At 37.7% G+C, this 144,179-nt stretch overlaps 9 protein-coding genes and 1 non-coding gene across 23 annotated transcripts in view; 5 read left to right on the forward strand and 5 right to left on the reverse strand.

Annotated features, from left to right (window-relative positions):
- Positions 1-8,374: 8,374 nt before the first annotated feature.
- LOC148849906 (aquaporin PIP2-7-like) lies at positions 8,375-9,463 on the reverse strand. The gene is made up of 2 exons (XM_088945245.1): positions 9,001-9,463; positions 8,375-8,858 (listed from the first exon to the last, which is right to left on the reverse strand). Exons 1-2 carry the CDS (start codon positions 9,284-9,286, stop codon positions 8,548-8,550), a joined length of 597 nt encoding a protein of 198 aa, XP_088801371.1. The 5' UTR covers positions 9,287-9,463; the 3' UTR covers positions 8,375-8,547.
- An 18,022-nt stretch (positions 9,464-27,485) lies between these two features.
- Positions 27,486-38,875, forward strand: LOC148849907 (la-related protein 1C-like). 2 transcript variants are annotated; one of them, XM_088945246.1, is made up of 6 exons: positions 27,486-28,275; positions 28,418-29,006; positions 29,081-29,234; positions 29,354-29,444; positions 34,538-34,609; positions 38,200-38,875. In XM_088945246.1, the coding sequence occupies exons 1-6, from the start codon at positions 27,811-27,813 to the stop codon at positions 38,551-38,553; spliced, it is 1,725 nt and encodes a 574-aa protein (XP_088801372.1). In that variant the 5' UTR covers positions 27,486-27,810; the 3' UTR covers positions 38,554-38,875. The 2 variants fall into 2 exon arrangements, with proteins under 2 accessions (XP_088801372.1, XP_088801373.1); XM_088945247.1 differs by having other exon boundaries at positions 27,505-28,275; positions 28,508-29,006.
- Positions 38,876-60,956: 22,081 nt separating this feature from the next.
- LOC148849908 (bZIP transcription factor 27-like) lies at positions 60,957-62,671 on the forward strand. The gene is made up of 3 exons (XM_088947004.1): positions 60,957-61,691; positions 61,809-61,889; positions 62,047-62,671. Exons 1-3 carry the CDS (start codon positions 61,017-61,019, stop codon positions 62,116-62,118), a joined length of 828 nt encoding a protein of 275 aa, XP_088803130.1. The 5' UTR covers positions 60,957-61,016; the 3' UTR covers positions 62,119-62,671.
- Positions 62,672-65,554: 2,883 nt separating this feature from the next.
- Positions 65,555-88,193, reverse strand: LOC148849909 (uncharacterized). 12 transcript variants are annotated; one of them, XR_016099892.1, is made up of 15 exons: positions 87,813-88,161; positions 85,881-86,018; positions 85,634-85,715; positions 83,168-83,244; positions 81,246-81,346; positions 77,962-78,094; positions 76,715-76,831; positions 76,454-76,539; positions 74,864-74,919; positions 73,466-73,544; positions 73,271-73,362; positions 72,589-72,659; positions 70,654-70,797; positions 66,188-66,261; positions 65,619-66,009 (listed from the first exon to the last, which is right to left on the reverse strand). XR_016099892.1 is itself a non-coding variant. In XM_088947656.1 (14 exons), the coding sequence occupies exons 1-13, from the start codon at positions 87,933-87,935 to the stop codon at positions 66,229-66,231; spliced, it is 1,272 nt and encodes a 423-aa protein (XP_088803782.1). In that variant the 5' UTR covers positions 87,936-88,161; the 3' UTR covers positions 65,619-66,009; positions 66,188-66,228. The 12 variants fall into 12 exon arrangements, 3 of the variants coding, with proteins under 3 accessions (XP_088803780.1, XP_088803782.1, XP_088803781.1); XR_016099891.1 differs by having other exon boundaries at positions 65,619-66,100; XR_016099889.1 differs by having other exon boundaries at positions 74,864-74,930.
- A 2,997-nt stretch (positions 88,194-91,190) lies between these two features.
- Positions 91,191-92,416, forward strand: LOC148849910 (uncharacterized). Its single transcript, XM_088944097.1, has 3 exons — positions 91,191-91,907; positions 92,098-92,171; positions 92,254-92,416. The coding sequence occupies exons 1-3, from the start codon at positions 91,191-91,193 to the stop codon at positions 92,414-92,416; spliced, it is 954 nt and encodes a 317-aa protein (XP_088800223.1).
- Positions 92,417-96,397: 3,981 nt separating this feature from the next.
- Positions 96,398-96,469, forward strand: TRNAE-UUC (transfer RNA glutamic acid (anticodon UUC)). Its single transcript has one exon. It is a non-coding gene; the product is annotated as a tRNA-Glu (tRNA).
- An 8,101-nt stretch (positions 96,470-104,570) lies between these two features.
- On the forward strand, positions 104,571-108,121 carry LOC148849912 (CO(2)-response secreted protease-like). Its single transcript, XM_088945034.1, has 9 exons — positions 104,571-104,848; positions 105,088-105,356; positions 105,486-105,597; positions 105,663-106,185; positions 106,323-106,423; positions 106,532-106,774; positions 106,870-106,984; positions 107,083-107,296; positions 107,392-108,121. Exons 1-9 carry the CDS (start codon positions 104,574-104,576, stop codon positions 107,955-107,957), a joined length of 2,418 nt encoding a protein of 805 aa, XP_088801160.1. The 5' UTR covers positions 104,571-104,573; the 3' UTR covers positions 107,958-108,121.
- A 5,499-nt stretch (positions 108,122-113,620) lies between these two features.
- LOC148849913 (SKP1-like protein 1B) lies at positions 113,621-117,901 on the reverse strand. The gene is made up of 2 exons (XM_088945035.1): positions 117,248-117,901; positions 113,621-114,099 (listed from the first exon to the last, which is right to left on the reverse strand). The coding sequence occupies exons 1-2, from the start codon at positions 117,536-117,538 to the stop codon at positions 113,926-113,928; spliced, it is 465 nt and encodes a 154-aa protein (XP_088801161.1). The 5' UTR covers positions 117,539-117,901; the 3' UTR covers positions 113,621-113,925.
- Positions 117,902-122,229: 4,328 nt separating this feature from the next.
- On the reverse strand, positions 122,230-125,617 carry HPR (hydroxypyruvate reductase). The gene is made up of 13 exons (XM_088945036.1): positions 125,132-125,617; positions 124,936-125,019; positions 124,678-124,818; positions 124,280-124,401; positions 124,076-124,157; positions 123,815-123,887; positions 123,644-123,735; positions 123,354-123,428; positions 123,147-123,254; positions 122,967-123,044; positions 122,803-122,847; positions 122,516-122,630; positions 122,230-122,429 (listed from the first exon to the last, which is right to left on the reverse strand). The coding sequence occupies exons 1-13, from the start codon at positions 125,252-125,254 to the stop codon at positions 122,407-122,409; spliced, it is 1,161 nt and encodes a 386-aa protein (XP_088801162.1). The 5' UTR covers positions 125,255-125,617; the 3' UTR covers positions 122,230-122,406.
- A 2,147-nt stretch (positions 125,618-127,764) lies between these two features.
- Positions 127,765-144,179, reverse strand: part of LOC148849915 (protein MID1-COMPLEMENTING ACTIVITY 1-like) — a 21,070-nt gene continuing 4,655 nt past the window's right edge. For both annotated transcript variants that reach the window (XM_088945038.1, XM_088945039.1), the window contains 6 exons: positions 137,856-138,271; positions 137,503-137,612; positions 132,657-132,728; positions 129,963-130,069; positions 128,145-128,238; positions 127,765-128,037 (listed from right to left, as the gene is read on the reverse strand). In XM_088945038.1, coding sequence (XP_088801164.1) covers positions 127,985-128,037; positions 128,145-128,238; positions 129,963-130,069; positions 132,657-132,728; positions 137,503-137,612; positions 137,856-138,271 — 852 coding nt within the window. In that variant the 3' untranslated portion in view covers positions 127,765-127,984. The remainder of the gene's footprint in view (positions 128,038-128,144; positions 128,239-129,962; positions 130,070-132,656; positions 132,729-137,502; positions 137,613-137,855; positions 138,272-144,179) is intronic.

Consider the following 144,179-nt stretch of genomic DNA (forward strand, 5'->3'; position numbering starts at 1 on the left):
AGATTCTCCCGAGTCCAGCAGCCGGCCAGCCGAACCGCAGAAGCAACCCCCGGAGAAAAGACCAGTTCAGGGAACAATCCACGTGATCGTTGGAGGATCGATCGTAGCAGGATGCACCTTGGCAGCAGCTCGGGCATCAACCCGGGAGGCCGCCAAAGAAGAACAAAATCCCCCAAAGCGGCCTAGGCCGGAAGATCCCATATTCTTCACCAAAGATGATGCGCATGGGGTCCACTACCCCCACGACGATGCATTTGTCATAAAGGTAAAGATCAACGACTTCGAAGTCTGGCGCGTACTCGTTGATTCCGGCAGTTCGTCAGACATCCCTTTTAAAGCAGCCTTCAAAAAACTCCAGTTCCGAGAGAATGACTTGAAGCCTACAGACACCCCGCTGGTCGGCTTCAACGGAGAGGAGGTCAAACCCTTGGAAAAGGTCACAGTACCCCTGGAAGTCGGCACGTGGCCTAGTACGGTAAGATTCAGTCACGATTTTTTGGTGGTCGTGACCCCCTCCCCTTACAATGCCATAGTTGGTGGGCCAATCACCCATGCTTTAAAGGTCGTGGTGTCTACTCACTATTTGGCCATGAAGTTCCCAATGGACTTCTGCATCTGGGTAGTGCAAGGCGACCAGCTCGAGTCCCGCAAATGCTACATCGCCGCCCTCAAGAGAAAAGCCAAGGTAATTGGCGACCTAAAACTGGAGCGACCGGTGGAACAGAACGAGGAGCGAGCTGCACCAACGGAGGAACTGTTCCTATCTCTGTCTAGGCAGAAGACCCCGCCAGATCACTTCAGGTCGGAGCGTCCCTAGAGGAACCCTTGTGATCCGAACTGGTACGCTTCTTATTCAATAACTTAGATGTTTTCGCTTGGTCTGCGACAGAAATGCCCAGCATAGACCCTAAGCTCATAACTCACAAGTTCAATACTGACCCTGTAGTTAGACCCATTAGACAGAAGAAACGCAACTTATCCCCAGAACGCTGGAAAGCGATCGATGAGGAGGTCGAGAAGCTTCTCGTAGCAAACTTCATAAGGGAAGTTCATTACCCAAGCTGGGTAGCCAACCCCATTCTGGTAAAAAAGGCAAACGGCAAGCAGCGCATGTGCGTCGACTACACCGACCTGAACCGAGCTTGCCCAAAAGATTGCTTCCCCCTCCCCAGGATTGACCGCCTAGTGGACGCGACCTCGAGACACGAATTGCTAAGCTTCCCGAATGCCTACTCGAGCTACAACCAAATCAGGATGGACCCATCCGATGAGGAAAAAACCGCCTTCGTAACCGAGTTCGGCCTGTACTACTACAAGGTTATGCCCTTCGGACTGAAAAATGTTGGGGCAACCTTTCAAAGGGTTGTGAATAAGTTGTTTCAACCCTTAATTGGCACAAAGATAGAATGTTATGTGGACGACTTGGTCGTCAAGACACAGTTTTCACATCAATTGACACAAGATCTGCATTCTGTCTTTCAAATTATCCGTCAATTTAACATGAAACTATACCCAAATAAGTGTATCTTCAGTGTCACCTTGGGTAAGTTCCTAGGGTATATCGTCAACCGACGCGGTATTGAGGCCAACCCGGACAAGATGAATCAACAGATCGTTGCCTGCCCTTCTTCAAGGCAATAAAAGGCAAAGGGTTCGAGTGGAACCCAGAATGCCAGCTCGCATTCGACGAGCTCAAGAGATACTTCGCCAGTATCCCAATATTGACCCGGCCCGAAGAGGGCGATGTTTTAGAATTGTACTTCTCGGCAAGCAACGAAGTGGTCAGTTCGGTACTGGTAAAGGAAGCAGATCGGGTCCAACGACCCATCTATTATGTTAGTAAAATATAGCAGGGAGCAGAAACGAGATATCCGGTGGTAGAAAAACTAGCCTATGTGCTGGTCATTACGGTCCGCAAACTTCGTCCGTATTTCCAAGCCCATACCATCATCGTCCTCACCGACAAACCCTTGAGGCAAATATTACTCAGGCCCGAGGTCTCTGGTCGATTGACAAAATGGGCCATCGAACTCAATGAGTACGACCTCCAGTACAAGCCATGAACCGCTATTAAAGCCCAAGCCTTGGTTTGACTTGAGTTTCAACCCAACCCATTTAACCCACCAACCCGTTAATGACCCAATTATGTAAAATTAAATGGGTTGGGTTCAACCCAAACCTACTTTAACCCAATGCAACCTGCCCAAACCCATTAATCTTATATTTATGTACTTAAAACCAAAAACTAACTCTTTCATGATAAATAAGTTGGTCATAGCTTGGTGGTAATAGTAGTTCTTATTTATGCAAGTGGTGAACGTTCAAATCACATTACATGCATTAGTTTTACACAAGCAGCAAAGCCATAGAACTATGTTCAGGCTTTGGATTTGACAAACCACTTTGATTAAAACCGATCAGACCAACTTGTACTATCTAATTTGATTGTCTTTGAGCTAATCACATCAAGAGTGGTTGAACCGTTAAGATTTGGACCAGTCTGGCTGGACCAGGTCTCAATTGAACTTGTTCGAACCGGTCAGACCATACCAGTTCGGCTCGGTCAGTCCATATCCTAATTGGACCGGTTCACTTCGGCCAGACCGGACCAATCTGGATTCGAGTTGGTCCTAGGTCAGAGGCTCCAAAGGTTCTAGGTCAACTAGCATCGTTGACCCGGGCCAGATTCGGGTCTGGTTGTATGGATACGACCCGAACCAGGCAAAGCAAGTGGGGTGGTTTCGAGTATGGACTTCACTCGGTCTGACCCGGTTTGGATTTCGATCAATCCGGATAAACTTGTGTTGGGTCGGGCCAGGCTATGTGAATAATGGTTGAACCAGATGACCCAAACCAGGCAAAGCAAGCGATACCGAGCCATCCCGTTTGAGGTCTATTTCAAATTTGAATTGACCCGAGTCGGTATATGTTGGATCGGGTCAGACTGCATTGAATTGATTTGGACTTGTGTGAAATTGACATGGATTTATGTTGGGTGGAGTGTATTGATTCAAGACAAAACTAAATTTAGTCAACAATTAATAGAAAATTAATGCATTAATCATAAATTATTAAATTCAAATGAAGAAAATAAAAAAAAGGCTAAAAAATTAATACTTATGTTTGTAATGGTTAACCCAACGGTTATCCATAACCCAACCCAACCCAACCCATTTGAATTTAAATGGATGGATTGGGTTGATCACATAACCTGCCAAGTAAATGGGCGGGTTGGGCAGGTTAGATTCTGCGTGGGTTGGGTGGGTTCAGCGGGCTGGGTGAAAAAGTGCCACCCTATCTCACGCAATGTCATAGAGGTTGATAAGCTTATTCACATGATGCCCCACTTGTCCACTTGTCTCTTGTTTATGTTATTGCATGTACATCTGTCTATAAATATTAAACTATAAAATCATTCAAATATGATCATTCTTCCAACTCTTGTCAACACTGATAACTATTTACATGATATCAAAGCGTCTCTTGACTAAGCTCAGCCCTAGAATCATTTTGGCCAGAACCCATGCCTACTAGAGATTTCACAATGGACATTCCTTCTGATCCCAAATCGCCATATTACTTGCATCCCTCTGATCATTCTGGAGACGTGTTGATTTCACTTATCTTAATAGATAAAATTACCCAATTTAGAAAAGAGCGATGAGCAATGCCTTCACCAGACCTGTTTGCATGGAGGAAATGCAATTCGCTAGTCATCTCCTGGCTTTTCAACTAACTTGCACGGAATCTTCAAGACAGTATAGCGTATGTGGAATGCACTGTTGAAATCTGGCGTGATCTTGAACAAAGATTTTCACAAGGAAACACTCCTTGAATCTTTCATCTCAGACAAGAACTAGCCTTGATCAGGCAAGACAATTTGTTGATTTCTACATATTTCACTAAACTGAAGCCTTTATTGGATGAACTCTTAGTTTATATCCCGATTTCAGCTTGCACCTGTGGATCCCGCACCTATGGAGCGACGAAGGAACTCGTTACTGTTAAAGAATGATAAAAGGTATTTCAGTTTCTTGTTGGATTAAATGATTGTTACAACATAGTTCATTCAAATATCTTAAGACTAGATCCATTGCCAAGTATCAGTTGTGTTTACGCAATGGTCATACAAGAAGAAAAGTATGAGACCTTTGTCAACCAATGACTGATTAGATTGAAGGAGCAGCCCTACACGTTGGGAGCACTACAATCATTTCTCAGACTCAACGCAATAAAGGACGTTCAAAACTGAAGTGTGACAATTGCAAACGCACTGGTCAAACAATTTTGTGTTTGTGTTAATACTCAATTTCAAACATTAGTCCGTAGCATCTGTTCACATAATGGGCTTGGGTTTTGTTTAGGCCCAATGAAGTCTTTCTATGCTTCGCATGGTATTGAGTATCAAAGGACTTGTGTTGAAACACCCCAACAAAATGGCGTGGCTGAACGGAAGCATAGGCACCTGCTAGAAATGGCACGTGCTCTTCGATTTCATGCGGGAATTCCTATCATATTTTGGTGAGAATGCATATTGACTGTAGCTTATTTGATCAACCATTTTCCAACACTACTACTATACGAGAAATCTCCTTATGAGGTATTATTTGGAAACAACCATGTTATGAGCATTTGAACGTATTTGGATGCTTATGTTATGCTCGGGTTCATGGGCATTGTCATGATAAATTCTCTCCACGGTCTATAAGGTGCGTGTTTGTCGGATATTCACATGGTTAGAAAGGATACCAAATCTACAATTTGGATACACAACAAATATTTGCCTCAAGGGATGTTCAATTCTATGAAAATCAGTTCTCATCTATTCATGATGATAGAACAACTAATTCTAGGCCACTTAACATGGTGAGACCTCTTGAACATAACCCCATTATAGCCCATGACTGAAATCCATGCTCAACATGTACAACAAACCCCATTATAGCCTGAACAAATAGAAGCATCCCAACCTGAACAACCTCAGGATCAAATTCCATCTACACCTTCAAGGCCCAACACTAGGCCCATCAGAACCACCCATATTCCCAAACATTTTTAGGAATTTGTGTGTCCCACATTAACCGCCACTCATTTATCCACAGCCCATTCATTAACTCACCTTTTCACTTCACGCCATTATTACAAGTACGTAAACCCAAGTCATATGTGCAAACCGTTTCAGATCCAAATTGGTGTGAAGCTATGGATGTTGAATTAAAAGCACTTAACAAGAACCAAATTTGTGCGTAATTAGGAATTACATCAAATGGACGTGAATAATGCATTCTTACATGGACATTTACATGGAAAAGTATACTTGTATCCTCCTCCCGGACTACTTAAAGAAGGTGATTCCCATGTATGCAAATTACAACGATATATTTACTGGCTCAAACAAGCTTCATGGTAGTGGTTTGAAAAACTTGTTGCTACTATCCAGAATCATGGATTCAGTGCATCTGATGCAAATTGTACATTGTTCCCATCCTCCTCTCAAAACAATTTCATTCACGTACTTGTGTACTTGTGTACGTTGATGATCTTGTGATCATTGGAATACATCCTACTCAAATATAAGCCCTTAAACAGTATCTTGGTTCATGTTGTCACATTAAGGATTTAGGGCCCCTCCACTATTTTGTAGGGATTGAAACCACACGATCACAAGAAGGTATACACCTCTACCAAAGGAAGTATACACTTGATATTCCTCAAGACGCAAGTATGACAAGATGCAAGCCCAGTACCTTTCCCTTGCTCCAACAACAACATCTTGCTCTTGCCTCTGGACCTTTGTTAATAGATGCAGCCCAATATAGAAGACTGGCTAGAAGGTTAGTATATTTGATAGCCACATGCCCAGACATAACATTTGCTGTTAATGTCCTCAGTTTATGAGTGCTCCACAGCAAGAACATTGGGATGTAGTCGTTCATGTTCTCACAAATTTGAAAAACACAATTTCTCACGGGATTCTCTTGTTTGCAACAATTGACTTGGTTCTTAAGACCTATTACAACTCAGATTGGGCTGGTTGCCCAGTTAGTAGATGTTCAACCATAAGTTATATTACAATGTTGGGAAACTCTCCTTTATCTTGGAAATCAAAGAAAGAAACCATTGTTTCAAGGTCTTCTGCAGAGGTAGAATATCGAGCTATGGCAGCTCACAGCACATCCCTACCGTGTATTCGGGAGATGTTCCCAATACAATGTCGGGATGTGATGTGGGTGGGGCACCACTTTTGCGGGGCACTGATGTTAAATCCTCTGCACCCATCACTGACGAATACAGATCTTTTAATGAAAGAAAACAAAGATCCACGGAAGAGCCGCTTCCCCAGAACGGCCACAAAAAAAGTGTCGTGCAAATTGGACACGGAAAATTACTACTTCGCCACAGTGTCGTTTAATAATGACAAATCATCCCAAACAAACTTGCTAAAGTGAGTGAAAAATGTAAAAAGGCGTGGAATTAAGGTTTTTTATTCCAAAAATATCTATTCTCATATGACATGTAGTTTGTCCTAAAAAATGTTATAATATAGGGAAAGGATTTATATATTTTCTTAAAAATTGACAAGAGAATTATTAAAGTTGTTTAAAAAAAAAAAAAGTCCTTGGACCGATGCCCTTTCATATTTTTCCATTTATTTTCTAAAAAGAAATTGATAAAAGAATTATTAAGGTTAGTTTTTAAATAAAATCCTTGGACCGGCACCCCTTCGTATTTTCCATACGCCTTTAAGAGAACAAGTAACCATTCTCAGAAGAAAATGTAAATAGTTGTTGATGAAGGGTCCAATAAGTAAAACACAGATTGTGTCTTTAGTAATAAGCAAAATAGAGAATATGTTTTAGTAAATATGTGAAACTGATAAACCCAAAGTTGAACAATGGGGTGGTCGATCCCACGTCAAAGGGTGGTCTACATCACTCAAGGTAAGAATAAAACGTAACCTTGAATTGATGTATGTTACGTTGTTATTGTATTAGACGCGGCTTCACCAAATAATCACCATTACTCTACAATGAGGTGCCCTTGGATTGAATTATTATTTGGATGGGATATTCGGATGTTTAACACTTCCTATCCAGAATTCCAGATAGAGATAGGCCAGAAAAGAAAAGAAAAGTAGACTTGATCAGTTGTGAGGTTGGTCATTCCAGTTCCAACCGTTGGAGTGATCAATGGCAGTTTTCATACACGTGTATCCATCACACAAGTGTCAGACCCCATCGATCGTGGTTCCATTAAATGTTTGGCTACCTACCTACTCGCGCAAGGTATTAGGTGGGTAGCTCCCTAGTTTGTAATTACTAATCCACCTTGGATTCCACTGGAAAACAACTGTTTATACTTGTTGGAAGTTGAATGCAGGTTGAAACTTTCCTACTTTCTTTATCCGCTTGCTTGACCACTTTCCGAGGTGAGGTGAGGTGAGGTGAGAGCCCAATTTCGTAGTCGTAGAGTAGAGTAGAATCCAACTGGAAAAGTTATAATTAGCATACCACACACATACACAGAGATAGAGATACAACCGAACAGATGGATAATTTCGTCATTTTATTAAGTTAGGCATCTCCCTTTTTTTTTCTTACTTCTTACAAAAGCAATGTTGGGTGTGAGTGTGACTTTTTTTTTTTTTCTTTATCAGCAAAATATAAGCAGGAAATCTTTTGCAGACCCACAGTTTTGATGACCAAAGCGAACCTAACCCCCATGTGACCGTATCCAATCTTAACCATTTATTTTCAGAAACGTGGCGCACGCTGCTTCTTCACCCCCACCTTCTGTCTCTAAAGTCTAGACTCTACTATCCCCCACACACATCTTTCTTTAGGTTTGTTTCAACTTTTAACCCTACACAAGTAGAAGGGACAGTTCACACCCATGCCCATGCCAGCGTTTCAAGACACCTTTCCAGTTTCAAGGGGTGATGAATTGATGATTACCGAAAAAACAAAAAAAAAAGTTTCCAGGATGACCAGGAAAGATGAAGCAAAGCAACATGGAGACTATTTTTAATGGGTCCCCCCCCCCATATGCCCCAACTTCAGGGTAAACCCTAAAGAGTTGCATTTATCGTTGTTTTTGTTTACTTGCATTTCACAAACTTTAGGCCGATTTTTATTTGTGGTACCCCAGAGAGAGAGAGAGAGAGAGAGAGATCTAGAAAAGAATGCATTCCATTTTCATTTCATCACGAAGATCATACACAGATGCACAATTCCACCATGTCATGACAAAAGTAAAATGGCGAAATGATGTGAAGGAAAAAGGAGACCCCCCACCCACTACAAACAATAATACAGCAGCGATTATTATTTGTGGTACCCCAGAGAGAGAGAGAGAGCGAGAGAGAGAGAGAGAGTTCTAGAAAAGAATGCATTCCATTTTCATTTCATCACGAAGATCATACACAGATGCACAATTCCACCATGTCATGACAAAAGTAAAATGGCGAAATGATGTGAAGGAAAAAGGAGACCCCCCACCCACTACAAACAATAATACAGCAGCGATGTCACACGACCCCAGTAAGCATTAAAAGCTGCGTACAGGGACATGGGAATCGCGTGCGTTTCTCTTGGGATCTGTGGCAGAGAAGACGGTGTAGACAAGCACGAAAGTACCAATAATCTCAGCTCCCAGGGCAGTTCCTTTTGAGTAGCCAGCGTTAACTGAGTTAGCACCACCTCCATTGGCGTTGTAGGCGTGCTTCATGAAGGCCTTCACCAGCCCAACTCCGCAAATGGCTCCCAAACACTGAGCAACCATATAGGCCACAGCACGGATCAGCGAAACCTTGCGCGCCAAGAAAAGTCCAAAGGTTACAGCCGGATTAATGTGACCACCTGTGTTTCAGAAGAAGAAAAGCAAATTAAGAAACCACCACACAAGGAAGCTCAAGTGAGCAGACAAAGAAAAGAAAAGAAAAGAAAAGAAAAGAAAAGAAAGAAAGAAAAAAAAAATCTGAGAGGTTGGGAAGGGTCGAACCAGAGATTCCGGCAGTGCAGTAAACAAGGATGAAAATCATGCCACCAAAAGCCCAAGCTATGCCCAGAAGACCAACTCCAGCGCAGGCGTCGCCCTGCTTTAAGTGACCGATAACAGTGGCCACGGTGACATATAAAAAGAGAAGGGTAGCGATGAACTCGGCGATTAAGGCTCTGTAGAAGGACCAGAGCTTGAGCTCACCAAAATCCAGCAGAGGAGCTGGTGGTGGGTCTGTATAATCCTTCCCATGATGGCCCTGTCCTTCCTCGCTTACTTCCTTGGTCATCTTTCAAGCCTTTCTCTCAAGACCTCTCTTGCGGAACTGCAGAACTCGCTTAATCTCTCTCTAACTCTTCAGTCGTGACTCGTGAGACTGGAGAGAGGGGGAAAGGAGAATTTATGGATAAGAGCTAGGGCTTTCTCCACAAATAAAATATTATGAAAAGACAAAAAATTGAAGTGAGAGAAAGAGTTCTTCAGAGAGAGTAGAAGTAAAGACGAGAGAGATCGAAAGAGAATGGTGGGCCCAAATACAGCGAAACCATGTGACTGGCTAATCATCTCCTTGTACCCCACAGCCCACAGCGCAGCCTGGCATCCAACAAAACAAAAAACCACTCTTCGTCCCTTCCCAACGGTTACATTACATAATACATAATACATACCGTCTCCGTATATTTTTTCTCCTATACTCTTTTTCCGATACCGTTCTACAAATAATCGGTAACTGTGTGACAACTGTCCAGAATTGGTGTAACACACAGTTATCCCTCACTTGAGTCTAGTAACAAGTATAGGGGGAAAAGCGTGGGGAGATGGAGATCCCTAGTCAGTAGTCCCTACTCCTTGTCTCTCTTTCTATTCATATTTCATAGTAGAATTCATTTAAAATACCGATAATGCCCTTGTTTTGATCTGATACGACAAATTCATGCCTCGCGTTCTGACGTCTGAGAATTGATTAGTGCTAATAAGTTTTTGTTAAGTAACATTAATGCCCAAATTAATCTTCTTAAGCGACATTAATTGGACGAAAATGTCCCAGACATTCTTACAATTTATTTACCCATGTAATTCTTCTGATTCTTTCTTGTTATTTTTTGTCGTCTTTCAGTCCACTTAGCAGCATTTCTTCTGATTTACTTTTTATTTTATTTTCTTAATTTCTTAAGTAGGTCTTCGCATTTAAAATAGAATTAGCACGCAATCGGAGGACAGGATGAGACTTGCGAATGGTAAATTATTAAGGGATGAACAGGAATAAAAAGTGAAGCACACATTAGATACGATGTATGCGATTTACATGCTAACTAGACAGAATCACAGAAATACGCTGGAGGCTGGAGCAAGGTCCGTGATATAGAGAAAGGTAATCTGACAGAACAGAGCGGATCAGCACTGAGCAGATGTTAGAATAGAGCACAACAGAAGTCCAGCGACAGCAGGTGATGAATCATGAAACCTGCTGTGGTAGGACCCACCATCATTCCATGAGGATTGACGAACATGTTACCCCCTCACTCTAATCTTTTCTATCTTACCCGCTTGGACGGTATGCAAACACGTCCAGAGAAAAAGTGTTTATAAGAAATCAACTGTCATTCCAATCATTTGATCAGAAAATGGTTTTTCGTATTTACTTACTATTTTCTCTACTTGTGGGGGTCCTTCATTCCGCTCCATACTAATCAGGGCCGATGATACACTGTATTTCTGTCGGTTGAAAATTCCATTAAACTTCCATCTTTCTCGTATAAAATCTGATCTGCCTACTGGTGAGGCTCGCAGCTAAACCAAATTCGATATTATCATCAGACGGTTGCAGCTTTTCGACTTTTATTGCAATGACTGTGATCATCTTTCGATTAGGAGAGATCAATAATCAATTTAAGAGGTGGGGGGACCCAATGGCTTAGATGCTGTTCGGATCTAGGGGTGCGCTGCAGGCTACAAGTATTAACATTCTCTTATTTGATCTCGGTTCATTAACTGAAAGGTGTACCTGCTGAGAGTAGAGACAGCCCAATAGCTATTGGCTAATTAAAAGTCATGGAGAGAACACATGGTGCTAGTTGGCAAGGACCAGGGAGACATCTGTGGGGTGGGGGCCCATATAGACTCCTTCATCGTTATCTGAAACCTTTTATTTTATAATAAAAATTTAAAAAAAAAAAAAAGATGGGGTTGGTTAAGATAGTAAGATGCTTCAACATGGGCAGTGTGTCCAAGCTGTACATGTTATCCTTTATCTGCACATTTTTCATATAACCACTTGAGCTGGGCCTCATCTTTCCCCAAAAAAAACAAAAAAACAAAAAAAAAAAAGAAATGAAAAAAAGAAAAGCGTTGGCCGTTACAAATAGCGACGCAGCAGGTGCGTCAAACCGTATTTGAATACGGGCAGGCACCTTGAATACTGTGGATGCTCTGATACATCCGTACATCATATATTCATATACGTGGGTCCGGTATCTAGGCCGAGACGAATCACTACTGAGTACTCAACGATGTATCATATCTACGGTGCTCCAAGCACCTACTCAAATCAGGGGCACACACATAAATCTTCCATTCCTGGTCGTTCAATCTTGAGCACAGCCAACAGCAAGCCAAGTCACACAAAGCTATGATGATGAAAATAATGAAATAGGAGGCCGGACCTTTTCCCCTCTCTACGAGGAGATGTGGTCCTGCGTCTGAATCGTGTAAAATTTAAATGGTTTCACTTCCACGGTTCTACCATTGTTTTTTTACTTGTTTAGCTGCATTTTATCATTGCCCTGTTTTTTAGCTTAAATTTTATTTTTGTCACTTTCGAGCTGCGTGTCGCATCTTGGACAAACGGCTAGATGTTTCCAGAGTGTTCTTTCTAACCGTTGCGAGGGAGCAAGGGAGAGAGAGAGAGAGGCGTTTTGCGGCTTTATATTTTGCAACGGTCACATTCTCTCTCTCTAAATATATATGCTTTGGTTTGGCTTGACGAGGACTCGAGGAAAACTGAGATGGCATGGGAGATGACACCACCTGGCGCACGTTAAATGCTGGGGCCCTTGAAAGCAACCTGGCATTTCCGAGGAGATTCCGACGGATAATGATGATGTCTTTAATAAGATATGCTCCCGTTTTAGCTTATTAATGAAAAGGATTTCACGGCTCCATTGACAAAAGTGCCCCCCACCCTCTACCTATGGTTCCAGTGTCTTCTGCGCTTTTTTATTTTTTTTTCTGAATTTCTTTCATCCATTCTTAGGGAGTCGCGACTAGAGAATCAGCTGGTTCCAGTATAAGATAATATCACCCAAAAAAACCGGTTCTTATCGTTCTATTCATTCTTTTATTTTACTTTGATTTTGTTTAGTGTATAATACATATCAAAATCTATATATAAGGTGTATATCAGCATGCCTCTCCTTGTTCTCTTACTTTTTATCCTACAATTTTTTTTATTTTCTCTCTTCTTTTCTTCCCACCACTCTCCTCAAGTCATATCATTATTATCGCACCAATTACTCAAAAATATTCTTACAATCTCTCTTCTAAAATATATTTTATAAGCCATTAGGAACTTATCATGTTTCCCCATTCCTCAATCGATTCTTAAAATCTCTCTTTCCAATCAATGTCCACTCTCTCCCATTTAAAATATTTATATCAATTAATAAATAATTAATTACTGTTAATATTTAATCCAACCCATATCCATTGAGTATTAAATATTGGTTTTATGAAAAGTTAATAAATACGGTTTATAAATTACCAAAATTAATAAAAATTGTTATTAATTAATTAATCATGACTTTTAAAGTATTTTGGGTAAATATTGTTATATTCATGTAATTAACAACATTTTAAAGAAATTGAAAACTCTTTAACTAATTCCTATAAATTCGAGAATTATATTTAACAATTATCAAAAAGTATAAAATTTTAGTTATTGCTATTATTATGGTTAATAACCAAATGCAGATGAGGGAATAAAATATTATAATATTGGAAAATGAAATTATTAATTAATTTATATTGAAAAATAAAAGATAAATTAGTGTAATTTTGTTAATAAAGTACCTAATAAAAATAAATATTTAATAACAATTTAAAATAATTTTCAACAAACCACCATAATTACACAATTGTAATAAATTTTTCAAAATTTTTCATAAAATAACATTATGGAAATTAAAAGATATAAAATTTTTGAATGTTTATTTAAAATGTATTAAATAATTAATAAAAATTATTGGATTACTTTAGAAATTTTAGGAAATTTTATTACATTTGATAAATTTTGGAAAACTATTAAAAATTTATGTAATTTTCATTGTAAATTATTGAAAATTAAAGATAAATGAGTATGGGAAAGGGAAAGTGTATTTTGAACCAATAATTACACAAATTATTAAGATAAATTAGTATAATATTGAAAAAAGGAAATTATTGATTAGTTTATATTGGAAAATATAAGATAAATTAGTGTAGTTTTGTAAATAAACCATTTAAAAATAAAACAAATTATTTAATAACAATTTAAAGATAAATTTAAATAAATTTTCAAAGTTACACAATTGTAATAAATTTTTAAAAGTTTTCATAAAATTACATTTTTGAAAATTATTGACAATTTAATGCACTTTTAGAAATTTACCATGTAGTTGTTACTTAGTATATCCTTCTAACCATTTTTCGCCATCAAATTGAATATTGGGTTGATAGGGAGTGGGCACTTTGCTTTAAACCTTCCCAACATTGGGGATAGGGCAAGGAAATTCAAATATTCTTCATCCTTGATGAGGAGTGGGCTCCCAGCCTTGAACTCACCCAACATTGAGTTGGGGAAATTTGAGGATTCCATGTCCCTAACAGGGAGTGATTGTCTATCCCGGAACCTGCTTGACACTGGGGATGAAGTGAGGAAATTCGAGGATTCCCCGTCCCTAATGGGGAGAGGATGGCTTGCCTTGAACTCGCTTGATATTGGGCACGGGGCGGGGATGGGGTAGAATGTCTTGACTACAGGGCAGGGACAGAGATGGAGTTTTCTGCCCTGAACCCGCCCCATTGCCATTCATATATAATTGTTAATTATTAGTTTCATTAATGAAAATATTAGCTTTTGTAATTATTTTTATTTATGTAAAGTCAATCAAAATTTTATTTAAAAACAATGAAAATTATAACAATTATTAAAATTAGTATAAATGATTAATAAAAATAAATTTATTAAAAAAATATTTGTTTATATTAAATTAACAATAATTATTTTTCATAAATCAACATTAAATGAAAAATATAATTATTAAATTTTTAAATATTAACAATAACTTTAAATACTTTTAGTTAATTACCAGCAAATTCTAATTATTAATTTATCAATTAATTAATAGTAAATAAAATAACTTTCCCGTACACCACACGAGTCTCCGCTTGTTATATAGATATGTAATTAATCGTCCGGCCCTTATCAAATCGCTTTCTTATAATTAATTAAATTAAAAGCTAAAATAAAATAAAGGGGGAATGCCATTCTGATCTATCAATTTATATTGCCATAAAATTATTGTATCTATCGTCTCGTCGCCCCCCGCATTGTGTCATCATTCAGCTGATTTTGGAAGAAATTGGTCCATCCCATCTATTCCTAATTCCTGCCTTTCAAGTGTCAGCATACCATGATCGAAATTTGGAATCTTGGATGATGCCGGGTTTGATTTATTTGGCCCAAATCTTTAGACTACATTTGAAAGGTGAGTACAAATACAAATTTATAAACGTAAAACTTTGTATTTTGTATTATTTTTTACGAATTTATATTTTATATATTTATTTTTTACGAATTTATATTTTATATATTTATTTTTATAAGGAAAAGGTATAGTTAAGTGAATCCAAATATGCCTACTCGGATCGTTGGTTCAATAAAGCAATCCAAACAGCTGATGAAAGAGAATGGCCGAGTAGCAATTTCAATTCTCATCCGATCCGTATTTATTTATTTGTTTTTGTTAGGGGGAGGGGGGAGGTGGGGAGGGGAAGGAATATCCGACTCTGTGGATGACGATGACATGTTTGTTTCCGAATATGCGTATAATCGGGAATAATAAGACGGAATCAACAAAAGTGGGAGTGGGCCTCAATCATTGATAACCACAAGGTTACCACTACAGACTGTGATGGATAAATGTTAATGGTCGGCTGAATTTAAATTTTAAATAACCAATTAGAAAGAAAGTTTGTTTATCTCCAAACCACCAAATAAAATAATATAGAATTATTTTGTTGAAATGAAGTTAATTAAATCTTAATGTAGCTTTTGTGAGACTTGAAAATAAACATGGTGAAGTCAGTCTCAATGGATGTGGTCGGTGTTTGCATTCCCACGTCAAAAGGATGGAAGACTCGACAATGATCAGGAAGAGTGGTTGGTTTTGACTTTTGAAGCTAGAAATGGGTCGGTTTAAACAGTACACCCGTTTTGACCCAACGGATTCGGTCTGGGTCATGTGAATATTTTTGTTTTTATTTATTTTTAAAACCATTACTTCAGCAAAAAAAAAAAATCGAAATATTCTAGGTCTCGAACTGTAATTTCTGTTTGAGAAACAAAGAATTAAGGATCTGTTTGGTTTATAGGTAGAATCGGAATTAAGAATCGTAATCAAAATCCTCTAGAATCAGAATTGAAATGATCTATTCCCATAATTTATTTGGTTCAGACAGGAATGCAAATGGGAGTTGGAATCAGCAAGAATGAGATTTCATTCCTAAGGGAGGGCAGAGAATGATTATCCCTCAAATGGAAAAATGCCATTCCCGCAGAAATGGGAACAAGATTTTAATTCTGTTTATTCTGATTCCAAACCCTTGTTCTTACACAACAAATGAGGCTTAAGCTGTTTTTATTTAATAAAATGATTTTTTTTTAAATCATCAGAATAATGGTTTTTAAAATGGAAACAAACTTATAAATTTATGAAATAAGATGCCAAATCTTTGGTGTCGGTTTTGTAAGGCTTACAACCAAGAACATGATTTTTATATATGTTATGTTTTTCCTTTGAGAATCGATTTATGTTCAAATAATCAAGAACAATAAAATATTTATATTTTCAAATATAAGGGTTAGAATTTAGAAATATCATATTACAAGATTTTGCATTGTACATATTTTTATTATAATCTTTTCAAAATAAAAAAACCGAAGATTAGTCAGATAAACAGGATGCCTCCCTTCAATTCAATTCAGAAAATTACAAATGTTGGTTGGGCCTCCTGCGCAGCTGCGCTCATATGCTTTTCCTCAATTATAACTGTGTTTGCCATACAATGCGCTGCATTAATTTTTCGTCCATTTACGTGATAAATTCACAGCAGACAAAAAAAAAGTTACCTGATATGAGCTATCAGCAGCATTTTTCATCGCTCAACCGCTCATATGTCAGAGTTGATCATGACGTGGGCTGGGCTCAGGTCAGGTTTGACTAGTATTAACGGCCTTTAGATTGATTAGGCCTAATAATATGTCGGGGCCCATGATGGATATCTGGGCTTATCCGGAAAGTTATATACGGACCAAGCGGGGCTGGGAAGAAAAAAAAATCTGCTTGGGCTGGAAATTGTGGGCCGGATCAGGTTATAAATGATTATCCTAACTCATATGTAGATTGTAGAATTTTATCATCGGCAAAATGCGTTGGTCTAAAAATTTTCATGAAAATTCAGCTTCGCTTGTTGTGTTGGCATGGCAAGGTTTTTCATATGTTTTTGAAACTTACCAAAAAAAAAACTTGAATCTGATCATCACTCTTCACTCATGGATTGAAGTGAGACAGTGAAGCGCACGCCTCAAGTCAAACCCTTCTTGCCTCATCTAAAATTCAAGAAAACTACATAATAGCTTAACTAATGATCTGTGGATCCTAAGAGTTGGCAAAATCCAAATATTACATTCAAGTAAATGGCAATGTTACATATGTGCACAAACAAGGTCATCTGTGTAACAACCCTCAATTGTATCATATGATTGAACTTGGATTACACTTGCAATATTTCACAAACACACGAAATTGGTGATTATGTGTGTTTATTAGAATTGAAAATCATGAGTAGGTGTTGGATTAAATTTATGGGAACTCGATATGGATGGACAAATTTGCTCAGTAATCAGGAGGAAGTAACTTAGGCTCCATTTGGATAAATTTTTGCTTTTGTGCTTTGGGTGTAAAAATTAAAATTGAACCAAAAAGTGTTTTGAGTATTTGGTAATAATTGCTTTTATTAAAATATTACACTCTAAAACCAAAACACTTTTTAAACTTCAGAGCAGAAATCCTAAATTCTGCTTTTGGATTTCAAAAGCACAAACCCTGAAACTTATTCAAACGAAACCTAATTTGTGGATTGGATAGCAGGTTTTATTTGTTGAATAACAAGTTATAAAGAAACTATCTAGTGTTATCGAATTTTTTTCCTTTTATATTCCTTTCTTGAAAGATGTTACGATAGATAACGTGTCGTCTTTCTCTAAAGAGCCATAATTTTATTTGTACACAAGGTTCCAAATTTTGATATGTATTGAGCCGTATCAGCTAATATATATCGTATTAGAAGCTTTTCGATACATCTCTCCAAGGGGTGTAACCCGATTCAGGGGGTATACGGGCCTTAAACCGATCCCTCTGAACCAGGTTGAGAAAAAAAAAAAAAAACTAATAAAAAGGGGGGAGTGACACACTATAAAGTCCGATACACCCCTACCGGCCTATCGGACTGTTTTGATATTCTAAACCTTATTTGTACATATATGGAGGTTTTGGTGAAATTGTAAAAACCTTCGCATTTACCTAACTTACTCACCCCCTGTAGTTTGAGGTTAAAATTCTTTTGAATTTTCTCAATTGGGCTTCGGCTGAAAAATTCAGGCTTTGAGCTTGGCCCAGGCATAAGGTCCAAGTTTCAGAATTGTGAACAAGTTGGCCTTTGAACTCGACTCAAGCGATCAAGCCACCTGAGTTGCACTCCCTAGCATGAGATCCCCACTTTTTTACCCCCTTCCACCAATTTGCCACCGGCTGAGGTTGGTTTGTTTCAGCAGAGACACTAGCTGTTTGGTCACCGCCGGTTGGAGAGGGAGAGAGTGAGCATGAACAGAATTAGGTTCAGTGCAGCAAAAGAATGAGAACAAGGAGGAATATGGCGGGAGAGGAAAATGAAACAAATGAAACTAACGATGTTTACTCTCTCTCGCACATTTGAAACATGCATGCGCTTGCCCTAATAGAATCCGGACTCCCAAACATCACGCAGATTTAGCTCCTCATATTCAAAATAAACCAACTTACTGGTTGATAGAAGCTGAGATATTCTCTGACAGTCATTAACCCAACCAGACCACCGTATCTCCAGCCTCTAGATGACTAGATGGATGCTAATATGCGAAAACGTGGTTTCCTTATTATGAGATTATCTCCAGAAGCCAATGAGATGGCCCAAACTAAGGTGTCATGGAAGTGGTTCAACTAGGGATTTAGGTTGAATTGGGCTTGGCTGGACCAGCTTAAGCTTTTCCTTAGGCCTCCCCATGTTGGGCCATGCTTTGGGCTATGAATATTACTCATAGGGTCTGCTTTGGCTTTGACCATAACCAGTCCGCCCTACTTGCACTCCATTGAATGATCCATGCTTGAAAAAAGGAAATTAAAAATATCAAACCGTGGGTCATTTTTTATAATCAAATTGGTATTATCAGTTTTTGAAAAATCAGTAATCGAAATTGAATCGAAGCCAATCAGTTAACTGATTGACTGGTCCAGCTAATTGTTGATTTTTCAGTTTTTTAATTTTTATAATACACATAATAAAAATTTATAAATATATATAATATTATCTTTTAAATAATAAATAATATATCATATATTATAAATATATGTATATATATATATATATATATATTTATTTATTTATTGGTTAAACTGGTTGATTCGATTAACTATCAGTTTTTTATATTTGTTAACCAAAACAGAAGTGATACCTTCAATTTTTTAAAAACACTGAATCGAAGTCAAATTAATGTATTGAGTTAACCGATTTTTCGATTTTTTTCTCTCACCCCTCGTACACATAGATAGGTATGATATCCACTAATAAAGACAATAAAGTTGGAATCATGGTAGAGAGGGAATGAAGATAGCTGCAAACTCAACTCCCACGCTTTATTGGCGACAAACATGAATTGTGGCTTCCCTTGTTTTGTCAGAAAGATTAGACAAGCACGTGAAATAAAGGAAAATTACAAAAACCGTAGTAACTAAACTAGAATCTTGTACCGATACAACTGTGGCAGCAAGAGGTTCATTGAGGGGAATTTGGTTGAGAATCTTTTAGAATAGAGACTTCAACATTATTAGTAGGCCAAGTAGGTCGTTCTACCACAGAAAAAAGGCTAATCTGGTTGGGAAAATTTTCGCTGCCCACTTGTACTGTGCAACGTGATGCCACAATATCCCTATAAAAATTGACTTATAAATTTTTATATTATTTTAACAAAAAATTACAAAATTATGTGTGAAACTGGGCTCGAATCTAATACTCATAAGCTGTTCTTACATTCCTACGCACCACCAGATATTACACTGTGCATTAATAATATCTCCTTTGTTATTTATGGGAAGATGTTCCCAAGTGCTAATACACAGCGGTGGTATTCTGTAGGCAGGGGTGTAGAAACAGATTATTGGCAATTGGAGTGGGGAAAACTTGGGTTTCCTGATTTCTCCCTTTCCCTTCATCTTCTCGGCTTCTTCCCCACCCCCACCCACTCACTCACACAATGTGACCTAACACATCATTGTCCAGATGTCGTTTTAGGATGAATAAACACATTGCATATGCCCTAAATTTTATGACTTAGGCTGCTGCATATGACATTTCTTATTTTAAAGGTTTTTCTCCTTTTTTATAGTTAAAATACCCTCATGAATATTAAATTTTTAACTGCAAAAAGGAAATAAAATCCTTAAAAAAAATGCCAAATGCAACTTTAGTCTTATAGACCCAAATGCTGATCCAGCCCGGGTCTAGGTTGGGCGAGGCCTACGCCTAGATTATAATTCTTATGATAAGTGTTAAGCCCGGCCCTATCCATGATCATCTCTAATACTGTAGTGCACCAATTCATTGACACAACCATACATAGACATTAGATAAGGTATCCAAGCGAATTCTAACTTCAGTAGTAGGAGATACGAGTTGGTAGGTACTGCTCATGAAAATACAAATTGAGTTTGTGTTATATTCTCATGGTCCCTATGACAAATAACATTCCATATGCCCTAAGACGTAAGAAGTAAGAAACTCCCTTTGGACAAACATAAAAGAAAAAATGAGTAACAGTACAACATCGTTGTCCCTATTGACGTGATGGCAACCCTCACCATCCAAGAACGGATCCACTTTACTCCAAGCGTTAAACACAGAAGTCTGGATTGTGTAGGTCATATCGATTTTGTTATTTAATTGTCAAACGGTGGCTTTAACAGACTTCGATGAATCGTTATTTAATTAATGGACAATGGTGGCGTCACAGATGCTGTTAAACCACCACTAATCCCCTGCTTAGTGTTTATTCATAGACATGATCTATCCAATGCTAATATATATATGTGCATTATTGCACCTAGAGGTTCAATTTTTGCCGATTAGAGTTGGAATTTTGTTAAAATTTCAACGAATTCAATCCAAAACAGTGTAATTTGTTAACTTGGGCTAACCTAACTTCTACCCCTAGATTTGCACGTGGCAATTTTAATATTTTTATTAGATTTATTTAAAAATGATAAATACTCAAAGTATGGTGTACTGGTGAATTTAGATTTTATGTTTCATTTTTATTATTAATAAAATTATTTCTTATTTATTATATTTATTTTTGTTTAGTATGCTAAATATATAATACTAGACGTGTGCCAAATTTTATAGATTAACATTTTTTTGTTTTCTATATTTTTATTTCTATTTACTTTTTTAATTTTTATTATACAATTATGACATCATGTGTTTGGCCTATTTGACTTGAAAAAAGCAATCTTATTTTTGGACAATTTTAAATTTTTTGTTCTATTTGCATAATTAATTCTAAAAATAATTATTGTTTATCACACTTATTTTTGTTTGATATGATAAGTTTATAATATATAAGATGTGTAAATTTTTTTTTATAAATTTTATGCATTCTTTTATATTTTTATCTATTTTTAAAAATTTTATTATTTAATTAAGACAACATTGGCTAACCCATTTACTAAAACAAAGTCAAATAAGTTGCACTGAACTTAGTCTTAACCCAAACCCACCCTATGCATTTGACCTAGGGCTTTAGACCAAAGTCAAGCATGATTCATCCAACTTGGGCCCAACTTGCATTGAAATTTGGTGCACTTGGGTTAGTCTTGGACTTGGTTCTGTCAATTAGCCCCATGACAAAATTTGACATAAAATGCATGCACATACATGTATGCAAATATGTGCCATATATGTATTTATGATAAGCAAGGTTCAAAATATCGCTATAGCCTGATACATCGGTAGGACTGTATCAAAGCTCATTCTCCTTTTTTTTTTTTTTAGTTTTTTTAACCTGGTTCAAAATTCAAAGGGGCTGGTTTAATGCATGTATACCCCCTGAACCAAGTTAAATCTTGAAACACCCCCTATAGGGGCGTATCGAGAAACCCCCAATATGATACATACCAGCCGATATGGCCCGATACATATCAAAATTTTGAACCTTGATTATATGTATATAATCAACTCCAAGCCTAACTTTATTTACCTACGGGCTAGACTTGGGCCCAACCTAGATAATAAAAAAGTCCAAACTTTTGAGCCTAGGCCTAGGTCCAAGTCAAGTTCCAGTTAAGCCCACCTAATTTGCCTCTTTATAGACCATTAATCATCAATTAGATGCAAAAATAATTTTCTTTTTATGTTAACTTACTTTTTAATTCTATTTCTACCAATAATGAAAATAACTCTTATCTATCACACTTATTTTTGTTTAATATGAGGAATACATAATATTAGAGATGCACCTAATTTTTTTTATAAAATTACTATATTTTTAATATTTTGTCTCTATTTTTAAATTATTATTATTTATTTATTATATCATTGGTTGATCCATTTGACCTAAAATGGTTGAACCATTGGCCCACCTGATGAGTTGAAAAATGGTTTCATTTTTGGGTCAATTTTAAATCTTATATTTCATTTCCCAACGAATAAAAATACTTTTATTAATCTAGAGAATAGAAAATTGGCCACTTTCACTAAACCACAATTTAGATTGTGATTAGATAAGATAAACTAGACATGACCCAAAAATAATACTTGAATTGAACTTAGATGGGCACTACTTAATTGGAAATGGCATAGAGCTCCATCCTCAAATTTTTTATGACTAAGTTGCCAAGTGTATTTTTACTAGAAGAGAATGTATTGATTGATTAGGTGCCTAAAGCATTCTATGTATTCTAGAGAAGTTAATCAGGGTATTCTGATAATTGACTATGAGCCTGCTTGGGAGGTTTTTTGTATTTGGGGTGTATTCTGATAATTGAATTGAGATGGTTGACCACTGTGTTCTAGAGAAGTTAATCAGGGTAGCTTCACATTTGAGTAGTAGTTTGGCATTTTGGAAAGCCCATATTGGCTTTCCAGATTTTTACCAAACACAGCTTCTAATGTTCCCAAGTGGGGCCTAACTTGAGATGGGAGGAGGTCAAAATGATGCTTTTGATTAGGGACGACCACTTCCTTTACAAAATTTTGAGCACCAAGGGTTCAAATTATTATATTCGACTAAAAAATTAATTCCTAAATGTTTGATAAATAATATTTATATTTTTAAGTAATAAATATGTTATTATAAAATGTAAATTAAAATATCAATTAATAATTTATAAAAATATATAATCTTAACTTAAAATATATCAAATCTATTAAAACTTTGAAAATGCATATCATATGAAAAGTCATAAATTTATATTATATTTTCAAATACTTTGTAAACAATACTTTTATATTTGTAAATAATAAAAACATTGCTATTTAATGCAAATTAAAGTATTCATTAATAATTCATAAAAATTTAAGATATATACCATATGCAAATCTATAAAATTTAAGTATTAAAACAGTTATTCTATTATGAATATTGTATATGTATAAATTTTTAAAAATAAAATTCATTTTTGATATATATGTGGATTTTATAAATTATTTATTCCATTTATTTATAAAATACTAATTTTGAATACTGTTCTTTTTAATTTATAGTTGAAGTTTTTTAAAATAAATGTATATATTTTTTTGTTTGCATGTAAACATTAAGTTTAATAAAAGTTATTTTATTACGCTAATTAACATGAAATAATAAATGGCTTTGTGATTAATGCGCGTTTGGGAATTGGGTGCACATTGACCAACATGGGTTTGAGTTACCTTACTTCCATTTTTTTATTGTGAGACGTTGTGTAGTCGAAAGTCAACCATGATCGATATGCTTCTGTATCGGTCGATACTATGCGTACGTGCCGATACGATGGCGTATCGGACCGATACACATGATTGGCAGGATACATCTAGTCATAATGTATCCCGTATCGGTGCAGTCCGGTACGATACGCCCAATGGCAATATTTTAATCCTTCGTCTTAGGCCTTCCTATCCCTTAAGTGGCCTATTATATTGTATTTTAGTGGATAAAATCTTGAAATAGATTGCAATCTCTTCAACGGCGGAATGGGTTGATTAAGGGCCTGTTTGGGAGCGCCTCATTGTAGATTAAGTTGTGTTGACTTTGCCGCTTCAAAGAAATTCCCATAAAATTAGATTATTCTCAGCTAAATATAAGCATTTGGAGGCCGCATGGGTTTTTCAAACATCTGCTTTTGGCATTATAAGGTAGGCCCCACAAGGACAGCCTAGAATATATGTTTGGAGAAATTTTTGGAAAGCCTATATATGTGATCATTCAACTAACAAAACAAACATTGGGGTTAACCTAGTTTTAGTATGTTACTCATGGGACCCGTGGGGATTTGTTAAAAGAATTAGAGACTGACCTAGCTCAATCAAAGCTTTTACATTGATTGGGCTTCATTTTCCGAATTTCAAGTTGGGTTTGACCAAAAAATTTAACCCTAACCTAAACTCAAGTTGGGCAAGGACCAAGACATTGGGTAGCTTGAGCCGTACCCAACCTAATATGAGCCCTTCCAACATTTTAATGATATACAAGTCTACATTTTATCATTGTATTCTAAATTGAAATTTGGTTACACGACTCAACATGTTCAAGCTCGAGCCCAGCCCGTAATATTGAATGAAGCTTCAGTTGGCCCTAGGTTGGAAAACTCGAGCTAAACCTTGAGTTAGGCTAAGCGTAAGCTTGTGGTTTGAGACTTAGAGTTGGGCTTGGGTTGACCTTCAATCCAACCTAACCCACTTAAGTTGCACCCTCAGGAGTGTTTTGACATTCCTAATTAAATTTAAAACAGATAATTTTGTTATTTTTTATTTTATCAATAAATTTGTTGTATCATTTTATTTTTTTAAATGAAATATAAATGGAAATCAAATTATAAGATTTAATTTTGAAACTAAAACTTTATTACTTTTTGTTGCTTATTAATAAACATGTATTAATTAATTTTGGACTTTTTTTTTTACATTCGTGTAGTTTAAAAAAAAAAGTATTGAAATTTAATTTGAAATTGTTATTAAATAGTTTATTTTCCTTTTAAATAGTCTATTTACAAAATTACACTAATTTATCTTTTCCTCCAATATAAGCTAATCAGTAATTTAATTTTCCAAAATTTTCAAAAAATATACTAATTGATCTTTTGAGGAAATTCTTGTTCCAATAGAAGCAAATCAATAGTTTCCTTTTTCAATACTAATTTATCTTTCAAAGAAATTTTCCAAAAGTACACCAATTTTTTTATTGAAAATGTAAGAAACAATAAATTGATATCTAATAAAATTAAATTTCCAATGAAATTTTACAGAAAATTTATAACTATTATCTTATAATATTATTAAATATTAATAAATTGATCAAAATTGCTGAAAATATCAATAACTAGTTATTTCTAAAAATTACTACAAATGTGAAAAATAAATTTGTATTTATTGAAATAATTTTTTTGATGAAAAAATACTGATAATTTTTAATTATTATCTGATAATATCATTAAATATGATATTTATTAAATTTCAAGAAATTCTGAAAGAAAATTTCCAAAATCAGTTATTTTCAGCAAGTAAAATTCAGTAATTAAATTTTAAATTTACCAAAATCAGGGAATTCACTGAATTAGTAATTAATACTTACTAATAATTATAGTAATTTATACAGTAATTTTCAATAAATTACAATAATTCAGTTAAATTATTTATTGTTATCAGTAATTTCGAATTCATTTTTAGTTAATTAACCTACCAACTTTAGTGAGTAATAATCCAATTATCTAGTAATTTATCTAGTAATAATTAGTAATTAATTTCCGATAATTTATATTTATTGAAATAAAATTTCCAATGAAATATTACCGATAGTTTTAATTATTATTTGATAATACTATTAAATAGTAATAGACTGATATTTATTAATATTTTAATTAATTAATATTTTTCACTAATTATTGATATCAATATTTAATTTTCAAAAATTTCTGAAATGAAATTTCCAAAATCAATAATTTTCAGCTTGTAATTTTCCACTTTACCAAAATTTTGAAAATGTAAAAAACTTTCACAATTAATTTAATTACCCAAATTAATTTATCTAATTAATAGCTTACAAATTTAACTAATTTAATAATTACCAAAATTGTTTTGCTATAACAACAAAAAAAATATTTAGGGATAATAAAATGTAGTGATTACTGATTAGCCAATTTAACTCATTACCAAATTTAACTATTTGAACAATTACCAAATTTAACTCATTAGTGATTAAGCATTGGCATTTTGGGAATCGGGTGTTAGATGGGTGAGGGTTGAATCGGGGTTGGATCCAACCTGTCTGTCCCGTCCGACCATCTCAGCAATAAAAGCAAGATGACAAGCTCCTTCCCAAGTAATATGCTTCGGTAGAAAGATAGAAGGGAGCAGTCATAAATTTGAAACTGGGGATAAACAGGTCGTTTTTAACAGTAATGAGGTTGCTAAAAAGTTTTTTTTTTTTTTTTTTTTTTTTTTTTTTTTTTTTTTAACTTTGAAAATTCGACTAAAACTTCTAAGTAAAACATACTAAAGTGTGGTATAACTCTGAAGAAACAGACACAAGTGAATGATGGAGAGCAATGAAATAGACTAATGCTGGGTTGTTTTCTTCTCATTTTATCAAGATTATGAATCATGATAAATTGTTTTTCTAATTAAGTGGATTTTTTTCTAAATTAATGGGGTAAAAAGGGAAGAATGCATTGCCAGGTGGCAACTTCATGGGCTTCTAGAGGGAATCTTGCACCCCTCTTGAATTGTTTGATTTGGGTAATGGGGCAAAGAAAGGCCATCTGACGTGGAAATTTATGGACCGGGGTGGGATGGGTTATAAATGATCACTTCTCCCTCTTGCACCTTTCTGTAATTTGTATTAGTAGAGAATAACACTACAAACAAACCTAAGGTTGGAAAGTGGAAATTTATGGACCGGGGTGGGATGGGTTATGAATGATCACTTCTCCCTCTTGCACCTTTCTGTAATTTGTATTAGTAGAGAATACAAATACAAACAAACCTAAGGTTGGAAAATTTTTATTATCAAAAAGAAAATTAAAGATTTCATAAATTAGAAAATAAGGTAAGGGCAAGCAAGAAAAATTGAAAAAAAATGAACCAAACTGACAGAACTGAATAAAAAATTTTAGTTAATCGAACCGATCAGTTTGGTTTCAGTTAACCAATATAAAAAACTAACAGTTAATCGAATCGACCAGTATACATATATTTTATATATATCTATGTATATTATATATATTTTTCATATATATTATAAATAGATATTATATATATATATATATATTATAAATGAAAAAAATCTATGATACAAGAAAGATATGGTATGGGAACAGTTTTCACCAATCAAAACCCACCTACAAATTTTGATAAATAACACTTGATTGGATATCATGTTTATGATTCCGGTTGATTGGTCAAAAGTTATTCGAATATTATATCTTTCTGGTATTATAGTCGAATCCATTATAAATATATATTATTTATAATATGATTTTTTTATGTATTTTTAATCTTTTTATAATATAATATATTTTATATTTATTATATATAATATTATGAAAATTGAAAAATCCATGAACCGAACCGATCGGTCGGTTTTCCAAAAATCGGTACCACCGATTCAGTTTGAAAAAAAGGACCGAACCGTGGGCACCATAAAAGATGGGTGGCTTGATAAAAGAGGAAGGGCATTTTCGTGAAATTAGGATTTCATAACCAAAACCTGGGTTTCCAGTCCAATGAGCAAGGCAAGAAAGAGGGGAAAAAAAGAAAGGCAGAGAGATTGTTCGTCTCCCTGCTCGCGTCAGATCGGATCTTTCTAGATCCGTTAATTAATCTTTGGAACAACATGTAATTTTGATAGAAACCCTAACCCTCTTGATCTTCACCTGCTCACTCTCTCCAATTTTCGTTTTTTTTTTCTAAATTATATTCCATTTTTTTGATCGATTTCGTCGATAACACACCGTTCAATCCAACATTTGAAAACTAAAAAAAACCCTAGTTTTCATGGCTACCACTGCTGATGCAACTTCCAATAATCTGTCCCCTCGTTCCTCTGGATTTTCTGGTGACGTTTTCAACACTCCCCAATTACGTAGGAGGAATCTATCGTCTCCTTGGGCTCATGTGGTTCGAGGGGATTCTGAAGCGGTCACCGCTTCTCCTTCTTCGCCATCATCACCAATGATTGCAACTCAAGAGCAAATCCTCGATTCTGATTGCACTACTGTGAAAGTGTCATCATCAGAAAATTCTGTAGCGGACAGTCCGTCGGAGAACGATGCTGGAATGAGCAATGTCGCGCGGGCAAAGAGGCAGGCTTGGAACAAGCTTTCGAATGGGGCTGTCGAGCTTGGCCCGGTCATGGGGGCTGTCTCTTGGCCCGCACTCTCCGAGTCCACTAAGGCCTTGCCGAAGTCATCAACTGATTCTTTGAAAGGTCTATCTGATGGATCCGTCTCAATTCCTCAGGTTCGATTCTCACTTTTGTCTCTTTTTAAGTTTATGTATATATGCACGTAGGTGTATTTGATATGGTTTGTTGTTACTGTTTTTTGTTCAAAGGTTATTACATCCGCATGCATGTCTTTGAATTTCTTTCTGTTACTTTTAGGGTCCTATTGTTACATCTTCTCAACAAAAAGAATCTACTAATAATGCAACCACTAATTCAACCCCAAACCATGTATTCTCCACACGCCAGAAATCCATGAAGCGTGGTGGTGGTGGGGGCGAATCCGCAAATGGCAATTTCAGTCAGCCGCCACCACCACCGCCAGCTCCAGCTATGGAAATGCCTCAGAACAACAAGTCCGGAAAGCCTCCTCAGGTGGTTCTGGAATCCACTCCACGAGATCCTTCGCACAAGAGCAACAACTGGGAAACTGGACAGAGGGGAGGATTTGTTTCACAATCCCACATTGGCAACGATCACCCTCAACAGCGTAATTCGTTCCGGAGGGGCAATGGTGGGTCCCATCCTCGTAGTGATGGTACCCACCATAACAATTATGGGAGCAGACGTGATCAAGATCGAGGGAACCATGAATGGAATTCTCATCGGGGCTTTAACGGTAGAGATGTCCATATGCAGCAACAGAGAATGGTTCCAAGGGGCTTCATAAGGCCTCCGCCACCTAATTCTACACCATTTATTGGCCCTCCGCCTGTGCGCCCATTTGGGAACCCTATGGGTTTCCCTGGTAAGTTATATTTTTGGTCAGTTGTTATGTTTCCAAATGTGGTGGGTATGCACTAATATTTTCTTTCATTTCAGATGTGACATCACCAGTATATTATGTTTCCGCTCCTCCACCGGAACCCTTCAGGGGTGTGCCATTTATTCATCATACACCACCTCCTATGTTTTTTCCTACCCTGGATCCTCAATTGTGTGCAATGCTGGTGAGACAGATAGATTATTATTTCAGGTATCTTTCTTGGTTGATGCATTCCAAATGCTTAAATATTCATTAATTGATATCTAGTTTTTTTTTGGGAACCTAGTAGCTCATGCAATACTTGGCTATTTATGTTTCATTTTTTGCAGTCCTGAGAATTTATGTAAAGATATCTTCTTGCGGCAGAACATGGACGAACAGGGTTGGGTACCTGTCTCGTTGATTTCCAGCTTCAATCGAGTGAGTTTCTTTCTTTTATTTTTGCTTGCTTGCTTGTTGAGTGGGTGCTTTCTTAGTTATTTGTGATCAATCTAGTGAAGATGATATTGCTTCATTTTTATTGTGAATCTAGGAATACCAATTTCTTATCTATCATTGCTGTAATCGTCTTTTTCTTCCTCCTTCCTCCACCTCTCTTTCTCCGAGTCCTTTACCCTCAAAGCATGCAAATGCAATGGAGCAATGCCATTGTATCTAATGTTCTTGTTTGAAAACCTATCTGACCTGATCAGACAACTTTACAAAATCAAAGCATGCAATGCCAACACCAATGAGTATTTTCACAAGAGAAGGTCCAAATTATATATTTCTCATATGTGTGTTTCATGTAAAGAACAAAACCCAAAATTAGGGCCTTTTGTTATGAAGTCATACATGTAAAGATTAGCACCTTTTAGTATTTTCCAATGTCTCTAATCCGTTCCTTTTTGGAATTTGGGAGTTATTTTTTCCATTATTCTGATGCATGTGGAATCCCTCTGTAGATTTGGGAAACCCTTTTTCAAATGTAGTTCTTCTCTCCACCCAAAAAAGGGTTATTATCTGAAACACTCCTCTGCTTTTGTGACTTTCTCCTGGATTTACCCTAACTTGTTGATACCTCAAGAGATCCCCTGTCAAACATTTTTCCATTAGAAAATTAACAGTGTTTGCAAGATACTATGATGCCCCTTCAACTCCATCCTTTGAACGACAATTTCAAAAATAGGCCTATCCGTTCACTCAAATCAAACTGGTGGTGGGTTGTGAGATGGGTGAATCATGAATGCGAAATGGGCAATGAAATAGGAGACAGAAATAAACCAGAAGTATTTGTCATAAAATTAGTTAATAAGGTAGATTGGTTGGCATAGTTGTCAAGGCGTCACCCAGGTACTTACCTAGGCAACAAAAATAGCAAGTGGTCACCTTATTATAGTATCATTTATATTGATGCATCTTATTAATGTGTGTGAATACATTCTATTATATACTATATATCATTTATACTTTATTCTAATGTTTTCCTATTTGAAATATAAAAGATCAAAAGGTTTTGAGGAGAGAAAAAGAAAGAAATAATAGAAGTATAGATGTTTTTTTTTTAAATCCCCCCTTCTCTCTTCAATATAAAACAGCAACTGCATCCTTTTTTCTATTTTACTTTCCATCTTGAATTTTTACCATATAGAGTTAATAACCTTCTTTAGTTGCTAATTGATATGAAATTACTCTATTAAATGCTTATTATAGTAGTATTATTTTTGAAAGTAATGAAATTCATATATTTAAAAGATTTTTTATCTTTTAGATATATAAAACTAGCGAACTAGCGTAAAGTTACTTCTTTATATTATAAAATTCTCATTTTATAAATCTTTCAACAGAATGGCTGATACTTTGGCATCACAACTCACAAGGGACAAATAACAAATAGCTGATGGGTGGTTCCACAGGGGAACTGATTGTAACATAGCAAATGAAAATATAATGCAAATGGGTTAGTAGAAAGGGTTAGCCTATCAAGAAAGGGTGCTTGGAAATCGACCATTGCTGAATAGGATATCCCTCCAATACAAGAAAATTGAACCTGTGTAGAAAAAATTTCCTTTCAGTATTGATTACCTAGAATTCCATGTTGAAACTTGAAAGTTGAAACTAGTTTGAACAGGCAGGTAGGAACCTTGAAGCACTCACATCCTACCTACAAACAAATATGTGGTTAACCTTAATTCTATGCTGGAAAAGCATGTAAAATGCTTGTGTGCAAAGAATTATTTTTTGAAAATATCAGTTTTAAAGGCACAAGGCACAAAAAAAGCACAAAGGGCATTTTGTGCTTGAGGTTAAAGGCACAGGGCGAGGCACTTGGCTTTTTGAAGCAAGGCGCAAAAAATTTAAAAAAATAAAAAATTATGTTAAAAATTGCAAAAAAATGAAAAAAATTCAAAATTAATTAAAAAAATTAAAATAAGATTAGTTAAAAATACACTTTATTTCTAAACTAAACATTTTAAAAATTTTATTAGCTCAAATTAAAATACATAACCATAACATATAAAAATATTCAAGGTGAAAATGCAAACAATAAAATCAAATATATATAGCATATAAAACATATTCAAGTATGTCAAACTTTCAATTGATTTATTTATTTCCTAATTGCACCATTTCAAATAGATAATATGATGTTAAATATATTTCATTCCTAATTCTCCGAGCTGCCTTTTGTACCAAGCCCTTTGAGGCAAGCCCACACAAACAAATCCATGTTAATTCATTTGCTTCACTCACTCACTCACTCAACTTCAAGAATCCCCTAATATTTATTTGTTTGGGCTTGCCTCAATTGAAAAGAAAAATAGAAAATCACATGAAAAAGAGACCCTACAACAAATCAAAAAGGGAAAGAGTAGAATCAAAATAAAGTAGTCAAGTAAGCGAACCCACACTTACAGTCTCTTACACCTAACTAACCTAACTATTGAAATCAAAGCAACTCTAAAACTGAAAGGCAAGCCAAGAAAACCTGGACATGTAAAATTGTGTTGATCAGTCAAGAAGGATGTGGAAGAAGACCACCACCAATAACTCCACCAGCACCGCCAATGCCACCCAAGCCACCAATGGGTAGTACACTGGCTACCCCACCAACAGCCCAACACCATCTGCACCTCAGAGCCTAGCAAGTCCATTGGCTCCACCTAGACCCTCGACTCCACCAAGTACGCCAGTGCCATCGAGCCCACCAACTCCACCAAGTCCACCAAGCTTGCCATCTCCACCGAACCCACCACCTGCACCAGCTCCCCAACCAACTCTTCCAGTAACCTCAACAAAGCCGCCAACACCACCATATGCGATTAAGTGCTCTGGTTATTGAGGCCAGCATCCTTGAGTATGTTTTTAGCAGTCGTTTTGAGGGCAGTATCCTTAGGTACGCCCCTAGCACTTATGTTTATAACTGTTAGAGTGAGCACTAACATGATACACCACCTCTCTCTCTCAGTGTACTTGAGGACCTCAAGGGGCTCGGTCGGGGGTCTAGGAGTGGAGCCCTTGGTGTAGCCACTGTGCTTCAAAAAAACAAAAAAGCACAAGAATTAACAAAGGTGTGTGCCTGAGCTGAGGCACAAAGTGCACCAGGTGCACACCTAGGCATACTAGGCATCTGCCTATTCAAACTTCAAAGGGGCTGTGCCTGGGCCTAGGTGAGGCAAAGACCCTAAAATGTGCCTTGCCTGTGCACCTAGTTGCACCTAGTTGTCTGAACTTACTGCCCAGAAAAACAAGGAAGCCCTATCCTTGTCAGAGTGAGGGATCTTTTAAAATGGAAACAACCAGAATAGCTTAAAAGAGAACAACATATGATATTTCTGCTGACATTTTTTTCCTGATGTACCTTGGCCTCATGTTGAAATTTCTTGCAAGTTTTGGACATATTTAAAAATTTAGCATCAATTCTCCTCTATAGACGGCCTTCCTTTACAGAATGGAAGGCTTTAACAATCTGTGCTCCGATTTTAAAGATGTCATTTTTGCCTAGTTTAACTTTTGCTGGCTGATATATGCTCCAAGATAGGAAAGTGGTGGCAGATATATGCTCCATGCTTCTGTAATGGATTCTGTTGTATCCTGAGTTTGAGGGCATGTATGGTGAGGTTCTTGGTTCACAATATTACTTGATGAAAATTCTCTTGTTAGTCTAGTTATTATTTTTTTTTTCTATTCATCATCCATTGTAAGAAGTCAGGAGTGTTTTTCCAGCCCTAGTTTGGTTATTCTTCCTTAGTGTTGTTGTGATTTATAAAATCTGCAGGTATGGTTTGGAAGGGGGCATGAGGTTGATTACTTTGATCCAGAATTTTAGTTCTTACTTGTAGTTATTATTAAATCATAGTTGACAAGGCATCACCTTGACAACAAGGTACCCTTAGTGGGGCATCTAGGCTGAATGCCATTACTTGTTTAAAAAAGATACCTTTCTAGGTGGCTAGACATCCACCTTGGTGGAACAAAAATGTTCTTCCTGTTGTTCTTCCTGTTATCTTTTAGCTTCAGGATTAGGGTCTTCCTTTTCTTCCCATTTACGAGACTGAAAAATCTTGTAGTGCCACAACTGCCATTCCCCATTTTCCATTTTCACCTGGATTTCTATGTTTTTAGGGAATTTCATATCTTTTAACAATCTTTTCCAATTCAATTTTCATATTTTTCCTTTCAAAATTTTTTATTGTGTCAATTCTCTATTCTCAATTCTGTCTGATTATTCTATTTGGAATAGGAGTGGTGATTTTTCTCCCAGCTGTCCAAAAATTTCCATGCTTTTATCCATCTTATAATGCCATGCACATACATCCAGCCCCAGATTTTATCTTGGATTCTGAGCTGGAATATTTTGTTTATTATGCATGGATATCATACATTCTTCATGGGTTGATAGTGCCCTTGTTGAATATTTAGAAATTTCATTATTCCTAACGGTAATCCGGGTTATGTAATGTATTTTCTGATTGCGATCTATCTGTTTTATTTATATTACCAGGAAGTGTTTCATTTCCACATGTATGGCTATTTAGGAGTTTAATGGTAGTGGTAACGTTATTAATATTAGATTGTATTTAGTTTTTTTGTGTTTCTTCAATATTGTTTTATCCTCTAATTTGTTATCATCTATCTGACTACCCTTGAAGACTAGATTTTGCTCCCTTGGTTATTCTATTTTTGTTGTTTGGATTAGGCATTTACCCTTTATGGTTGACGAATGCATACATATAAGATTATTATATTTCTTTGGAAATTGTCTTAGTTCATTGCATGTATGCACCAAAAAATTGCTATTTGAAAATCTATGCCTGATTTCTAGGTATTTTGTCCATTTTTGCACAACGATTGTCTGCTTTATTTGTCCATTCAACTAGTAGAATATGTGGAGCTTTATTTAATACATGGTCAATTTTCTATAATATCAACTCTTTTCAACAGGTGTTCTTTTTAACTCCATCTTAGTATGTTAGCAAGGTTCTGATGCTAATATGCAGGGTTATAATTTGCTCCATCGTTTTGCTTTGCAGGTTAAGCAGCTGACAAATAATATCCCATTTATACTGGAAGCAGTACGCAGTTCAACTGTTGTGGAAGTTCAGGTATGTTCCTGCATATACTTAAAAGAGTCCAACTATGGTGCGTTCACTAGTATTTGTTGATGTTAAATCAGTCATGTTAAAAGACATCACATGGTCTACTTGCTTTTCATTAATTCATGTCTCACAACTTGTACCTATTTAACAACGTTAACGATGTCAGCTATGTGTCCTTTTATCACCATTCACATTTTTTGCTGCACATTGCAATTGATGCACCTAAGGTCACATTTGAGGCTGTCACTTTATTTCGTGAGTGTGCATTACTCTCTTTTTAATAAAAACAGGCTTGGGAACCCTGCAGGGCCTATCCACAAAGGATGCTCTCTTGCATGTCTTTCCCCTAGCTGGTATGGAATTTTATTGATGAGATAATAAACATACAATGGAGGGGTGCGGTGCATAGATCTTGAATAAACTTACTGAAGTACTAGTAAAAATCCTTGGCGTTCCAGCCTATGGCAAGTCCCAAAAAAATATTTAATTGCAAGCACCTACTGCTTTCGCGAACTGGTTTTGGTTGTTCTAGAACTTTGGATCATATTATTCTATGTTGGAATCATATTGGTGAAAGCAAACCCCAAATGCATGACTCATGTTTTGCTGATCTTGAAAACATTGGTCCATGTGATCCGTTATACAATCTCGTTGGATTACGTAGCTGCAGTTTTAGTTTCTTGCATGTTAACTATTTTATATATATACACTAGTGGGGACTCGTGATGCATGGGGTTTGTTAAGTGAAAGCTAAACAATAGAAGCACATAAGCATATACAATTGTTTTATATTTTTAACTTTATAAATAATTAATAATTATTTATATCTTATATACTTATATACTATTTTTTTTTACAATACAAAAATAACAATAATTAATTTCAGTTATGGTTGTTTATCAAATTGATGAAACCGACCAATCCGACCAACTTGACCCGAGTTGGTTAGTTTTCTAGTATTTTCGGTTGGCTTTGGTTCAACAATTTCCTAACCCGACCAGGTTGGATAAATTTTGCTTTGGCCTTTTGTAAATTGACCAAAATTGAACAACTTGACCTTAGATATTTAATATTTTATATTTTTAATATAAATTTTTTAATATAGGAAAGTGGGAAAATTCTCATATTTTTTTGTCTAAAATATTTTATTTCACAAATTTATTTTTTAATAATGCCACTATAAATTTTTTAAATTTAAATTTAATTTTTTAAGTTTAAATCTTTTGAATTGAACAACCAAACAAAAAGCCAACCCAAACCAATACAACCTTAGTTGGCCGATTTTCACCGATGGCTAGTTGGTTTCAGGTGACCAAACTCCCCACCTAACCAGGTCGATTTGGTTAGCCAAACAGCCTACAACCAAGCCAATAATTATTGAAAATTTATAGAAAAAGTACACAATTATTGAAAATATATTGATAATAAAAATACAATAATTACAAAATAGAATAAATACTAAAAAATATATTAAATTAGTAAATAAATAGTTTAATTTCTAATAAATATTAATCAATAAATTATAACAAAATTACAATAAGTACAATAAATTAAATTTAAAAGTTAAATAATAGTAGTTTAATCTCAAATAATTATTGAAATTTTTCTATAAAATACCTTACCTTTTCCAAAAAAAAATCTATAAAATAACAAAACAAAAATAAATTTATACATAATTGTTGAAGATATACTTATCACAAAAAATAAATAATTATTGCAAATATAATATATATTAATTTTAGTATAGATAAATATAGATTGAGATTTTAAAATTATTATGAATAAATATTATTTTTTATAAAGTTGTCTAGAACTATTAATTGATATAACTGAAATTAGTTATTTACAATATTCTTTAGTTAATTAAATAATATCATTATTTGAATTTTAAACTATTAATTATTTATTGAATTTAATAATCCATAAAATTATAGCTTATACTATTATTATGTAATTTCATTATTAATTTTTTAAAATATTAAATTATTATTAAGTTGAATATTATGCTATAATTAATTTTCTACTTTGAAGAAAATTTTTAAAATTATTACATAATTTCCTTATTTTAACTATTTAAAATCTTGTTATGTTAAATATTTCTTATTTAAAATATTCAGTTATTTAAATATTTACATAATATATAGAATAATTTAAAATTTTCGTTATTTGAATTTTATTTATTTTAAAATTATTACATAATATTAAGTATTTTTTATATAATTATTTAGCTACTTTTAATATTTTGTGACTTAAGATATTTAGTTATTGAAATATTTAAATAATATTTTATTTTTAATGTTAACTTTTTATTATTTGTAACTTCGAATAACATTTAAATTGAATAATCCAAAAAATCATAACTTATATTGTTAGTACATAATTTCGTGATGAATTCTGTAAAAATATAAAATTATTAATAATATGAATATAGTTTTGTTAGAATATTTAAATAATTTTTAAAATTCTTAATTCAAACTTTCTTTTGATAGATATAGGTAAAAAGTGGGCGGAGAGGATAAATAGGAATTAGAGTTAATTTAGGAGATATATAGAAATTAAAGATGTTTAGGAAAAAGTGGAGATAGTGGGGGAGGTAGTTTAGGAGAAATTTTAGGAAAGGCTATTAATTAGGAATTAGAGATAATTTAGGAGATATATAGAAATTAGAGATAATTTAGGAGAAAGTGGAGATAGTGGGGGAGGCAGTTTAGGAGAAATTCTAGGAGAGGCTATTATTTATGTTATTGAGAACGTGTGAGAGAGAGATCTTAGGTAATTTTTTATGGAGTGAGAGCATCTCATTGGTTTTAAAAATGACATGGAATAAAAAAATTCTAGACTGCTAAGTTTTAGTGTGTGTGTGTGTGGTGTATAGCTAGGATTTTGTTAACATATTAGTTATTGGAAATTTCCTTGCCATCAACATTGGTCCATGCGATAATATTTTTGAATAATTTTTTGCTTTAGCAACCTTGAATATGAGACTTATACATGGTTACTGAGGGATCATATTAGGAACATTTTTTAATCAGTATGGAGAAAGTGGAGATAGTGGGGGAGGTAGTTTAGGAGAAATTTTATTAGAGACTATTATTTAGGCTATTGAGAATGAGAGAGAGAGAAGAGAGATTTTAGGTAATTTTTTTTATGGAGAGTGAGAACATCTCATTGGTTGTTTTAAAAATGACGTGGAATAAAAAATTTCTAGACTGCTGTGTTTTAGTGTGTGTGTGTGCGTGTGTCTATATATATATATATATATATATATATATATAGCTAGGATTTTGTTAACATATTAGCTATTGGAAATTTCCTTGCCATCAACATTGGTCCATGTTGGTAATTTTTTAATAAATTTTTGCTTTTAGCAACTTTGAATGAGGCTCATACATGGGTACTGACGGATCATCATAATAGGAACATTTTTTAATCAGTATGGATTCCACGGTTGAGAGTGTGATGACAACATTCATTATATTCTATGCATTCATTATGTTTTTTTTTTTGCCAAGTACATAATTATATTCATAGAAAGCGGCTAAATAATGTTCTTTCATTATTCACGTATTTAAATTTGTCTTCCCCTTTTCTTGTAGGGTGACAAAATAAGGAGGCGCAATGAGTGGATGAATTGGCCACTACCCCCATATGGTCAGTTTGTTACTAGCGCAGGTCCACAGTCCCCAAGTGTACTCAGTTACAATTTGTTGGCAAGCCGTGTCCAGAGTATTGGACTAGATGAGGTCCATGAGGAGAAGAGCACTAAAGATATTAGTAAAAGGAATTCTGCAGACTCTCATTCTGAGGCTATTTTGAGTAGGTCATCATCTGGGGATTTGAATAGCCCGTCACAAGAATCTGGTGGAGAGGTAATTGGTGATGTCACTGGTCAAGTTGTCTCTGATCCTTCCATGTTGGCAAGAAGTTCTATCGAGAGCCAGTCATGCTAGGGCATAGTTCTTTTTCATTTTGGAGGGAGGTTATTTGTGAGGAAATAGGGTGGGTGGGGAAATGGAAATGGAAGGGTTGGAAGGCCTCGGTTTTTTGCTGAAAACCGGTCCTCCCATGACACGTAAAGAAGAGTGGCAACATTTCCTAATAGGAAAGGGAACACATGAAAAAAGGGAAAAAAGGTTAGGAATTTAGTAAAAGAAAAGGAAAGAGACCAAAGGGAAAAGCTTAGTTTCTGATTTTTGAGCTAGTACACTGACAATATTGGCATGTATAGGTTTGCTGTTGATCAATGGTGTCTTTTTTTTTTCCTTGTGGCAATTTCTCGTGGCATGGTTGTGGCTTTGGAATGGGAAGCAAATTTTTAGGTATTTCCATAGCCAGCCCTCAACTCTTAAATTTTTAATTTATGGGTCGCACTACCTTTGGGGAGTGAAGATGAATATTTGAGTGAGTTGAGTTCAGTGGAAGGTGGATAATGCCATCTGCTGCTGCTGCTACACATCTGTCTTCATCTTTCATTTTATGCCTTTTGCGTCTACCGATACATAATACTTGGCATCTTCAATATTATACCTTTTCTTTAAGACTGTAAGATTACTATAAACAGTGCCCCTAATCGGCTAATCCACAGGAGTGAGATACCTTTTGTCCTGTTAGATTAGAATGGTTCGTGGATGATTGGATCCACATGTTTTAAACTTTGGAATAATTTGGTGGGATTGATTGCATTGTTTCTTGAATATTGATCCCAAAACCTAAATTTTGGCCATTTGATAATGTGGTTGGCATTGCTTGTAACTTGAAAATATTACATGTTATCAATATTTGGAGGTGCTTGATCAGTGAATTCCACTTTTTATGGCAAAACAAAATTAAAAAAAAGGGATCGGTGAACTCCACGTTTGAGGAAGATTGTCTTAGCCATATACTTGATTCTTTTTGACGCAATTGGGTGGTGTGTGTTGCGTTACAATCCACTCCTTTAACCTAAACGCAATTTACACTGATCGGTATGGCCTGTCCCCTGTCTAACTTAATGCAGTGAACACCTGACCTGTATTACCCACTCGGCCTGTCCTGAGGACCTGACTGCACTTCAGGAACATCTTTTATGTTTGCATTTATTATTCATGGAAGATGCTCCCAATATAGGGTGGGATGTAGCTGTAAGGCACCTTCTATGAGGAGCAGATTTCAATTCCCAGGGAATGCTTGGTTTCTTTTTTTTTTTTTTTAAGGGAAAATGACTGATCAATCAGGTCAGAATTTTGTAGCCCCCCCGTATAGGGGGATGTTGCAGTGTACTTAACTTTTTTTTATTCTTAGGGTTTTTTTTGGATAAAAGCCTGAATTTTTCAATATAACTTGAAAATACATTGTGACTCTTTTATCCTTTATATTCTTTCAAATTTTTAAAATCAACCTTAAAATTATCAAACTCATGAGTGGTGGGTTCTCTCTCTCTCCTTTATCAACAGTTGAGGTAGTTTCTAGTGGCGGTTAGCAGGCTATAAATAGTTAAAGCTTGGTTTTTCACCAAGCTGTTTTACAGTACAAGAATTTTGAAAGCTTACGTTTCCTCTATTTTATCTAGAAAATGGCCTAACTTTCTTCTTCTACCTCACTTGTTATTTTCTTCACTTTTCTGTGTAGAAGAGAAAAATAGGATTTTAAAAATTTTAAATGAATTGTTTCATTGATGGAGGTATGTTTAAGTCTAATGGGATCACCTCAGAGGGTATACTTAAGTCTATTTGAAAATTTTAGAGTGTATTTAAGTCAATTTATGAAAACTCAGGTATATTTAAGTCTTTTACCCTTCTTTTTTCAATAGCCGAAAGAACCCATCAAGGATAAACTCAAAGAACCCTGATTTTTTTCAAGTAAATATATAAGGGAGCCTCATTGGCAGATGATATCTTCATTGCATTTCTCGCTATTAGTAATTTGCCAAGAATGGATTCAATACGGTTCACGAGGCTCCTCAGCGTGTGTTTGAAAATGCTCAGAAGATCAGCAGCAATGGGGTGACCTGATAATTGAGATGAGACCATGCCGATCGGGTGTTTTTTTCTCCCTGCTTTTGGGTATTAGCCGCTGATGAGTGATGAGCGGTTTTACTAATATACATTTTTCAACATGGTATAAACAACTTTCTAGGAAATACATACAGGCTAAGAGAGAAAAATATTTGGAGGATTCATTGTTAAAGCAAGAGGTGGTTTTATTCCGAAGAGGTAATCGATATCAGTCCAGATTGGTTGGAGACAAAATCTTGCACACTGGGCTGGGGAACAAATTACAAGTGAACACGACAGTGTTCCGTGAACTAGTGTCATAGGTCCCACATGGGCCCGGGGTTTATGAAACACTGGTGTGTTCGCACAAAGATTGGTTCCCCAGCGCAGTGTGTAAAATGTTGTTTCCAGTCAATCCAGTCCCGATCGATGGTTTGATTTACCAGCGGCAGTTTTTCCCCGGATACAAATCCCTGCTGCTTATTCTCCTTTAGTTTTTTTCCCAGATATTTGTATCTTCATAGAATCTAGTCTGTTAGAACTCATTGACAATATCAGAATCCTTTAATTATTCAAAATTTGGATTAGAATATATTAACAGGAAAGTTCAAATGTATCACCTACTGCACAACAGCACAATATCATTGGGGTGAAGAGGGGTATGTTTTGAAAATTTAATGAACAGTAAAAGACAAATTTCTCCTTTTATTTCTTTTGCGTCAATATTAACTTTTATTCTTTAGAGAGGCGTATTTAAGTAATTTTTCAAATCATGGGGTATGTTTAAGTATTTTAGTTAAATCACAGGGTATATTGAAGTTTATCCCTTCCCCACAAAAAAAAAAATAGATTTTTTAAAAAATAAAAAAAAACTTGATGTTTAGACTTATTTATAAATGTTTAACTTATATCTTTACCTCTAGTTGCACACATGCATAGCACGTCCTTACATTAGTCATTATAACTTAAATTCTCTAAACAATCTCCCAAAAAAATCTCTAAACATTGTCTTTTGCATTATTTAATATACACATTTAAATATGAAATTGAAGAAAAATGATCAAGTCAGTTAAGTGATTCAATGGCTAGGTGAGACCACAATTTTCATAACCATTAGTGTTTGGGTTCAAATTTTCACACCCTCAAAGTATTTTGGGGTTTATTTCAAGAAAAATTTAATTCAGAGGCCAGTTCGCCAAGTTCAATCAAGGTTGGTTCTTCTGGTAGCATAAACCCCTAAACCCTAGAATTGGCTTGGGTGGGGATCAATTCCAAGAATTTAGAATCAGACTAACAAATTAGATAAGATTGATTCAAAGCTAGTTTGAAATCGTTTCCATTTGTTTCAAGGTAGAACCTATCCATTTCTTGTGAGTTATAATATGTCACATGAATTGTTTGAAACTCTGATCGAACTGCTTTTATGAAAAAAAAAGAAGAAGAAAAAGTTATGCGATGGAAATAAAAGTAAAAAGATGTTACAAGATATGTCCTGGCCTCTAATTGCCACGTAGAGTCATGGTAAAATTCTCTGATCGATGATTGGGTTAATTATGCCATGATTCAACTTCAACCAATGAATGTTGAAATATGTGGGAGCTTTGGAAAGCCTGCAAGTCGATCAGTTATCTATACTATAGTGTTTTCTACATGATGCCACATACTTTTGTATTACACAGAGCTTTGCGTGCATTAACGTTATCATGAATATGAGTTAAAAAGACAAATAAGGACTTGAATTAGATAATATTGTGTCATGTGCAGGATATTGAAGCTGTTTTTGGAATTTGGATCTACTGCACACAAACACATTATTATGGGTAGGAGTAGGACACTACACTAGTTCTTATTGAAAACTAAAATAGCAGTATTATTGTATTACACAGCAGATAAAATAGCTGCAAACACTAATGAATGGGTTTAGTGTCCTGTTCATAACGTGTACACAGCATTGTTGCCCGCAGCAGATATCTGCATTCCCAAAAGAGATGAGAGATCCCCCACAATCCACAAACAAGCTAGCGTCCACAATAGATCTTTCCAGGTAATATTGTGCACATAAAAGAGACAACTTTTGCCAGCCCAAGCCCAGTTTGTTGGGAATGCTTTCGGCATGATACACATAAACCCATTTAGTCCTTTTGGGTATGTATGATACATGTGAATTTGAGAGCGAGATCTATGTGAATATAGTATTGATTGAGGGATTTTAAATAAATATAGATGCCACTAGGCAGCAGCAATAATAAGCTATGCAAAACCCCCATCCTGATTGAGAAAACAGTAGAGTTACATTTCTTCCATTGCAAAACTCAACGTATGAGCAATATTGGGAGAGGACATACAACTAGCTAGTGCAAACAGTGATGAATTTCTGAATCGACAAATTCTTCCAACAGAGATCAAGTCTCAATAAGCAAGTCTCCACTCTATTAAATAAAGCACTATATTATTTTAATTGTCCCGATGCATATTATTTTAATAATGATGTTAGCTGGTTAGAATCAGCTATCATCGAGTGACAACACATCCATCCATAACCGATAATCCAGTTATTTTTATAGTTTCTTGGTGCCACTTTAAAATGTCAGTAATGGGATCAAAACCTATATATTGAATCTCAAGCTTTCCGCGGTATGGTCAATGCGCATCATGTATACATTCTTCTATTCATTATCATCATCATCATCATTTTTTTAAGCTTAATTTACTTCAATTATGTTATATGAGATGGGCTACAATGAAACTGAAAAATAAATCTCACCGATAGATAAGAAGAGTTTTTTCTTTTTTTTTCTTCTTCTCTGTAATTAATTGGGTAATAACACGACAGAAAGACTAAAAAGACAGATGGGATGAGCATCTGATCCCAGTGTGGGGACTGGGGAGCAATGAGATGTCTTCTCACAGAATTAATGGTACCAGGACAGTGGTGTTTTGCCGTAGTGAGTAGTGACACATACCCTCATCATCTTCTTCTACTACAAACGTGGGTCATGGAGGTTGAATACGATGATCCCAACTACTGGATCGATCGACTTAATATTGTTTATTGTGGGTAATGGGTTACGATATAATTCAAAATTTTAAACACATGGCCCACTGCTGCGTCGTTTACTAGTTTATACCATTTCTCTGAGGAGGTTTTGCCAGAAAATCGCAACCTTTAATTTTCTCATCAGAATGGTGGACTGATGTTGTAAAGATTACCTGTGCAAATAGAATGAGTTTTCTGAAGAGTGTAAATATAAATATATACTGTATAAACAATACAAAATGAAATAAAATACAATTAAGGCTTGTATTTGTTTTTATACTCTTTTCAAACTGTTCTTTGGTGGATTAGGAATACATCAGATACCAAAGTGAAAAACTTTGGTTGGCTGTTTGGACAATTTGAGATGAGACGTTATTTCATTGGTTTCTTTATTTGTCCTTCTGATTAAAATAATATTAGTGGCAAACACTACCCTACTCTTTTGCCCCCGCCATCCTATAGTAGCTTGTCATGCCCGGTAATTAAGCTCTCAAATGACTCAGCTAACAACGTTTCTTGCTGGGTTGTAGGGGAGCGATTTGGATTTGATTCCTGCCTTCACCCAGGTTAGGGTGGTGCTAGAATTTGTTATTTACAAGAATGCTACCCACAAATGTTGGGAAATGGGGTCACTGTAATTTTTTAGGAGAAGTTTTGAGGTGTGTTTAAAGACATTATTTGCCTCCAGTCAATTTTATTGAATTTGTTATTGGGTTACAAGCAAATCCGTTCATAAGATATAATAGAATATTGAGCAAGAATTTACAACCAGCAAAGTTGAAGAATCTCTGAAGTAACTTTCTGTGAGACTATAGCATACCGAACTGAAAGAGAGAGAGAGAGAGAGAGAGAGAGAGTGGATTTCAAAAATGTATGTTTTGAAATTAGATTCCTGCTACTTAAATAGTTTATGAAGAGGTATGAAGAAAAGGTGGAACTGGTTTACAGAAGGCACATTGAACAGTCACAATTTCAAACATAATTATGACTGTTTAAAAGGTAGTTAACAATTAATGACTGTTAACTTTGAATTGTGCCTCTTGATCACACCTGATCGAATCATGACCGTTGATCTCATCAGCGGTGATCAACGATCAACATCGCACCAAAACCAAAGTTGCCCTTCGCGAGCCATGCGGGTGCGCGTGAAGTGCGAGCAAAGAGTGCCTCTAAAGCACCTCATTGTGCCGCATGTGTGTGCACGTTGCGCAGTATCAAACCTCCATACTCTCCTCTACTATTTCTAAGAAGTGTAAATCAGTTCCTATTAAAATACTGAAAACAAAGCTTATAATTTTTCAATGTGGGACAAGTTCAAAATTGAGTTTTGTAAGAGAAAAATTAATTTTCCAATCAAGTGTGCAGGTGCAATTTCTCATGTAATTGACCAATCAAATCCATTGGATTTAATCTCCTATGAGATTAAAATCAAATAATTCCCCACATTGATTGATCAATTACATAATTTTCTCTCAATCCAAACTATTATGACACAGTTATGCATACAAAAGGTGTTTATCAACTTAAACATTTTGTTAGTGTAGATATCTCAGAGCCTTGGTAAAGTTATTGGTGGTAAGACCTTAAACCAATTACTCAAGATAGGCCAAAGACACCCATACACACAAAAATGTCCAGTCTCTGCAAGAGTTTCAAGTTTTGCTCAGTACTGTTATTGCCATATGCTCATTTCCTGGTTTCGTGAACAATCCCGAGAGCAAGCCCAAACTCTCATGAGAAGCGGCACCACAAAAATGTCCAGTCTCTGCAAGAGTTTCAAGTTTTGCTCAGTACTGTTATTGCCATATGTTCATTTCCTGGTTTCGTGAACAATCCCGAGAGCAAGCCCAAACTCTCATGAGAAGCGGCACCACTTCTTTGTTCACATAGGAGAAGTTCCACTATGTGTTTCGTTATTTAACACATTTTAGAAGTTCATTAACAGTTTAACTCAATCTCTCATCATAACGGACTAACATACATCAAGTCGTGCAATTTCTATGCACTAGCATACCCAAGAACTCTCCCAATTAATTACCACAAATGCAATATCAGGTCTTGTACAAAACATAGCATAGATCGAACTTCCTAATGCACTAGCATACTCAAGTTGTGCAATTGTTCTATCAGTATTTTCTATTAGTTTCATACTAAAATCATATGCCGTGCTATATTCTTAAAACCCTAAATGCTTAAATTTCTCAAGTATTTTCTCAATATAATGTGATTGGCTTAATGCATAACCCTACTATGCTTTTTAACTTTTATTCCCAAGATTGTATCTACTTTTCCTAAATCTTTCATCTTGAAGATAAATGATAAGTATTTTTTAGTTTCATTTATGCCAACCATGTTTGTACTCACAATAAGCATATCATCAACATAGAGACATACAATTATTCTATAATTTTCAGTGAATTTTGAATAAATGCATCTATCAACACTATTATGTTTAAAACCAAAAGATAGAATGCAATAATCAAATTTCTCATGCCACTGTTTAGGTGTTTGTTTTAATCCATATAGTGATTTAACCAGCTTACAAACTTTCTTTTCATTTCCAAAAAGAACAAATCCTTCCGGTTGTTCCATATAAACCTCTTTATTTAAATCACCATTTAAGAAAACAATTTTAACATGCATTTGATGAACATATAAGTGATAAATGGCTACTAATGCTATGAGTATTCTAATATAAATTGTTATAGCCCCGGTGCATAGGTGTCAAAGTAATCATTCCCTTCCTTTTGACTAAATCATTTGACTACCAATCTAACCTTAAAAGTTTGTACAGTTTCATCAGTGTTGTATTTTTTTCTAAACAACCATTTACAATTGATTGGTTTTGATCCTAGAGGCAAGTCTACTAGTACTCATGTGTTATTTGACATTATTGAATTCATTTCATCATTTATAGCTTCCTTCCAAAATGTAGTATATTTAGAGGTCATGGCCTCACTATAGGTTTTTGGATCATTTTCAATGTTCAAGACAATGGGTATCTTATTTAAAATATTCTCTCTATCGGCCTCAACCAAAAATACAATTGACTGAATAAAGATAAAATCTGAACCTAAGTGTTTCTCTGTTCTTTGTCTTTGACTTCTTCTGGGTTTTATTGTAGGTGTTATAATTGTGTCATTTCTTCTTAGTCTCATTATTATTAATAGGTATTGAGATATGAGTTTCTCTTTCAGGTTCTTTATCATTTTCTATGGATTTATTTTCTATAGATTCAGAACACAGTTTATTCTCAAAGAATTCAACATCTTTAATTTCAATTATTATGTTGGACTCTAAGTCTAGAAGCCTATAGGCATTGCTATGTTTTGCATATCCAACAAACATACTTCTCTTTCTGAGTCATAACTTGGTTCTTTTAGGATCTAGAACTCTATAATATGCTAAGCACCCCCACACTTTTAGATATGCTAAATTAGGTTTTCTTCCTGTTCATAATTCATATGGGCATTTGTTATTAACTCTAGAAATAATTCTGTTATGTAAATAATAGGCTGTTAGGAGTGCTTCCCCCCATAGGTTTAAGGGTGCATTAGCTTTTAACAGTATACATCTTATCATTTCTATAAGTGTTCTATTTGTCCTTTCGACTAGGCCATTCTGTTGAGGGGTATAAGGAACAGAACACTGATATATTATTCCAAATTCTTTATAGAAAGAATTAAACTCATTTTTAAAATATTCAACACCCTATCACTTATAAATGAAAATCACATAGAGAAATTTCAATCAGGACACCTCTGTAATGGCACAAAGACACTTTATCAAAATAATGGAATGCTCATACACTTGCAATGGGCATGAAATACCTCCTAGGACCTGTGATGAGCAAAGAGCATCACCTAAGACTTGCAATAAACATCAAATGACTTTGTTAGTTCGAGACAAACCCAATACATTACTAGTGCCTTGCAATGGACACAGAATGGCAACCCATGCTATAACAAACAGTGGATGTTCCAGAACTTTTAATATATATTATACAATTTCTAATTTTAAAAATATGATGAGAAATAACATTTAAAGCATCTTGAATATATAAATTTAAAACGTGACATGCACATTTAATATGAAATAATTTACCATCTAAATATGGTTTTAATTGAGATTTTAAAATATTTATTGTTGAATCATTATTATTATCATTATCAAAACTAATAGAAAAAAATTATTTTCAATTCCATAAATATGTAAAGTATTTAGAATACTTGCAGCAATAATTGGACCAGTATGTGGCCATTCAAGCGTAGTAAAATTTAAAAATTCTTTTATGTAAAAACCATTTTTCATCAATAAAATGACCGTTAACACAAATATAACTTATATTAAATCTAGATGTCCAAATATCAGAAGTAATTGCAATTTTAGAATTAAGATTTGATTACATAGAAATTAAATTTTGTCTGTATGAATACAAATTTTTTAAAGCATATTTTCTAATAGTATTTCTAGAAACTTTTTTTTTTTAATTGTGGATTTACAGATGAAAAGGATCCTTAGCTAATTAAAATGGATGTTCAACATGTGCAATATATTTTGCTAATTCTTGCCTCATTTTTTGGGGAATATTTAAAAGTACCAAAAATCTCACTTTCTATTTGTGCTTGTGATGTTTCTTTCCCTTATTCTTCCTCTTTCATCAAATGGCATTTCAAATGTCTACCCAAGTGGCCAATACCACCACTACTACTATAGCTAAAAAGCTACTCCTACATTTTTGACAAATGGCTCTCTTTCCCTTCCCCTCAACCTCCTCTATTTTAAATATTGTCCAAACCAAGCTAATCAACCTAGTGTTCTCCTTTTTCCTTTCCCCTACCTCTAGTAGAAGTACTAGGGGTGGGAACATCAACACTAACACTATCATATTGCGACTGAACGTCGACATTGACTACGTTGTGGCATTGGTGTCGAGAGTGAGAGGAGGTGTTGACCATTTTTTTAATTATAAAAATAAAAATTAATTTAATGGCACTTACCCGGATTGTCGATTCGAAATTTCAACTTGATTTCAATGATTAAAGCCTCTTAAGTCTCCCAAATTTCTAATTTGAGATACTTAAATAGGAATTTCTAATTTGAGGGAGTATGAGAATTGGTGTGATGAGAATGGTGGAGGATAAGGCTATTTATAGGAATTTAAAATAATTTAATTCCCTAAAATATCTTAAAAACTAGTTTTTTTAGTTGTTGGGAGGGGTATTTTGGTCATTATATAGTCATTTATCACTTTACCTAAATACCCCATAAACTAATTGTTATATAGTTATTGGGGGACATTATTGTCATTTTATCTTCCCCAAAGCCAAAATACATAAATACCCCCTTATATAGTTGTTTATAGCTATTAGGGAGCTATTTATGTTGCCCTCCAACCCCCCCCCACCACCCCCACCACATTGAAAGTAGCAGTTGGGGTGGGGGGTGGGTCTCTAATGGCTAGTTCTTCGAACGGTATGAGTGCGGCCTGCCAACCTAAAACCCCAAGCCCGGTACGACCCGTATAATTGTGATGTGTTGCTCGCCACACTTGTAGAGTTCGGTGTGAGAAATAAATCCGACTTTGCTTTATTTTATTAATATAGTTGAAAAAAGAATCCCACATAAATAGGAATTAGAATCTACTTCTTACAAAGTGCTCCTCACATGAAACTAGATCTACTCCTTAGAAAGTGCACCTCACACCAACCTTGTAGGCATATCCCACAAAATATTGGGAGCATCTCCCGTACTTATGTGTTACTATTCATGGGAGATGTTCCTAATAAAAATTTCAATGGGCTAGGCTCGAGGCTTTGCTTTTGCCAAAATTTCAATGGCTCGGCCTGAAGCCCTAGCTTGATACAGTGTAAAGTTAGGCCTGAAGCTCGGCCCATGTATAAGTCTAAATACAAAGGGATGTGCCAATGAGATTAGTGTGCAATGCACTGTTTAAGGAGTAGATCTCAATTTTCCTCACACCAAGATGTCCTCGATGTGCAATTGGTACATGCTATGAGATCGACATTAGTAGCAGATACCATGTTGGAGATCAGCTTCTATCAGGGCAAATCTGTGCCTACACCTTTCTAATAGTCTTTTATAACCTTGCATTGGGAATATCTCCTAATAAAATAAGTACGAAGATATTCTGTAAAGGCTGCTCAAATGAGCTTTGCCCTGAGTGAAGCCGAACCCTCCGTGGACAGCGTGATTTGTCGGGTGTTCTCAAGTTTCTCATTGTTAGTATGGAAAATTTAAGCATTAAATTAAATTATTATTTTTGTATGGAATTGTCTTGAAGTTAAGCCACATGAAAATCTGAGAGAGAGAGCGTCGCGCCAAGTTTACCGTTATCGCAAGCGTGCACAAAAGAATGAAAAGTGAAGAAAGAACAGTTAATAGGAGGCGATAACAAGAGTAGTAGTTGGTAGCTTGTACCCTAAATAAAACACCCATTTCTGTACCAACACAAAATGTTTCCTCTTCATTTAATTAATTAGATTTGATGAAGGAAGATTTGGCCCGATTTCACAGTTATGCGACACGTGGCAAAGGCAACAGCTCGGCAAAAAGCAAGCCTAAGGCGCGAGCACCGAGGGGAGAAACCAGCGGTCAGAACTCCCTACTAGGGGCCCAAACTCACTCTTGGCCCCAAACCAAAAAAGTAATCCGAACTGGCCTGCATGCAACAGTTCGGGACATATTTCGCCGAACTGGCCTGCCTTGTAACAGTTCGGTACATACTTCGCTGAACTGGCCTGCCTTAACAGTTCAGGATACACCTCGCCGAACTGGCCTGCCTTGTAACAGCTCGGGACATTTCGCCGAACTGGCCTACCGTGTAACAGTTCGGGATATTCCTCGCCGAACTGACCTGTTCTATACATACCTCCGAACTCAAGACTTTGCCTCGCTCACCACTCCACCACATCGCCCTCAGGGCACCAAAACCAAATAAACCGTACTATGCCTGACACCAAGGAAGTCCGTACCCGAGGGCGGCGCACCAGACTGACTTGGGATCTGACGCTTGACGGCCGCTCTCCAAACGGCCACTTGCCACCACCTCCTGACACCGCCATCTCCAGTTAGAGAGACAGTTCCGACAAAAGGCAGTGACAGTTTTGTCCCAGCAGAAAGGACGATGCCCGAGTTGACAGATGCAAGGGTAATCATACCCGACCTGACAAGGGCCTTGGAGCGAGTGCGCGAAATAATTATAAAATGCCCCCTACCCCCAATAAACAAGGTATGTGAACTTTGCGCTATCTGGTCTACACTTTGCCTTTGAAAGATTACTAACTTGAGCTTCGGAGTTATCTCACCGGGTTCCCCTCGGAATTTTCTCATCTTTCCCGTTTCAGGCTCCCCGTCGCTCCAGCTCATAGGCGAATTCGTTGGTAGGTAAGACCGGCCGGATTGTACTCCATCAAGATTCACACCCCAATTTAGAAGGTGGAATGAGTATCTATGTTTCCTCATAGGCTCAAACCTCCTCTCTCCATTTAGAGAGAGTATCTATGTGGTTTTCCCATAAAATACCATTTTAGTCGTAATCGAGAGGAATGCGGAAGGTTTGGTTCCTCTCTAACCTACTGTTGATGACCTAATCAACAGTAGGTTAGAGAGAGTATCTATGTGGTTTTCCCATAAAATACCATTTTAGTCGTAATCGAGAGGAATGCGGAAGGTTTGGTTCAACTCTTTCACAGTATTTTCTACATTGAGCCCATTCGGAGAGGAAGGCGACAGTGTAGCTGCTCCACAACTCAAGGGCAAAAGGAAGAAGGATAATTTGTTTCTCTCAAAATAAGCGATAGATGTTGGATGTGCCAACTGCTGTGCTAAGTACTACTGTGTTCATCAAAAAACACACTGCCAAGTACTGTTAAAAACAAAGCGGAGAGTGGAACGACTGACTGCTTCAAAGTTCAAAGGGACCCCATTTTCAATTTATTTTATTAATTGGGGTAGGGGGGGGGGGGTAGGGCGGTAGAGAGGCAGACCTGACATCTGGCTTCTTTGGACAAGACTCTTTGACATCTGATCTGATCAACCCCATCAATCCTCTCCATCTGTTTCTCTCTCTCTCTCAATTCAAACTTAACCCACTTCAAAACCTGATTAAGAATTAATGATGACCCGACTCCAACTCAATTTATGGATTTATCCGTTAACCCCACCCACTGACACTCCTTTTTGTAATTGGTTACTTTACTTTGTACTAGGTTATTTAGTCATCTAAGTGCTTAGATGGGATGTGACTAAACTAGTGGAATTGAAAGAAGAAAGCAAAAATGAAGTACAAAGGAACGAGGAAAGATAGATGGAGTAGTAGTGTTTAACTTTTTTTTATACTAGGTTCAATTGGTTATATATATATATATATATGTGTATGTTATGGTATTGTTAAAAGGACAGGTAAGGTTATTATTCCCATTCCCACCCCAGGAGGACCGGAGGGGAAGTGCGTTTGGTTCTAACTAGCTTTAACTTGATATGGAAAGTAAATAATTCGTTATACCAGGAAAAAGGGAATTCAATTAGTGCAGGGCCAGGCTCAGGCAGCAGTCAGCACTCAGCACTCAGCACTCAGCAGTAACACATCATCCTTTTCGGCTATAGATGTCTGCCTCTGCGGTTTCGGAGATGGAACCTAGCCTTTCTCTGTACACTGTATCCTTTTATAAATATTGGATTCTTTTCCAGCATATCTACATGTCACTATCTAGATTTTCATGTATTCATGCTTCAGCTTTTTATACTCCACCTGACCAATCGTGATACGCCATATCAGTCTGAATGGGACCCATTTACAGGGTTTACGTGGTGTAAGAATTGAACATAATTTTCAATTTTCTTCTTTATAACGAGTCAATTTTTCTCTATCAAAAGGAGTGACTCCTGTCTAGTGATAAAATGAATAAAGGGATGCTCTGATTATTATCTCCATTCCATACATCAGACGATTCGAATTCTCAAACGACTTGCTACTTTTTCTGGGTCGTCGTCCAGAATCCAGGAGTTTTATGTTAAGCGTTCATAGTCATAGACGAGCGAGATAGTCTCTCAGTTCGCAAAGAAAGAGACAAGAGACGAAAGAGGGTTTGTACGATCTGATCTGCCGCGTTGTTCTGCACTTGTGGCCACTGGAGCACATCAGCACACGCGAACTTCTTCAGTTCTGCATTCAGAGATTCCCCATATCTATCTATCTATCTCTCTCGTCTTCTCCACGCACACACACTGCCTCCCAACCCAACAAATCAATCAAATCAGTCACTCATATCTTTGCACAACTGTCACCCCACACAACCCCTCAAGTCTCGACGGGCGGCGGGTTTCATGACTCAACACAAGGCCTCATGCCATTTCACTTTTACGTTTAATCATCTCATTCGCTCGCACCAGCTCAACCACAAAAGATGATGGATGCTCTTTTTGAGTTTATTGATTCCTCGCCTTTCGCCCCTATTATAAGGGACCGTATTTTAATTTTCATGACATACTACCTGTCAAAGGTGGATTAAGAACCGTGATTAGGGTCAGGAGAGTTCTAAATCGCATTGCGTATGGTGCTTATCCACGTACGTGCCAATCGAGTCACTACTGTATTATAGGGTAGATATGTAGCGTAAAACAATAAGCTTTATATATGATATAAGTGCCATGTGACATTGGATGATGATGTGAGGTGATCGTGGTGTCGATGATGATATGCAATTGCTGGGGCTAAACACACCCATGCACTATGCGCAACGGGCAGTTTAGACATAGGGCTAGTAAGGTGTAGGGACATGCTTGGGCCAGACCGGCATCGAAAGCCTCCCCTTGATGTGTGTTGTACAGTGTCGATCCATGTACTGTCCCTATGAGCGTGTGTGTGCCCACGAGGAACCCTGGAAGCAATTCTAGCTATTAATTAAGGTCACCCTGTAAGTAAGGGTGGCAATGAGTCGAGCTTTTCACGAGCAGTTCGAGCTCAAGTTCGAGCCCAATTCATTGGCTCGATTATTAAACAAGCCAAGCTCAAGCCTAATTGAACTTAGCTCGCGAGCCGAATTGAATAAATATGTATATATAATAAAATTATCAAAAATAATATACGATAAAAACATTATAATTATTAATTATTTTATAATTCTTAACTTTTTAAATATCAAATAAAAAATATTTTTATATATAATTTTTTATTTTTATAAAATATTTTTTGTCAAAATCGAGCTCAAGCTTATGAACATTTTACTCATGCCAAACTTGAGCTCAAGGTTCTGGCTCAAACTTGAAGCTTGAGCCTTGTAGAATAGTTTCGAGTCGAACCGAGCCTAGTAGTATTCGGCTCGAATCCACCCCTACCTATAAGGGAATGTTGGTCTCGGAGTGCCAAGCAAAGGCGTATCGGCTTGTAGCGGTGCTTTTATTTATTTTTTCAAAACCGGTTCAAAGGGGTCGGTTTAAGTCCTGACTACCCTCTAAACCATGGCCTGACCCAATACACCTCTTGTAGGGGCGTATCAGGAAGACTCCGATACGATACGTATCGATTGATACATGCCAATACGTAATGATATTTTGAACTTTGACACCAAGGCTAGGCACCCAATGATGTCGACCACCCCTCCTCAAGGAGTACGTTAAGCCTTTGAAAGTCCACCAATAAAAAACATCACTTCTCCAAAAAATCATATTAGTGGTATTTACGATAATGCCACTTAATATAAGCTCACCAAGTTTAACTAATACTAAGCGCCTATATAAGACCAAGACAACTCGGTAGGGCTCAGCATTAAACTATGCCAGCCATGCCAAATAGCCTGATTAACAAACAACCTTGTACCCTTGGTTATTCTCAATTCAAACATCACACTCCCACTCCATAAATTGTCACCCGAGTTCTTTCTTTTGCTGTATAGGGGATACAGTGGTTTTGAATCCTCAACACAATAACATGGTGGACCTACTTATATGAAACTGCAATGGTGTAACATGATTACGTAGGACTATATATATATATATATATATATATATATATATATATTTCACAGCTTTTGTGATCATGGTGATAATAAAATACTTTGACCATCATTCCCATGTTTACCTAATAAATAAATCATGAAGTTGAACTCTGTTTTATAAGCACTATATGTTTTTTGTGTTGTTGTTGGAAAATCAGAAGTAGATTAGGTAAGAAAAGCTCTGTTTGGGACGATTGCAAATACAAATCTATATGTTTAGTGCAAAACCTCATGTGGTATTTCTAATTTCTTGACCTTGTATTTGTAGTTTTTCCAAACTGAGACCCAAGTGTGTACTGTTTTTGTTTTTAAAATGCCATTTGCCCCTGTTCAATAATAGAGAGAGCATGTAAAAAACCAAAATCAGTGTATGAAAAATGTCCCTAGATTAGCAGATAGAGGAGAGTTACTTTGAAGAGGTTTCTTGTATAGTTAGGAATTCAAATAGAGTGAATGTTCAATATCTAGCTGGTTTAGCAATTAATGGCTATGAGAAAATTTTAAGCAGTTAATAACCACTTGATTATCTATAGATTTAAAATGTAAACTTATTACATTTGCAATGATGTAGTTGGGAAATGTAAAATTACAATGACATGCTTCGAAAACATGGAAGAAATGTATTCGATGCATCATTAAAGATCAAAACAATGTAGGCATCCAGTGATTATTATCCATGCATTTCTTATCGATTGCATTTAAATAATTTGCCACATCAGCATTTTAACATAATTAATGGGCTAAAGATGTGTTTTCATCCAAAAACACAACACCTTGTTGTTAGGACGTAAGGTTGATTATAATAGAAATACCATCTCCTCTGATGACATATTTGAAAACCGAAAAGCCAAAACATTGCATGATCAGTTGTCATTTCCTAAACGTAGAATGATTTTTTTGTTTTTATCTTCACCATACATGTTTATGTTTTCGGTAGAAATGTTGCATAATGAAAGGGCATTTCATTGTTGATCCCAAACACCTACTTACCAAAGCTTAAGGTAGAGTATTTGTAGCCAAAAGAAAAAACCCCCTGAAGTTTTGACAATCATAGAAACCTCTTCTATAGTTTCAGTTTAATAAATGTCTCTCTTGAACTTTTGAGAAACTCAACAAAAATCTCCCTTCCGTCGTCGTCCCAGATGGAAAACGTTAAATTGATGCACCAATTTTTTTTTCTAAATACCCATTATATTCTTTTATAAATTATTTTTCATACAAAATTACTAAAATAATTCTATTATAACTAAAAAAACATATTTTAGTAATTTTGTATGTAAATTTACTGAAGTGATCATTAAAAGAGGCTTTTGTTGAGTTAAAATGGGGTTATTTTAGTAATTTTGTATGTAAAATAATTTATAAAAGGGTAGAATGGGTATATGGAAAAAACTGGTGCATCAATCTAACATTTTCCATTAGGGACGATGACGGAAGGGAGGTTTTTGTTGAGTTTCTCAAAAGTTCAAAGGAGGTATTTGTTAAAATGAAACTACATGGGAGGTTTTTGTATTTTACCCCAAAAAAAGTATAGGTAAGCTTTTTTGTCTAGAAAAATTCCAAATTAGTACTTTTTACTTAGGGCCTAGTGTCACTTTGATTTTCGAACTTAAAAAAAAAAAGATAATTCAATACCCTAATTTTCAAAACATGCCAATCCAATACATGTTGTTAATTAGTCATTAAGTGGCATTTGAAAAGACACAAATGCCTTCTGAGTGTCACCTAAATTTTTTTATAAACCATCCAAACGAAGAGGTAAGGAATTGGGACTATTCATTTTTTTATCAACGTTTGGATGATTGATAAAAAGAATTAGATGACACTTGAAGGGCATTTGTGTCTATTTAAATGCCACTTAATGGCTGATTAATGGGTTGATTAACAACAGGTACTGGATTGACACATTTTGAAAATTGGATTATAGAATTGTCACATTTTTAAGTTTAGGGGACCAAAGTGGCACTAGATCCAAAGTACAAGGGTACTAATCGAGAATATTCCCTTAAATTTATACCTATTACTATTAGATATACCTGATCCTGGATGATGGATTGGCCAGGACTGACCCATTCTTAATCGGGCCTGGGCTCAAAATACTAGGCCTAACTTTTTCCAGGTCGGATCAGACTTTTTCTAAGTATTACTTGATAATTAGGGGTTTAAACGGATCAATTTTGGATTGGATCAGGCAATATCCGAATTCGAATCCGATTAGAAAATCCGGTATTTGAATTCGATTCAATATCTGACGGATATTGAAAATTAATATTCGAATTCGAATCCGATTAAATATTCAAATATTCTATTCGATTCGAATTCGATTAATTAATTATTTTAGATAATTAATAAATATATAAAATAAATATTTTATTGATATAAAGTATATAAATTATTTATATAACTTAATTATTATATATTATATAAAATATTTGATATATTATATATAAGAACTAAAGAATCGGTTGAATTCGGATATTTATCGAATCAAATAAGGTCATATCCAAATTCGAATCCAGTTAACTATTCGATAAGAATAGGATATCCAAATTCGACCGATTAAATGTTCGAATTATCCAAATTCGATTTGATTATGTCGAATATCGAATTCGAAATCAAATTTTCGAATACCGTTGACACCCCTATTAATAATGTCTTTTAAGGTTGCAACCTTTTTCTCTACTTTGTCTTGGTGCAATTTGCAATGTAATCAATGAATATATCCTTGTAGTGTATAATATGATTGGTATCTAATACAGAAATACACATATTCAAACGAAGGATAGATATATGAGTTAATATTATAATATATATATACATATATAATGCCTTTTAAGGTTGTAACCTCTTTCTCTACTTTGTCTTGGTGCAATTTGTAATGTTATCAATGAATATATCTGATGTAACCGTTTTCGGCCACGTACCAATGTTTTGTGATGTAAAATTTTTTGGCAAAGTACCTCGTTATTCGACCCGGTGGTGGCGTGCCTTAGTGACGAGCTACTTGGTGGCGAACTTCCTGGGGGAGAACTGCTTGGTGACGAACTGCTTGGTGGCGAACTGCCTTGGTGGCGAACTGCCTAGGGGCGAACTGCCTGGTGGCGAACTGCTTGGGGGCGAACTACCTGGGGGCGAACTGCCTTGGGGGCGAACTGCCTGGGGGCGAACTGCCTGGTGGCGAACTGCTTGGGGGTGAATTGCCTTGGTGGCGAACTGCCTGTGGGTGAATTGCCTTGGTGGCGAACTGCCTGGGGATGAACTGCCTGGTGGCGAACTGCCTGGGGGCGAACTGCTTGGTGGCGAACTGCCTGGTGGCGAACTCCCTGGGGGCGAACTGCCTGGTGGCGAACTCCTTGGTGGCGAACTGCCTGGGGACGAACTGCCTGGTGGCGAACTCCCTGGTGGAGAACTGCCTGGCGAACTCCCTACTAGGTGGCCGATGCCTTAGAGAATGTTGGAGCTCCCTGGTGCGGCGCAATCCGATTGCCCTCAGCGTGAGGTGGTCTTATTTCCTTTGTAGGCTGCAGGAGATGAGGGACCTGCGAGAACTTCATCTTTTCCTCCTCTTTGTAGGTGGCGGGAGCTGAGAGACCTGCGAGAACTTCATCTTTTCCTCCTCTTTGTAGGTGGCGAGAGCTAAGGGACCTCCGAGAACTCCATCTTTTCCTCCTCCTTGTAGGTGGCAGGAGTTGAGGGACCTCCGAGAACTCTATCTTTTCCTCCTCCTTGTAGGTGGCAGGAGCTGAGGGACCTCCGATAACTCCATCTCTTCCTCCTCCTTGTAGGCGGTGGGAGCTGAAGGACCTGTGAGAACTGAATCAGAGGTCCCGGGGGTATTTTCCCGGTGGGGGCTCTCCGATGCTTAAGTTAGCACTCTTATTGTAGAGAGCTTTGAAGATAATATGAGAGAGCTAGAGAGCAGGGTTACTTCCCTTTCTTTTTCCTCCCCCTCCCCTTTAGGGGGTGAGGTCTTTATATACCGGAGTCCTCGCGGGTTAGGTGGGTGAAAAGCCTCCAAACGGTAAGACTCGTCGCATCCTGTCAGAACCGGGGTACGGTGGGGAACTCCTTGAGGTCGTCAGGTTGGCGCTTGTGTCAGGCGGCCAGGTCGGCGCCTGGGCCGGGTTGTCAGAGGGGTGCCTGTGTCAGTCGGCGGGTCAGTGTCTAGGCCAGGTTGTCAGGTCGGCGCCTGTGTCAGTCGGCGGGTCAGTGTCTAGATCAGGTCGTCAAGCTGGCGCCTGTGTCAGTCGGCGGGTCAGTGTCTAGGCCAGGTTCGTCGGCGGGCGCATTGGCCGGATCATGCGCTAGGCTGGTCCAGGTCGGCCAGGTCGCGCAGGCTGCGCGCTAGGCCGCGCGCAGGTCACGCCAGGCCGGCCAGACTGGTGCCCGGGTGGGTCACCAACTTCGTAAGTTTGTTGGCTGGGTGTTTTCCTAGTTGTCACGAGGTGCCGCGTGTCACAATTTCACTGGAGGGCCAAATCTGCACTCATCAATATCCTTGTAGTGTATAATATGGTTTGTATCTAATACAGTGATACACATATTCAAACGAAGGATAGAAATATGAGTTAATAATATTATATAATAAAATCTAACTTTTATGACCTAAATTAAACTCAAGTATGCCCTTTATGAACCATCTCTGATCCATTGACACAGATACAACCCACGTAGGTGTAGGGGTATGACACTTGTCGAAAATGCTAGGTCTTGCCCATCATTTGAGTCAATGTTTTTAACCCTTCGTTGACCTGATTAGTGAAATTGTTTGAACTATCACTTAGCTAGGATTTTGGGTTTGGTTCAGTTAAGACCTGTTAGATAGTCAAAAACCATTAATTTGATCAAGAACAGTTCGACCCGATGACCAGGTCGTGGGTTGCACACTGAATATACACAAACTTTTGGAGGCCATAATTTTGCACTCCAATGTCCAATTAAGGTGATTTTTTTTTTGATAACTTTTTGAGATCTCTATTTTCATGAAAACACTCATTCTTTTGCTTCAAATTACAAATTTTAATATTTTTTTATGAATACAAATTAAAATCTGAATTAAAAAACATATAATAAAAATAAAATAATATATATAACATATCTAAACCATATTTATATATTATTTATTATTAACATATATATATATATTTATATAAATATATATACTTAATGCATATATACATTGACAAGGCATGGTATGAACCATTCGGCCCAGCCGATTGAACTGGTGAACCATGACATGGAGACAAAAACGGTTCGACTTCCGGATCAACTTTTAAAACATTGCTTTGAATTTCCACTGGGAGTTGGGTCACCATCCCTCCCCAATTCACAGGCTATATTAGTTTTTGTTGTTGTTGTTATTGTGTGTTTGCTTACATGAATGATGTAATCATGTAAATGATAGGGGTCTGAATTTAAAAGATGAGCACTGGCTGCCACCTTTATCGCGGCCCACAAAAAGAACCCGACTTTTTCGACCTTTAACAAGGGAGCGTATTCAACGGTAGAGGATGGCGGTCGCTTCGAACCCTCGTTTAGGTGCCACGTGAGGATCATATAGTCATATGCTAGTACAAGGGTGGTATCAGTTATATGAAGAAACTAGATTCCAATCTCAACTGGATATGTACAGAAAAAGCTGAAGTATATATATACATACAGAACAGCAATTGGAATTGGGGATGGTTTAAACTTTTAATTTCGGGTTGAACTTGAACACTATGCCTATCAACCTTGGCTCAACTCTATAGTCTCAAAATTAACAAATTCAAACATAACTCAACCCACAGTAAAAAGGATTAACACACACACACACAATAATCCATTGGGGTTGGGGTTGGAGTTTCAACTTTGAACCCCAACGGCCAATGAAGTAAATAGCTCTCCTGCTCCCAGTTGATGACCAAAGACAAAAGTACCCGACAGAGACATGTATGCGCCTAACTCATCAGCTCTGCAGATCTAGTGCGCTGGAGCATTCCCTTCCCTATGGTTGGTATGGCAGTGTAGCCTAGCTAAATGGTTGAATGGATGTCGGAAGAGATTGAGAGACAGAGACAGAGTGAGAGAGGCTGAGGGACCATCGAGATCTGCAGTTCGCCCCCGTCCTTCATTCATGCCCTCTCCCACTCACTCAAATGAAATGACTCCCAGCAAATAAAAATAACTCAAGAAAAGTCGCTAGTAACAGTCACATACACACGCACAGTCTACAACTATTTGTCTTTCCATTTTACAATTGCAATTTTAGACCGATGAACTGATCCATCATCATCTATATATGCTCTATATAAATACAACACCTTCCACTCTTTTCCTCTGCCATTACTCATTCACTCACACTCTTTCCATCTCTCTCCTTTCTTCTTTCCGCCATCACCGTCACCATGCGGTCATCATCGTCAGGTGGCGAAGACACCAGAAATCTCTACAGCAATAGAGTCTCTTCTTCGTCGTCCTCAAAATCCTCGTCTTCGTCTTCATCTCTCTCCCCCTTTTCACCTTCAACCCACCTCCCAACCCCTACGAGGAGAACCATGGAAGAAGTATGGAAAGACATCAACCTCACTTCTCTCGATGACCACCCTGCAGCTACCACCGGCACCAGAGAATCAACCCTTCCCAAAGGCACCGAAACTGATACTACCAACCTCCGCGGTATGATTTTTCAAGACTTCCTTGCTCGACCCTTCAACACTACTGATCCACCAACAAGCGTTGTCTCCGTTAATCCCACAACTTCTTCTGATGTCACTGCCTTCGCTTCTCCACCACCACGGCCCCCTACCGTCTTAAGTTTGAATTCGGGCCCTGAATTTCATTATCTTGATAACACTGATTCGTTGAGGCCACACTCGCAATTATATGGCTCTGGCAATGCAGCTGCTACACCCTTCTTTCTTCCTTCCTTGAACGCTCCTTTTGACTCTTTCGGTTCTTCTTCGGCCTTTTCTCCGCTTTGCCGAAAAAGAGTTCCGGACACTGAAGAAAATTCCGGAGATCGACGGCATAAGCGCATGCTCAAGAATCGAGAATCTGCTGCTCGGTCTAGAGCCAGAAAGCAGGAATTGATTTTTTTTTTCATTCTTCTCTTTCATCTTAGAATTTGTATAGTTATGGTTTAGCTTCATGGTGTTTTCTCGGCGTTACTCTCTAGTGATTTTTCCTTGGAATATTTACAGGCTTATACAAATGAATTGGAGTTGGAAGTAGCTCATTTGAAGGAAGAGAACGCGAAGCTCAGAATACAGCAACAACAGGTGAATGGAATGAATTAACAAGAGAGAGAGAGACCCATAACATTATTTCCAGGGTTTTTCTTTTCTTCTCTTTGTTGTAATTTATTAAATCACTGAACATTGTTACAACATCCTAACTTGGACGGAGATTTGCTGATTGGTCTTTATCTGTGAACAGATATGTTTAGCGGCAGCTGCTCAACTTCCCAAAAAGCAGGCTCTCTATAGAACGTCGACAGCTCCGTTTTAACAAAGCAGCCTTTTATCAGGGTTTTTCCTTTCCATCTCTTTTTTCTTCATATCTTTTCTTGTACTTAACAGACAGAGAGAGAGAGGGATGGGGCTTAAATGTTCTGTAAGAGAATATCAATGTCAGGGCTGTTAAGAAAGAAGAAAGCCGCAGGTAGCAGGTAGGTGTTTTGAATCCAAGCAGTAGGAGCTTTGGTGGGCCATGCCTTGTAAGTTTATATTAAATCTTTTCCTTGTCTTTTGTCAATCTAATTAATAATTTTCTTCTTGGTATTGGAGGGTGGGGTCTAGGGCCAGGGGGAGTGAAGATGGGAAGAGGGAGGGAGTGGATGAGATGGGGAATGGGAGACCAGAGAGACCACATGCTTGCTTGCGTAAAGATGTACAGTATAAAAGATGGGACATGTTGGCCATCACAATCAAGTATCTATCATCTTCTTCGTTTTTCTTCTCTCTTTCCCCATCTTCCACTCTCACCCAATACAAGTTCTTGTCTTCCATTATTACATCCATTTTTTATATGTTTTATTGATCCGTTGTAAGTTGTAACATCCATTGATGCTGTATTTCGTGGGTCTTAATCTTTATGCTACCTCATAAAAATCCTTTCTAATTTGTTAAGTTTTCGTCTCTGTTCACCCCAGTTATCTTTTAACGTATGCAAACGTTTCAATTTTAGCTCCGTCATTACGAGTCTCCTCATTGCACAGGCCAATAGACAACACATCAGCCTAACTAGGCCCCACAAGTCGACACGTGGGCGTTTGAGTTAAACCATCTATAATTAACTACTTGATAATGACATGGGAGAAGTAATGCTGTAGACCGTTGAGTTCCAACCTCCAACGTGAAGAAACTGTGCTATCTCATCCTACGGATGGAATTAGATTTCATGTATTGCTTTGTGGTCGTTTTAGTAGCTACATTTACGGAGCAACTATTTTCTACTGCCAATTAGCTTAGTGAAATTAATGATCTGCTAGACTTGGCTCAGCGGCCATTTGATTGCAGCTGAAGTGTCTCAATTTATTTGAAGTCAAAGCAATAAAACCCATTTCAGCCGGCCCGCTTTCACCTTAGATGATGATGATGATACGAATGCATACTCGGAGACATGAGAGACGAAGTGAACAAACACCCCTTTTAGTTCAAAACCATAAAACCAGCTGTGTGCAAAGGCGGCATATTTGATTCACTGAGTAGAACTGAAGCATCCCACAAATATATATAGCTGTCAGTGATCTTTTGTCCTTTTCATCTGTTTGCTGGGCGTCTTTATTTCTTTCTTAATTCATCACTAAACAAGATGCCACACTTTGTTTTCACATCGTGCCAGATAATTGATTTGGCAGTCAAAAACGCAAAACTCTTACGAGCTAGCTGTTTGTCTGGTCTATTCGAGAGAGGAACGGCGAGGTGGGATGTTTTGCTTCAATTAGAAAGTGGATATATATATATATTTAGATCGAGGGGAACAACATTTTTCTATTAAAAATTATGCGGCTGGAGAGGTTGAAAAGCTTGTACACTCCTTAAGTGGTAGTGAAACCCATTCTTTCTCTTTCTCTCTGCCATCCATTTATTTCAAGCCAGCCCTTTGGCGACTGTGTCTGTGATGCAGATTCTTTATTTACTTAAATCGCTGTTTTTCAATCTTTTCCTTCATTCTTTTTTATTAATTTAATTACTATACGGATTTATTAAAATATAAGATAAAATCCGACAAAGTTGTCTGCCAATTTTTTTTGCCAACCGTAATTACAGTCGAGAATTTCATTCATGGACGAATACAAGTTTTTCTTCTCTTGTACGGGATACAACTTGCAAAATTGTACAAATTTGAGTGTATCTTCGCTCATTGTATTGGGCGACGCAAGCATCCACTTGATCCATTATTTGAAGGAGCCAATTTTTTTCCAACAGCTCGCATCAGTATTTCTTAGGTGCATTGTGAAGCTTGTGCCTATTTCCTTTGTTTTCCGTGTTTTGTGATTTTTGATTTCCCAAAAGCTAAAGGGGTTTTAAATAGGGAGAATGACGGTTCAGCCCTTTCTCTTTCCCTCTTCTCTTTTTCGCTTGTCATTGGTTCAATCATTTCAGAACTGAACCTCCAAGTTTGCATGCCGATCAAACTCAACACTTCAATCTTTTCTCTAACGCCTTGACCTCGCAAATAGGCTTTTTGGAGCTGGGTATTAGTAGGTCAGGGCTTCGCGTCGATTGAGCCGCAATGACTGAACTGCTACAAAAAAAAAGCTACCAAAACAAGATTCACCAGAAAGTGCTTTTTGGGCTTTCTTTTAAAGCCTATATTGCATGGGCAGTATGATGAGCCAGATTCAATGGAAATAGGTTTCTTGGAGCTGGGTATTAGTAGGTCAGGGCTTCGCGTCGATTGAGCTGCAATGACTGATCTGCTACAAAAAAAAAGCTACCAAAACAAGATTCACCAGAAAGTACTTTTTGGGCTTTCTTTTAAAGCCCATCTTGCATGGCCAGTATGATGAGCAGATTCAGTGGATCTTTTGGGAGTCGGTATGATGAGCTGTCCTATGTTGAAAGTCTTGGTAACTGTTGAATTGGCAGGGTGTTTACACTAACCTGTTCATCACGTTCGTCTAGTATATGGCACTGACACCTTCAAAGGGATAAGCTGAAGTATATCATAATGCTCTGAAGTTTGGATGTAAAAATAAATTAGGTGTTTAAAAGAAAGTTTTGGAGAAGTCCTCTTGGACGTCTTCTGGCCTACGATCCATTCCCACTAAGTTGTTTGGTCAAAGCTCGTTCTGTCATAGAACAGATTCAATGGATCAATCATGACAAATTGAAACCAATGTATTCTCTACATCTCTAAACTACTTTGAACAGTGAACTCAAGGATTTGTGTTTCAATTCTATTGAGTGTGCCGCAATGGCTACAGTGAAGTGGCCTTAGCAGATGTGGGACTCTGGCAATACAGATCATAAATTATATGATTATATCCGTAAACCATAAATGTAGAAATTTTGGGCTAAGTGGTTTCCAATGAAGCCGTCCTCCTGATTAGTGAATGGATGACGGGCGAAAAGCAACTGATGGCAGACATCAAATAAGAATATGCATCACTCCAGTCTCTTTTGCAATTTATTCGCCTAAAGAGATAGTCATGCCGATTGGAGTAGGAGCAAGGACAATGCCCTGTTTAGACCTGAGCCTCAAGCCTTCACTGATTTAGCAACAAAAATTTCCAGCTCATAGTGAGTGGTCAAGCCTTACTGCTTGGAACTTTGTATCCCAGATCCAGTTCCTCCCCAACAATCTTGTAGTTCCATAAAACACTTTAATCAGCATGGTTACATAGTAATTTTGAATTTAAGGCTTGAGGAAATTAATGTATACTCTTCTTTCCCAAGAAATTATACAAATGGATGTACAATATACGACACAAAAGTGCCATTGAAGGGTTGAGTAAGACACTTTAACTAAGTTGCAGAAGCTGCAAGACAAGGAAAATCCAGTTTCAACAAAACAGACACTATCCAAAATGTCTTTTTGCAGTGTCAACATAAGCATAAAGTGCTTGGTCTCCATGGTTGGAATTACAAATGAGAAATTACAATGCAATTATAATTTGTTTCTAAAGAAGTGTGGGAAAAAAACTTCTAAAGACTTTACAATGGTGCGGTGTAGAAGAAAATTGTTTAACATGGTAGAGAACTTGGAAAAATTCTAGGCTGAAAACATAGTTGTCATAATGAAATTAGGGTTGTTATCAAAGCACAGAAAACTTATGGAGGTTCCACTGCAAAGACCCTCCATGGAGAAGTACTGCACCAAAGAGACTAATTTGCGGTTTTGCTGAAGTGACAGCATTTGTGAAGAACGAGAAAGGGGCAAAATTCTGCATTTCTGAGGGAGGCATGAAATTTCCAAAAAGTCAGCAATTCAAACTTGATCTTCTCAAGGATTCAATTTCTACTGAGTTTGGTTTTCTTTAACACTTGAAAAAGGAGAAAAAGTCAGCAATTCTGCATTTCTTTAACACTTGAAAAAGGAGAAAATAGAACTTCATGAGACATGGCATTACCTCCCACAGAATATATCATACACCTTAGAAGTAATTATAGATTATCGTACAAAGTGTGATACAATCCAATGAATCTGGTAGCAAAGAAAATAGAATGTTAGAAAAGGGCATCATGTAATGGAACTATTTAGTATGCACATCAAAATACAGATCAATAGATGAAAAACAGAATGGTTGCAAAAAGAAAAAAAAAATATTAGGCATTGGAAAAAGTACTACAAAATTACAATATGTTGCAAAGATAAATTTCTTTAAAACCTTTCACAAATTTCCAAGAGTATCATTTCAAGACCTAAATCCATTCTCCAATTAAAAACTACCCACAACTAAAATCTTGGGTTGCACTGAACCAATTCAATAATAAAAAAATATATACTTCAAACACATTTGGACTTGTCTTGAATTCCTATTTCTTTCCTATATTCCAAAGAAAACCCATGTGTAACTACTCAATTTGATCAACCACCATAATAGAGATTTTGCAAGACAGATAAGAGATGGATTGTAGATTGGAAGACAAACCGGCATACTTTAAATGAAGAGTGGTAATTCATAGTTAGGAAAAAAATACTAGTCAGGTGGAAATCACCGATTCACCATCTTTCTTCCCCAGTCTCCTCACTCAACCTCTCTCCAACAGTTCATCAGGAATGCATCTCATCTGGAGTTACATCATCCTCAAACTCCCACACCTCCTTGCCTCTATTGCTTGACCAAGGAGGATCCTTAGAACTTAAATGAAGAGTGGTACTTCATAGTTAGGAAAAAAATACTAGTCAGGTGGAAATCACCGATTCACCATCTTTCTTCCCCAGTCTCCTCACTCAACCTCTCTCCAACAGTTCATCAGGGATGCATCTCATCTGGAGTTACATCATCCTCAAACTCCCACACCTCCTTGCCTCTATTGCTTGACCAAGGAGGATCCTTAGAACTTATGTGATCAAGTCTCAGCTTGATGCCTACCACCTACTCATATCCTTTGAGGAACAGCATCTCTATTATCTTCAACCTTCCTCCAACAGTTCATCAGGAATGCATCTCATCTAGAGTTATCATCCTCAAACTCCCACACCTCCTTGCCTCTATTGCTTGACCAAGGAGGATGCTCAGAACTTATGTGACCAAGTCTCAGCTTGATGCCTACCACCTACCCATATCCTTTGAGGAACTGCATCTCTATTATCTTGAAACTGCAATGAAGAAGATGATGGAATGGTTTTGAGGATATTGCATGATAACCTAAATCCACTTGTCCAGACTATCGGGTTTACTATGCTGTCCCTTATCAAAAGATTTTGAGCCTCATCAATATACTTTATAACTTCCAACAGATCCACCCCCATGAATATATCCAAATATCACATCAGGTTACACCTACCTGATTCAAGACCCAAAATTTTTGAGTTTGGTCCTGGTGTCCAATTTCCCTGTGATGCTTTCTTTCATAATGTGCACCCTTCTTTCAATTCATGATTGGAATCAAGCCCCTTATAACTCCCTCTTTAGAATCCCTTACAACCTAAGATTTCCACTTACAATTTCAAACCATTTCCTAACTTGTTCCTTGCAGGATTTATTCTGCTTCTATCATAGGCTTAAACTTCTCTTCTTGAACATCCAACCTTTTATTTGACAAGTCTTGAACATCCAACCTATGTTATTTTGGAATTCTCCACGAGAATAAACTCCATTAATTGAATGCCATTTTTTATCTTCCCTCTTAATTCTCCAAAATTCATTTTCATGACCCTGTCTTCAACTAACGCTACATCTTCAACCTTCTGTCCAACCCTTTAAATTATGTGAAATTCCTTCCTCGTAACCAAATTCCTACAATGTTAATCAAAACCAATCTTGAATATTTATCGTTTCTTAAACTAACCAAAGACCAATAGTGTCAATATGGAACTCGATATAACTCAGCTACCTTTCCCAACTTAGCACATGCTAAGTGTCATTCAAAAGCTCACCTCTGTAGAGAATAAAAACCTATTCAGGGACATCACCTAACAGCTTAAAGTTTTAGGTTGAACAGTTCCTTGAGATGGTATCAGAACACTTGTGACAGTCCTGGGATTATCACATAACAGTTACTGTAAGTGTTCAACACTAGAAATCCTGTGTTAGTTGAAGGATCGAAGAAGGGCTGCAAAGAGATGGTCCTTTTTGCCTATAGGAGGATCCAGTTGTAGAAAAGGTTGTTGCTGTTTAATGGTCTGTAAATAACCTCCTTTTAGCACAGGTTAGTTGGTTGGTGTTTGGCCTTGATGTATGGTGTTTTGGACCTTTTGGTGATCCATTTTTGTGTGAAATCATGATATTTACATGCCTATATGTCTGGTTGGTGGTTTAGATGTGTGGACAGTTGAAGAAGCTGATTTTTTAGCTGCTGAAAGTGTTTCTTTTAGCATTTTAGACCTTGGCAGTGCAATTTTTAATTGGAGTTGGTGTTAGAATTGGTTTTTAAGTGCAACCAAAAAGTGTTCACCCCCATGGCAGTAACATTACAGCAAGACTATATGATAGTCCAAATGACTTCTGTTAAGCTGAATGGACAGAATCATGTTCCTTAGTTGAAGTCTATAGAAATATTCCTTATTGCCAAAGGGAAATTGAAGTATGCCATGGAGGATAAACATAAAGATGGTATCATAACCTGTTCGACTAAGTGGTCTAGTGTTCAGTCCTTGTTGCCCTCATTATAATTAATTAAATTTGAGCACAAGGTATGGTGGGCCTGTGCTTGTCCATGCTTCAAGCTTGACAATCTTTCGCATGAGGGGGGTGTTACATCTACTGGGTAATCAAGCCACCTCTCATATGAAATCCAGTCAGGGCCGCACCTAAAAACTTTAAACCAAACACCTCTCTAGCATTTCCATTCAATTCTATAAGCTAAAAACATCCTTCGCTTCAACAACCCTAACACCCTCAACCAAAGTTTGGAATCTCCACAACCAAAGTTTCTAGAAGAAAAAAGGATAATATACTGATATTAGCAAGGCAACAGAAAAGAGTACAAAAACTTCATACAGAAGAATTAAAAGACACTGAAAAAGAAGGTAACCCTTTCACCCCCGGGAAAACTTACCGACAAAAATAAACGTCAAACATCACCATTAAAAAGCAGTTTCTTGAAGAAATAGAATACACTTATAATACCAAAGCAACACAAGAGAACATACAAACTTTACAAATAAGAACCCAAAGAACTCAAAAAAAAAACAAAAAGGATTGGACTATTCAAATGAAAACTCCAAGCAAACCCCTCATCTTCCTAACTCCTATAATGCCCAGATACAGACATGACACGGGCATGGATATGGGAAACAGGGATATGACTCTCCATTTCCTAAAATTCTGGACATGGATACATTTATTGGTATTCCATGTAATATGCTTATACTGTACATTTATATCTAGTGTGTGAATCTGAATATCATTTCTTAAGACTTATGTCTTGCCAAATTTAATTAAATATCTAACATGTGCAGATATATTTAAAGTAAAATTTGTTAAAAAAAAACACTTTACATATTTTAAAAGCCGTAATGCTATAGAGTACATCTGCAAGTACCCATGTAGCATCTGGTATCATATATTCATATATGATACTGGTATGCTAGACATGTACAGGTATATGAGTAACAAAGCTCAACCCCCTACCACAACAAATCAGATTTAAAGTTGGTTTAAATGTTCAACTGAAGGAGAATATGTGAATCAATAAATCTAGAACTACTCCAAGACCACCAGCAGCACAGTAACATCAGAATGATCACATCACAGCAAATGCACAACATAGAAGAGACCATGGGGATCTACTACCACAGCCCTACTATGAAAAGAACCAACTAATGAGTGTCATAACAAATACTGCCACACCACCAGTGATGTCAAGCAACTACAGTCCTTCAAACAACCTAGTGACCTACTTTATCTTCATCTTCCACCACCAACTCCTAAAGTCACAATAGTTTCTACCAAGAGTCCTTTTTCTTCTTGCCGATGGTAGAGATTTGCAGTCAACAACATGGGGAGCCTTTCCTTGTTATGAGTTTGACATTTTTCTTCTGATATTTCTAGAAACTTAGTTCTTTAGGTAAACACTATTTTTTATCAGTAGAAAGTGATTTTATTAATGTAGCTTGAAGAATACAAGAAGGTGGGTGTAAAGATTCACCCCAGCAACACAAGAAACCCAATAGAATATATGTCAATCACAGGCGGCCTTGAGAGAGTTTGACAGTGGATTTGGCAACAACTGATGATAGTAGCACAGATAGTTCTCATTAATCGTTGAAAGCCATGAAACCTATATCCTTAATAAGTTCAACAGAGCAACTTCTATGAATCCCCAATTACTATTAATTTGGTCAATTTGTAATCCTGTTGGCATACCAGTTTTTGAAATTCTTTGAGCTGTTTTCAGGAAAAATAACAGCAAATAGAAAATGTCTTACAGTGTTATTTTCAGGAGAAACCCAATAGAATCCTTGAATTGCAATGATAACCAAGTTAGAAGTCACAAGGATAAAGATACTTAGAGAATGTTTTCCCATCCCCTCCAACAAACATGCCAACCGTTTGTAATTACAAACATCCACCTGTGAAAGACAAAGGTAGAAATAAGCATGCAATTGAACAATAATCATGTCATGGAATTAGCAATTAGTACAGCTTGTATGTCTGCATTATTTCATTTGCTATACCCAAGTTGTATAATTTAGCAAGTATGAGCAGACATAGAAGAGCCACTTCTGTAGAATCTCATAAACAATAACATTCATGAAAAATCTGTAGCATTCTCTGTTTTAAAGTTTGCAGAAGGAGTTTTTAATCTGCATAAGTAAATGGAATTTACATTATATCCAAATAAACATTGCAAACTGATAGAAGTCAAAGGCTCTAAAAGAGCAAGGGAGACCAAAGAAAATGTGGTTGAAGTGGTAAAAAATGATTTAAGGTTGAGTTGAGTTGAGCATCTCTATATAAAATATTTAAAGCAAATATATTCCTTTTTTTCATTGGTAAGAAAATATATTCCATATTATCTCCCTATAAACAATGTTGAGGCCTAAAGAACATATAACAAAGGCCACAGGACATAGCTGATAACATAAAATGCATTTTTAAGGTAAGCATCATACTAGATCCTTGGAAGTAGGAGGCACACTGCCATCTTGCAGGCTAAGTGCCTAGAGCATGGAGCAAGGGGGCAAAAACAGGGTCATATTGGTATAGGGTGGGCTATCCACATTACTAGGTGGGATGTGGTAAAAAATAAACATTGCAAACTGATAGAAGTCAAAGGCTCTAAAAGAGCAAGGGAGACCAAAGAAAATGTGGTTGAAGTGATAAAAAATGATTTAAGGTTGAGTTGAGTTGAGCATCTCTATATAAAATATTTAAAGCAAATATATTCCTTTTTTTCATTGGTAAGAAAATATATTCCATATTATCTCCCTATAAACAATGTTGAGGCCTAAAGAACATATAACAAAGGCCACGGGACATAGCTGATAACATAAAATGCATTTTTAAGGTAAGCATCATACTAGATCCTTGGAAGTAGGAGGCACACTGCCATCTTGCAGGCTAAGTGCCTAGAGCATGGAGCAAGGTGGCAAAAACAGGGTCATATTGGTATAGGGTGGGCTATCCACATTACTAGGTGGGATGTGTAAGCCATCAATAAATCTAAACTGATTTTAGAACCAAAAGAGAAGGGACTATAAGTCTATGTTTATCTGGGGTAATCACCCTTAAATAATTTATTGACAATGACAGATAAGACAAAGAAAAAAAAAAACATTTCCACTACTTCTAAGTTTGCATATAATGGAAATTTGGAAAGCTAGTTTCTTTAGCAAGCAGATTCAGCAACTCCACTGTTATCCCACTTCCAATATTGATCCAATAGACTTTTTAGAAAATGTAATCATGTACTCATTGATAAGCAAAAATATTTGTGCACATGTGAGGAAGTAAAGAAATTACAAAAAGATTACAAGTCCCATCCCCCAACAACAACAAAAAGAGGATGAACATAAAGCTTTTATAATGAAAAAAAGCCCTTCCTTATCCCGCTCTTGCAAGTCCATTACTACCAGTCTACAATCCACCTCCTTTGGACAGGAAAGGCTGATAGAGTATCTAATTTTGTTCAGCTAGTGGGCCAGATCCCTAGGCCCCTTCCCACATCTACTATAATATGAGCATGATCCCTTCAACATCAAGAGAAGGCCTGAATCTCTTTGTTTGTAGTTAGTATTCCCGTCGCCATCATGATTCCTACTAGTATATTCATTTCTTATAATTGTTCTCCACAATTAATTACCAAATCTTTGAAGCCATTTCTCAAACGTAAATCTCTTATTATACTCAAAGGCATTCACCTTACACATCTTCTGTAGCACAATTTACTTTGTTCCAATTGGCAAGATAGCAACCTTCCTCTTCCTTTTAACTGCTTCAAAGAAAATGTCAATCTCCAAGACTGGAATAAAAGAGAGATTGTTTCAAAAAACACCATTTTTTATTGGTAAGAGTACTACAGCACCACTTATGGTTTTAAAAACTAAAAGTGATGCTATTGGATTTCTGACATTCTAAGATACTAGTTTTTGTAAAGAGGATAGTCTGTGCACTAAACAGATCCATCTGAAGGAAGGAAAAAAGAAAAGATCCTTCCAAAGATTCAAAAAGAAAGCCAGTGAGTCAGTGCATAGAGCACCACTTGCTTGAGAAATGGACAACTGTGGGGATCACAATGACATAAATTTCCCTATAGTCATTTATTTCCAGACTTTCCAGTCAATAAGAGCCTGATGCTCAATATCTTCTAGAGAGCTTTCTTCACAAAAGCAATCAATGAGCTGAAGATAAATCCACTGAAATAGCAAGACATGATCAAATAAAACCTTCACAGTCTTGAGAAAGTCAATTCATAGCATAGATACAGTTGGAGGCTACTTTAGGGGATGACCTATGCAGCCTTATTCATCCACAGACTGAAAAGGCTGTTTGTATAATAGTGAGCTGCCCATACATATAATACACTTAATGTTTGAAGCTTACCAGTAAATACAGAACACAAAAAGTTATCCCTGCAGAAGCAGATGTAACAAGCAGATAACTGATTGTATATAGAGGTTTGTTTAGGGGGAGTCCTGAGAAAAATACAAAAAAAAAGGAAAAGGAATTAGTTTTATGACATGTCAGGACATCTTTCCATATGTTAGAATACTCTGCTTGCTTGTTAAATGCACATACCTAGAAAGGTCAGCAAAAAACCAAGGAATAACAGAAAAATTGAAAGTGATATCCAATGAAGAAGCCGACTCCTGTGGTCCTGAAAACATTTAAATCACATTCTCAGATTCACTTACAGCTAATGAGTAAGTCAAGTTATTTGAATATACAGAAAAGCTAATTGCTTTGCATTCTATGATGTGTAGATATGGATATGGCATGGAAATTGAACTTGGAAATATGGGTATGACTGTGCATTACCTAAGATCCAGGGAATGGACACAGGTATTGGTATCTCATTCAATATTGTCCATCTCATGCTTTTGTATCTAGTTTTAAAAACCGACTTTTCTTAGTACCAATATCTTGCCAAATTTAATTGAACGTCCAAGTTCTAATGTATACATGTCTTTTTTATAATTATACTCCAAAAGTGTCAATGCATTATCTAGTGTCATGCCGGGTATGTATCATGCCCACAAAGGCATGTACAAATATCCGGGAGGCATAGGTCATTAGGTATATACAGAAATTAGAAAAAAAAAAACAACAACAACAAACTTAATGTGTTTCAACTGGAGATGTCAGCAAATTTTGTTTTATCATTAATTAATCAAAATCTTTATTGATGTGTCAGATGAAGAATGATATACAAGTAAAATTATGCTAAACTTAAACACCCCTTTAAACTTTAGGCAAGTTGATGCTACCCAGCCCACTGATTTCAATTATTTTGCGTAGACATTACATGCATATCCATAGTTAGACAACTCATACACAATTTATTCTTGTTCACCTGATGATGGAGCCAAAGAGTCCAAACTAGAATTCTTATTATATTGCCATGACAGATTGATAAAGGGACCTAAAGAAACTGGTCCCATATATTTACAGAAAAAAAAAAAGTTTTTTTGCCCTGTTTCTTTCTTCCCTTTTCAGACATCATGTGTTTTCCAAATAAAAACACAGAGGGGAGAAAGAGGATAAGAAATTTTGGATAGGAGTAAAAAGTGCAAAAAACTGATATGATTTAAAAACTGTATAGAAAAGAAGAGGAAAAGATTGTGCAGAGAAGAGAAGAAGAGAAAGGTTGAAGAGAATGGGGAGAAGCCAAAACAGAATTAGGTCTGGTCACCCCTTTCATTATCTTATATACTCAAAATAAAAAGGGATACAATGACAAGTATACCCTTAGTAAGTCGGCCACTACTAAAACATAAGAGCATACTCTCAGCTAAACATAAACCAATGGCCCTTGGACCCAATAACTCTAACTAAAGATTATAAATAAAACAAAAGATAAACTAATGGCTAATGGGCCTTGGGCCTAATAACTCTAACTAAACATTATAAATAAAAAACAAAGGATGTTATCAGCCCAATCTCAACAATAGGTACAACAACCTCAAGTTATCTCACCTCTAACTGTACAAGGACATGGCCGTAGTGGAGTCCTATGATGCAGGCCACAGCAGCTGTTAAGGAGCTAGAAGACAAGTTCCATAAGTAGAACAGATAGAAGTAAAAGTTACATTTATTGAATATTAAATGAAATTTTTTAACTACCATGAAGACTTACCACAAGGATCAGATATGCATTTTCAATTGTATAACAAATTAATCAACAATAAAAATTAAGTACTTCACTTGTGACTTGTCAAACAAACTATACAAATGGAGAAGGGAAAAGGTAAAACATTATTGAAATATTTGCATTAAAAAGGTCTAAATATAAGCTGATGGTCAACACTAGGCTTGTCCAAGAGAGAAGCACAAAAAAAACAAAGATACAGGTCATCTAAGTGGATCCACCAACATTTCAAAGGATCTACTTATATTAATAGGCTCAATATCTACAATTACAAAGTAGCCCTTATGACAGGACAAAAGGAAATGAAAGAATAAAAGAAAGAGGAAAAAGACCATCCATCTAGTTCACTGTGTCGTTCGGTTTTAGAAGCCTAAAGTTAAACCAGAGATTCTCACTAGCACAACAAGCAAAGTAATTGAATTTTTTGTTTAAAGCACTAAAGTATTTATATTAAAGGCTGTGTGTATATAATTCGTACATCAGAGCCTGTGTATATTAATGCTCTATATAGAGGAGCAGATCATACAAAAGACATCATGCCACCACTCGTCAAAGAACTACCTCTTTTAAACTAGCCTTGTTCTTTATAGTTTATACAAGTATTTCTTTCACTTCATCTGGTCCAAAAACAGTAAATGAAGTCACAGAAACTCTTAAAAAGTTCTAAAGGCATTCCTTTGTGGTATTCATTATTTGATGGGAAGTAGACACTAGTATTGAACAAGGATTTTTATGATAAATGATAAAAGAAATCGTATTACTATAAAGGAGGGCAAAGAGCCTTCAATCTGTAGAAAAAGTGTAACTACATACCATAATTCTTCACACTCAGATCAAAAGATGATGGATGCCCACTCATTCCTCATGTGTGTCCATTATATCTTCCCTATGATAGTCTCCAAAGAGACCTCTTTGGAATTCATAGAATCAAAATAGACAACAAAGTTTTCTCCTCTTGTTTAGAGTCTTTAATTGCCAACTCTTAAAGGGAGTTCTTATGGATAACAGGAGGGTCCAGTATAGTCTGAAACTCTGAATATCTAAAGAAAGCATATGACCATAGAAGGGTAGTGAAGCACAGAAGCAACAACCCATGAAAAGAAGGTCGGCTCACTCCTGAGTGCTGGAGCAGAGAACATAATCAGTGTCATTTGGCCCCATGCCACCTCTACTGAGATTGTTGATGGTAATTCAATTACCAAAGCAACACAGAAGACAATGAAATTATTTAAAACTAAGAATGATTATGACCACTACTTAATCCAGAAAACCAATACCAAATATGTCTGAGAATAAAACATGTGAAATATAATGGAGAATTATGGAAAGGAACCCATACACTCTTCATCTAAACGGCAAGGATCCCCAGAGTGGAGAATAACAAAATTCCTGCAAAAAGTCCAGATATGGTAGTTCACCTTAAAATGCCTTCAGGATCAAAAGGAGCATAGCACCATGAAGGTGAAGGATCTGAAATTTGGCCACTCTTGGAACTATTGCATTCCTGATAAATAAAAAACTAGGGTTAGTCACAGGTTTTTGCATGCACATTTGGATAGCCAAGTGAAGATTACCAACTCCAAACCAACATCCATATGGAACAGGGAATTTTTCTATGCAGCACCAGCAATGCGAAACATTAATAGCATACCCTAACAATTTCTAGAAATTACACATACCTTCAATTTTCTATAAACAGGATTTCTATATAGATGATCAACACCAAGAACATAACGATCAATCACTCCAGCAGAATTACATGCCGGTCCAAGGTCACCTCTAACTGCACACTTCACCTATCAGCTTAACATAATGAATACACACCCATCTTAGACACACAACATGGAAAAGTTTCAGTGATTTTATAAAGATCATCATTTTTAAGAGAGAGAAAGAGAGAGAGAGAGAGAGAGAGAGGTTCTGGACAGATAGCACAGGCAGTTTATTAAATATAGAGATTTAATGAACTTTTAACTGTAGCAGGAATTCTAAAGTGCAATCTCATCACAATTACACACAAAATATTAGGTGTTAAGAAAATTAAAAAAAAAAAACCAAAGTCCCACAACGGCAATACGAGCTCGGATTCACCCATAGAGAAATTCCGCTCCCAAAACAACTGTACTAATTCTTAAGGTAAGGTTGAACAACCCATAGAATCTCTTAGATTCTTGAAAGAAACTTGCAGACTTCTTGGATTTTTTACCATACAGCCTATAAGATACAATAGCTTCCACATGAGAGAATTTTGGTAGAATATTTATTTCACTAGTTAATGTTCAAAATCATAAATAGAGAATAATTAGAAGTTTCTTGTAATTTTAATTTTTATGTAAGGAACAATCAGAAAATTTTCAAATTTTCTATAAGGGCTATAACCTTGTTGGAATGTCACCTATGCTTTAGACCTTTCTTGGTTAAGATGTTGCACTACAATGTACAATAAAATTTTCTGCCCGGATATTTTTAGCTTTATACCACTACTACTCAATCTGCATTTCTTAAACTAACTCTTCAATGTTATATTTACTTCCTGAAACCAAATTATTGATGAAATCTCTTGATTCAACTCTCAAACCCTAAACTCTAGCCTCTAGGTTACTCAGGAATAGTCCTAATTTTCAATTGCAATGTCTTCTGCTTCCTTGGGTATTAAAATTTCCCTCCTTTAGTGTTAGATCCTATACCCTCAGTGTCAACATTTATAGGATATCCTAAACTATTTTTGCTTCATTCTGCTATTTCCTTCCCATATTGATCTAGATTAAAAAAAAACAAAAAAGTGGAAAAAATAAACATTTGATTCTTATATCCATCTTCAAAACATGGAGCAAAACAGTGCAAGCCATATAGTATTACAACATGAAGTCTGCCCAATTAAAAGTGCCTGAACTATATGCTACAGAAGTAAAATAGAAAGGCTCACCCTGTAAATAATATCACTGTCATTTGATGACAGCACAGAAGGGGTTGAGCGTTGCAGTCTAAATTGCCAATCTGGAACATATAAACCATATAATAGCCCCGTATATATGGTCAATAATGCAAAAGCCAAACACCTGATGAGAAAAGGAAAGATTTATAAGAAATTTTTTTTTTTCTAAATATGCTTAACTTGATTGACCACCGCAAAAAATAAAAATAAAAATAAAAAATAAAAAATAAACCTTCATCACATTCCAATCATTAACAATTCACTGACTATCTACACAACATTCTCCATGCAGCCTTTTTTTATGTTGACTCTCTTTTCTAAACTTTTTTGTATAGCCCTATGTCCAATTTCTCAATGTACATGGGTAGCTGTATATTATGGCAGTTTGTTTTATTCCAATATAATATTTTACCTTTCCGAAAGAAAAAATAAAAATAAAAATAAAAAGCATGAAAGTTGAAGCAACAAAGGATTCAAAAGTTGCTAGTAAGCAATAAAAAACATATGCTTGTTATATTTTATATAACTGCAGCACTTAAAATTTCAGCACTTAAGTTCTACAATCTTAGATTCTCCCGACCATCTTACAACAATTAGTATTCAGGGAAAGCTTGGTTCTCCAATATGCTATTTTACTGGATGACTTTGCCTCCTTTTTCTGGGACACTGGATAGTCAAGCTACTGCCATGCACCTCTACCTGAGAAGTTGGGAGCACAATCTTATTTTCCAGAGGTATCTAATCTGTGGACACCAGGCCTCTGACTTTTTCCCTGGTTCCAGGGATATTTAGTGTAATTTCCATGTATCTACTGTGGAGCATGGTCATTAAATTAGTTGAGCCATCATTCAGCAATGTTTAACGTTTCATGAACATAGAATCTATAGATTAGGAATTATTTATGTTTTTTCATCACTTTTTAATGCAAAGGCGGTTTAGTAAATGTGCCCAATTATCTATGCCAACCTACATCCAGAAGGGCCATTACCAACAATAGCTGAGATTTTACACTGCAGCAAGCAATGGCCCCTTGGCCAACCTATTACCAACAACTCAGCACCTATAAATGAGTAAACAGTGCTAGAGTCAAGAAGACAGAATTTTTATGTAATTTTGAAGCTTCTATCAAGTTTGTAGGCAATTCATCACAAGCAAGTAGGCACGTGACCAACTTCAAATTTCAAGCATTTCCACTGAACCTTAAAAAAAATGGTGGTGGGTGGGGGGATAAAGATGTTGAACTTAACCAATAGAAACTTACCTTAACCAAAATATACCATCTAAAACTGTAAGAAAATAAAAAAGAAATCATTATAAAGTACATAGCACCCCTCTAGGATCAGATCTGCAAACTCTATTTCAGCTGTCGAATCAAATTTATCTGTTATTAACAGCTCAATTTTTGAAAAGGTTTCCTAAGGCTAGCCTCATGGTGAGGCTTAAGAAAAATTCCTGAGGCTCAACCATGAGATTCATGCCTGAAAAGTAAAAGCCACATCCCTTGCACCTTGAGATGCCTTATGTCAAGAACATATATTCTGTATATTCATCAAAGTAGAGCCTTCATCACAAGACCCAGTTAAAAACCTGTTCTAAGTAGTGCAGTGGTTATTTGGTTAAAACTTTAAACATTTAGAAGATTTAGCACCAATTTGAGGTTTTTGCTTTAAATTAAGATTTTTAAACATTTTTGAAGGATTGGTAAAAATGCAGATAGTTTTTTTTTTTCCTGGGCCTTCTTTAATGCTCTTAGTATCAAGGTTTTTAAACCGTCATTGACCCAGATGGTCGGACCGTTTAGCCTGGGAACCGGCCAAAGTACCGGTTCCATTTCAGCCCCAAACTGCTATTTTAAGAAAAACCGTTGAAACAGTTAGAGATACGCTGACCCAGGCAGTCAAACTGTTGACCTGTTCAACCTGACAGTGGTTAGCGGTTTGTGAATAAAAATAATTTAAATTAAAAGAATTAAAATATCATGCTTTGTCCTAATTTTTAAGGCCCATTTCGACAAAGACAACAACTTTACTCTTTAGTCTAGGGTTTCTTCATTTCTCTTGAGATCAAGTTAAGAACTCAAGACACCAGCGGCTAGACTGTGGAGTAGTGCCGGCAACCATGACTTGTAGCGGTGAGCCGGCAACAACCACTTGAGTTTATTCAGTTTATCATTCTCTGTTTCCCAAGTTTTATTCAAGATTTTTGTTTCCCTATTAAAGACTATGGAGTAGTGTTGGCAGCCACTACTTGCTGCAACGATCATGACTTGCAGTGGTGACCACCAGGTGACTTTTTAGTTTTTTCAAATAGTGTTACAACAGATGGTCCCACCCCCTTTCCCAGTTCATCTAAAAACCTTATGTTTGCTAGTTTTTCTTTTCTTTTGTTTTGGAATCATGATTCCTGAGTTTTTGATAGATTCAAGTAAGCAAATTAAACTTGTAGTTGTGACTCAAATATGAAACTAAATATGAATCGTAAAACAAAGCATGAGAATGTAAGAAGGAAATCAGGCTTTAGTTTGGACTTTGTTCCTGCATTGACCGACCACCCACCTGGTGGTTTTAAATTGTTCTTTGTCAAATGTCTGGATTTAAAGTCTAACATTCCCTAACGATCTGATATCTGCAACAGGGTCTACTTCTTGCAGCGGCGATTGGAAGTTTGGAACCATTGAACAAGAATGTTTTCTTTATCTTTGGGAGCAAAATCATGGGGTTTGGGTCTCATTTTAACTTATTATTATTATTATTATTATTATATAATTATTTTTGACGTCACAGGTCGAATCACTCAACCCAGATTGTTGAACCACTGACCAGGAAACCAGAGGCCAAAGAGTTTCCATTTCCAGGTCGGTTTTTAAAAGCTTGCTTACTATCCTTCTTATATAAAAATAGTCTTTCCTGTATCAATAACAATGTCCTAACTTCCCCAATTGAAACCCTATCCCTTGCCCTTTAGAACCCAAATGAACCAAAATTTCCTCTTAGAATTTTCTTACTTTCTATACAAATATCATGCATTATAAGTAAGGGTGATCATTTCCAGCCTGGACCCAGGCCCACAATATATTATTTATATATGAAATGTATTACATTATATTGTATTATGTTTATAAAATATTATCCCACCCCCTTTCCCAGCCCACGATCACCCCCCCTAACCATAAGTGGTTCTGTGAGACTTACATAAAAGAGATTTCAGATAATGTATTGCCAAATATACCATAAGCCTATTGTGGCAACAAAAAACATGAGGAGGCATACCCTTACCAGTGCAAATAATAACCCTTGAAAAGCCGACCTTCCCTTTGGATTTTACAGGGAAACCAAATTTCACATAAAGCAGCAACTATGCATCCAATAGATATTCTCTGTGCAATTAAAATAGAATTTCAGTTTGCCATCCTATTTGTAAAGGAGGTTCTAAATGAAGTGAAAAAAAAAAAAAGTAGAAGAGTTCAAAAAATATTTAAACTTCCAAAACAACACAGATAGGTTTCCATTTATCCTCTTCATCAAATTATGTATGAATATGAAAAAAAGGAGGAAAAAAAAAGAAAAAGTAGAAAAAGGAAGCATATAGGAAAATGACAAAAGGGAAGAAGAAACAAACTGAAAAAACAATATGCAGAACTCATTCAATATTTAAACTTATAGATGAAGCTATTTGCAATCTATAAATCATACAACTACATACACACACACCCTTCCCAAAGGGGTGGAGGAATCATATTGACTAAACTACCTACTACTATTGTGCTCATTTAACTCCATGTGCTGTTTAAACACATTGGTTCAAGTAGAATTTGGGTATTCAAATGGTAGGTACACTCTGGATAAGATGCTAAATCTTCAAAAAGTTCCAAGTGAACCACATGTTATATGTTTGACACAATGATCTGTGTTAACCATATGTCTAGCATTTTCTTTTACCATTTCAGTGGGAATTATGTCATCTTTCAGCATGAAATGAATTTTGTTATTTTTACTAAATCTCAACATACTTGTCAACCATATGTCTAGCATATTTTTCCTTTTTCAGTAGGAATTAAAACATCTTTCAGCATGAAATGAATTTTGTTATTTTTACTAAATCTCAACATATCAACCATATATCTAGCATTTTCTTTTCCCTTTTCAGTGGGAATCATAACATCTTTCAGAATGAAATGAATTTTGTTATTTTTACTAAATCTTAACATACTTTAAATAATTCATGTTTTCAACCTGGCATGGCACCAGCTGTTTTGGAAGCAAATGCACTGTGAAATTAAAAAATAAGTACAAAAGAAAGAAAAGAATAATCCTAGCTTAGCTACCAAATAAAAAAGTAGAGATCTCCATATTATGTAATCCATTAAATCAAGTGCAAATAAGGGTACAAGCATAGATGTCCATTTGACACGCACAAGGATATGATAATTAGATGATATTGTTGGCACTTGACACAAAATTGAATTTTTTTTATCAATGAGAAAAAAAAAAGTGCATCAATGTGAATCAAAGACTAAACCAAGCAGCTGGGAACACAGGACCCGTGGATGGGGTTGCGACACTCATAATTTTCCATTACACCATATTTGGAACATAGTCAACATACAGACCCACCATTGGATGGGCAAATCAGCATTGCAGAATATTATAACCATCTGATTTGACCATATAAAATTGGATGGTGGAGAAAACTTTCTATAAAAGTTGACAAGAAACTTTATGGGATGGATACCAAGACTTGGGACTCGTGTATGGTTCCTGTTTCTCAGACCAAAGACAGTCGAAAAGCAAAATATTGCACAAAAGGGGAGTGACTGAAGGAGGGGACTACATGAATCCTGTGCTACCATTCTGCTCTGTTCAGCGTCATCCATTGTTAAGGGACTTTAAATCATTTCTCGCTGCAACCCATATCATTTCTGGCCTGCCCCTAGCTCTTCTAGATGCTTCAACATGTAAGAGATAACTTCTTCTAATCGCTGTAGAAGGAGGTCCCCCCCACTCCAATAATGAAAGTGAAAAAGGAAACAACAAATCAAACTACAAAGACTATCCAGGCCCAGGAATGGTCAAACCTCAATAAGACATTCCAAAATTGAGTGATAAATACAAAGTTGAACATCATTATAAAAGAGTATCAACAAAAGGAACACAGACCAAGCAGATTAAAGTATACACCAAAATCTATTTTCCCATGCCTGTAAAATGCCAAACCAGCGTATCCGTTCAATATCAACACCAAAAGTCAAGGAAGCTGTTCCATGCAAATAACCACCTGAAATGAAAAGACGTATTTAAATTTATGTTTATTTCAATGATAGCCAGTTTATATAGTCAATAAATGTAATGGATATAGATTGCAAAATAAAACATATGCTATTAATATTAGCCAACATGGACACTCATTGGCAAAGCTAAGAGGAGAGAAATTTATGACACTGTTCCTCCAATATTTTCATTCCACCAAATACAAGCAGAGGAACAAAGTGATAAAACTCTTTAGAAACAATGAAGAACTGACCCATCATGTAAGGCCCAAAAAACAGATGCTGGTGAATAATTTAATGGCATCTTTAGGCTATGGACAGTGAATAAGAACTTTGTGATCAGGTGATAAAATCAGATTTTGGGAAAACCTATGGTGGGGAGAGCATCCCTTAAAGGACAAATTCCCCAACCTTTTCTATCAATCCCCCCATAAAAACTTTGTTGTCACCCACAATGTTTCTTTTTTTGGTTAATTCTTTTTTGTGGGACTTGGTCTTAAGAGATGACTAAGAGAGTGGGAATTCTCTAATGCATTGGCTCTTATTAATTCCTTGGAGGTGTGATTTTGGATAACTTTGATCTGCTAGTTCTTCTTTTGTGCTTTTTTTTCTAAGTAAAAGAAAATTTTCATTAAAAGGAATAAGGATGCAAACTGGGAGGGTGATTTTCTCTTTTGGCTGAAGCGTCTCCAGTAGGATTTGCAATACTTCTTCCCAATCCTTAACCTCTGTTTTCACTTTCACAACTTTCCTCTTAAACCAGTCCCCATTCCTTCCATCCCATATTATTTTTGAACTCGTATCTGTCGAAAGTACTGTTATAGGAGTAATCTTTTTAGTTTGCTTTTGCTGGTTTGCTTTCCTAGTTTGGCTCTCACTCACCTCCCCAGATTTTTGTTCTTTCCTCATAGTTTGCTCTTCAGTATTCGAGAACTCCCATTTTTCTGGTTGAAATCATCAAGTGCGCCTGCGACCATCTTTCACCCTAGTTTAGCTTGTCCCTCCGGAAGGCATACTAGTTGTTTTCTCCCTTTGCCAAAGAACTCTGTTAGTAAAATAAACCCTCCATTTCTGTTCCTTCTATTTTCTACTGTGAATCTCTTCCCTTTGTTTGTTGTTTCATTTCCCCACCCTTTATTCTTTCTGCAAATAGAAGACCATCTACGAAACCTTTAAGACAGTCCACTACTTCTGATTCCATTATGATAGTTGCTTATCGGTCTTCCCTAATTTTCAATAGCTTCTTCCCTCTGCTTGTTATTTCCTCCATAAGGACCTTCTTCTTCTCCAACTGGAGTATTCTTCTCCATTTTGTTGCCTGAACGAAACTCCCCATTTCTCCTAGTCTTGCTCACCTTCTTTTTTCTATTATACACCTTGTTCTGCTGCTCTCCACTATCTTCTAAAATTTGTATCTTCTTCTTTCTTTTATTCCCCCCCCCCCAACAACAACTCCCCACTCCTTCCTTTTCCTACTAGTTCTTTTGTGCTTCCTTTTTCAAAACCTTCTCTCACCCCTCTTCTCAATCTTCTTTTCTAGTAAGGACAGTTTGGAGGGGGCCAGTCCACCAAAAGTTAGGGCTTTTTCTGGGAAGTGGTTTATATGAAAATCACTACTTGTGATAATATTCAAAAGAGAATACCAAATCCGTCTCTCCAACCTCATGTGTTTCTTATGCAGAACAAGTTGTGACACTGTGCACTGTTGCTAGTTTCTTGTCCATTTGTATCTGGCATTTTTTTAATTATTTGGATGCAGGTGGACTCATCCAGCAGAGCTGAGAGGCTTGTTTCAAGCCATTTTCTTTTCCCCTCCTAAGGAAAGAGTCAAAATCTTATGAAGATATGCAAGAACATCCATTTTATGCACAACCTGGGAAAGATAGGAATGCGTGAATTTTCAAAGATAAGGTTCAAACAATTTAAACCATATCTATAAGGGTAACGCATTGGGTAAAATCTATACCTATCTTTGACTCTTATGCTATAGAGTATAGATGATAACAGTAAGAGGAAGGCATGTTGTTACATCTTCCTCATTAGTTAGTGCACAGATGCTCCCATTTTGGTCTCCACAGGCCTATGATCTCATTCAGTTGAACATTGATGGATAGTCAAGGTAAGCCAGGGATACCAAGAATTGGGGGAGTTTTCAGGAATTGAAATGGTCTAATTATGGCATTATTCTCTAGGCCCCTTAGGATATGGTGTAACTTAAGGAAGATTTTGTTTGAAATCACTACTTTGTGAAAAGATTCTGTATATCTAGTTGTGTCAATTATCCCGCAAACCAGATGCAATTTTGGAAGAGCATGTATTAAACAAAAAGCATAGAAGATCTCAGGTAAAGGATATCCATAAAAGTGATTTTTTATCAATACATGAAAATGGAATTACCTTGAAGAAAAATACCAAGAAGGAAGAGTTTCACTGCTCTTAGCACCGCCTTGTGTGTAGCCAGTACTCTGTCTGTTACATTCTGTAATTGGCAAAAGTGAAATATCCTTCAGTTACTAAACCAGTGATTAAATTATTAAGTAAATAAGATCAATATACAAGTACATGTATAACAACCATTAGCCAAAATAACAAGTTTTATCTCTCTCCTGGGAAAGAAAACTGTTTTAGACAGAATTTCGGATACCTTGTAAGCAAGTGCAAGAGCAAAACCAGCAATGAAAAGAAAGAAAGGCATCACAAAGTCCGCCAAGTGTAGACCATTCCATGGGCAATGGCCAATGGAAGGAAGAACTGGGCCAGCATAATCAACCAATATCATGAGCTGAAATAATAAAATGCAGTTCAGTGTAAGTGCATGACTGTATTCATCACAGAAAAAGTATCTTTGCTAATGAAAAGCATATTTTGTAAACGTCAGAGGAACTAAATCTATGACGCAGAAGTTTAAACGGCATTAATCACGTCTATCTCTCCAAGTTTATTAGAAACATTTAGATAGAGACATGCATACCATTCTGTAGTCATCATCAGCCACATCTCAACTTGATGACAGTGTTAACTAATTCATTTGGGTGCATCTAGTTCTCAAAGTTTCTAGCATCTCTTTAAAAAGGAATACAACTATAAATATTTAAACACAATTGATCTCTAATGTGAATATTGGTTTTCTTATATCTCATGGTAAGAGGCTGGTAAGAACACACTAAGGACAACTCTAATACTAATCATAATGCTGGCCCTAGAATCAAGAAACATAAAGGTAAAGGTTACCAGAAGAAACTGAACAACAACTCCTACCTAATATTGCCATGGTTTGGAGCTTTTGATATAATGTCATATGAACAAAGTTTGAGCATGTCCCCTGTAATATTAGTTTATTAAGCTCTTTCTTCCCTAGTAAGGTCATAACTCTTAAATCTCAGCCAAGGTAACTATCATTTTTGGAACGAAGATGATAATGGTGGCAATAAGAGGAACGCTAGCTGCACAACCCATAATGTGTAGGGACCTTTAAAGCGCAAACCATAAGCAGTATTTCTGTTAAAACCACATCTAAGCCCCATGTATTAACAAAAGCACCCTATTCTTATGTTATAAGGGAAGTGTGGCTAGTAATTATTTGATGAAAAAATATAAAAGAAAACAAATAATACTGATAGAATTCAGCCAAGTCAAGACTAACTTGATTGAATAGGCACTGCTTCATATTAATAAATAATTCTAATTGAGTCAGCAAAAGAACGGATTTTTTGGATTCTCTATGCATATAATGTGCCTAACCTTTTGCTTAACAACAAAATACTCCAGGTGATGAGACAGAAACCTTAAAATAAGGTAGCATGATATCTCAATATGGAATAAAATGGAAATTATGGAATGTTTCAATGAAACAAAATAAAATAAAACAGATACAGGTTTATATCAAATGCCTACTAAATGAATGTTAAATTGACATGTACAGAAACAAAGCAAAGCTACCGTTGTTCGGCATTATACCAACTCAAGAAAAACCGTAGCGAGAGGGAAGATGCCTGTCAGTCCCTAGGAAGGGCTGAAATGAAAGTAAATATTTTTTCAGTCGAGAGGCTTACTTGACAATTGACAAAGTTCTCCAATTCATATCATATAAAGATGCTTAAACTGTCAGATTTGCTTATGCACTTTTCTTAGTCTCACACCAACCAAAAATAACTATAACGGTTTAATTATTGGTAATGATCCCAACAATCAAATCAATAAGGTCTTGCAACTCAGACTAAATGGTTTCTGTCTGCACAATAAATTACGCCTTTTGAAAAATAAAAGAAGGGTAACAATATCAAAAAACGCTTATCAATGCACAACAATACAACTCATCCAAAATTAGTGTGCGAGATAGAGTTCAAGATGTATACACATCGTGTTAACATTTGGAAATTGAACTCGTAACAATAAGAATTTCTACAAAGTAAAATCGCGAAAACAATCACTTCCAACTAAGAAAACGAAAAAGCATCAGGAAACCATGAAGACTTTAACGGAGATGTACTACTGTCTAGAAAAAGAAGCAATAGAAACTACATAAGACTTGTAGAAGGAAGCAGAAAACAAGATCTGAATGGAAGGAAGAGCTCACGAAGACGGAAAGACCACGGAAGACGTCGAGAGAGGCGATGCGACTGCTTCTTGTCTTAACCTTGGGTTCTTCATCTTCTACGGCTTCTCCTTCGTCCTTCAGTAATGCGACGTAATCAGCCATTTGCAGCCCGTTGGTCGGCAAACAAGCGACGACTACTGCAACTACGATTCAAGCAAGACAAGCTTTTCTTTTCTGCTTTTAACTCCTGCTGCTTTGCGTTTGGCTGACCAGTAGTGAGAAGAAAGCATCTCCCTCAGTCCCTACGTTGTTTCGCAGCTTTCGCTGCTCTTCCGAAGGAATCCGAATCACCTGCTAACAAAACACATCCCAATTTCCAACCCTCTACTAATATAATCTTACACCGCACATCTCATAAATGGGGGGACAACTATCGGGTTTCGCTAATATATTGTAGGCCCAATATAATTTATTAATGCCCAAGAGATGCCAAATTTCTCCCGGGAAGATTACCTTGGAATGTCAAACTTCTGGTGGCATACGCCTAGAAGATAAAGCTTGATTTGCTGAGGGTCGTTATCGACAGTGGACCCCATGCATAATGTCTTGGGATTTTGGGTTTTGGCAGTTCTAGAAACTGTTGAAATTTCCAACGGCCAGGATCATGCAAATCAATATCATCCACCGAATGAACTGTTCCGTTCAAAATTAGTTATGCTACTAAAAATTATTACGGTTTTAAACGGAGCCACTAATCTTTAACCCACATGTTTGGCTAGGCAGGACCAACTAAGTGGTGGCCAGTTTTTTCTCAAAGATGATAATATAATACATACTCCTTTACATTTGCTGTATCCGGAAGATAATGATTTAACAAAAGAAGATCCTGTTTGCTCCATCGTGCAATTTAATGCGCAGGAATATTTATTTATAAGTTGTAACCTTTAGTTCTATACGCTCACTTTGGAAAATCAGCCATAGTGTCCCGCTATTATTAAAATATTATATTAATAACAAATTTTAATTAAGCAAGGTGTTAGAGATTTTATTCTCATGGAAGAGAGGAGGTTTTTTCTTTTGAGTTACAGCGAATTAGTGAAAGAGTGTGGGATGAAGATAATGTGAAAGAAATTCTAAATGAAAATATATAGAAAATAATAAAAATTATATCATCCCCCATGGTTTGGAAATGGATGGGGAATTAACTGAGCTCCAAAAGTTAAGTGGTTCCTTTATCTAGTTCTATGGGATAAACTGCCCTCGAAACGTTTGCTCGTAGAGGCAGACAAAGAGATTTCGTCCCAGTTATCACAAATTATATGATCTCCGTCCAGGAGTTGTGGGTGGAATTAAAAAGAGACAAAGAAAGAATTTGCATGCATGTAGCTACCTATGTTTTGTCGAGTATTTGGAAAATTGTCTTGTCCTCGAGGCAAGCACATGGACATGGAAAGTGCTTCACCAAACTCTCTCCCACATTTCTTATGTAGCATTATAGGGCGGGAGATGCCTTCCCATCGAATCAACAGCTCAGCTCCCTAACCGCCCGATTGCCATGCATCACCATGTGTGTCTATCGAGGATGGCAATTGGGAAAGGATGGAGTTGGCCATTCGCTGTCAATGGCGGTATATTCGGGCTAACTCTTGTCGGGGTTCCTACTATCTTCTTAATTTTGTGAAAAACAGGTGGAGCCAATACCACCCCCTATGGTTTTGCCTACAAGGAGGTATGGTTGTCTCTCCTCTTAGCTCGTATAGCCAAACTGGTTGGAGAGCTTAAATGCATGGTTTTCAAAACCAGATTGGAATGGACGATCGGACCGAAAAAATCGGTAACCGGTCAGCTATTCAGGTCCGGTTTTACTAGAAACCGGAAAATTGAAAAAAAAAAAAAACATTGAAAAGTCAAAAATCATTGACTCAGACGGTCAGACCGTTAAACCATTTGACACAGATAGCGGTTCGCAAGTTAAGATTTTTATTTTTAATGTTTTAAATAAAAAATAAAAAGTAAAATACCCACTATATCCCAACCAGTTCGAATCCTTATTCGATTTTCCTTTAGCTTTAGGGTTATTTTCCCATTTTCCCGAGTTCCCTCCTCACTCCTCTCAACCCTCACACCCTACTGACCAATCACCTGTGGCGGCTATCACCTCTAGCATCCAACGGCAATACACACCGACGACGACCGGCGAACTTGCAATGGCGAAAAGTAATCCTCACCCCAGCACTTGCAGTGGTGTCCAACAGCGAGAAGATCCAGCACTTGTAGCGGCGACTTGTAGCGGCAAATGGCAAGCTTGCAATGGCAAAAAGTAACCCTCACTCCTCTCAACATGCATGTAGCTAGCTATGGAGTGATTTTACATTTTTGTTGGTTCTTTTAGTCAATGCAAGGTTTTAAATTTTATATTTTGTGTTTGTATGAAGGGATTTATTTTTGAGTTGGGTTTCTTTGATTGAACTATGACGATGGAATCTCAAAGTCCAAATGCTAATACATCTGATCCAGCTCCATCACAAGAGTCTAATTCATCAAATGTTAGCGAAAAAACTGATTCTACTTGAGAGCATGTTTCCCTTAAAGTTGACCATCTTAATGGATCAAAGTCAATGACATGTCTTTATTGTCAAAAGACTTTTAAAGGGAATATGATATTGCAATTGTCGTAAAGTACCCCATGATGTAAAGTTCAAAATGGAGCAATCGTTGAATGAAATCAATGACAAAAAAAAAAAGTGAAAAGCAACCAATGAATTTTATTGACACTAGAGCACAATGTGGAAGGAAAGGGAAAAGCATCTTCAGGGCTAATAACTACCCATTTTGCTCCACGGACTACTCCAGGTGCACAACCTGGAATTAAGAGTGTATTGACATCTAAGTGAGCAATTAATCATGTGGACCGTGCTTTTATGAAGTGGTTGTGTGATGTCGGTATTTCCTTGAATGCTTTGCGTTCAAGATTATTTTCAACCTATGTTAGATGCCCTTGCTACTATTGGTCCAGAGTACAAAGCTCCTTCATATCATAATTGTAGGACCAATTTGTTGAAGGCTTTAGTTCAGGAGGTGCAAATGTCAATTGATAAACTCCATAAGGATTGGGCTACATATAGTTGCACTATAATGGCTGACGGTTGGACAGATACATGTAGACGAACATTGATTAATTTTTTAGTGTATTATCCTATAGAAACTGCATTTGTGAAGTCTGTAGATGCTTCTGAAACAGTCAAGAATGTAGAGAATTTATTTCTTTTGTTTAAGTTATTGATTGGGTAAAAACAGAAAACGTTGTTAAGGTGGTCACTAACAATGCTGCAAATTATGTAACTGTAGAAAGATTGTTGGAAGCAGAAATTTCCATGGATATATTGGTCATCTTGTGCAACACAATGTCTAAACTTGATGTTAAAGGAAATTGAGAAAATAGATTATGTTGCAAATGTGGTTCAACGTGCATCTAGAATTACCAAATTTGTCTACAATCATATTTTTGTTCTCTCAATGCTAAGGAAGAGACCTGGTTGGACTAAGATAATATGTCATGGAACCACTCATTTTGCAACTAATTTCATTGCATTGGATAGCACTTTGAAGCACATGCATGATTTGCAAAATTTGGTGATAGATCGGAGTTTTATTGATTGTAAATATGCAAAAGATGTAAAGGGAAATGAAGTAATACAAATAGTTTTGGATTCTGAATTTTGGGCACAATGCAAAATGATTGTGGATTTCACATCACCTCCTGTTAGTGCATTGAAACTTGCAGATTCTAAGTTTAGGCCTGCAATGGGGTATATGTATCATGCAATGATGAAGGCAAAAGAATCACTGAAAAAGTTTTTTAATTATAAGAAAGTTGAATATGGCTCAATCATGGACATTATTGATAGAAGATGGAATAGACAAATGGGTCAGAAGCTTCATCTTACAGGGTATTATTTTAACCCAGCATTCCAATATGATCCAAAATCAAAAGTTAAATCCCCGGCTATTATGTCTACAGTTTTTGATGTCATTGAAAAACTTGCAATCAAATCAGATGATGTGGAGATAAAGCTGAGTAAAGAGCTTACTCTTTTTGAAAATTGTCGTGATAATTTTGGAAGACCTTTTTCAGTGAAGACATTTAAGTCAACACCTCCAGATAATAAATATTTTTTTTCTTATAACATGTTTATTATTTCAATTTTTAATTTTATTTTATAAATTAAATTAACTCTATTTCATTGTACGGATCCTTAGCTAGACGTGTAGCTCATCTAGATGTGAACGCAATTAGAGTGTTTTTGAATGCATACACATGAAGAGAATGAATAGGTTGGAGCACCAAAAGCTTAATGACCTAGTATATGTTCATTACAACCTGCATGTGATGGATGGGTAAGTGTTTTAACTTTTATGTTTCATGATTGCTTTTTTTAATGCTTGCATTGCATCTAATGTGTCATTTATTGATTTGTAGGAGAAAAACTGAAAGTCTTGACCCAATTGGGCATGAACATGTTGATGTTATGGAAGATTGGATAGTACACGATGATGAGGATCCTCCATTACTTGATGATAATGAGAATGATGATATGTTTAAAGTTGATGAGACAACATTTCCAATAATGGAATCACCATAAAAAAAAGAAGAAAAAAAACTAGGATTGATGGTAACTATCATTGATATTATCTCAAATGACATTTTCATATTTGATTATTTTAGCAATTTTTTGAGTTCTAATTTTCTATTTTCGTTCTTTAGATGATAATGAATTTTTCGTTGAGCAATGGGGAATCATTGAGGAAAATGCAGCCAACACCCAAGTTAGAGATGTAGATGAAACACAACCTCCCAAAGATAAAGATGAAGATGATGGTGAAATATCACATGGCTTTGGTTGGTAGTTGGTACCATTGAGAAGTGGGGCCAACATATATAGAGAATTTGGATGATTAGATTAGTGAACCAAACTCTATCTTGAACTTAAAGTTTTGATTTGTGTTTGATACTTGGTGAACTTGGTTTTTGATCTTGTTGTTACTTGTATTTATGATCTTTTTATTTTTGAGTATCTAAGTATTATGTTTGATGAATTAAGAATGCACAATGTTATAGCAATATGAATAGAATCTTTTGCATAATTTCTTTTCTTGTCTTCTTAGTGTTTTTGAACAGGAAGTCTAGAGGAAACTCTGAAAGACTTGACCATCTAAAGGGGTCCCTTTCCATAATGTGAAAGAAAGTACTCCTTTTATATTTTGCATTGCTTATGTCCTGGTAGAAGTTTTTCTTATCTTTATCTTTGTATATTTGGAATACAAATTAAAAGGGCTTGTTAGAAACTCAAAAAAGTAGAAGCTGAAAGCCTGAAATAGATAATGGTAAGGTGCATTGAGCTGTTATAATGGGTATTTATCAAGGAATGATTTTGTTTCTCAATTATAAGTTATAATTTTTTTCTATTAATTAAAAAATTTATTTATCTAACTAGTGGTAAAGTGCATTGATCTGTTATAATGGGTATTTTCTAATAAGTAGGGGGAAGAGGACTTGATGGAAGAAGAAGTTGTGTTTTGTAATGACTAATGAATTGATGGAATTTTTTGCAAAATCTGAAGCAAAAAGGAGACAAGGTAGTTGTTCAACTCTCTTATTGAACATACAAAATCTATTGAATGAGTTCTTGACAATTAGTTAGTAGCAATTCTGTCATTAAAGACCTTCATATATATATATATATATATATATTTTATATAGGTTGTGGTGTTTGGTTGCAGCTATAAGTATATTACTAATATTTATTAGACTACCCCTTTATTGAAGAATGTACAGAACTGCAAATCTTTTGGAAATACAGATCTGTATAGAACTACAAATTATTAGACTACTCCAAGGCAAGATGGATCCAAGCTGCCTTGCGTTAGGGCCTTGGGTTTTTGGTTATTAGACTACATATCTTTTGGCATGGATGCTTAAGGTAGGCCAAAGGGTCTAAGTTTGGAAAATTTTCTATATTTTTTGGAAAATTTTCTATATTTTTGGAATTTTTTCTATATTTTTCTGTATTTTATTATTTTTATATTTAGATATTTTTATTTTTCATGTATTGTTCTTTTTCCTGTATTTTTTGTGTCTTTTTTGTATTTTATTTAAATTTCTATGGTATTTTTAATATATATAAGTATTTCTATTTTTTTTTTTATTTTTTTATGACATCACAGGTTGAACCATTCGACCCAGACGGTTGAACCGTCGAACTGGAAAACGGTGCCCTAACTGGTTCGGTTCTAAAAACCATGCTTAAATGGCTAATAATTCTATGTGGTCTTGACTATATAACTGGACTGGGTTAGCTGGTCCAGCTAATTGAATTATGACTCGAGATCTTGGCCAATTTGGTCTTACTCCAATAATTGTTTTTGCTAAAAAACCAGTGAAAATGGCTTATTAGTCAATTTAACCCATGGTTTTCAAAATCAGACTGGATCGAATGGTTGGACCAGAAAACCGAGAATTGGTTAGGTGATTGGTTTCGTTTTTCTCCAAAACAGGAATTTTGTCAAAAAAAATAAAAAACGTTGATTTGGTAAGCCATCCCTCTACTTCTAGCCAACACATGCGCTGGAACCTCATTTGGAAGAACAGAGGGTCTGTTTGGTTTGCAGGAATTAGGGATTTGGAATCGAAATTGGAATGGGTTATTCTGATTCCAACTGTTTGGTTGGGCAGAATTAGAATCCCATTCCCATTCTTATTAGCAATTTGAGGGAATGACCATTCCCTGCCCCTCCTTTGGGAATGAAATCTCATTCCTGCTGATTTTAATTCCCATTTTTGTCTAAACCAAACAAACTATGGGAATAGATCATTCTGATTCCAATTTCGGAGGATTTTGATTCCGATTTCAACTAGGATCCAAACGGACCCAGAATTCCTATAAGATTTCAAATTTTGATGTGAAAGGCCCGGTAAAACAGAATTAAAATAAAAGACAAATTGCATTTTCTAAACGGAATTAAAACATGGCAACATATCTTTTTCTCTTGCCCTTATGCAAGAGTTGTTTGGCTCACACCAAACATGGGAATAAACCTAGAACAGGTACAAAATAAATCTGTCTATGATTTCATGATCGAATGGATTGCAGTAAAATTAAAGAATCTACACAAAGGGGACCAGATGACATATATAGTTCTTTATCCTATTTAGGCTCACTTAGGACATGATAAATGCAGTTGTACACAGCAAGGCCCCGTTTGATTTGCAGGAATAGGGGTCTGGAATCGGAATGAGCTATTCTGATTCCAACTGTTTGATTGAGCAGAACCGGAATTCTAATCTCATTCCTATTGGAATGTCAATATTTCCCCTATTTGAGAGAATAGTCATTCCCTGCCCCTCCCTTGAGAATGAAATCCCATTCTTGTTGACTCCAATTTTCATTCCCATTCTTGTATGAACCAAACAGACTATTGAAATGAATAATTCTGATTCCGATTCCAAAAGGACTTCAATTTCAACTCCAATTCTGATTCTGACTGCGAACCAAACTGACCCCTAAGCAAATCCTAAATCCTAAGCAACTTGTGGAGAGTCTACGTTTCTATGCAATATCGAGCTTGGTGGAGACTTGGAGGAACCTACAAGGCCTACTTTCCTGCACTCACACGTAACTTTATTTGCGAAATACAAGATGTTTATTGACGGCTCATTTATATCTGCAGGAAGTGGAGAGAATTTATAGGTAGCAGAAAAGTTGCAGCAATTAACTCCCTTCAAATTGAATGGTGGGCTCTCTTCCATGGCCTTGAACAGGCCCACCAACTAGGACTGAATCTCCGTGGAGCTTTTCTGACTCAGAAAGTATGGTGAACGGCTTCTATATATACACTGATGATAGTTGGCGTATTTATTCTATCAAGGATCATGTCTTACATCTTCTGCCCTTTTTGTTTTTTTTTTTTTTTTGAAAATAGTATGTTTATGCTACATAAACAGAAAACTGAATGAGGTTGCTCACAATTTAGCATACAAAGAAGGTCAGTCGATGATATATTGAGAAAACTTTAATACTCCTCAATTATTCAAGTTTGTTTTCAAGTTAAGCGAAAAGAAAAACAAAAGAATTATGAATATGATTTGTTTTTCATTAAATAGCATCAATACAAAATGATGGAAGACGACGATGACAATTATGATTACTCTCTTTAAAAGTAAAGGTTTCACCAATCAGTCAGTTTTAACTTTTAAGGCAGCCCAGTACATGCAGGCCGAAGCTCCCGCCAATGTAGGGTCGGATGTTCAGAGCCTTTAACCCTAATTCCCCAAACATACAAAGCATAAAACATACGACGGAGAGGCTGTTTCCAAACAAATCAGTTTTAAGGTTTATCATATTCTCCCTTATTTGCTTAGTATGTTCACATTTTAATTTTTAAGACAGATCTTCAGTACTGTATTGTATTTGATCCATTGCATCAGAGTGCAAAAATGATGTTAAGGCTAAAATACTGTTAACTGAATAGCCTATGCCCATGCACGGCCCCTCTAACCACAGACAATCATTTCTATTCTACCTCCAAAATACAAAACATATAATAAAACACATTTGGAGCAAAGATCCGTTGTCGTCCAGCGGTTAGGATATCTGGCTTTCACCCAGGAGACCCGGGTTCGATTCCCGGCAACGGAAAAAGTTTTCACATGTCTTTTTTTTGACTGATTTCAAATGAGAAAAAAGAAAATTAAAAGGAAATTAAGAACGATGCATCGCAGGATTGAAGAAGCGAAATACGAAGACTGAAGTTACACTAGTCTAGAATCCAGCTATATGAAAGGAAGAAAACCATATCATCATCTCCTCCGTTATCTCTTCTCTTTTTCCGGACGACGTCTCCGCTTGAACCAAAAACCGGCAAATTGGGCAAGTTTTCTGGCACAGATTCAACCACCTATCAATACACACTTTATGAAACAGATGCGAGCAAGGCAGGCTGCTTATGGCGTCTCCTTCCGCTAGCTCCGACAGACACACACAACACCATTCTCCTCTGTCTGCACTACTACCCGGTTCATTTCCTGCCGGGGAAGAAGCGGGTAGACCCCCCTCCTCGATTCGTCCTGGAATATGGGATTCAATCACCAGACGTGAGACTTCCTTGGGGACTCGCCTCCTTGGACTGATCAGACGAAGCAAGAAGGCAGTCAGGTTCTTCATAGTCATTTGCTCTAATGTTAGAATTTACAAGATTAGATTTGTTTTAATTTATTCTTCTCGAGTCTCCACACACACACACACAGCGGACACAGCGGACTCACCAAACCTAATAGATCATATTAAGAATGTGAAAGTGGGATGTCGTTGATCAGGAGGCTAGATGTGGGCTTGCGTAGTTCCAAAGGGTGGTTGGATAATAGGGCCAGAGAATCGATTTGAGTGTCCAACAATATTGGTTGCACCTGCATTTATGTATGACTTCAACTTGTGACCTTTCGATCATTGCTTCATTTTGTAGTTCAAAAGTTGATTTCAGGCTCCGATACCCAATGACAAAATATTGAAAATTGACAATCCATTGTCCATGCCAAAGCCAAACCTGTACCTGTATATACATATATATCTTCTTTTCTGTAACTGTTTGATATCGCTACACAGCCAGCAAAAAGTAGTGAAAAGAAACCGATTTGTCCATGGAAGAGAAAATGTCTTGTTCTTGAATCTTGATTACCTCATTAAGCAATTTAGCGCCGCTTTCGATTCCCTATCAATGATGTGCAGTTGCACAACTACTCTGTGTCGAAGATCGATCTTGGCCTTGGGTAAGAAGGACGGATTTGCCTTGCTATAGACGCTTCGAGCATCGAAATTACAAAAATGCATATTGCCCTTCCAACTAATAGCTTTCCTTTTTGCGTCAAAATTAAACTTGATACGTGTTTTAAGCTAGATTGGAATATGGAGTCCATCCATCCTGTCTCATTCAATTCCCGATGATCAAATATCAAACAGCTACTGTTAGCTGCAGTGTCCATGGTGTATATACTATGGCACTTGGTTTGATTTAGTTGCTAACAAACGTGGCCCGTTCGGTGCACGACATGGGGCATTCCTCTTTCTCCTCATCCCATTAGTTAAGACACTTTATTTTATCCCTATACTGTTTATCTAAAAATAATCTAATTTGTAGATATTTTATAAATAATATTATGGAAATTTGGGGGTATTTTAAGAATTGGATTATGATAATTTGGGGGTATTTTATAAATGCAATTGTGGAATCCTAGGAATATAAAAATATGAGAAAAAGTTATAGGTATTTTAAAAATTAATATTAAATCTATTGATATTTTACTAATTTACCATCGATTTAAAGAATTATATGCAAATCCGTCCCTGATTTAGAGCAAAAACATTTTCTCTGTCCTCACCCTATCTCTTCCCCGTTCAGGGTGGAGCAGGGTAGGGCCCTAGTTTTACAAGGAAAATTTGTCATCCCTACAATTCTAATAATTTTCTATAACTAATTAACTAACAATAAAATACAATATTTTATGATGGTTTCCAAAAATTGTTGAACTTGTTGCAGATTAGCAAAAATGTACAGTAATCAAATTAGTTATTTATAATAACAATAAATTAATGTGAATTAATGTAAATTATTATTTAATCTGCCTCCACTATTTCAGAAATATTTATTTTTTCATTTATTTATATTTTATATTCTCATTAAAGTTACTATATATAGAATTTTGTTATTTAATATATATATTTTTTGTTTTTTAAATGATGCTTAAAATATGATTTAGTATTCAATTTATATATTGAAAACATCTAAAATTTATTTAAAAATAATATATAAAACATAATTAATTATTAAAAATAGTATATAAATCATAAATAATACCCTACCCCACCTTGAACGAGGCAAGTCTTCTCGAATCTTAAATAGGGATGGGGAAGAGAAAGGGTGGAGATGCAGAAAAGCTCCAAATTAGGGACAGGGAAGGGATGTGGTATGCATATAATTCTCCAAATCCAATGGTAAATTAGTAAAATATCAGTAGATTTAACATTAACGTTTTTCCTCATATTTTTATAATCCTAAGATTCTATAATTCCACTTATAAAACACCCCCAAATTGTCATAATCTAATTCCCAAAATACCCAAAACTCCAATAATCTTATTTGTAAGTATCCACAAATTAAATTATTTTTATGTGGTTACCTCGGGTGGGGAAAATTTGCAACTTCAACAAGGAATGGGTGCACTGCCTCCAACTCGCCCTACCACTAGGGACGGGGCAAGGATGGGGTAGAGTGTTTTGACTACGGGGGCGAGGGATAGGAAAGCGTGCCGCATCCCGTGCATCCCATGGGCCCTAGTAGTTATAATTACTTTTGTGCTTTTGATAATTTTTTTAAAGTTATAACATAATTTTGTTATTTAATATATTTTTTAAATAATATATAAGATATGATTTAGCTATTAATATTTTGATATTTAAAGTGTCCAAAATTTATTGTTTATAATAATATTTAATTATTTAAATAATACCATTATTTAAATGTTCAAATATTAATTATTTATAAAATTTAGTAATCCATAAAATTATAATTTATACTATTGTTACATAATTTCGATATTAATTTTGTAAAATGTAAAATTATTATTAATTCAAAAGTTATGAAAACTATTATAATTATTATTCTACTCTTAAGAATTTTTTAAAATTTTATTACATAATTTCGTTATTTTAACTATTTAAAATATTTAATTATTTAAAAATTCAAATAATATGTAAAATATTTAATATTTTTTGTTATTAAAATTTTATTTATTTAAAGTTATTATGTAATTTTAAATATTTTTTACATAATTATTTTGCTATTTTTAATATTTTGTTATTTAAATAATTTTTTATTTATGACTTTAAAATATTATTTAGTTATTAAATTAATTGATCGGTCCATAAAATTATAATTTATATTGCTATTACATAATTTTATTTTGAATTTCATAAAAAGATAAAATTATTAATAATATGAATATTGTTAAACCTATTATAATTATTTTTTTGTGTTTTTAATAAATATTGTAAAATTATTAACATAATTTCATTATAACATTTAAGTAATTGTTAAATGTTTTAATTGAAATTTTCTTTATATAGACAATGATGAAAAGTGGGGGGAGAGGATAAATAGGAATTAGATATAATTTAAGAGATTAATAGGAATTAGGGAGAAATAGATATAATTTTAGGAGAAAGTGGGGGATATTTAGTTTCCTACTAAAAATGAGAGGAAAAGAAGGAGATAAACAATGTTAGGTGGTGATGTAACCGTTTTCGGCCACATGCCAATGTTTTGTGATGTAAATTTTTTTTTGGCTAAGTACCTTGTTATTTGACCCGGAGGTGACGTGCCTTAGTGATGAGCTACTTGGTGGCTAACTGCCTGGTGGCGAACTGCTTGGTGGGAAACTGCCTAGGTGCGAACTGCCTGGTGGCGAGCTCCCTAGTGGCGAACTGCCTGGTGGCGAACTGCTTGGTGGGGAACTGCCTGGAGGCGAACTGCCTGGTGGCGAGCTCCCTAGTGGCGAACTGCCTGGTGGTGAACTGCTTGGGGGCGAACTGCCTGGGGGTGAACTGCCTGGTGGCGAACTGTCCGGTGGCGAACTGCCTGGTGGCGAGCTCCCTAGTGGCGAACTGCTTGGTGGCGAACTGCCTGGGGGTGAGATCCCTAGTGGCGAGCTCCCTAGTAGGCGGTTCATGACTTAGAGAATGGTGAAGCTCCCTAGTGCAACGCAACTCGACTGCCCTCAGCATGAGGTGGTCTTCTTTCCCTTGTAGGCAGTGGGAGCTGAGGGACATGCGAGAATTCCCTCTCTTTCCTCCTCTTTGTAGGTGGTGGGAGCTGAGGGACGTGTGAGAACTCTATCTTTTCCTCCTCTTTGTAGGCGGTCGGAGTTGAGGGACCTGCGAGAACTGAATCAGAGGACCCGGGGGTATTTTCCCGGCGGGGGCTCTCCGACGCTTTAAGTTAGCACTCTGATTGTAGAGAGCTTTGAAGATGATATTGGAGAAATGAAAGAGCGTGAGAGCAGGGGTTACCTCCCTTTTTTCCCCCTCCTCCCCTTTGGGGGGTGAGGTCTTTATATACCGGAGTCCTCGCAGGTTAGGTGGGTGAAAAGCCTCCAAACGGTAAGACTCGTCACATCCCGTCAGAACCGGGGTGCAATGGTGAACTCCACGAGGTCGTCATGCTGGCGCTTGTGTTAGGCGGCTAGGTCGGCGCCTGGGTCGGGTTGTCAAGGCGGCACTTGCGTCAGTCAGCGGGTCGGTGTCTGGGCCAGGTTGTCAGGTCGGCACCTGTGTCAGTCGACGGGTCAGTGTCTAGGCCAGGTCGTCAGGCAAGAGATCTTCCTGCGATACGCCAAACTACTCCTGTACCGGACTTCTCTACAAGTGGCGAGCTGCCTATAGTGAGCTGTCTGGTGGCGAACTGCCTGGGGGCGAACTCCTTGTGGCGAGCTGCCTATGGCGAGCTCTGCCGAACTGTTTGTGGCGAACTCCCTGGTGAGCTACCGAGCTCGTGGGGTATGTATGCCACCGAGTTTACCGGTGGGCGTCTTATGGGCGGCTTGGCCGGATCATGTGCTAGGCTGATCCAGGTTGGCCAGGCCGCGCGCAGGCCGCACGTAGGTCGCGCCAGGCCGGCCAGACCGGTGCCCGGGTGGGTCACCAACTTCGTAAGTTGTTAGCTGTGTGTTTGCCTAATTGTCACGAGGTGCCACATGTCACAATTCCACTAGAGGGCCAAATCTACCCTCATCAGGTGGCAACTCCTAGTGCTTCTAGAGGGAATCTTACACCCCCTCTAGAATTGCTCTGTTTGTAATTAGTTGAGAAATCCATGTCTCAACCCTCAAGTTGTCCTTGTTTGTTAACTCTACCTATAGAGCTTATTATTAACAATTTAACAGCATTTATTGCATCAGTTATTCCTTGATCCTAAATAGGGTTTTACCTACCGGCCCTTACCCCCTTACCCGGCCATATATGGTTTCAAGTAATGGTAATAAGTAAGAACAGGCCAAAGATGGCTCCTTCAACCCGTAATCTGGATATTGGATCCCAGATTATTTATGGAGTAATCTCGGGTTAGGCAGAGGATTTGGAATCATCGTGAAGAAAATAAAAAGGAGGGAAGCATAACTACAGTGATTAGGAGCACTAATCTCCTAAAATCCTGTCCAGTTTGATCCATATTTGTGGTGAAATTGGCTTCGGTGCTTACAACAAAAGACCGTGCTCATGCAGTTGGTACATCCTTTTACAGACAGGCATTAAGAGTATCTCCATACTTGTATGATTTTTTTACGAGGAGAAATTTGGTTTCATTAAACTCGGATTTTCTACTCACTTTCTCTATACACACCTTACCCACAGTACACTACAGCCACACATCTCACAATATAAGATGGCACGATCTGTGGCTGCAATTCAACACGAATAAAGTGTGGGTAGAGAGCAGTGGGCGGAAAATCCAGAGGATCCCTACCCAATAGATGGCTGACAGGATTCTTTGACGTGGTAGAAAATAGGTGGGGAAGCCCCTGCAAAGCAGGGATAAAATTTAAAAGCACCATTTGGAGATACAATAATAAATTAGGTTATATTTTTTAAAATAAAATGACAATAACTATATTATTAAGAATAATAAATAACCACCTAGAACCAGTCATGAACCGATTATTTAAATGGGATCAAATCATAGACCTCATTGTATTGAAAACAATAGTCAAAATAATACTAATCTATTTTTATGTTAATAAGTTAAACATTTTTAACTAATATTATCTTATTTCTTATTTATCAAAACCATTATAATAATGTTTAGTCAATTTAGCTCCATGAGGATAGACTCAACCCATTGGTTCAACCATAGTTTTTCTTAAATAAAATAAATAAATAAAAGTCTATTGGGATGGAACTGGTATATGCTATCTTTGAAATCTATCTCTTAATGCCACATCTCTTTTATTCTATCAATTTATTTTAGTAAAATAAATAATTTATTTAATTTTATTAAATAAATAAATGTTTAGATACTACTACTACTACTACTACTATACTAATAATAATAATAATAATAATAATAATAAATAAATAAATAAATAAAAGCTGAGATAGAGAATAGGAGATTGAAAGAGTTGAGAAAGAAGATGAATGGCATTTTATTTATAAGATGTTATAATCGTAAATAATTGTATATGGCACTACTGTAATTTTTGAATTTCATCGAGTGAATTATATAAGGAGATTTGTCTTGTATATAATATTATAATTTTTTAATATTATAAAATCAATTATATAGGGAGGTTTGTCTTAGATGTGGCATTGTAATAATTTTCAAAACAAAGAGATGTGGGAAAAAAGGGAGAGAAGAAAAAAAGGTATCAATAATTTAGAGAACAAAAAACATATAAATGTCAACCTCACAATGTTATCATACACCCTCCAAATACTTTAACCAATAGATAGATATTATAATATCTGAAAGCTAATGTACAACATAAAAGTTGGGCCAATTAACCATGCATGGGGCCTTCTGGTAATCGATGCCAATTAAATTGGGCCATTTTACGAGTCCACCAGATAAATTTTCCTACAATTCAGATCACATATCTCTTTTTGATCAATAGCAGTTGGTATTGATCAAATTCTTCAGCTTTTAAACAAACACAATGACGACATCAGATAATCCCTTTGGGCTTGGGTTGGGTTTTTCTGAATTAATTCGGATGGGGCTGGAATTCAAGTCGTCACTATTGATTTGAGTAAATCTGGTAAATAGTTCCTTGGGTACGAATTTCATTCCTTTTTTCCGGAGCATGTATTATTGTATTGTAAGGCAAGCTGCTGACAAAAAAACTCAGTATACTAGGTTAGGTTTGGGATCCGGCCCACACTCCACAGATGAATATGAATCATCATATTCGGCATTCGGGGCGTGCTGTGTTATTATATATTATTTTCATTTGTAATCAAATTGATTGTCAGATTCCACTAGGGCCACTATCCCTTGCAGTTTGATTGACACAAGCCATCCTCCCCCTCTCTCTCTCTCTGATTTGTGCACGTGTATCATTATTCTTCAGCTTTTGTTGGTTTTAAGCTATCATTTTATCTACACGTGGCGCATCGATGACAGACCCACCACCCTCCAGTGGAAAATCAACTTATCATACAGACCCACCACCCCCCCCCCCCCACCCCCCCAACACAGATGACAGACCCACCACCCTCCAGTGGAAAATCAACTTATCATACAAACAAAGTTTCTCCACGGATGGGAATGGGATGAGTAGTTGAGTACCCCCAACCATTTGATCCAATTCCAATCCCAACTCAGAACAAAATTTGTTTCCCTGCAAAATAGCAAAATCGACTATGGATATGGCCCATGTTAATGACAATGATTTCTTAATGGGCCCACCATAGCCCACAAATGGCATCGGGTTTTCTCTTTTCAGTTGTTAAATGCAGAAATTTGGACAAGTGAGCATCGTTTTCTTTAGATAAGCCCAATGGTATGGGTTTTGGAAATTGGAAAGGAAAGATTTGCACTATGAAGTCCAAGCACTACTTCTCTACTGCCCGGCGATAAACGACTGCGCACTATGAATGGATCTCCAAGGAGGAGGGCCTTTGGGTTAGGAGAGCAGTGCGTACACGCACGAACCCACCAACCATATCAAGTAGCCCACCAGTCCACCACCACCACCACAATATGCTCCTGGCATTTATAAGTAAAGAATGGAGAGACCTTCGTCAATCAAGATTTCAACAGCAGAGGACCTCAAAGATGAGCAGGTCGTCGTTCTGTTGTTGTCGATATCTTATTTTCTCCTTTCTCTTTCTTCTTCTCTCTTTTTTAACTCAAGTTATAGCAGCCACAGAGGAGAAGAAAAATGTTTATATTGTTTACATGGGAGCTGCGGCTTCTTCGCCACGGGGATCCCTGTGGGAGGACCAAATCCAGCTTCTGAGTTCAGTGTTAGAAAGGTCACACCACCCCACCCTTTTTTGGCTCTTTGCGAATGTTGATTAGTTTTCACTTTACTTTTGAACTAACAATCTGGAACCATTCATGTAAGTACACAAGTCTAACTCAGTCAGCCTTTGAATAAATGGGCTAGTCTTGACCGTACAGCCCAAAATTTCACCACTTTGGGGGGTGGGCTTTGTTTGGGTCCTGGGACCTTTGGTTTTGACTAAACGTTGGGATTGAATGTGGAAACCAGGACGGAAGCCATGCAGGAAAGACTCGTATACAGCTACAGAAACGGGTTCTCTGGATTTGCGGCCCATCTAACAGAAGAAGAGGCTGGTGCAATGGTTCAGAAACCGGGAGTCGTCTCTGTGTTTGAAGACCCTGTCTTGCAACTTCATACCACTCGATCATGGGACTTCTTACAGTATCAAACCGATCTGAAGAGAGACTCAAACCCGAGTTCGGACTCGGACACGCTCACTCAGGGATCGGACACCATTATAGGAATCCTGGACACCGGTGAGACCAAGATTGACAAAGCGCATTGATGATTTTTTTTTTTTTCTTCTTCTTCAGCTGTTCACTGCTTTTTCTTTGCTGCTTTCGAATTCGAATTCGAATTGATTGATTGGTTGATCGATGATTCAGGTATATGGCCGGAGTCGGAGAGCTTCAAGGATACAAACATGGGACCGGTCCCATCCAGATGGAAGGGAGTTTGCATGGAAGGACGTGATTTCAGTGCTTCTAACTGTAACAGGTATTTTTTTCATTCTTCCAACAACTGAGAAGAAATTGTTGATGTTGATCAACTTTGAATGGCAGAAAGTTGATTGGTGCAAGATATTACAACAACACCACAAAAAGCAAGGGAGAGATACATGAGCAGACGCCGAGAGATACTGTTGGTCATGGAACCCACACGGCCTCCACGGCAGCTGGGATCTCTGTTCCTGGTGCATCATACTACGGCCTAGCCGTGGGAACCGCCAAGGGTGGGTCCCCTGGATCAAGAATCGCCATTTACAGGGTCTGCTCATCCAATGGATGTCGTGGGTCGGCGATCTTGGCTGCCTTTGATGACGCAATTGGCGATGGGGTTGATGTGATGTCTTTGTCACTGGGTGCATCGGCGTACTTGAGACCGGATTTTAACGAGGATCCCATTGCCATCGGAGCATTCCATGCCGTCGACAAGGGGATAACGGTGGTCTGCTCAGCAGGAAATGATGGGCCCTCCTCATCAACTGTTGTGAACGCAGCTCCATGGATTTTGACCGTTGGTGCCACCACCATTGACAGGGACTTCGAGTCGGATGTTGTTTTGGGCGGAAACAAAGTTGTCAGGGTAATGCTCTGTTTTCTCCACTTCGCAATTCAATTCAACAGCTTCAAGCTCCTTGCTTTGTTTGGTTTGTTCTCTTCTTTCTAACAATCACGATCACCAGAGTAGACCCTTTTTTTACGTCTTCTTGTCAAATACAGGGTGAAGCCATAAATTTCTCTGAGCTCCAAAAATCTCCGATATACCACTTGGTATATGCAGAGTCCGCGAAATTGAATTCAAGCTCCGATGAGGACGCAAGGTGAATTGAAACCAACCCAAGTTTCCACTGTTGAGTTACATGTTTTTTTTTTTTCAAGTAGTCTGTAGTCTTGGATGGTTTTAACACTTCGAGGTTGGAACTATTCAGAAACTGTAACCCAGATGCACTGGATGGAGCTAAAATCAAAGGGGAGATTGTTTTGTGCCAGCATTCACAGCGCTACTACTCAAAACGAGAAAAGATGGAGGAAGTGAAAAGCTTGGGAGGAATTGGATTGATCTTGATTGATGACTTGGAAAGAGCTGTTGCTTTTACTTACGGTGAATTTCCCATGACTGTGATCTCTTCCAAAGATGCAGACGACATCTTCTCCTACATCAATTCAACCAGGTAAGAGAAAGATGGCCAATTTTATGTTTCTATTGCAAAAATTAAGAGAAACTAATAGTTAGGTCAAGGTCTTTTCTGCAATGATCTCTGTGAAGGAACCCGGTCGCAACCGTCCAACCAACGGTTTCAGTGACGAAATATAAACCAGCGCCTGCAGTTGCCTACTTCTCATCAAGAGGCCCTAATCAGCAGACAGAGAGCATTCTCAAGGCAAAGCAAAACCTTCTCTTTCACAGTCTCACCCTCTTTCCTATTGATTCACTGTTACTGGAAATAAGATTGAGAGTTGGTGAATTTGAATTTTGCAGCCTGATGTCGTTGCACCGGGCGTTAACATCCTGGCAGCATGGATTGAGACCAACAGTAGTTCAGGAGTACCTGCAGGCCAGAAACCCTCACAATTCAACTTGCTCTCAGGAACATCCATGGCATGCCCACATGTTTCCGGGATTGCAGCAACAATCAAATCCAAGAATCCCGACTGGAGTCCGTCTGCCATCAGATCGGCCATCATGACGACAGGTCAGAATATCGAATCAATTATAGCGTCGCGTCCTTGCAATAACAAAGTAAACTGTAATTACTAACCAGAGATTGCTATTATTGGGGGGCTGCAGCTATTCAAGTAAATAGTGAGAAGAACCCAATCACAATAGATTCGGGATCGATGGCCACACCATACGATTATGGTGCGGGAGAAGTAAGCCCATCTGGGTCTCTAGAACCAGGATTAGTCTACGAAACGGACACCAATGACTACCTGCAATTTTTATGTAACTACGGCTACTCAATCTCAAAAATCAAACTCATCGCATCCACCCTCCCGAAGGGATTTGAATGCCCCGAGGATTCTAGCGCAGACTTGGTCTCCAATCTCAATTACCCTTCAATTGCCATCTTTGGATTCAAAGGGAAAGAGGGCAAGAAAGTGAACCGAACAGTGACAAACGTGGGTACAGAGGATGAAACCGAATACGTAGCGACTGTAAATCCACCGCCTGGAGTGGATGTGCAGGTAATACCTGAAAAGCTGCGGTTCACAAAGAACATAAAGAAGATAAGCTACCAAGCCACATTTTCATCATCTGCTTCTTCCCCAGTGAAAGGGGATTCATTCGGATCAATTACTTGGACAAATGGAAAGTACAAAGTTAAGACACCATTGGTGGTCAGCAGCGACTGAACGAGGAATGACGACAATAGCGAAAACGAACACCTCTACTTGTACTTCGTGCTGCTTTGCTTTCTGTGTTGTACTTACAGGATTAGCTGATCTGAAAGGACGGACTTTCCAAAGCTGTAGAATACTATAGTAATGGTGTGGTGATATTCAAACTCGCATCCAAATCTGTTTTCTGAGGCAGAAACATTAGTAATGTGAATTCCAAGTCGCATCCACAATCATATATTCGTGGACAACTGTTAACAGAAAACGTTGGCACTGCCTAAGGCTAAACTCTAGAGCCGGAGGTTTTGCATTACAAATCTAGAACGAGTTAAGCCCTGAACTAACATCATAAAAAATACATTATCATCATTGTTATCTTAGCATATATGGGGTCATTCGATTTTGTGTTAACGCTTGCTTAAATGGTTCTAACCTTCATACATTATATAATATAAACACCTGAAATTAACAAAAAGGAAATTGTCTAAAATTCATCATAACTTTTCCAAAACTCACCGGTCTATAAGTCTTTATTTTTTAAATCTCACATCTAACCGTTTTCGGCCATGTACCAATGTTTTGTGATGTAAAATTTTTTGGCTAAGTACCTCGTCATTTGATCTGGTGTTGGCGTGCCTTAGTGATGAGCTACTTGGTAGTGAACTGCCTACTCGCGAACTGTTTGGTGGAGAACTGCCTGGGGGCGAATTGCCTGGTGGCGAACTGTCTGGTGGTGAACTTTCTGGTGGCGAACTTCCCGATGGCGAACTGCCCGGTGGCGAACTGCCAGGTGGCGAACTGCCCGGTGGCGAACTGCCCGGTGGTGAATTGCCTAGTGGCGAACTGCCCGGTGGCGAATTCCCTACTAGGTGGCCGGTGACTTAGAGAATGGTGGAGCTCCCTAATGCGGCGCAATCCGACTGCCCTCAGCATGAGGTGGTCTTCTTTACTTTATAGGCAGAGGGAGCTGAGGGACCTGCGAGAACTCCATCTTTTCCTCCTCTTTGTAGGTGGCGAGAGCTGAGGGACCTACGAGAACTCCATATTTCCCTCCTCTTTGTAGGCGGCGGGAGCTGAGGGACCTACGAGAACTCCATCTTTTCCTCCTCTTTGTAGGCAGCGGGAGATGAGGGACCTGCAAGAACTCCATCTTTTCCTCCTCTTTGTAGGTGGCGAGAGCTGAGGGACCTGCGAGAACTCCATATTTTCCTCCTCTTTGTAGGCAGCGAGAGCTGAGGGACTTGCGAGAACTGGATCAGAGGTCCCGGGGGTATTTTCCCGACGGGGGCTCTTCGACGCTTAAGTTAGCACTCTTATTGTAGAGAGCTTTGAAGATACTATGAGGGAGCTAGAGAGCAGGGGTTACTTCCCTTTTTTTTCCATCCCCCTCCCCTTTGGGGGGTGAGGTCTTTATATACCAGAGTCCTCGTGGGTTAGGTGGGTGAAAAGCCTCCAAACGGTAAGACTCATCACATCCTGTCATAACTGGGGTACGATGGTGAACTCCTCGAGGTCGTCAGGCTGGCGCTTGTGTCAGGTGGCTAGGTCGGCGCCTGGACCGGATTGCCAGGGGGGCGCCTGCGTCAGTCGGCGAGTCGGTGTCTGGGCCAGGTCGTCAGGTTGGCGCCTGTGTCAGTCGGCGAGTCAGTGTCTGGGCCAGGTCGTCAAGTTGGTGCTTGTGTCAGTCGGCGGGTCATTGTCTAGGCCAGGTTTGTCGGTGGGCATCTTATGGGCGGCTTGGCCGGATCATGTGCTAGGCTGGTCCAGGTCGGCCAGGTCGCGCAAGCCGCGTGCCAGGCCGCGCACAGTTCGCGCAGGTCTTAAGATATACTTGGTGACGAACTCCCTAGTGGAGAGCTGCCTGGTGGAGAACTACTTGGTGGCGAGCTCCCTGGTGGAGAACTGCCTAGTGACGAGCTCCCTGGTGGAGAACTGCTTGGTGATGAGCTCCCTGGTAGAGAACTGCTTGGTGACGAGATCCCTGGGGGAGAACTGCCTGGTGATGAGCTACTTGGTGGCGAACTCCCTGGTGGTGAGCTACTTGGTGACGAGCTCCCTGGTGAAGAGCTACTTGGTGACGAGCTCCCTAGTGGAGAACTGCCTGGTGATGAGCTCCCTGGTGGAGAACTGCCTAGTGACGAGCTCCCTGGTGGAGAGCTACTTGGTGACGAGCTCCCTAGTGGAGAACTGCCTGGTGACGAGCTCCCTGGTGATGAGCTACCTGGTGGAGAACTACTTGGTGGCGAGCTCCCTGGTGGAGAACTGCCCGGTGACAAGCTCCCTGGTGGAGAACTGCCCGGTGACAAGCTCCCTGGTGGAGAACTGCCTGGTGGCGAGCTCCCTGGTGGAAAACTGCCTGGTGACGAGCTCTCTGGTGGAGAACTGCCTGGCGACGAGCTACTTGGTGACGAGCTCCCTAGTGGAGAACTGCCTGGTGACGAGCTCCCTGGTGGAGAACTGCCTGGTGACGAGCTCCCTGGTGGAGAGCTACTTGGTGACGAGCTCCCTGATGGAGAGCTGCCTAGTGACGAGCTCCCTGGTGGAGAGTTACCTGGTGACGAGCTCCCTGGTGGAGAACTGCCCGGGTGGACTTGTCATTTGACCTACTACTAGGCGGCCTGTAACTCAGAGGGTGGTGGAGCTCCCTGGTATAGCGCAACTCAACTGCCCTCTACATGAGGTTATCTCCTCTCCTTTGTAGGCGGTGGGAGCTGAGGGACCTGCGAGAACTCCATCATTTCCTCCTCTTTGTAGGCAGCGGGAGCTGAAGGACCTGCGAGAACTCCATCATTTCCTCCTCTTTGTAGGCGGCGGGAGCTGAGGAACCTGCAAGAACTGAATCAGAAGACCTTGGGATGTTTATCCGATGGGGACTCTCCGATGCCTAAGTTAGCATTCTGATTGCAGAGAGCTTGGAGAGAAATGAGAGAGTTAGAGAGCAAGGATTACCTCCATTTTTCCATTCCTTCCCCCCTTGGCTTTGGGGGTCGGAGTCCTTATATAGTGGTGCCCAGTCACATCAGGCGTAACCGCCACTGCCCAAGCCATTACTGTTAGGACTGAGGTGACAAGTGCAGGCTGTTGCTGCAGGGTACGGACTCGTTAGGCGTGCCATGCTTTTCAGAGATGGCAGGCACGACACCACCTGTCAAGAGATGTGGGCACTGCCACCAGATCTGTCAGGTATAGTTGTCAGGCAAGAGATCTTCCTGCGATACGCCAAACTACTCTTCTGTACCGAACTATCCTACAAGTGGCGAGCTGCCCGGGGGAGCTATGCCGAGCTGCTTGTGGCGAGCTCTGTCGAGCTGCTTGTGGCGAGCTCTGCCGAGCTGCCTGGCTCCTTGGTGGCGAGCTCCTTGCAGAGCTGCTTAGCTCCTTGGCGAGCTCTTTTGGTGAGCTACCGAGCTCATGGGGTATGCATGCCGTTATCGATGGGCGTCTTATGGGTTGCCAAGTCGGCCAGGTTGGGTCGGTCGGATCATGTGTCGGGCTGATCCAGGTTGGCCGGGTCGGATCATGTGCCAGGCTGATCCAGGTCGGCCAGGTCGCACAGGCCACACTAGGCAACGCGTAGGCCGCGCCAGGCATTGCGTAGGCCGTGTGCAGGCCGCGCACCAGGCAACGCGTAGGCCGCGTACAGGACGCCCGCAAGCTACGCCAGGCCGGCCAGGCCGGTGACCAGGTGGGACACCAACTTGGTAAATTGTTGCCTGTGTCACGCCTAATTGTCACGAGGTGCCACGTGTCGCAATTTCACTGGAGAGCTAAATCTGCCCTCATCACTAATGTTTTGAAATATGTAATATGTATTTAAAATTTTTGCAATTTGAATCAGGAATGTAAATACCCATCAAGGCTTTGCTATCTAATTCTATGAAGTATTTTTTGAAAATTTCTTGCAATATTAGTTGGGTGCAATGGCTACTTTTTTTTTGAAAAGTTTTAAAATTTAGGATATTGTAAAATGGGTCAAATAAAAGAAAGGCTAAAATAGTAAATTAGCAATGTCAGTTAGTTGGGTTCATACACGTTAAGTATGCAACTCATCACAAGGTCGAATGCGTAAACAGTCCAACCATACGAGTAAGATGGTTTTTAATGATTTTACTAAAACGAAAAATCTTCATCGGATAACGATTCAAATGGCCATACTGCCCTGGTCAACGGCAATTTGAAAATACCACTAAACTATTGGCGTTTAGTTTGAACTCAGCCACAGGCCCACAGTGACCAGAGCGGTATATCCCCCTTCACATCCGGATTTCCTTTAGCCAGTCAACGGTGATGCATGAGAAGATCCCTGTTGAGTCCAGTGTACAAAAGGTGTCGTTGTAATGGAAATCGATTAAACTAGGGAGCCGAGGAGGTAATGGCATAGACTCACCATTCTGGAGAGAGAAGGTCGTTCTACTCGGCTGTTCCAGTGGGTTATCGGACCGCACATCCAGCAATACCATTTAATTCCAGTTGTTGATAATGCCTCTAACGATACCCTAAAAGCAAAACAAAACCGAGAACAAAAAAAGAAGAGTATGCAGAACCACAACAAAAAAAAAAAAAAAAACACAAGTATTGCCATACTGTGAAATAACCGTCAACAATAGAAGACTTTGAATCTTAAAGGAAAGATAGCTTTCCCCATTAAGTGCTAATGTGCTAGTGCTGTTTTTCTTCAAGTCTTAGTGTGGAAGGGGTATAAATGCAAATACGTATAGATAAGTGCTAATGTGTTTGTGCTGTTTTTCTTTAAGACTTGGTGTGAAAGGAATACAAATGCAAATATGTAAACCTTATATTTTGCATGCATTTGGCTAATTGCATTGAATATTTGAATTTGCACTCTTTTAAAATTGAGCCTAAAGATTTGTTTGCCAACGCTGCCTGATGCCATCAAGAATCACTGAAACATGATCAGATCAAAGAAGACGGTCTTCTGAGTCTAACATATGTTACTCACACGAAAGGAGAGGAAAGAAAGGTGTGTGGCGGCGAGGCTGACCAAAATAAATTAAATGTTAATCAATCGAAAGCATATTGGGTAAAAACGGTGATGGAGACACGTGAATATCACGTAAAAAAGACAGGATTAGGCAAATCATAAGTTCATAACATGAAATGGATCGATCGGCATGGATAGATCGGTATTGATCAAAGTCAGGATGTCATATCTTCCGGTTTACAGAAACATATAAATTTGACAGCCTAACCATCGGGCTGTCCAATATATTGTTATTGTCAGCAAATAATGACAATGAAAGACAACCGTTGAGCCGGTCGACATGGAGCTATCGGTTCTGTTTATAAATATTATTATGTCATAAATTTTCAATCGATTACAGGTGTGTAAAATTTTGATGGACTCGAAGAGAAAAAATAAAAAAAATAAAAAAATCAAGACTGGTAAAAGGAGTACATCCGGGCTTTAGGACGGTAAGTGTGAGTAGCAAATAGATCCGGCTTCTAGGACAAGTCTAAAATGAACATTTAACATTTCATTTCTTTTGGTGGGGGAAATGTAAACCAAATTCCAGCTCCATTACGGCTTTTAGGTCATGGTGGGTGAACTTGTATAACTGAACTAAAATGGAAATACCGAAATAGATAGAAATGAAAAAATCAACATGTACCACGATATCAATCAATAATCACAAAGAAAAGAGAGAAAGAGGGAGAGCTTCGGGAAGGGCAACAATCCACAGTAATAGAAGAATTGAGGTTCGTCGGCATACAAAATAACAAAAAAGAAGCTGAGATCGGCCCCTTAGCACTTTAGCGCGCCCACCACCAACGACCAATTTAGTAATACTATATACACGTCATTGGAAAGTACCTACTGAATAATAGAGAGCATAGAAAATAAGTAGAGCTACGTTCTTCGTCTAATTAAATAAGGAAAAGAAGTAGGGGTCTTTTGGCAGACAATGAAAACCTTAATTCTTCCTCCCAAAAGAAAAAAAAGGATGCAAACGCTTCGGGTATCTCACTCGAAAGCCCACTGATTCTCCCTCCTCACTTCCTCTTCCTCCTCGGGGGTGAAGTCATTCTTGATGTTGAATGTCTTTCTTATCTCCTCCGGAGTTTTACCCTTGATCATGTCCGCCACCGTTTGGCAAGTAAGATCCAGCAAGCTTTTTATGTTCAAGTAGTTAGCTGCCTGAAAAGTCGCAACAAATAAACACACAATCACAAATATAAACCGGCAAAACAAAAAACGAATTGCTCTTTAGCCACCTGCCTGAGTAAGATCGCAGACTTATTATTATGTTGTCTGAAAAGTCTATCAGCTCCATAATGCGATTCAAGTACAATTGTACAGCAGGTTACAGGCTTACAGCTTATGCATAGCACACCAAAATGTTAATAAGTAATATAGATGCTTTTTCTGTAAACAGGATGATAGCGTCACCCTTCTGTGAGCAGGGGGAGCCCTTGGGAAGACATTGTCCAATTTACAATTTTGATTCCTAAAAGATCAAAACAATGTTTTGGATCTCAATTACCATCACCATTTCGTCTATGAATTGGGATAAATTTGCGACACCGAGTGTAATGTACCCGCAATCCTGGTGTGAGTTAAAAAGTAATCTATAAAATGATCAAGGCACAAGTAATTAGAAACCCAAATGCAAATCAGGACACCACCACCATGAGCAAATGAGCAAGACACAGAAAATACAAATCCTTGCTAAATCATTTTCCAACAAACATTACTGAAATAGCTAGTAACAGAAAAAAAGAAGATTAAGCAAAACCACAAACTTGGTGAATGTAAGATCCATAAGCATAAGTCCCACTCCCACCATTTGTCTGACATGGAGTACAGCAAACCAATTAAAAAACAGAACAAATTATTGGCATTGATATAGTTGCCAAAACCACAGCTACAGTACACCAAATCAATTATTTTCTTCTTAGAATTGTCAAAATTGATAAAAGGATCATGGTTCAAAGTACCCATATGCAGAGGCAGCGGCGTATCGGTACTTAGATACACATGGAAATAATTTTTTTAGTTTTTCTTTTCAAAATTTGTTTTTTGGGGAGATAAAAATGGGTGAGATACGATACAATACGCCCGATTTGAACCTTGAAAAGGATACATACTACGTTCGCGGAGAGGTAAGTTTACCTGTTTCGAAAAATGCAGCCTGAGATGTTTTGAAACTACAAAATGTGTGACACATCAGAATGTGTGTGGAGTAACAGAATAATTGGAATCGACTTTCCTTTATTTAACAGTGAAAAAGTGGGTTACAATGTTATGTGCAGGAAGCAAAACATCAAAGATTCTCTTACAGGAGACACTCTTGTTGGAAACAACTAACTTACTCTGACAGAAACTAAAAAAAAAATAAAGAGTAAAATGCCAAAAAGGCATTGGTGTTTTGCTGATATTCATGATTGGGATTCAAAACCCAGAATCAGTAAGAGTGCTTTAAATAATACAAGTACATTAATCATAATCGTCAGAGCGTCCAACATTTCTCGGAAACAGTGGCATAGCCATTGCCATTTCAAGCTCAAATGTTTAGAGGCAATGGAATATAATGTCAAAACACCTAAAATTGGTATTTCAACATGAAACATTTTGATTGGTACTTATGCTGACTAGGCATTGAACAAAGGCTTAGAGCAGTGTTGTGTTTGGTATCGCATTGCTACCTAAAACGTTTAAATGAAATGTTTGAATACAATGTGACATGCAGTACCATACGGTTTCTAATCAAATGGCCATATTTAATAATAAATGTTATCAGCTGATTGGTTCATAGATGCATATCTAACGGTACTAGAAGCATGGAAACAAAATAAAATACTGTTTCGGAGGTGGTTATGGGAATTTAATGGTGTAGTATGCAATGCATCAGAATATATATCCACCCCGCCGCATTGCACACCAACGAAGAAACAAGTATTGTCTTTATTCAAGTGGAAAACTGAGAGTTGGACGCCTATTTGATGATTCCCCCAACTCGCCCTGCTTTATAATTCTAGTAAAAACATTTTTTAACTGTTTAAACTCAAACACACGCCATTGTGGCACTAATGTCATAGCACTACAAGTAGAAAGGAACGCAACACCAAACATCATCCATGCCTTTCCTAGTTCCCTGATTTTAGATTCATTTCAAAACATGCCAAATCCACAACAGTCGATCTCTTTAGTTTTCGATATACTCAACAAATAAAATATTACAGCAGAAGAAAGAAAAATAGACATCAGTCAATCAGAAAACCAAACCACACGATTGAAGCAGCATACAACTAATCCGTCTACTTATTATGCACCATAATGGAACGCAGAATACTCAGTAAAACCAGCCTAAATTATGGAAAAACCAGCCAACTAGGCATACAAAATTGACATTAAGGAATAAGTTTCCGTTTGTTTGCTAATGCAATTTAATTTAGAATAGTTCGAAAACAACGGTTTGCAAATACCGGTTCATTTTTGCATTGGGTTCTAATTTGCTTAGTTATACCAATGACAATGAAATTGCATTCCAAAAACCAGGCCGCATGAGCAAAATACAAATGAATAAAAAGAAAACAAACACTGCCCATTATGTAATCAGATAATGAGGCAGAACATGGAGAAAACATTACAAATGAATAAAAGTCATTGTACAACACACCAAGAAACAATGAAGAAACAGAAATCACGTGTATAATTTTGGACGAAACTAGTTGAAAACCTCCATTAGTGACGGGCAAATCAAACAAATCACCCTGACCAAGAAGAAATTAAAATCATAACAACTTTCACCTCTACAGGTTCTAAAATATGGAGTAGGCGATGGTGCCATCAGTGGGATGTAAACAAATACATTACCTTGCCCAAAAGAACAAAGACACACAAACTTGAGAACCAGGCACTCGTCAAAAAAAAAACATATATGGTTAGTAGTTTATTTTTGGCGATCCAATTCTAAGAACCGATCAATGTAAGGAGGAAAAGAACAACACAGATCAACCCCATCCTACTAGTGCCCCATGTTAGAAACCTTAAGATCCTAAAAAAAGATAATTAGGAGAAATCATCAATCAGATTCACGATATGAACATCTGCCCTAATCAAAAGATGCCCCCGCAGATCAAAATCCTAAAACCAGTCAGACATCAAAACAAAATGAAGAAATCGTCCCATAAAAGTGGGAATATAACGAAACCTCCGACTAAAAGAGCAAGGCTGACAGAATATTCAATGGATAGGAAGATTAATGGGACGGTGTGGACAATAAAATGAAAGCAGAAAAAGGAAAAGCATGGAGGAAGAGTTAGAGAAGAGGAAGAAATCTGACCAATATGAGATCGAAAAGTGTGGCCTGGTCGACCTTGACAAACTCGGCGTCCCAGTTCTTCAACTCATCCTCAGCACCACGATCGTCGGTCTTAGGAGTCTCGACGTGCTTCTTACAGTACTCAATAACCTTGGACAAGATCTTACTGGTGACGTTGGGCAAGGGGATCCCGTTATCGGCACAATCGTCCTCGATCATGTGCTTGATGGTCTGGGATTCGAGGGCAACGGCTTCATCAACATCGAAGGTCTCTCCATCGGAGCTTTTCAAGGTAACCTTCTTCCCCGACATGATTGAGGAGAATCTTTAAGCTTAGATGATCAGAAAGAAACAAACAAGAGAACAGATCGTTCCCACTTCCCTCCCTTTCCCTCCCTCCCAGAGAAAAGAGAAAACCCTAACACCAGAAAACGAGGACCAAACGAGGAAACAAGAAGATGGACCGAGCCCTAACCCCTTACTTATAACCCTTCAAACTAACACAGACTGAGACCTTCACCTTCAAGATGTTTACCATGGAGGTGTACGTATAGTCCTTCGTAAGCTGAACCGTCAGATTAAAATTAGGGCTCGTGTCAGATGGAAGTATTAGATTATGAGGTTTTCGAAAGAAGATTTAATCACACGAAGATTCTAATCCAACGATGAGAGCATGAACATAATAAAGAAAGTAGGATATATCCTCCCGATTCGTGTAAAAGAAGGTTGCGTGGCGTATTCCCTCACGCGTGAACACGAGTTACAATGGGCTGGTACTTATTACTGCCGGCGGTGGGGTCAGTAATATGGACTTTTACTCGAACACTCAATTTTTTTTTGTAAAAAAATTCAATTACTATTTCTGTTGTGTTGTGAGTTAAAAACAGACGGAATCAGTTGGTTAGGTGTGTGACGGAGAATTGGAGAATTGGATTTGGATCAAATCCAGTTGTCACCTCATCAGCGTTGGAAAGTTGCGAGTAATTGTAAAAGGTGTTTTGGGTCAAAGAGTAATTTGAAAGGGTTCTTAGATAAAAAAAGATAAATAAAAGTATATGAAATAACGTATTACGAGTAGAAAGCTTTAAAATAAAACAATACAGGCTATATAGCCAGCCAAACTTTGTAGTCAACATTTAGAGAGAGAGAGAGAGAGGAATAGAGAGTAAAACACCCAAATCATTTATTCATTCCCTAAAATAAATGACCCGTATCACCACCCAACGAAACACATTCCAACCCTCTACCCAACGGCACATTTCATATGGCGGGTCTCAATGTGCGGTGTTAGATTAAGTTGGTAGAAGGTTGGAATGTATGTTATCGGTAGAAGATCCCAATTCAAAATGAAGGACCCAACCATATCTAAAGACGAAGATAAAGCAGTTGACGTTTGAGAGTTGGACCCTCCTCCATGTGCAAAGATGACTGGATGGGGAAAGAAGCATAGAACTTCCCAGCATGGGCTCGCCAGTGTACTGCAATGATAGCCCATGAACGAGGGAGGGCCCACTACCAGCAATATTGGAAATTTGGAATGGACAATGGAGGGGTGATTTGGAGAAGAAACTTTTGGATCAACCAACAAAATGGAATTCTGAATTTCTGATTCCTCTCTTAGATGAGATGGTAAGTTCACCAATTCTATCATTAAGTCTGTAGTTGCAGTTTCATTCAAACATAGAGTTAAACAAGCAGATAAAGCTACTTAGTGTAAATTTGCTAAAGGTCCGTTTGGTTCATACAAAGGATCGGAATTGCAATCAAAATCAGAATTCTCTCAAAATGGAATCATCAGTTTGGTTTACAAATAGGATTGAAATATTCTTAATGCCTGTTTAGTTAAGTCAAGAATCATAATCTAGATTTTTAAAATTTATATTAGTTTATTTATTATTTTATTATTACTTTATTAATATTTTATGAAAATATAATTATTTTATTAATGCTTTATTATTATTATATTATTAGTATTTAACAACTAATATCTTATTTTTTGTCATTAATTTATAAATATTTTATTAATATATTATTATTTTATTATTACTTTAATTATGTTATATTGATATTTTATTTATTCTTTGTTATTATTATCGTTATTGATGGTGCACGATCTAGTCGCTCCTAGCTGGGCAATAGCTCGGACGTTGGTCTGCTTATATGGTCAGTCAAACAACAAGAGAACACGATTAGAGAACTTAGGGTGCTTTTCCCGGCGTGGGCACTCTGATGCTTAAATTAGTGGATAGTGATTGCTAGCTTCAAAGCTTTGTAAGTGAGAGGGCTAGAGAGCTAAGTCACATGTACCTTATAAGGTTTGAGGTGAAGATTTTATTCAGGCGAATCGCCGTAGGCCTCATGAAACACATTCGAAATCCTCGGCCCGCGTTACACAGAGTCTGTTTCTCACCCGAAGATGGACTTTCGTGTGTACTAATAAGTCTTATTGAATCTATCCAATCTGGGTTGAATAAGGATAATGTTTGGGTACGTGCAACATCATCCCAAAAAGGTCGAAGACAGTTGGCTAGCTTCTAGAAATGGGCTATGTGGCACCTTGGCAAGTCGGGGACACCATGAGCTACTTGGACCTCGGTCTTGGCCGAGGTGTCCAAGATGGTTGAGGTGACCTGGCCTGTTAAGGTGGTCAGAAGTGCTTAGTTTTTATCCAATCATCAGGTTATTCCATGTGTCTATATGTTAATAGATCAGGCCAAATTACCCCTCATCAATTATTATTATATATAATAATTAATATCTTTGTTTTGTTATTATTAATTTAGCAGTATTTTATTATAGTACTATTATTTTGTTACTACTTTACTAATATTTTATTGTTTTATTATTATTAGGTTTTGGGGTTTTTTTTGTCATGAGTTTTTTACTTCTTGACATACTTTGGAATGGGAATTTAAATCTCATTCCTAGCAAACAAACAAATAGAATTGGAATGGGCCAATCTAATTCAAATTCTAGGCACATATTCCTGAAAACCAAATGGACCCTAATTGTTCATTTGAAATTCTATATATTAACGACCATAAATAACAAAACTATGAATGAAACCATTCTAAAGCATAATCCAAAGTCATTATTAAGGTATTATTGAGATAAAACTTTGTTAAATTAGGCAATGAAAAATATTAAAAAAAGAGAGGACATGTTTAAGAAAATGTAGGAAAAGTGAGGAAATTTTAGATAATACCCTTTTTATTATTTAAAATATATCTCTTCGGATTTGGATGATCTTTACCTAATTGGATTGGATTTGAATTTTCACAATATACATTTTATTAATAAGGGTAAATGTCTGAAACCTCCCCTAAAGTTTTTGGTTGTTTATGAAACCTCCCATAAAAATTTATAATTGCAATCACCTCCCTTGAACTTTCAGACATAGTTGCAAGTGGACCCCCTTTGTTAGAATCCTCTAAAAGAGGCATGAAAATGTCTAATATACCCATGCAATTTGACCAAAATGTTTATTTTCCAAGTTTTCTCTACATATGAATTGTTACTCCAAGCCCTTACAATCTATTTTCTAAAATTGTTTTATTTTCCGAATTTACCCTTTATATCAATCATTCAAAGGTAAAGTTACAACTTTATATTCTATTTTTATGGTTTTCATAATGTTTGTATTGTTTTTCTATAGAAACCAGTTCTAATAGTAACAGCATGGGTATTTTGGATATTTTTATACCTCTTTTTAAGAGGATTATAACAAAATAAGTCTACTTGAAACTATGTCATAAAGTACAGGAGTGGTGATTGCAATTTCCAAAACTTAAGGGGAGGTTTCAGAAATTCATCCTATTAATAATTATATCAGACTTAGAATCTTATGAATCATATCCAAGCCAAGCCATTTACAGCCCTATACATATTTAATCTATTTATGCAGTGATAATCATGCCCTAAACCTCCCTTGCGTTTTCTGATAAATACTTGAATCTTTCCTGTATTTGACCTTTGCAAAAACCACCCGTTGCATTTTTTCATAAATCCTTGAACCTCTCCTGTACTTTGACCTTTGCAAAAGCCTCCCTAATAGAACCTCCTTTTTCTAGGATAATTAAATCTCTCTGTTATCTGCAACTTAACATTTCGGAGTACAGATAGGCCCAATGCAGATTTCTTTCTACTGCAGAGCTATAAACATTCAAAATGTCAAAAGTCCTCGCTCTATACACCAATGTCAGCCCGTAAATTGGTATCAATTCCGAACTGATACCCACCCTAACTGTACTTTGGGCTTAAAAATTCTGACCCAGGGCTGAACCGTCATTCTCCCATAATTGTTTACTTGATGAATTGAACAATAGAACCAACTTTTCAAGGACAATTAACATAAAGGGCATGCTTGCATATTTATTTAAAACATCTGAAGGACAAAATAAAGTGAATGTTTGTTTTAAGTATTTGTCCAAAAACAATGGAGGTTTAAGCAGTTTTCCCCACGTATACTGATTCAAAATTTGGTTTTTTTATTAGCATTTTCTGTACAGGCTTAATAAATTGCTAATCCATGCAAGGTCAAAATACCGGTATCAGAAGCTTCTCAATATGCCCTTACAGAGGGTGTATCGGAGTTTTGACCGGTTCAGGGGTGGATGCTTGTTTTAACATAAAGGGCATGCTTGCATATTTATTTAAAACATCTGAAGGACAAAATAAAGTGAATGTTTGTTTTAAGTATTTGTCCAAAAACAATGGAGGTTTAAGCAGTTTCCCCCACATATACTGATTCAAAAATTGGTTTTTTTATTAGCATTTTCTGTATCATCGTTGATACAAGGGTTGATTAGGCAACAAGTATCAGGCTTAATAAATTGCTAATCCATGCAAGGTCAAAATATCGGTATCAGAAGCTTCCCAATATGCCCCTACAGAGGGTGTATTGGGGTTTTGACCTGTTCAGGGGTGGATGGACCTTAAACCGCCCCTCTGAATCCGATTTGAAAAAAAAAAAAAAACTTTTGAACCTTGGATGCATGTTTATATTTGGAAAAAAAAAAGAACTTTAAATAGTTCGTATATATATATATATATATATATAGAAAAAGCAAACAATGAAGCCAGTTCATAACACAATGTAAAGCAAATATACATCCTTAGTCGCTCTCTTTTTCTCCTTTTAAGAACTGAAGAATCACTGAGCATTCTGAAGCTTTTAGCCCTTAAAGCTTTGAAGCAGTTAAGCCTACAAAAAAGGAAGAACAAAGCAGATTAGACAAAGCCTGCAAAAAAATCTACAAATTGTTTGGTTTAAAGGCTAAAACTCTGTACCTAAGGCTTTTGCATTTACAATACTCGGACAAGCAGCGGGCGGTGGGGAGTTTTCATTCAGGAATGGTTCTACTCGGTTTGGATCAGACCAAACTGGGTATCCTTTAATCTTCCCCTATAAACAGAGAAAAAAAGGATAAAAAAAAGAAAGCACAAACAGAACATTTAAATTATTCGACGATATATAAGTCCAGTGGCATCCTCAACAAAAGAATATCAGCACAGATGCTAGATGTAATCAAGTTGAGCAGAATCCGAGTCTTGTTGTTCGAATTTGTTGGACGTACCAGGACATTCAGAGCAGCCAGTGTTGCCATTCCTTCACGAGTCCACTACAATCAGGGAATATGTTCAATTAGGTAGTCTCTAAGACTAAGAGTAGTCTAGGCGAGAGTATGCATATCTTTGTTCAGTATGGTTGGTGTGCATCTGCTTTAGGGGTTGCTTTTACCTTGGAAGCAGAAGCAATATGGGGCACCACAATGGCATTTTTCATGTCAGCAAGGCCAGGTTTCATGTAAGGTTCCTCCTGTTGAGTAAGAGCGTTCAAACAAAAGAGCAAAACTTAGGAGCTTCACTTCACAATTAAGGTCCATGGTTAACATTCTGGAGTAGTAAGCAAAGTGGTTACCTCAAAGACATCAAGACCAACTCGAAACATTGGATTCTCTTTCAGATGTTCCACCAAGGCAGCTTCATCAATCACAGGGCCTCTACTACAATTTACCAAAATTGCCTCCTATAACCAGCAGAAGGTTTTGATTTCAATCCATTTGTGCTCATATTTCTTTATGTGATTCATGAAGCATATAAAAAACAAAGCCCATATAGAGTTCACCTTTTTCATCATTGAGAGCCTCTCTTTGTTGACCAAATGGTACGTTGTTTTATCCAAGACAGGATGAAGACTTATCTGCAAAAAGCACAAATCACACCCCATTTAGTTCAAGATTATTTGATAATCTGGTTTAGGATCATTGAAGCAACCCAGATGTTCTACAAGTATACCACTCTATCAGTTCTAATACTTGAACATGCAATGAAGGTTGATCTTTCACACATCTTGAGGTTTGGTTTAAACCACAATGCTAGAATTAGGTTGAAGGTCTAGAGCACAAGGTTTCTTACCACATCAGCTTCTCTGAGGACTTCTTCCATGGTTGAAGCTCTTCTCCAGGTGACGGGCGCTTCACCACTAGCTTTGAGGAACTCTCCATAAGCTGCAAAGGAGGGACAAGTAAGTATTGAAGAAAGAAGTATTTAACAGCAATCAAAACTGAAAGGTTGACCCTAACACACCTGTAACAAACTTCTCTAGCCTAGTGGCTTGGTACAGATCATAGTATATTAGGTTCATTTTGAACCCTTCAACCTATTGAAGAAGAAGACTAGCAGGATTAGGCCATGATATTTAATAAACCAAGCATGTGAGGAGAAAGTAGTTGAAAAAAATGGGTGTTCACAGTTCACAGAAAAGAAGTGATCTGTTTCAAGGTTGGAGAGACAATTTCCTGACTTAAAATTTTAAAGAGTAAGAAAAGATGGATAATTAGATATTACCATCATTCTAGCATAAGCAGATCCAATACGTCCTGCTCCAATTACTCCCACAGTTTGTCCTTTGAGCAAGTTCCCCACAAACCTATCAGAGATATGAACTCAAATCATGTAGCTGTTCCCGCCTTTGAGTACTTTGTAATCTATGTACATATCAGTGTATGGCTGAATATTTGAAGGAAGACTTCCAAGGGTAATAATTCATACAGATGAGGAAGCCATCCATCATATAAACCAGCTCTCATGAACTCATCTGCTTCAACTATTCTTCTAGCTGCTGAAAGAGAAAGTGAAGCTGCTAGCTCTGCTGTTGTCTCTGTAAGTACACCCTAGCAAACAGACAAGAGGGGTGATCCAAAAGTTAAGCATTTATTGCTCATTTCAAGTATACAAATCAATATACCTCCCAAAAAGAAACAAAGGCTTGGTTCTTCGAACTACTAGATATTGAATCTGAGAGAGCAGCCATGCAAGTTCAACAAATCTGTATGAACGTGTTTCTGCTGAGACTTAAAACTGAATTTTATGAATCTAGTATGCGGTTATCTTATAAACCTTCCGAGTTCCGACTAAAGTAGAAAGGAATTAAATTAAGAAAAACTTACAGGAGTGTTGCCAACGGCAACTCCATACTTAGTGGCTGCATTAACGTCGACGTTGTTGTAGCCAACAGCCATGTTACTGAAAGCTCTCCCGCCTGCTCTGCTAAGTCCAGAGAATAACACCTCTCCCCAGTCTTCTGTCAACTGAAACCAAAACCAATAAACAGAAGAATCGAATAATTTAAACCTAAAAAGAGTTCTTAAAAACCCCTCCTCTTCTGTCGATACAAAGGACTTAGAAAACAAAAAAAGGAAACTAACCTGCCCGATCACACCGTCGCACTTGTCACCTATGAGAGCGAGAATGTCATCCACAGACAAGATGGTTTTCCTCTGGGTGCATATCTATAGAAGCAATAACATAAATAGATTAGAAGTCGCATCGGAAAATAATAGATGGATTGATGAAATTTACCGATTCGAGTCATCCGACACGAAGAGAAAGTAGATTACGTACTTCCACCCGACAATCCTGATCGGTCAAGAGACGAATCCACCGGGTCCCAGGCATGGGCTTGGTGCTGACGACTCTGTATTTTCCATTTGGGTTCCAAACCTCGATAGAAACTGGCGTCGCCATGAAAAGCTCGGTTTCAGTACTGGAGAGTGGGACTGGGAGCACTGAGAAAGTGAGAAGCTGCTACTGGCTAAGGAACCAAGCTATTTCAAACCTTCGTTTCTCAAAAGTAAGCTCGACTCTATGCGCTACGGGCTACCGAGACAAGTTGAAAGATGGGATTTTGTGATATGGCAGAAGTTAAAAACCAAGTGATCTTTTTGTCGTTATTTTGATGATCACTGTTGAGTCATGTCTGAGAGAAATTTAATAAGATAACTCGTGAGACATTGGATAGCTTCCAGCCTTTCATTCTTCTGTTTTGGTGAAGCGTATGGGGAAGGGGAATGGTATATAGATTATAGATAGAGATGATAAAAATGTGTTGGTTGTTAGCTGAGGGGATATAGCCTATACGTAGGTACAAGTGATTGAGTTGAGGGGCGATGCAGTTTAGACCTCTCGTTCCCTAACAAGATAACGAAGATAACAGAACACTCGCCCAAACCTCCCCCGTCCCTTTCAGATGGGAGATGGGATAGGACCCATTTTGCATTGCATCCATACCCTCTAACCCATATCCATTTTCCTCCCCTCGGTTCTCCAACTATCATCAGCTCTCTGCCTCTGCCTATACGTTTACTCACCATTTACGGGCGCCAGGCGGGCTTGATTATATATATATATATATATATATATATATATATATCCATATGTATTTGATATTGGTTAATGATTGAATTGGTTCGGTTTTTTCTAAGGCTCAGTTTAGAAGGAATATAAATACAAATATATAGAGTATAAATTTTTATATTTTGTATGTATTTGCATAATACATATTTGTATTTATACGCCTTTTAAATGCAGCCTAAGACTAAGTTTGAAAGGAGTACAAATGTAAATATGTAGAGTGTAAAACCTTATAATTTGTATTATTTTGCATGTATTTATATTGTATATATTTGTATTTGTACTTTTTTCAAACTGAGCCTAAATACCAAATCAATTGGTTCAATTAATTAGCTTTTTCAGTTTTTATTTTTTATTTTTTGGTTTTTGATGGTCACCCGACTCACCCCTAAGGCTGTGTTTGGTTGCAATGCAATAAATTGCACTGATAGAAAACTATGACAGTGCAAATTATTTGAATGTAAATTCTGACCTATTTTTTGTTTCAAATTTTAACCTATTTTGTTTGATTATAGTACAAATTAAATGAAATAGAATAAATTAAAACCCAAAACAAAATTAAATGAGAAATTGTACTGCGACCAAACACAACATAACGATCCGAGCATCTACACATTATCGTACGTTAGTAAGATATTTTTATCGGTTTTCGGGGTGGGCGATGCACCAAATATTGCAAACTTGGAATAATAAAGATATTTAAAGTTTTATAAATGAATATTCAAATCCAGTTTTGAAACAGTGTCATTTTAAGATAATATTACCTCTGTAACCCGTGTGACAGCTTAAAATTAACGTTTACGTTTAACAACTGCTAGGGAGGCCACTCTGACTCAGGTTAAGTAGCTGATAGCCAGCCTGATGCCTGATAGAGTAAAAAGCCCGAGATCGAGATCGTGTCTGGTTGCAACAGAGGAAAGATTAGTAGAATGCAACGGCTGGCTGGGCGTATCGGGTGATATCAATAGTGTATTTTTGTTTTTTTGTTTTTATTATTTTTAAAACTAATTCAGAGATATCAGTTTAAGGCTCCTCCACCCCTTAATCTATCAAAACCCCAATACACCCCTTATAAGAACGTAATGTATACTTTAAACCTTGGCTGACTGTTAAACTGTCTGTAAAACCAATGATAATATTATATGCCAATAATAAATTCACGGGCCCCAGATAATCTGAAGGAGTTAGAACATGAGTTTGTGAAGCGAGGTAGGAAATCTGGCTACCCATACTCTATCCGTCCGGTATTGCAGCCACATCGCCATCTTGAATTGTGGGTAGAAAAAAAGTGAGTAGGTAATCTGGCTACCACATTACGCAACGCACTAGTCCCTACTAAACACTGGCCGGCTGAATGTGGTGGGATCAAATCAATTGGTCATAACCATAAGCATCAGAAATACCAAACAAAATTATGATTTACAATTTTAAAATGATGAGTAGTATATCACCAATAGCCTTCCAGTCCAGCTTGATGTACAGCGGGTCCGGATGATAAAAACATGGGCTGTACAAATGTAATAGATATCGAAAAGATCCACGATGGTTTCATTATTGAATGTTGATCATCCTACTGTGTGATCCCATGGAAAGTCACAGGAGAGGTATTCTGTTGGTGAGTCTGATACACAAAATGCCTACTGGATGGTGGAATGTTCCCATTCATCGTGTGTGGTTCTGTTGGAAGGTTTCCTAAATCCATGAGTTGACCGGTCCAAGTGCTTAAGACTGCCTCCCTTTTTTTCGGTAGAAAAAGACTGCCTCATTAGGTACCCTGCTTGTGCACGTCCTATAATACCTGGATCAAATAGACTTAACCCCCGTCTATCTTTTGCCCCATCGTGTAGATCAAATTAAGCAAACATTTCATTTAAGAATGCATGTATAACACACCATCTTCATCTGGAAGGTATACATACCAAATTTACAAAGCTAAATAAATGGCACAGAACAGAATCCCAGGTACAACTTCTAAGTCACAGATGCTACTGCTCTGTTCTATGGTAAAAGCTTAAAGAGTGGTAACCCATTAGACGACCAAGCTTCATCCTTTATATACCCCACTTAGGCTTCCATATACTGAGAAGGTGGTGGGCTTGTTTTTGTCTTTCCAGGACCTGCAAGTTATTTTAATATCAGCAAGACTTTTTTGACTATTGCTACTGGCAATTGCATCTATTTCAGAGGAGCTAAGAAAAGCTCCATGAGTAGAAGTAGAACATACCATAAACTCCACGGATCTCCACTTCTCGCCATTCTTGAACCAAGGCACAGCAGCAACAAATCAAATGTGAGAGGAAGTCATCACACAAACCTCCCTGCCAAACAGAAAGATGGACTCAGCAACAAGCAACATATGGTGAAACTAGTGTACATTTGGTACCTAAATTACACATGGATTAAATTGGCCCTCTTCATTTGGCCGACAGAGATTTTATTAACTATTAAACATTTAAATAATTGTTCCCCAAGCAATATTTTCCTTTTTTTGATGTTTTCCTTCTCCAAAACACTAATCATTGAGTTTAAAGTGCACAAGAAGATGGGCGGGCTTTGGATTATTCAAAAATAATGGAAACCACAGATTGTTGGATGAGTGACCAAATGGACAAAATTATATCCATTGATCACAGCTCGAAGCAACTTTGTATTTTCATGCACCTATGAGAAAACCTGAATTAGAAAGGGGGAAATACTTGCATAAAAATGCATACAGTGATACAATAATATTCAATTATCATTAGCAATGTATTTTGAAATTGGCTTTATGTTGGACAATTATTGGCCTGACAAGGATTTTTACCACCCACACTTCCCGTTCCAATTTTCACATTTTCCTTTGTGAGCATACTTGCTCCTTTTTTGGGTTGTAGGCAGGCTACAGTTACTTTAAATTCCAATACTGTTGTTTTTAGCAGTACCTTTCAGTACTGGATTTATAATCATATCCAATTATCTATTTGGAGCATAGTTTTCAAGGCGCCAAGGCGAGGATAGGCAACAGGGGGGCGTCTAGTTGCCTAGTTGTCTGAGCGGGCGCCTAGGCATTACCTATGCGATGGATTTTTTTTTTAAGTAAAAACATGTATCCTAGGGTAGTTCCCTAGGTTCCATACTCATATTTCCCTGATAAATATCCATAATTTTCATAAGAAAAGTATAAAATTCATGTTAAAGTATAGAAAATCAATATATTCCAACATATTCATGAGAAGAAAAAGAAGAAAGAAAAGAAAATTCGAAAAATATAGGGGAGAAGAAGAAATTAGTATATAAAAACACAAAATTAGTAAAGAGAAAGAAGAAAATGTGTTGATTGGACAACATTTTATGTTCTTACTTACTTATTGGTTCAGATTTTCAAAAAATATAGGGGCTGAACCCCTATTTCTGTTATAGGAAAAGAAGAAAAGAAAAGGTGGAAGAAGAAGAAGAAGAAAAAATTAGTATATAAAAACACAATTAGTAAAGAAAAAGAAGAAAATGTGTTGATTGGACAACATTTTATGTTCTTTCTTACTTATTGGTTCAGGTTTTGAAGTCTTTGAGGGTTCAATACAGCATTTAGCAATGTTTGTGTTAAACCCTAACAAATAAGAAAATAACAAAAAGAAATTAGTGTATAAACACACAAAATGGATATTTTAGTTTAAAAATGTCTATTTTATAATTATAACCTCAAAAAATTAAATATATAAATGTTTGTTATAACACTATAGGAAACTGCTTGGCGATTAGGCGAGGCGAGACTCCAAGGGCGCCTTGTCGCCTAGGTGTCACCTTGACAACTATGATTTGGAGATTTCTCAAGGTAGAAGCAGAAATAAGCTGCAGAAAAGGAATCATGACATCGGCTTCTGCTGTAAAGCTCCAAAAAAAAAGGCAAGAGAAATGTGAATTTATACTGCACACTTCTGAAACATTAGTAAAAACCACAAGACAGACTGAAAGAATTTTCTAGTTACTGTTTGTTCACCCATTGATTTCTCTAGGAACCTCCATCTATGTAACAAGTAAAATAAGACCATGAGAATGGGCATACCGTAATGTTGAGCATCTTGCGTAGCTTTCTTCTGATGCAGCAAGTATAGCAGCAGCAAGACAATATCAATGAATATGCCATGAGTTCATTACAGGCTTCTGCAGGAGCTAATGATCAAGAGAGAAGACATTTTTCTCAGTATAACTTGTTCAATTAATATCACAATGCATATGCAAGAGTTCAGAACTCCATAAAAGCAAATTTTCACTGCATTCAGAGATCCAATAAAGGCAAAAAAAAAAAAAAAAAACAAATTTTACTAGCTTGCTTTCTAGAGATTTCAAGATTTGAATACTCTGATTGCCATTATATCAGGAATACAACTCCAACACTCAGTTACATTTATATACAACAACCAAGAACTAGAAACATTTTGAAATAGTTACACGATTGAACATTCCACTAAGAAGTGAAATATCTTGAAATAGTTACACTCAGTTGCACGATTGAACATTCTTGCTCACCAGGAAAAAATGATTAGAGTGTTGGATAGCATTTTGAAATAGTTACACACTTACACTCAGTTAAATTTATATAATTAACTGAACATTGCAAAACTCCAATGTTAAAGGCATTTGGGGTAACCATATCCATCTAGAAGGCATTGTAAAACTCCAACTATTTTAATAGTGTTTTTTTTTTTTTTGCATTTATAACAAAAAACGTTTTCATGGCATCATCCAGCTTCTATTTGCTTCCTTTGAATATTAATCTGGCATTGCCACCAGGGCCTAATAAAAGGTTCACTATGATAAGGAAGACCTTTTTTCCCACTTCAAGTGAGCCAGAACATTGTATAATGTGAAGGAAAGATTTGTGATCTCCAAACATTGTGTACAAGGACATCAGCATCTTATATGGTTTTACATCTCGAAACTGCTGAAATGAGCAGATTGACAAGATGGACAGAAATGTTTCTGATGCAACCATTTTCGGCCACGTACCAATGTTTTGTGATGTAAAATTTTTTGGCAAAGTACCTCGTTATTCGACCCGGTGGTGGTGTACCTTAGTGACGAGCTACTTGGTGGCGAACTGCCTGGTGGCGAACTCCCTGGTGGCGAACTACCTGGGGGCGAACTGCCTTGGTGGCGAACTGCCTTGGTGGCGAACTGCCTGGGGGCGAACTGCCTTGGTGGCGAACTGCCTGGGGGCAAACTGCCTGGTGGCGAACTTCTTGATGGCGAACTGCCTGGGGGCGAACTGCCTGGTGGCGAACTCCCTGGTGGCGAACTGCCTGGGGGCGAACTGCCTGGTGGCGAACTGCCTGGGGGCGAACTGCCTGGTGGCGAACTCCCTGGTGGCGAACTACCTGGGGGCGAACTGCCTTGGTGGCGAACTGCCTTGGAGGCTAACTCCCTGGTGGCGAACTGCCTGGGGGCGAACTGCCTTGGTGGCGAACTCCCTACTAGGCGGTCGATGCCTTAGAGAATGTTGGAGCTCCCTGGTGCAGCGCAATCCGACTGCCCTCAGCATGAGGCGGTCTTCTTTCCTTTGTAGGCTGCGGGAGATGAGGGACCTGCGAGAACTTCATCTTTTCTTCCTCTTTGTAGGTGGCGGGAGCTGAGAGACCTGCGAGAACTCCATCTTTTCCTCCTCTTTGTAGGTGGCGGGAGCTAAGGGACCTCCGAGAACTCCATCTTTTCCTCCTCCTTGTAGGTGGCGGGAGTTGAGGGACCTCCGAGAACTCCATCTCTTCCTCCTTGTAGGTGGGGGGAGCTGAGGGACTTCCGAGAACTGCATCTTTTCCTCCTCTTCGTAGGCGGCGGGAGCTGAAGGACCTGCGAGAACTGAATTAGAGGTCCCGGGGGTACTTTCCCGGTGGGGGCTCTCCGATGCTTAAGTTAGCACTCTTATTGTAGAGAGCTTTGAAGATAATATGAGAGAGCTAGAGAGCAGGGTTACTTCCCTTTCTTTTCCATCCCCTTCCCCTTTGGGGGGTGAGGTCTTTATATACCGGAGTCTTCGCGGGTTAGGTGGGTGAAAAGCCTCTAAACGGTAAGACTCGTCGCATCCGGTCAGAACCAGGGTACGGTGGTGAACTCCTCGAGGTCGTCAGGCTGGCGCTTGTGTCAGGGGGCCAGGTCGGCGCCTGGGCCGGGTTGTCAGAGGGGTGCCTGCGTTAGTCGGCGGGTCAGTGTCTAGATCAGGTCATCAAGCTGGCGCCTTGGCCGGATCATGCGCTAGGCTGGTCCAGGTCGGCCAGGTCGCGCAGGCCGTGCACAGTTCGCACAGGCCACGCGCAGTTCGCGCAGGCCGCGTGCGCGCCGTGCAGTTCGTGCGCGCCGCGCAGGCGTGCGCAGGTCGCACAGGCGCATGTCAGGCCGCGCGCAGGTCACGCCAGGCCGGCCAGACAGGTGCCCGGGTGGGTCACCAACTTCGTAAGTTTGTTGGCTGGGTGTTTTCCTAGTTGTCACGAGGTGCCACGTGTCACAATTTTACTGGAGGGCCAAATCTGCCCTCATCAGTTTCCATCCTATAGGACATCAGCATTTTATGATGCAAATAATTGAAATCACAATCAAGAATTACATCTAACAAAACTTGTAAAGTTCTAGCTTTTATCTGGGGCAAAAAAGTGGTACTAAAAAGCAATGTCTACATTATTAATTCAGACAAGTTATGCTCACATAGTTGCAGTTAAATGGAAAATAAAGAGAAAATCAGACCAGAATATTAGTTGAACATACTTACACATATGCCTGTTAGTAGCCACTGTAGCAATCTTTGAAAATGTGCCACATGGATAGAAGAAAGTCCTCATACCTGTGAAAAATTAATAACCCATCTATAAAATGGTTAACAGAAGAAAAAGAACTTGAGTATCGTGGCCTGATTAACAACTAACAAAAGGACAATGTTTTTTCCAAGATGAGATATAAAGCTTTTCAAATTTCAATTGTAGAACTTAGTGGCACCAATTAACAACCTAGCCTTTTAGATAATAGTGATAACTGAGGGATAGCTTAAATATACAATACAAGAATGTTAAATGCAGTATGCAAATCATAAAATCCCATCATGCTTAAATATCTTCCAACAAATGTGTAATATGATAGTCTGACAAGTATACTGATTCAATATCTAATCACTACTAAAACAATTATAACTATCAGTAGCAAATACTGTCAATGGAAGAGGGGGCAATAAATCTTCATACCTCAGATAGTGTGCCTCATTTTTTGATAAATTACTTGAATTTATGAAATCATAATATACAATGTAATTTACATCAATGAAGAGTAGAACAACTATCTCTTCCCATTAACTACAACTCAGCCCAACATAAATGATCTCTATTCACCCCCTTGTTTTGCTAGTAGCATTGGCGGATCTTAGAACCGATTGAACCTTGACCTGTATTCCTGCAGTTATCCATTTGAAATTAAGTTCACTCCTATAAAGCCACAAAGCTTCTTCCATATTCAGCAGCCATCCTATTCCTACCACCACTTTAGAGTCACCCACAATCACAAGCTTCTTGATGTTAATCTCTTTTGCTTTCTGTACTCCTCAAATCACTGCCATAATTTATCTTAATGAGTCCCCTTCCCCTATTGTCCCTGAGAACAAAGCCTTTATAGTTCCCTTCTCGTCTCTAAAGACCCCTCCCACACCTGAGGGATCCAGATTCCCCAATACTACTTTCATCAAAATTTAACTTGATGCAGCCTGATAATGTGTCTCATATTCTACAACTGGAAAGGCAAAATGCGAAAAGGTATAGTTTGTAGAAGAGTTTATCAGAAGAAAGTTTATAAAAAGAATGTTTTAAACCTTGATGTTTTATAAAAATAGTTTTTTTTTTATTTGATAACAAGGAGAAAGGGAGCTACACAGACTGGGGAGTAGCCCTTCCCAACAGCCGCAGAAGCATAAATACGTCAAAATCCTAGTATCAGTAACAGATTCAACCAACACATCATTGTGGCCAATGTTAACCAGATAATCAGCCATGGAGTTGGCTTCCCTGTATACATGTGAATATTGGACATTCAATCCAAACCTACTAAACAGATTATAGCGGTCTTCAATAATCATTTTAAGATTTCAGGGGGGCTCTTTGTTATCCTTGAAGCAATTGATCAACTTCGAATCACCCTCAATAATTAGTTAATTACAATTGTCTGCAATGATCCTTGCTACTTAGTGAAGCTTCAAGAGGCTCCACACCTCAGCGGCATTGATGGTGATAGAACCAATCAACCTGCTGAAAACCTGAAGAACTCCCATCAGCATCATGAGCTAGACCACCAATAGGGCACTCCCCATTTATTTTTCTTGATGCATTTTTTTATTGGAAACAGTAACTTTCATTAAAAATAGTAATTAATCATCATACATTGTCAACCACTCAGAAAATGAGTGTTGGCCCCAATCAAGTTAGAAAGTTACAGTACAGCCCAAAAAAAGTTCTCCCTGAAGGCCCCCTGCTTTGCCAAACCATCAGCCACAGATTTGGCTGACCTCCTTACCCTTCTGAAGATTACCCCAGCCTCCCTTCCTAAGCATAGTATTTCCCTTATCTGTTGTCTGAAAGTCCATGCACCCAGATTTTTAGTCTGCAGCCATCCTATTAACAGTTCAGAATCTCCCTCTGCCTCAAAGTTCTGAAATCCCCATTGCTTGGCCAATCTCAATCCTTGTAGTAGAGCCATGATTTCAGCTCTCAGAGAGTCTCCCACACCTATGGAGCAGAATATAGTGCCATCAGTCTGCCCTCCCCATCCCTGAAGATTCCTCCAACTCTAGAGGTTCCTGGATTACCCAAGGAGCTTCCGTCAAAGTTTAATTTTACCCTTTGTTGTGCTGCAGGAGTCCAATAAGGCTGAAACACAGACTGTATAGATGAAGAATTTGCCACTGCTAACCACCCCCTTAGTATATCATCCACTGAAAAGTCTTTGAACAAATCAGTAACTTTCAGCCAATGCATAACTTTAATGACTATGCAGTCAATGACTTGTTCTTTTGATCTTTCTACCCCTTGGAAGATTCTGTTGTTCCTTTCCTCCCATACAGACCAACGGATGGCTGCTCTTGTTGCCCTCTACATCACCTTACCCCCTTTCCTTTGGTAGTATAGAGAAACTTGGGTCAAAAAGGCTTACCACATCCAGGGGAGGGGTCCACCTGTAGCCAAATAGGGAAGAAAACCAATTCCACACAAAAGAAGTGAATGGACAATACAGTAAAAGATGTGCAGTTGTCTCACCATTTCCTAAACAAAGGCAACAAGCATGAGGAGAGAGGTAGTGATTCGACCTCCTTTTTTGTAATTTATCCATAGTATTGATTTTTTGGAGCACCACCTCCCAGCAAAAGGCTCTTGTTTTGGGGGGTACAGGATCCTTTGTAGGGAAGGAAACTACCGGGTGTAAGGATTGAAGGAGGACAGAGTAAAAGGAAGCATAGGCGAAAGAGACAAAAGGAGAGAAGCCTTTCTGAGTTGAAGGATTGCATTTTCTTAAGGGCAATGCACTGGTTGAGAACAACCTCTTTATCCCAGTCTTTCTCCTTTGATTACTTCTGGAGGAACTGGTCAACAGTGGCTAGCACTTCATCTTTAAAACTGAGGTTTCTTGCAGTTTGGGTCCCTCCTCCTGAAGGGTTTGTTAAACTAAACTTTGGCGGAAGCAGCCAAGGTAACCCTGGCCCCTGTGCTATAGGAGGAATCTTGATAGGCAAGGACAACAATATCTTAGAGGTTCAGTTGGCTTAGGAGATTCTACCAGAGCATAGCTATTAGCTGTTGTATAGGGGATTCAGCTAGCCAGCCAACTTGGTAGTGAAAGGCTGATAATTGAAGGCGATTCCCAGGTTGTTGTGGGATGGTTGCTGGATCCAGATTCAACTGTCTAGGATTTAAGAGATCTTCTTAAGAAGGTGGCTTGGGTAACAAGGAATATGATAGTGAGGATCCAATGGGTAAGAAGATCGGCTAATGAGATGGCTGATTCTCTTGCAAAACAAAGGGTTAATAGGGTTTCTCTGTTATTGAAAGGCTGATAATTGAAGGCGATTCCCAGGTTGTTGTGAGATGGTTGCTGGATCCAGATTCAACTGTCTAGGATTTAAGAGATCTTCTTAAGAAGGTGGCTTGGGTAACAAGGAATATGATAGTGAGGATCCAATGGGTAAGAAGATCAGCTAATGAGATGGCTGATTCTCTTGCAAAACAAAGGGTTAATAGGGTTTCTCTGTTCTGGGCAGCTTTATGATTGTGTATAATCTCTCTTCTAGTGGTAACTTTTATCTCATGTAGTCCTGATTTGTTCTTAAAGAGTGCAGCTGACGCCGAGCCTCTCTCTGGGATTATTTGTAACAGATCTTTCTTTGATTAATAAATTAAATTTTCAATTATCAAAAAAAAAAAAAGACAAAAGGGGGCACCAACCAAATCCTAGCGTCCTGACAAGAAGGATCCAAGAAAGCACTACTAAGAAGGGAAATGAGATCATCAACTATGCCCATTTCAGATTCCCTTAACCCTCTCCTCAATGCCAGATCCCAAGAGTTTCCATTAGCACACACAGAAGAAATCACTCTCCCTTTGTTGAGGGACAAGAAGTAGATAGGTGGAAATCTGTCTTTAAGAGGTGTATCCCCAAACAGACATCTTCCTAGAAATGCACTTTATTTCCAGCACAAGAATCATACCTGATATACAAGTGAAAGGAAGGTAGCAAGCTGTGGATTGCTTTTCAAGGAGATGCCTATGATGCCCTAGGATCAAGACCAACATCCCATCTGGTGTCTGCCATGTCATGGATGCTTACAATTACATTATGCCACATATTTTATTGTTCCAAAGGAAACCTCCATAGCCATTTACCCAATAGTGCCAAGTTCCTGAGTTTAATATTCCCTATCCCTAATCCTCTGTTATCCCTGCTCCTTGACACCACCTCCCACTTTACCAAATGATCCTTTTTTTTTGTATCCCTTGGCTCCCACAAAACAAAAAAAAAAAAGACAATCATAAATTTTGCCATCCCTGATAGCATTCCTTTGGATGAAACCCAAGCAGTTAACAAAAAGACAATCATAAATTTAAAAAGTCTGCAAGGATGTTAACCTCTAAGGTTCATCCTCCCTAAGACCTCCTCTAAGACCAAAACCCCAAGAGATTCCTTATCTAGATACAGAATTTCCATGTTTTTTTTTCAGCCAAATGGCATCCCATGATATTTACACTACATAGTGCCACTCCAAACAGAATTCAAATGTCCCATTCTGCTTGTAAGTGGCAATTGCAGTTATTAATTCCAAGTAAATGGACAAGCGTTAGTTTTCATTAGTTCCTAGTAAGAGTAAACTTCAATTCCTAAACATATAATATCGAATAAAACATAAGTATATCTTCTATTGCTAGGCAGGTGATCAAAGATGTCATAACAATAACAGCAAGACAAAAAAAAAAAAATGATGCACACTGTGTGGCAGTGGCAAATGAAACTTGCCAAAGGAAGGGAGAATTGACCCACTTAACATTCATGAATAATTCCAACTTAATGCATTAAAACTAGGGAATACATACACAAATAAGGTTCTGAACAACAGCCAAGTAAATCTGAATGCCATTCTTCATGCCGGTGTGATCCTCTAGTTGAGAGTAGGTCATGTCCAGATGAAACTGAAGAAGTAGTTCTGCAAAAGAAATAATTAGGGTGTCACTGAGCCACAAAATGAATAGCAGATTGTTGACATTATAATCTTATATGGAAAATAAAAGTTTAGACTAAGCTTGGATAGAGCTTGTCTGGTTTTATGTCCAATGCATGTACCTACTGACCTAGGTAGGTAATGCAATAATTAAGGATTAACTAGCGATGAATTGTTGTCATCCAAATGACTTGGATCCACAAATATATGAACTTTAAGGAAACAAACCTTGAGGGCACATAAGTATTATTCTCCCCATGATATCTCTCATCGGAGGAATGCAATTTATCATTATGGGCATCTGAATATTTTGGCTCCACTTTCTTGGAACTTTTGTCAGGTGAATCCTTGTCTGGTAGAGAACTTGCTGCAACTTCAGTAACTTCAAGCAAACGTTGAATTACCTCACATTGACCCACATCCATGTTTGCTTGTGATAGTTGTAACTCCTGTTGTAGTTTTGAATTTTCCTTTTGAAGTGCTTCATCAAAAGGCAAGTTTGGATAAGAACAAGAAAGGGTCTTCTTCAACACCATTGTGTCATTTTTTGTAGGCTCGGGTTTTAGAATAACAGCATGCAACTTTCTGTCCTCTTCATCCAAAGTATATTCACGTTGATCTCTTTCAATATCTTCCAGCCTTTCCTGCACACTCAAGAAGAGGGGAAAATAAAGAATGAATGCTATGGGATGTTAACGTTATTTCATGAATACAGTAATCTGTAAATCCAAGATGGCTATAAATACAGTAAATAGGACATCCTTGTTTGAGTTAGTATATATTAGTGCAGGTTCTTCCCCAGTGCTGTGTAGATAGAGCACCAAGAACTTAATTAAGCATTGTCCCGCCCTGTTCAGTTCCAAGCACCAAGTAGTTAACAAAAAGGTGAAATATGCCACCTTTCCTTGCTCACTGACTCTCTCCTTGTCTCATTTTCTGCCATTTTCAAACAAATGGATGCTAACTTCCTCCAAACCAAACAAATTAAAACGATCTACTGTCACAAGAAAACATTCCAACAATAAAACATTTATTCAGAGGTTGGCTACATAGGCATTTCCTATGAAGAAAACCCCTGCTCCCCAATAAAAAAGGACTTGGTTCATATTTGAAGGTATTGATGGTTCAAAAGTTTGGAAATCTCCAAATTTGGAAATTCAATGATCAGTTCAACCACTAGCATAATGAAATAAAATACAAGAAACGACTCCCAAATCACTACCAGTGCCTAAGGCAACAACCTATACCAGACAACCTGGAGTTCTTGGTAAGTGCATGTTACTTTGCAAGAAGCATGGTGTAGAGAACATTGATGTGGGCCCCACAGCTGTGGTACCACTCTGTCCGTAGGATAGAATGTATCTAGTCACAGCTGTGGTTATTTTGTTGTTCTGTTATTCCTAGTTTCAGTTTTATATTGGTTGTTATTTGTTAGCAGTTATGATGTAAACACCAAGGGCAGATATGTCCTTTCATGTAACTAGCATAACCTATATATATTAACTTAAAGTGGCGGCGGCAGAATAATTGACATTGTTCTTCTCCTCAAAATCTGTGTTCTATTGCTCTTCCATCACTCTTTCTTCTACATCTTCTTCACTTTCTCTTCTCATCGAACCTAAAATCTCTTAGTGATCAAGACTGAATAGCAGTCTTGAAAACCTACATGGTATCAGAGCCAAGTTAGGGTTTTTCATGTGAGTCTAATACCAGCCGACCACATGAGAATCTCCTAGGACTGAAAGCTGAAAAGGAGTTCGCAAACTGATTCTTGGAGATCGCCAGAGGTACTAGCAGCTGTTGGAAACTTGCTAGGGTTGCAGAGTGTTGGTGGTCAGGAAGGATCAAAGAAGACTAGGGTTCAGGTAACCCTAGAAGGCAGCGAACTATTTTTTCCTTGTAAGTTGTTACTTTTTAATAGAAGTTCATTCAGAGAAGATAGGTTGGACCTATCTGGAGGGGAAGGCCGAACCATTCTAGCTCTTTCTCTCTTCGATTTCCTAGGGTTTTACATCAAACCCTGGACCGAACTGTGTTCCTTTCTACTCTAGGGTTTGAAAGTGATCTGCGGCAAGCTCTAGTGGTTGACTGAACTCTGTGATCTACCTAGAGCTACTCTTAAGTTGACTGGTAGATCCGATCAGATTCTAGGGTTTCTTATTAACCCTACTGCAAGCTCATCTATACAGTTTGGACTGTGCGACTGAATTACTTCCTCTCAGGACTAATTAAAACCCTACTGAAAGCTCATCTATATAGTTTGGACTGTGCAACTGAATTGCTTCCTTTCAGGACTGATTAAAACCCTAACTTTCCCTAGCATATCAGTTTTGTTTTAAAGCTGTTCTCAGAGTTCTAAGGGGGTTAGAGATCTACGGACAGCTACTGCTGTGTTGGCTAGTTGGTTTCAGATCAGAATTACTTCGGTTTTGTGCACATACACTGAGAATACAGATCAGACCTATACTGTTTTGATTGTGATTGGTGATTCAAGTACTGTTTTGAGACTTGACAGAAATGGAGTCTAAAATTCAAGCAGAAGGCAGTCTTGGGAACATCAGTTATGGTGGTATTTCTGAGATGGGTGGTCAGATTACGACCGTAAAGTTTGATGGATCAAACTATTTGGAATGGGCCCAATCAGCCATGATGGCTATTGGTGGAAGAGGTAAATTAGGGTACCTCCTGGGAGATATGAAAGAACCTTCCAAGGGAGACCCGACATATACCAAGTGGATGCAAGAAAACTACTTGGTTATGACATGGCTGTGTAATTCTATGCAGCCTCATATTAGCCGGAATTATTTGTGGGCAAAAACAGCTAAGGAGATATGGGATGTTATGAAAGAAACTTACTCCCAACCTCTTAATGTTGCTAGAGCATATGAATTGAAATGTGAAGTGAACACCCTTAAACAAGGAGAGAAACCGGTATCGGTCTACTTCTCTACCTTGAAGTCCCTGTGGCATGAGATTGATCACTTAGAGACTCTTGAGTGGGAGAGTCCCAAAGATGCTCAGACCCATAGAAAGCACATCGAGACAAACATAGTGTTTGAGTTCCTGGCGGGACTGAACTCAGAATATGATATTGTGAGGCACCAAATTTTGACTAGAGACAATGTGACTCTCTCTCAGGCTTACTCATTTGTACATAGTGAAGAAACCAGAATGAAGGTTATGATGCAACCCATATCAGCCTTTGTAGCGGCTACACCCAAATCAGGGGGTGATTCAGAGAAGGACAGGAGGAAGGAAGACAAGAAGGATGTAGTATGTGAACATTGTAAGAAACCCAAACATACAAAAGAGACATGTTGGAAACTGCACCCCCACTTGGTTCCTGCGAAGTTAAGAAACAAGAAGGGCACTGCTCATGTAGCCATGAACACTGATTCAGCATCCTCATCTGGCACAAAAAGAACATCTTTGGAGACCTTAGCTGCAGTCCGGGCTGCCCTAATACAGCTAGAAAAGGAGGTTGGAAATTCAGCTCAGTCACCGCAGCCTCCATCAGCCCCTATCACATCTGCCTTCGCCCATTCAGGTACTCGAGCTTCAGCCTATCATGCCTCAGCTCCAGGTACTACTGAACCTTGTTGGGTAATAGGCTCAGGTGCATCTGATCACATGACTAGCTTGCCTTCACTGTTTACTACTTACCATTTGTCTTCTGGTAGGGATAAGGTATCTATTGTTGATGGCTCCCTGGTTCCTATTTTTGGGAAGGGTGACATCAAGCTTTCAGATACTATCTCCCTATCATTTGTTTTGCATGTTCCTAAGCTTGATACTAACCTTCTTTCAGTCAGTAGTATTACCAAGCATATGAACTGCTCAGTAACCTTCTTCCCTGACCGATGTGTTTTTCAGGACTTAGAGACGCAGAAGGTGATTGGGATTGGCCGTGAGACGAATCGGATCTATCTGCTCGGGGAGCGGTTTCGTCAGGGAGAGTCAGTAGAGAAGTTGTCTTTTGTTTCTAAGAGTGTGAGTCCGGTTATGCTTTGGCATAACCGATTAGGTCATTTGTCTTTTCGATCTTTACAAAGTCTGTTTCCTACTTTATTTGAGTTTATTGAGTTGTCTCAACTACAGTGTGAAAGTTGTGAGTTTGCTAAGCATTGTAGAAAGCCTTATTTATTGAGTAATAAAAAGAGTGATAATTCTTTTGATATTGTGCATACTGACGTTTGGGGGCCTTATCATATCCCTTCCATGGGTGGGTACAGATATTTTTTGTTATTTGTTGATGACCATACCCGCTTTTCTTGGGTTTATCTCATGCGTTCACAAGATGAGGTACCTTCCCTGACCCAAAATTTTCACCAAATGATCCTAACCCAGTTTGATGCCAAGATCAAAGTTCTCCGATCTGATAACGCAAAGGAATACTTTGCTAAATCATTGACATCTTATCTTCTTCATCATGGGGTTATCCACCAGAGCTCTTGCCCTCATACACCTCAGCAGAATGAAGTTGCCGAGAGGAAGAATAGGCACATTTTGGAAGTGGCTAGAAGCCTCATGTTTACTTCTAATGTCCCTATTCGCTTCTGGGGGGACGCTATCCTCACGGCGGTATACCTTATTAATCGGGTCCCTTCCAGGGTCCTTGATATCCGATCTCCTTTTTCGCTTCTACACCCACGTGAGGACTTGTTTTCTATTCCCCATAAGACATTCGGTTGCACTTGCTTTGTTCAGCTTCTCGGACCCCATCCCTCCAAGTTCGAACCCAAAGCCTCCAAATGCATCTTCCTTGGTTATGCACAAACTCAAAAGGGTTATTGCTGTTATGATCATGTCTCCGGGAGGAAGTTTGTCTCCATGGATTTCACTTTCTTTGAGGGGACACCCTATTATCCTCGGGTTGCACTTCAGGGGGAGAGTAGTGAGAGTGGGGGTTTGAGTTCTTGTCTTCAGGGGGAGAGCAGTGAGAGTGGAGTAGTTCCTTTACCTATTCCATTGGGTGATGAGAACTGCAATGGTGAGGGTGGTCAGAGGGATCAGGAGTTGAGGGTTTATCACAGCCGGTGCAGGCAGGTTGATCCTGATCATCAGCAGTCCAGATCAGCTCCAATCTCATCTTCAGCTCCAGGTCCAGATACTTCAGTCCCAGAGCCCACAGAGACTTCCCCTACAGATGATCTTGACCTTCCAATTGCAGTCCGTAAAGGGAAACGACATTGTACCACATCCACAGCCCACTGTATTTCCCATTTTTTATCCTATGATCGCCTATCTCCTACCTATAGGTCCTACCTTAGCTCCATTTCCAATGTCCCTATTCCAAGAACAGTGCAAGAAGCCCTATCCGTCCCTGAATGGAAAGATGCAATGCAAGTTGAGATGGATGCTCTGTTGAAGAACAACACCTGGGAGGTAGTTGATTTGCCAAAAGGAAAGAAACCAGTTGGGTGCAGATGGGTATTTATGGTGAAGCATAATGCAGATGGATCTATTGAGAGGTATAAAGCTCGGTTAGTTGCAAGAGGGTTTACACAGACTTATGGCATAGATTACTTGGAGACATTTGCACCGGTAGCCAAGATGACTACTATTCGAGTTCTCTTGTCCCTTGCAGCAAGTCACACTTGGCCTTTATACCAAATGGACGTGAAAAATGCCTTTCTGAATGGAGATCTGCAGGAAGAAGTTTACATTGTTTGCCTCCTGACTTCTATGATGCAGAAGTAGGTAAAAAGGTCTGCCGGCTCAACAAGGCTTTGTATGGTTTGAAACAGTCACCTAGGGCTTGGTTCGATAGATTTAGACTAGCACTTGTGAAGTTTGGATATGTACAAGCCCAGTCAGATCATACCCTATTCATCAAGAGGGTGGAGTCCTCTTTGACACTATTAGCAGTATATGTTGATGATATTATGGTCACAGGGAATGATAGCCATGAGATTGAGTCTCTTAAACAGCTTCTTCACCAAGAATTTGAGGGGAAGGACCTTGGTGTACTCCGGTATTTTTTGGGTATTGAGGTTGCTAGATCCAAACAGGGGATCTTTATATCTCAGAGGAAATATGTCCTAGACCTGTTGGCAGAAACTGGAAAGTTAGGTGTCAAGCCTGCAGATACACCAATTGAACAGAATCACAGGATTAGTGCCGAGAGTGGGGAGCTTCTTGAAGACAAAGTTATGTTCCAGCAACTGGTAGGAAAGCTCCTATATCTCTGCCTCACTCGGCCAGATATTACTTATGCTGTTAGTGTTGTCATCCAGTACATGCATTCTCCTAGAACCACACATCTTCTTGCGGCAGAAAGAATCTTAGCCTACTTGAAGAGATGCCCAGGTAGGGGTATACTTTTCAAGAACAACAATCACATGAAGGTGGAGGTTTATACTGATGCAGATTGAGCTGGGAGTGTTGATGACAGAAGGTCTACCTCGGGATATTGTGCCCTTGTGGGAGGAAACCTTGTCTCCTAGAGAAGTAAGAAACAAAGTGTGGTCTCCCGGTCAAGTGCTGAAGCAGAATACAGGTCCATGGCCAATGGAGTGGCTGAAATCCTATGGCTAAGATCTCTACTTGAGG

Source organism: Nelumbo lutea, chromosome 5 (assembly GCF_056320005.1).
Source record: "Nelumbo lutea isolate HS-2025 chromosome 5, American lotus-T2T, whole genome shotgun sequence".
NCBI lineage: Eukaryota > Viridiplantae > Streptophyta > Magnoliopsida > Proteales > Nelumbonaceae > Nelumbo > Nelumbo lutea.

Bases quoted from the DNA above. Each gene is read 5' to 3' on its own strand.
- LOC148849906 (XM_088945245.1), bottom strand. From the start codon at position 9,286: ATGACCAAGGAAGTAAGCGAGGAAGGACAGGGCCATCATGGGAAGGAT. The intron at 8,859-9,000 runs GTTCGACCCTTC...TCTGAAACACAG, and splicing joins CTGCACTGCCGGAATCTCTG to GTGGTCACATTAATCCGGCT.
- LOC148849907 (XM_088945246.1), top strand. From the start codon at position 27,811: ATGGCTACCACTGCTGATGCAACTTCCAATAATCTGTCCCCTCGTTCC. The intron at 28,276-28,417 runs GTTCGATTCTCA...TGTTACTTTTAG, and splicing joins GATCCGTCTCAATTCCTCAG to GGTCCTATTGTTACATCTTC. The intron at 29,007-29,080 runs GTAAGTTATATT...CTTTCATTTCAG, and splicing joins GAACCCTATGGGTTTCCCTG to ATGTGACATCACCAGTATAT.
- LOC148849908 (XM_088947004.1), top strand. From the start codon at position 61,017: ATGCGGTCATCATCGTCAGGTGGCGAAGACACCAGAAATCTCTACAGC. The intron at 61,692-61,808 runs CAGGAATTGATT...TTGGAATATTTA, and splicing joins CTCGGTCTAGAGCCAGAAAG to CAGGCTTATACAAATGAATT. The intron at 61,890-62,046 runs GTGAATGGAATG...ATCTGTGAACAG, and splicing joins TCAGAATACAGCAACAACAG to ATATGTTTAGCGGCAGCTGC.
- LOC148849909 (XM_088947654.1), bottom strand. From the start codon at position 87,935: ATGGCTGATTACGTCGCATTACTGAAGGACGAAGGAGAAGCCGTAGAA. The intron at 86,019-87,812 runs GTGAGCTCTTCC...TTATTATTTCAG, and splicing joins TCCGTGGTCTTTCCGTCTTC to CTCATGATATTGGTTGATTA. The intron at 66,262-70,653 runs GTAAGACATTTT...CTTTGCTACCAG, and splicing joins TTTCTCCTGAAAATAACACT to ATTCATTGGATTGTATCACA.
- LOC148849910 (XM_088944097.1), top strand. From the start codon at position 91,191: ATGTTAAAGGAAATTGAGAAAATAGATTATGTTGCAAATGTGGTTCAA. The intron at 91,908-92,097 runs GTGAAGACATTT...ATACACATGAAG, and splicing joins ATTTTGGAAGACCTTTTTCA to AGAATGAATAGGTTGGAGCA. The intron at 92,172-92,253 runs GTAAGTGTTTTA...ATTGATTTGTAG, and splicing joins AACCTGCATGTGATGGATGG to GAGAAAAACTGAAAGTCTTG.
- LOC148849912 (XM_088945034.1), top strand. From the start codon at position 104,574: ATGCTCCTGGCATTTATAAGTAAAGAATGGAGAGACCTTCGTCAATCA. The intron at 105,357-105,485 runs GTGAGACCAAGA...TCGATGATTCAG, and splicing joins TATAGGAATCCTGGACACCG to GTATATGGCCGGAGTCGGAG. The intron at 106,424-106,531 runs GTGAATTGAAAC...GGAACTATTCAG, and splicing joins AGCTCCGATGAGGACGCAAG to AAACTGTAACCCAGATGCAC.
- LOC148849913 (XM_088945035.1), bottom strand. From the start codon at position 117,538: ATGTCGGGGAAGAAGGTTACCTTGAAAAGCTCCGATGGAGAGACCTTC. The intron at 114,100-117,247 runs GTCAGATTTCTT...GCGACTTTTCAG, and splicing joins CACTTTTCGATCTCATATTG to GCAGCTAACTACTTGAACAT.
- HPR (XM_088945036.1), bottom strand. From the start codon at position 125,254: ATGGCGACGCCAGTTTCTATCGAGGTTTGGAACCCAAATGGAAAATAC. The intron at 124,819-124,935 runs GTTAGTTTCCTT...TTTTGGTTTCAG, and splicing joins GCGACGGTGTGATCGGGCAG to TTGACAGAAGACTGGGGAGA. The intron at 122,631-122,802 runs GTACGTCCAACA...CTCTGTTTATAG, and splicing joins TGGCTGCTCTGAATGTCCTG to GGGAAGATTAAAGGATACCC.